The following is a 117814-nucleotide window of genomic DNA, read 5'->3' as shown; positions in this document are numbered from 1 at the left end:
TAAAAGATTAATACACTAGCCAAGAACACAAGGATTAATCAACTAAATCACAATCCTTAAATTATGTATGTAATATAAGTGTAAGAACTGCAGCAATTATACCAACGTATACCTGCAGACATGTTCATGGATGAAGAAGCCATGAAAACCTGAACACAACCTTCTCTTCTGTGCAAAACTCAATGCTCTCCAAGTTATAGGTAATTAGAACAATAAGAGCATGCTTTGTGAGAGCAGGGGCTTGTGGTTTTATACTACAAGACCTGGATTGCCCTATAACAATCCCACAAGGAATACAAGATTGCATTCCTTATATCAGTATGAGTCCTATAAACGAGCAAACACAAGAGTCCTCAATATACCAATATGATTGGATTAACTCTTGTCAACATGATTTAGACTTCTTTATAATATCAATTATCCCAAGACTTGTAAGAATCATACTCATACTCTTACATTCTCCCACTTGAGTATGATTCATCACAACAGAGAATCATCTCAAATTATTATAAAGGTGATCACAAAAGTCAATCATCAACACACTAGTACATAAACACAACCAGCTTACATAAGCCAAAACAATGAATTTATAATTACATCTGCAACACAAAATACAGATTTAACTTACAAATCACAATGTCTAGTTCATGTTCATAGCAATGTATCTAAGCTCAAGAGTAAACCAAGACGTCTACTCCCACTCATATAGCCCAAAAATAATATAAAAAAATACCAAACATTCTTGACAGTAAGCTGTCAACTTAAAATTATTCATAATTGTTTGAATAAACACACCTATGCATTTTAAAGTATTGAACTTAAGAATCTTTTCTGTTACATCGTAGAATTAACTCAAAAGTCACAACATACTTAATTTGCACTTTGTAATTATGTGAACCAATATAGCAAAACCAAACCAATTTGCTCCCACTCATCTAGGCCATACTTAACACAAACAAGTTAAGTACAAGTTAATAGCAACTATATTAACTAAAGTCATTCCAATACAATGAATGACTAATCATAATTCATATGGAAACCAAATTCATTTCCTTTTGAATGCTAACCGACATAATAGGACCCTTCTCATTACTTAAACAAATTAAGTAACACAAATAATTCAACCAATTGCTTCAATAAAACCATAAACTTGTTTTTAAGCATCCAAATGAATTATAATGGCCGGCCTAAATACTCTTAGCCTTATGCTTACATTCAAACATACGGTTCTCCCACTTAAGCATAAGCAGAATGTACTGCACAGCCAATAAAGAAACCGGAGATATGAACCAATTGGTTCCCGATTCCTCACCAATTGCATGATCTTAGTTTAGTCATATACACCTAAACCATTATACAAACAGTCTATGTATCAAAAGATAGTCACAATCCAATCGGAAAAACTTATCTCACATAAACCCAAACTCACTAGTTTCAACAACGATCAAAATCTGAATTGCAAGCACAATATTTTTGCATTCAATTTGATCCTAACTAGTTCAATAACCATCGAGCAAGATCAACTAAAATTTGATACTGTTTGGACATAGAAGCACAAGTTATCTCGATTAAAACGAGATAATCAAGATCTCAACTTTTTAACAATATGATTTACATATAATAATTCTTTAACAAGATCGACATGTATCATAATTCAATCTAGTCCAAAAATCAATTGCAAAAATACTAATTGACGCTTCAAAATCTCAAACAATTCCAATCATGTAGAAAACCCATAATTTGTCAAAATTTCAAAATTAATATCTTATGAACTTTGAGATCGCATCAGATATGAATTAAAGGATACATACCAATTAATCAGCAAATTTTCATTAAGAGTAGCGGAAGTAAACGAGAAACGAAAATTCCAGAGCAAATCTTGTCAATCGATGAGTTCCACTATCGCAGCGAAATAGAATGCATTCTTGCCAACAAGACTTCACCAAAACAATTTATATCATTCCATACAAGGAATAAATACAAGAACCTTCACATGTTTTCGGTTATACACTGCAAAGATTGACATTTATCGAACCCAAAGATTCCAAACTCCATCATTCATATCTACGGAAAGCCCCCCAAAACATATTATATGTAGTCTAACCAAAACTGGGGATATGAATTACACTCATAATTTTAAAGTCATCATTATGGATACTTGTATAATCTAATTTTGCCGCCTTTTTTTTTTTTTTTTTTTTTTTTTAAATAATAATTCAAACCAGACCAATGCATTGTAACTATATGTATCATAAATACAAACAATGGCATCGAAATCCATTAGTTTAATATTAGAATCGCTTGATCATTAAGCATACTTGCCCAGACAATATCAATTCATGGAGTACTTGTGCAGTCAGATTGATTCCATTCCAAATTGATATTCATCGTATATGTCCCAAAACCAAACAGACAAAAGAGAACGATAGGTGCTGTATATGAACAAGTTTTATCCTCCACCAAGACTAATTTAATCAGAACCATAAACTCTTTAATGAAAAATAAAGAGTATACATAGACTAAATGTTACACTAATTTATTTATGCAGCAAAATATGATTTCAGACATTCCACATAAATCACAAGTTGGCATCCATAGGGATTTTGAGTTTAATCATGCCCTCATAGTATATATAGAAATAATTAAACAGGCATACTCGAAATAGCAAAAGCCCTAATTCATCATGTTCAAACACATCACACTATAATCATGCATATAAGAAAACAATTAATCATGCATGATACAATGAACTAAGTTACCATCACTGGATTCATATTTGTCAACCCGATTGCAATTCCTCGGCTCCAAATCAACGAAACAAATTATCCATCAATGCCTGAGACCCATCCATGCGGATTGCCATCACTTCAAATTCCCGTCAACCCCATATCATTGAGAGTCAGCAATAAACCAATGTCTCGCCTCCACTTCTTGTAATTACTTCCCCAATGAGAATAAGCACACTTGCAAGATTAAGTGAAACTGCAGACAATTGAAATCTCAAAAGAAGAACCATAAGTTCTTGATTTCAATCTACTTTCACTTAATACACACTGATATGAACCAACTTAGTCATATATATAGATTTTTCATTATGAATGAAAAGTATATCTAGATTAAACAACTCATCAGTGAAGAGACAACTCTCAATGCAGATGCAGATTTCAATTTCAATTAAAATAGGAAACAATAAAACAATAAATGAGTCAATACCAATATGAAGAATCAGAAAGATAACACGATCTTCGTTCAATGATTTTTAACAACATAATTAGTTGATCAGAATACAAGTTTATTCATTACACTAATAATACAAGGAGGATTAATAAACCAAAATCATCTCAATCTGCAGACATCATAATCAACACAGCGGAAGCAATAATTTCAAAAATCAGAATTTTGATGTTTAAGAGAGATTTATACTGCTATATTACTATACTTATCATCAAATAAGCAAGCATGAAAAGGTTTTCTCAACCCCATATTGACAAAACACGAGTTTCTCCCTTTCCAGACTGATCACAGTCAAAATTTGAACTAAAGGTTATTTCTTAAACGATGTTGTACCACTCGTCTTTAAAAACCAATTAAACAGACTTGTTCTTCAAACCAGTTCGTTTTTGCAATTTTTTAGGAACCAATTTATGATCGAATTTAGTTGTAAAATCCAATGGCTCTAATACCACATGAAGTATAAACTAGACTTAAAAGATTAATACACTAGCCAAGAACACAAGGATTGATCAACTAAATCACAATCCTTAAATTATGTATGTAATATAAGTGTAAGAATTGTAGCAATTATACCAACGCATACCTGCAGACATGTTCATGGATGAAGAAGCCATGAAAACCTGCACGCAACCTTCTCTTCTCTGCAAAACTCAATGCTCTCCAAGTTATAGGTAATTGGAACAATAAGAGCGTGCTTTGTAAGAGCAGGGGCTTGTAGTTTTATACTACAAGACCTGGATCGCCCTATAACAATCCCACAAGGAATACAAGACTGCATTCCTTATATCAGTATGAGTCCTATAAACGAGCAAACACAAGAGTCCTCAATATACCAATATGATTGGATTAACTCTTATCAACATGATTTAGACTTCTTTATAATATCAATTATCCCAAGACTTGTAAGAATCATACTCATACTCATACTCATACTCTTACAACTCTTACACGAGGTGAGTTACAACAAATTAAGTCGAGTGTTATGGATGACACAGTCGGGCACCGATTTGATCACTCTCAAGACACAATCACATCACCAGTAAGAGTGTATTTAGTTTTGATTGTCAATTCAAAGAAATATATAATTTATTTCATCTTAGGAGAAGAAATTGCGCTCTTGACCTAATCTTAATTGTTTAGTGTCTAAAATTTTGGATTTGGAATTTGGAATTTTGGCTTTGCAAACAAATATTTCCAAGATCTCGAGTGAAAGTGTTCAATGACACAAAGTTGATGGTTCCATTTACCATATCATACATAATAGGCATCCAAAAAAAAGTTAAAATGTGATGCAGAAGAGAGAATTTTCTTGGAACATGAAATCAGTGGAAGTCTATTTTTTCTTTGAGTAAAGTATAAAAAACTACCTCAACTGGTGTCACGACATTTTCATACCTTATCTTTTAAAATTGACAATGTCATACCTCATCTTTATAATTTGTGTCAATGTTATACCTTCCGTTAGCTTGGCTGTTTATTTTTTAGTTAAATGCTGACGTGACTTGATCTGGAACCTATTTTTTATTAAAAAATTATTAAAAACAAAAAACAATCATTTTATATTATTTAAATATTAAAATAATAAAAAAAAGTACATAAAAAAAACCTCTCCTTTCATCCCTCCCCGCTCTCTCTCTCTTCCCCATCTTCCTCCAACCCAAAAAGAAGAAGAAGAGGAAGAAGAAGAAGAAGAAGAGGAAAAAAAAAAAAAACCCAAACCAATCCCAGTTTGTCCCCCCTCCCCCCACCACAAACCTAACCCCCTGCAACCCAGAAAGAAGGAGGAGGAAGAAGAAGAAAAATTAAAAAAATTAAAAAAAAAATCCCAACCCAACCATATATATATATATATATATATATAGGAAACCCAGTTCGTCCTCCCCCTCCCTCCCCACCCCCCCCCCCCCCCCCCACCCCCACCCTGCAGAAGAAGAACAAGAAGAACAAGAAGAAGAAGAAGAGAGAAGAAAAAAAAATAAAAACCCAGTTCGTCCGTCCCCCCCGCACCCACCCTCTTCCCTCCACACCCATTCCCCCCCCCCCCCCCCCAAAATTTTCTCCGCGCCCAGGTTCTCAACCTTTGGAATCGGGCTGGCAAAGGTTTTCCAATTCCACCTCAACGGGATCTGGGTTTTTTTTTTTTTTTTTTGGGTTGCAGGTAGTGGGTGCGAGGTTGGGTGCAGAGGGTGGGTGCGAAGGTGGGGAGGTTGGGTGCGGGGAGAAGTGAGGGTGGGGAACGGGGAAAACAAATTGGTTTTTTTTTTTTTTCTCTTCTTTTTTTCTGGGTTGCAGTTGCAGAAAAAGGGAAGAAGATGAAGATGGGGAGAAGAGAGAGAAGGGGGGAAGGGACGAACTGATGTTGGTTTTTTTTTTTTTTTTTTTTTTTTTTTTTTTTTTAACTTTTGTTTATTATTTTAATATTTAAAAAATATTAAATGATTTTTTTTTTAGTTTTTAATAATTTTTTAATAAAAAATGGGTCCCGGATTAAGTCATATCAGCATTTAACTGAGAAATTCACGTCTAGCTAACGGAAGGTATAACATTGACACAAATTCGTAAGATGAGGTATGACATTGTCAATTTTAAAAGATGAAGTATGAAAATGTCGTGACACCAATAATTAAAGTAATTTTTTATACTTTACCCTTTTCCCTTTCTCCTCCCAAGACTTAGCCTAGTTTAGAAAGGAAATGGCCACATTTTGTATTCCCTTGTCAATTCAACAAGAAAGGATAAGTCATTTTCTAAGTGCCTGGCTTGCACAAGGTGGGTGCTGAGCAAGCCAAATTAAGGGTCCACAACTTTCATAGCAATCGCATCCATATTTTGTGAGTGGGTGATATTTATACGTACCTTTTTTATTTTATACGTTTCTTAATTTTTAATTGTCGAATCGAATTAATTGAAGATAATTAAAGAACAAAAATTAATAATCTATGTGTTAAAAGTACAAATAATGTGTAGATAGAACCGCTATGTAATAAAAATAGAAACATTTTGATGATAATACCTTTTTAATATTCGATCCACCAGCATCAATCTAAAGAAAAGTGAATCAAAAGATAAAGATGAAGGTGTTTATGAACTTACCATAGGCAAATGTACGAAGCACATGAACAACCCGACGTAAGTAGAGTGTAAATTAACCAAGTTTTTGTATAGCGTAATAACATTGGTCTAATTTTTCTTCATTCAAAACGATGCTTTAGGGGTTTCTGACTATGAAAGTGAGTTTCAAAGACTATTGTGAAAAAATAAAATAAAATAATTGTTTTATTTAAACACAAAAAAACAATACGTCTAAATGATGTGGAGTTCTGAGTATATTAAATAGCGCGTCGGCAATTGTGTTAATTTTGTACACTTACTCAAAATAATATTACTCCTACTGTAACTTGACCCTCAATTGTTTTTTTTTTTTTAGATACAATTTAGTAGTTTACTATCAATCAATATCGATATTATTATGGGTGCAAATTTCCGTTTTCTTCTTCTTGGACAAAAAAGTACCTGCAAAACAATTAATACCTTTGGTTAAGGCCAAAAGCCTCACACGCCCACTATGAATAGGGGTGCCCAGGGGGGGAGCTTTAGCCGAAAAACCTTCGATGCCAAAGTTAGAATTTGAGGGAAAAATGTTTAGAGAAATTTGGAGAATTTTGTGAGAAAGTTAGAATTAGGTTTTTGGAAGAAATGGGAGCTATTTATAGGGGTGTGGTCGGCCCCTATTTGGAGAAAATGGGTCTGGCCACTTATAGTGATTTTTGAATGTAATTGCAAGGTATTATGTCAAAATAATATCTTGCAGTCAATTAGGAAATTATTCAATTAATTTAGGTAATTAATCCTATTTTGAATGAATAATTGAAGGTTACCTTGTGAGGAGGATTTGATGAGATGAATGAAATATGTTTTGAATAAATACCTATTTTGATCACTTTTAACCTTGATTGAGTCATGATTGTCCGCTGCTTGCGTGTAAGAGTTCTGGTGTGCCTCAAGAATAATTTTGCCTTTTTTATCTAAGAATCCACGTATCGCCTCCATATTTTTCTCGACTATTTTTTGCTCCACAATTATCCTCTATTTATCGTTTATATACAAAAAGCCTCAATTAATTCAATATTGAAACCACTCAGTATATGAGAGATTTTTTTTTTCTTCAAATGATATATTTTATTAGATTAGATAGATTAACCGCTGACGGAGTTCAAACCCACGTCATCAAGAAAGGACTCAACTTATTTCCACTCAGTATACGAGAGATTTAGCATACGCCTCTACAGAGCCTACTATTCATACTATGATTAACTTCATGTCCGCATGAAGATAATTTAGAAACTCATCACATATGAATATTACAACATTCATATGCAAAACATATTGTAGCAAATAACAAATAATTTTGAAAAATTGATCTCGAAACGTTCATATGCATTATTATTAAGATATTCCAACTTGAAAGAGAAGTATTAATTATTGTACAAGAATTAGCCTCCCATTTTCTTCACCCAAAACCTCCTCTTCTTCGGAACTGTTACAACCAGTTTTTCCCCAGTACACGTAGTCCTGGCCAACTCCGGTCTCGTCGAAGCCGGCAGCCGATACCTCCAGAGATCAAGATCGTCCACTACTCCGCCGTCCAACCACCACAAATCACCACCGTCCGTTTTCCTTATCACAGTCTTTGTCACTCCGGGATAAATCTCTGTCGTGTGAGCCCGCACAGCAACGTGGTCGCCAGTTATTCGTTGGGTGGTGGGCGACGGCACATGCGTGGGCATGGAGACGGAGAAAATGAAAGAGTCAGAGGTTTCTTGGATGGAAACGTCGGCGTTTGAGTGGAAGGGGAGCTCGAGGACGCTGGCGAACAGGTGGGGGAGTCTCCGGAGCTTCTTTGGCGGCGTGGAAGAGGGGTGGACTTTCTTCTTCATGGGTTACTGGCTTTTTTTTATTTTTTGCAGCGAAGAAGATGAAGAAGAATTTGGATTCAAGTTTGTTCACAGTTCGCTTCTTGCAGCTCAATTGCAAGGGTAATAATTTATTGAGGGAATTTGCAGCAAGTTGTAAAAATTGGGCCCTAAAAATGCTCATGTTGTTGTAGATTAAACATAGAGCCCAAATGGATTGTTTGAATCCAATTTTTAGCTCACTAAAGAACCCTTAATATCACTTTCATGGTTAAGAGGATTTACTCTTGTAATTGCATCTAAGATCTTATGATCGAATCATTTCGTTACCCGTTATTATTTGTATAAACAAAAACACGTACAAGTTTTTTTTTATCAATCTTAGTTACAAGTTATCTCTCCATCCAAATTTTGTCCAATTTTATCCATCCAAAATAGTGAAAGTCATTTAAAAGCATTTAAACTTGGTTAAGCCACTTTGTATTACGATAGAGTGGTATTTCTTTTTATTTGCAAGTGAGAGATCTTGGTATTTCTTTTTATTTGTAAGTGAGAGATCCTAGGTTCAATTCTCGCAAAGGTGAATTTGAATCACATTAGCGCTAGCTCATTGTGAGACTTAGCCTACTCTCCCACCCCCTTAGTATAAATAATATCGTTTATTCTGAAAAATAAGAACACCTTGGTAACCTTTAAACCATTCTTGAATTAAAGTATTTGTTTTCAATTTGAATTGAAAATAACCACAAGGGTATTATTAAAACTTTATTTTAACTGTTTTTACCACATTAGTAAAATTGATATAAGACCAACACCATAGAAAAAAAATGGACAGAGATTGTACCAAAGATCGGTTTAAGGGACGCTATATTTAATTTTTTTTTTTTTTTAAAAAAAAGATATTTAAAAGGAACATGTCTTGTTTGTCACCACCTACCACTACTATTAACTGCAAAAGGAATTATGAAAAGATTATGAGGAAAACTAACGAAAAGTCTAAAAAAACATTTGTTTTTATGAGAAAAGATAAATAAAGATGTAGTAAATAGTACCATAGAAAGGTAAAAACGTAATTTTTCGTTAAAAGTGAATAGTACCGAACGTGTTTCGTTAAAATTTCCAAGATTATGCCATCTTTTGTTTACACTTTATTAAAATGGACCCAAAGTTAAAATTTAATTTCATTTGTCTAAACCTTGAAGTGTGTGTTTCTGAGTGTTCTAGGCAGAGGTAATTTGACTTTTATGACCTTGTTGACCTCAAAACTAGAACTGTTGTGCCCTAGTTTGAGGGTGCCATGATTGACTTTTCACTCACTGAAGTAAAGGTGTCGTATAATGCGCGCCAATTGGCAATGGAATATAAAAAAATGGAGAAGTGGGGTATCGATCCCCATACCTCTCGCATGCTAAGCGAGCGCTCTACCATCTGAGCTACATCCCCGTTTTAATTATTGCATCACATTTATAATTATTGAAAGGGTAACTGTGGTAATTTAGGAATATTTTCTTGGGAGCTTTCCACTTTTGAAACCCGCCCACCGAAGCAAAGATCCCCGCACAAAGATTGTCTGCCCTCCCATTTCTGTTTGTGTAGTCACGATTAAGCCATATCAATATTTTATATTATTATTCATTTTTGTATTATTATCTTTATAAAAAAAATAATATAAAATGTTGAAGTGACTTAACTGTGACCACACAAAACAGAAGGGCATGGAAGGACACCGAAAGTGGAAGGGCAAACAATCTTTGTCGAAGATCCCCACTTTGGGATTTTATTGGTTGGGAAAAAGAGAAAACCCCAAATCTGCTTTTACTTTTGGCTACTAACGGGTCTAAGTTGATTCCCTTTCTTTAACTGCTCAGATGTTTCAGTTCATTAAGTTTTTAAAGTGTAATAAGCACATACTAGTGCTTGGATACGGTTTTCCGATTGGACAATATTTTTTAATTTTCTATTTTTCTTAGTCCATCCATATTTTTGTTCATCTTACACACACCAAAAAAAAAAAAAAATATTCCATCTTGGTCTAATTTTAAAATATTACATTACAAACACTAAATTAAAACGCTAAGCTGACGCTAAACGTTTTATACATAAGTTGTATTCTTATTGAAAAAATGTTAAAGAGAAAAAGAATGTGGAAACTACAATTTTTGTTATTGGAAGTGTTATTGGCACACCAAAAATCTCGTTTTACACTCTTCATAAGTCTATTTTTCTTTCTAAATATAGAAAATTTGAAGTGTAAAATGAAAAATTTTAAATACCAATAACAATTCTCTTTTTTAATACGACAATATATGTAAAAGATTACAAATTTAAATTAAATCATGCAGTATGATAAAAAAAATTTAAAGTCATAATAGCGTAAAAGATTAAATTGATAATTTAATAATAAAATAGATACTACTAAAGTTGGAGAGCAAAATGCCTTCAATCGTGACATTATGTGACCGACCCAAAAAAAAAAAAGCAACTTTATCTTCAAACACAAGTTTGACAAGACATCAACTACGACACTTTCATTTTTTATATAAACACATGTTTCGAACCATCAATCTGTCAAGAGTGACGTAATAAGACCGATGGAACAATAAAAAAAATAAAAACTATTTTTAGCGACAAATCTTTGTTCCTCTAGTCAATTGTGGAATGAGATTCTTTGCGAATTATTTTTTTAAGGATTTCAGAGATTCTTAAATTGTGTTTGGATTCGAAAATACGTAATGATCCGAGGAAGAAGGTTTGGCTGGCCTTACACTGATTGATAATTGTAGGGTCAAGCTGGGAATTAGTAGGCCCTTCCTGCACTGCTGACTTTGATCGATGATATCTTATCGAAGAACCCGACGGCCGAGATGTCATCAAGTGAGGAGAAGGGAGGAGCTGCAACTCCTTTTGATCATCTCCTTCCATTGGAGATAAAAAAGAAGCAAATGAAAGGTTTTGAGTACAGATATGACTAATGCAAAATAGCTTGTGTGATATTCCAAAAGTTGTGTGCTATACACGCAACCCAAGCATGCCCAAATTACCATCATGCCCATGTTTAATGTTAATTTGTGGATTATTCAAGGGGATAATGGAACTCAGAAAGGTAATCTAGAAAGTTAAAAATACTAATTAAGAGAGTCGTTGTCTATTTATTGTCAAACAGTCTCACATGTTATATTATTTCAAAATTAATTATTTAAAAGAGAAGTCAAGGAGATTAATCAATCAAAAAAAGGCATAATGGGTAATGAAGATAGGTAACGAGGATATTTAACATATAATTTGAGAAATATTCTCGTGTCAAACTCTCTCACATGTTATATTCTAAGATCTGCCTTAGACATTTATAACCTTCATTCGCATATAGTTCGATAAATGTTTTATGGTCAAACAGTCTTACATATATCCAAGAAATGTTTACCGTTCAATCCATCTATTTGTCAAACTCATCTCATTACTGCTTGTTGGGAGTATTGCGGAGGAATTGGATTAGCTAACCTTCACATGTGTTATCGTGAAAATAATAAAATGACTGATGGCAGAATTAGGCTATGAGTTTGACATTGGTCTTCATGTATTTTATGCTCCTCCTCCTTTGGTGGATGCATTGATCTTTGAGGATGCAGTTGGGTTTGCTCAAACCCGTTTTGTCAATAGTAATTGTTGTTCTTCGGTCCCTTGACCCCCAATTTACTAAAAAAACATATCTAGTAAGAAAACGTTACTCCACATGAGTTTTAAACGTCCTACTCTTAAGTAGAAGGGTATATTGGTGAATTTACACAATTTTAGAAAGATTTGAACAACGGTAATCCCAATGTCCGTTGTAGAAGAGCCAAACCCTATGAAAAAATAACGGATCACGTAATTGGGGTATGATTTGCCTTTTTTGTGTTCATGTGGACTTATATGGAATGGTATTTCCTTTTTTCCCCTTTATTCTTAATATTTAATCTCTTTGACTTTTTCTTTTTGGAAGAGATGAGTAATCGAGATTCTCTTTGAATTTATGTGTTTAAAGTTTGAGAATTTAAAGATTCGAACTAATGAAGAGAGAGAAAGAGGGACTTGAACTCTTAGTTCGTGCACGGTAGACATGCAAAATGCATTAATAAGAACAACGCAATTTAAAATAAATAGTCTGAATTTCTGAATTCGTTGTATCTAAATACAGAGATCCGAAAAGAATTGCAATTCAAAAACAAGGGGGAAAGGGCGTGTAATAATTACAGTCGCAAGTGCGTTTAGGTTTTGGGATGGGCTTTTTGTTTTCCTTACATTTTTTTTTTTAATTTGTTTTTTGGACGTGGATTTATAAGCTTTATTGGTAGGCCCAAGGTTGCCTCTTGTTCCAAAAAAGCGACCCACTTTCAATCTCGGCAGCTCACGCTTCGGGCAGATTGGCCGTGGGGATGGGCTCACCCTCAAAGTGTGAACCGTGAGATGAGGACCATGATTGGGTCTCTGATCCTGTCACTTGAACCGTTGGATCACCGGGGTTGGATTACCGGGTCCCCCCTTAGAGACCTCTCTTATTGTAACATCGTGTGATTGGGAGGTTCACCGAAAAAATGGTGGCACGCAGTTGAACGCACAACTTTGCTTTAGTTTAGTACTTTATGTGACCGACCCAAAAAGATGGACACGTGTAGGTTGCCAAACCCATTACACAACAAGTCAAAAAGTCTCCAACAGCTCTTTTTATTTATCTTTTAATTTTACTTTATCTTTTTGTCCCCGATATTTTTGCCACCCATTCGTGGGTCCGAGCTTTTTGATTCATAATTATCCAGGTTCCCCAAAATGCCCTCATCACTCATCAGTTTTTATTGTGTTTTTTGATATAGTTTTTAAAATAAAAAAAATAAAGAAAGAGATTTAATTAAAATTTGAAATCTCGAATACAACTGTTTCCATACAATCAAATTTAAAGCTCTCTTGTTCAAAAAAAAAAAAAAAAAAAAAAAAAAAAAAAAAAAAGAGAGAAAAAAAAAAGGAATCTCTCCAAAGCCGAAATCAATAAACAATACTACCAAAAATATTGGTTCGCTATAGCAAGGTCAAAGTCAGCTAAAGTGTTCGCTACACAATTTGTTTCCTTGAAGATATGATTCCGCCTTTTGCAATGAAAATCAGAGGCTAGCCATCTAATATCATCCACAATTGGTTTGAGATGGGCATTACCTGAATCACTAGTTGCTTGGAGTCCCCTTCCACTGTTAAGTTCCTAAAACCCTTACGTCGGACATACAAGGGACCTTCTTTTAAAGCAATAAGAAAACTAAGTCAACTACTTGCATTGTTTACAGACATGCGTAACTAAAGACGATACTAAGCATTTTCTGTAAATAAATGAAGTTAGCGTCCAAAGTTGTACTGCTGATATATGTTCAAATGTAGTTACTTCAGCAATCTTGAGGATCCTCAAAGCAACATTATCAGTTTCCCAAAAAAAAAAAAAAGAAAAAAAAAAGCAACTTTATCTTCAAACACAAGTTTGACAAGACATCAACTACAACACTTTCATTTTTTACATAAACACATGTTTCGAACTATCAATCTATCAAGAGTGACGTAATAAGACCGATATGACAATAAAAAAAAACTATTGTTAGCGACAAATCTTTGTTCCTCTAGTCAATTGTGGAATGAGATCCTCTTCGGATAATTTTTGTGAGAATTTCCGGGATTCTTAAATTATGTTCGTTAATTATATATCATATGATTAATTTTCGTCATATACTATTCATATTTAATTTTAAATAAAATAATTTTTGACTGGACGATATACGATGAACATACGTGATTTGAAGATTCCCCAGGATCCTCATTCGTCAATTATGCTTGAAGCTATGACATAAGTTCCAATTTTTTTTGAACAAATGATATTATCTACATTAAAGAGAAGAAGGTGGGTTAACCTCACAATAAATTAAGCATTAATGTAGTTCAAATTTGCCTTACCAAAAATCAAATTTAAGACATTTCACTTATTAGTGTAGCAGAATACTACTAAATTGTGGTACTAAATGGCTACGTAAGTCATAATTTAGGATTTGCATAATCACAAATGATTCTTGTTCGCCCAAAAGGGCAATTGCATAGGGTATAATAGTAAATACACAAATGGGCTCCCGTAAATCCAACGAAAACCAGACCCACTTGTTTAACTATGCTAACAAGACAGTTGTAGTGTACATTTCTTATATACAATACAAGAACTGTAGATAGTCATTTCAGATTTGTGCTTTCTTCTTCTCTCTTTTTTCCTCTCTCTCCTCTTCGGGGCTCAATTCCCCACTTCATTCCGATCCCCAAAAAATCAGTTTGCGAGAACCAGTAGCAGAGCAAAGAAGGAGAGGTGATTACTGCCTCTGGTCCAAGTGAGGATTTTCTCGCTCGATTTGGTAATTTCCCATCACTTTCTCGAGAAAATAATCATGGGTTTTCATTTTGAATTTTTAATTTTCATGGTTGTGTTTTTCGTGTTTTGGGTAATCGTTTTTACGCCGTTCTTGAATCTAATTTTCAGTTTTGATATTTTGATTTACAGAGAAATAGGTGATTTTTCTGATCTGAATCTGATCCGGATCTGGGTCTTCGATTGGACTGACTTTCCGTGCGATTATTACCGTAAATTTGTAATCTTTGAGCATTTTGAGCCCTGGGGCTGAGTTGTAGAAGTGGATCTAGTCGTTTACTCTGAAAATCGGACTGACTCGGCCGAGTTATACTCGTTGACTCGCTGAATCTTTGGTAATGGAGACTCTTCATGTTGTGGCGCAGCATAAGAACCAGTACTACAGCCGGGGGAAGCCACACGGTCCGGGCAGAGTCGGCCCCTCGCCGTCCAAGGGCTTCCGAGGGATCAATTGCCGGACTTTCCATTCCGGGTCAGGTATGCTCCCTACCCCATCCAAGGCTTACTCTACTCCTGTATCCAAACAGAGAGCATGCTCTGCTTCTCCTTCTCGTAGGATAACTGCACCTAGTCCAAACAAGACGCATACACCTAGTCCAGTTTCACAGTATGATAGCAGGACACCGAGTAAAAGCACCCCAATTGCTATCGATGTCAAAAACTCGAAGAAAGGCAAGCACTTCAATGGAAGATTTTCATTTTCTGAGCTCTGGGCCGGCCCGGCTTACTCCAACTCTCCCCCACCGAGTTCGTTGCCAATTCCCAAGTTTTCAATCCGTCCCAAGAGAACCGTGTCGCTCGAATTGCCCAAGTCGCCTGCTGACATCGAAATGCACCACCCAATTGCCAAGTCTGCACCTGCATCCCCATCCAGGGAGCATGGTGGGTCTGCTGCTAGAGATCTCTTTGACAATGCTGACTCCGCGACCAAGACTCTGCGTCGCATTCTGAATCTCGATGTTGATGATGAATGAATGGTGGATGGAGCACTAGGCTCCTGTGAATAGGTTTAGATTGTTTATAGAATGAATAAATTGGTTGGTAGACTTGGTAGTCTTGGTTTGTGATGAGTGTATTTAGTTTTCTGTGGTGTTGCTACAAGTTAAAGTCGTGGTTGTGGTGGGGTAACGATCTCTGGCTGTTGGATGTGGAGTTGGTATTGGGAGATGAATGGTTTGTTCGGAGAAATTAGCATGGTATGTGTAATACGGGATTTTCGACATGGATGGAACTGACCCAAATTTTTAAGGAAGCGGAAGGAAATATTGGTAGGCTTGTACTTTTGAAGCGGATGGTTATCTGCACTATTGAATGCGGGAGATGAATGTTGGGAAGAATTGGCATTGAATGTGTGATATGGGATTTTCGACATGGAACTTAACTGAAATTTTAAGGAAGCAGAAGGGAAATAGTGGTACAAGGCTTACTTTTGAAGCGGATGGTTGCCAGCAATCTGGAATGGGAGGGATTGTGCAACTTGTCATTACATATGAAAGCAGAGGGAAACTACATTAGACTTGAATGTTCCAATGTAATCCCCTCACAAGTTTGCCAATTCTTGTTAACCCTTTTAGAGTTAGGTTTAGGTGTCTTGTTTCGTTTACTGCGTGTATACTGTAGAATGTGTAGTGATCTGTCCATACAGAACTCTGTAGGTTTCTATTGGTTTCGTTTTTCTTCTGCATTGCGTCTTTGCTTCCTTAGGATTTAGAGTTAGTTTCCTTATAAATAGTCTAACATTGGTTAGTCTCTTTGTTCCGTAGTTCAGGATTGTCCCAATAGCTGCTTAGGTAATCTTCTTTCATTAAACTCTCTGCCTTTGTTGTTATAGCTTTGTTTGCCTTCATATTCAACGTAACGTTCTTTACTTCTGATAACAATCTAACCTCTTTAAGTACACTCTTATCAAAGGGTGTTCCGCCCCCTCCACCATCTTTTCTGTTTTTTAAGAAAGAAAAGAGGGAAGGGGGAGCGATTGTTCATTCGTACTTCTGCTTCATTGCTTCTTCAGTCTTTAGGGTTGGTCAATCTGTGGTTCTGTCCTGTAAGATGTCCTGAGTTCTTCTTGTAAATGAATTGTGCCGGTCATGGTCTTCACATCGTTTTCATCCCTGGAGGTTGTTAATCTCGCCCCGCCATCAACAAGGTAATAAATCTGTTTTCCAGTTCCCTGTCATTGTTTTGTTTGCCGACTATTCTTCTATAGTTTGTTTCAGTTGTAACTAATATCTTCTTAATGCGTATGAAACAGGGTGCAAGTTAAGAAAGTATTCCGGAGGTGTTTTCGTTAGCAGTTCATGATGTAGTCCTTTACGCGTATGATGGTTCCTTGGTGAAGGCAAATGCAGTTCCAGCATATCATCACTTGTGTTGAGGAATGGATGATGTGTGGAAAATCTCTTTGTCTTGTGTACCGGGGATTCCATCGATCGGACAATTGTCTTTGTCGGGTGGAGTATTGTAGCGTCGGACAAATATGTGGTCGCCATTTATATCGTCTACTTAAATTTCAATGTTGAGTTTGTTCTTCTGTTGTCTTATTTAAACTTGGATGCTAGCTTGTGTATCTACGTCTTTCGGATTCGTACTTTAATTTTATGGAAGTTAACATTATTTATTTTTACAGTTTTTATGTATGCGAATTATGTGCTTTGTTGTTTGAAAGCTTATTACTGCGCTCGCTGATTCGTACAGTTTCAAGGGTTTGAATCTGCGAGTTAGTGATGTTTTGTTGCTATGAGAATTTGAAACTTGACACTGTTCACAAAAAATTTCAGTCCGAATGACTGCCTTCTGAGAGATTTTGGCAGCCCTTCGGGAAGATTATTGGGTACGCCTGCCAGTACTTAGGAGAGATTATTGGGTACGGCTGCCAGTGTCACAACCCGCTGCTTTCGAGTCCCATACAGACATTTTGCTGGACTCGACATGAGGGTCGTCCAACTGGCAAATTGTGAAAATTCACCCATTTAGTTAAACAGTCTCGCAACTCTAATTGTGCAATGTGCAAACCGGTTCGTACACAATTGCGGAGGTTGTCAAGTTAAACAAGATATTTCCAAAACGGATTTTCGTTTGAGCATCTCCTACGATCCTACGAACCAAGCTATTGGTGCTCTTTCCATGGTTGATTTGTCTTATCAACAGAGTATTCGAGTATTAGGAAAGCGACTTACGTGAAACAGGGATGCTGAGGTGGGCGGTATCTTAAACATGTTATGTGTGTTCAATGTATGATGTGCGGCCACTTTCGAGTCTCGTTTCATGATAGTTTTTCAATAGGGGAGTGATGGCAGTACCCCTTCTATCATCATGCACACCTTTGTTTTTTATTATTTTTTGTCTTGGTTTATTGATCCAATCCAAGGTGTGAAAGGAGAAAGCGTGTTTATCATTTCCCTTCTCGATAATTTGTATGCAATTTGCTTCTCTGAATTATTGCAACTGAGTGTTCTTTTCCTTTTCCTAGTTTTTTTCACTTCAATCATTGCTGCTCTGTGGTCCAATTTTTCACCGTGGTATAGGCGTGGAATGTGAACAGAAGAAAGGGATGAATGCCAAAGCCAAATTTGACAGACAGCCATCCTTTTTGTTCGATCCCTTTAAGCACCCCTTTGGCCTAAACTAGTCTTCTTTTACCTCTTCCCTCATCACATCTTCAAAGTGCTTTTGGCTTTTCTTGGTAAGCTGGCCTCATCATTAGCTTTGCTCACTCATGCGAAGAGATTCTGTCTTGCAACCGAGGACATACTCTATTGTCTTTATCTCTATTATATACTTTCATCTCGTGATATTAGATATAGGTATAAAAAGATATTTCATCGAATACACTATAATCTCTTCATTTATACATCCGTCGTTAGCTTTGCTCATTTACACCGAGAATCTATTGTGTAACCTAACTACCTAAGATATGCTGTATCCACCCACCATCCATCCACCATAAGTTTGTTGATACAAGGAGGATATATCTTCAGATGTACAACGTAGTTTCTGTACTTATACATCCATCACAAGTTTTGCTTACTCACACAAGAACTTATATTGTGCAACCAAAGATATACCTCTCATTTAATACATCACCACATGATCATAGACGACGGAAAAATATGTTATCCCGGATACGCAGCAGAATGTCTCAATTTGTATACCATCATGGTATGATGGATGATGCAAGCAGAGAAGTTGGTAATGATAGGGCAAACTAATGTAATAAAAATGACAGTAAAAGTTTCGATATTTGGGACTACCTTCTGCAATTTGCATCACGGTTCTCAACTGCTACCGATATTTAATTGTCCGGGCCATCGAGTAACGTATAATATTGGTCTGCAACTTTGGATCCATTTCTTCTCTATTTATTTTAACTTTATCCCATCAAAATGTCGCCACTTTTTAATTATTCTGATTTGTTTATTGGAGATGAGAGGACCTCATTGTTTAGAGTCTAAGGGTTTACCATTCAAAAGAGAAAGAACATGGATTCTTAGTTTACGTGAGGTGAGCTATTAGAATGAGTTAACGGAAACTGCTAGTTTTAATTTAAGTAGTTCGAATTTTGCTGTCCTTGGCCTTTTAGACAATAAGATCGGAGGGGATCTCAAGTCTCAACTCTGTATATTGTACAGTTCAAAATATCATGATTGATTAGAAAAAACAAAAGTTTGGGCAGGTTTTGAGTCTTTCATCCAAAGCAGGTGGGGAGGAGAAAATTCTACATATAATCGGGACGTCGATATTACAAGTATATCACCCGATGTCAGGTAAACATGTTCAAATACATAACAACTCGTGATAGTTATGAGGAATTAGCATCTCGATTGCATGTAAGTTTCATTTAAACAGAAGAGTAGCAAAGACAAATCAAATAATTTATTAATTAAATAAAATCAAAACTCAACAAACTTACAATATCTCATCCTCTCTTATTTCTATCTGCAGTGGAGAGGGTAAAAAAAGGCAAATACAAAACTTAAATAGCAAAACCTTACATTTTTGGTCTCTTTAATCAATCATTCAAGAACAACTCCTAAAAGAATCATCCAAGTTCTGTGCTCCCAACTTCATCCAAGAGCATTTCTTGGTTGCGGCATTCTCGACTGCAAAAAGCCTTCTCACCTCTACACGAGACATTAAACAGACAATGAATCGTTATTTGAATAAAACAATCGAAAAAATGAGTTAAGGGTAGGATACACACAACGGCTATAAACGTTTAAGCAAAAGTAGAATTAGAAACACTAAACAAACAATAAGTTGTATATACACTTTTTGTGATTATTAAGAGCAGCATGCAATCCAATATCTTTTTCTTCAAACATGAAACTTCTAATAATTGACTAAGAACTTGTTTGAGACGTCTTTTAGAAGAGCTAAAAGTGTTTTTTGACAATCAAAGCACTTTTGATTACGCTAGACAGAAAAACTTATAAACATCGTAGTAGGTCGTAGAAGTGTGTTCTAGGATATTCTTTTAAGAAAAAGCACATACAAGTGCTTTTAATAAAAAACTTACAAAAGCGCTTATGGACAGAAATACTTGCCACAAAAACAGTTTCAAAGTAATCATCTGAGTAAGAAAGGGGCCATTGAAACAAACCTGTAAATGTAGATGTCAATCTTCTGCTCAAGATTCTTCTTGCATGTGTAACAAAAGCTAAGAAAATTCTCAGAACAGGAGCTCGACTGATCTGACAAAGGATAGTAACTTTCCACAATGCAGTTATCAAATATGTGAGTCGTTCTCGGATTCGCCCCACGAGAAATCACACAAGTGTAATCCTCAGAAAGCTCCATTTCACTTCTCTCACTCACACAACCACACCCTGAAGCCGAATTCGAACCCGAATTCAGGTTCTCTGTTTGGGTGCCTGAGTTAAAAGACCCAGTTTCTGAAAACTGGGAACTCTCAGTCTTGGGGATTTGAACTCTGAGCTTAGTGCCAAACAGGACCTTACGGCTACTGGGTTTTGAATTTTTTTCTTCAAAGTTTTCATCTTTTAGTGTTTGAAGCATAGCAAGGCCAATGCCCTTGGCCTCAGATTTTTCCCATAAGGGTTTGTTTCCGGATTGAGTTTTTGGGGTTCTGGGTTGGATTTGATCACCCGAAAACGGGCTTTTTCCGAAGGCAAAAGGCTTGGTAGCGTCAAGAATTGAAGTTGGGCTGATAAAATTTGGATCGTTTTCAGAACTACCCTTTATTGTGAAGGCTCTGAACCTTGGAGAATCGAAAAAAGATGGGATGTTTGAGTAGTTCCTTTGAGTTGGAGATGGTTGAGAATCCGCCATCAGAGGTTGCTTGCTGGTCACTGCTCTGGATCTGTTCCTCAGCATTACTTTGCTCTATAGCAAATGATCAAATTAATCACCACAAAACAGGGAAAAAAAAAAAAAATTAATCCGAGATATGCATGAGAGATGGTAACAATATTCGAAAAGCAGTATTTGGGAACTTACCCTGATAGTCCGGCTATGGAACGAACGTCTCTCAATACCACTTTTGAGCATCAAAGGTAGAGCAAAATTAATCCAAGATTGCCATGAGAGATACTATAGCAACAACAAAGAAAATACATATGAGAACTTAGTAGTTACTTCACTAGGTCAATAATTCGGCTATGAAACAAACGTCTGGCTCAAAAATCACTTTGAATTTGAAAAGTAGAGTAAATTAAAGGGTCTTTTTTATTTTCAAGGAAGAAAAAGGAAGAAAGGGAAGAATCTCAGAGGAAAAAAATGTGAAATAGGTTTTTGCTAAATCTCAGTGGCCTCCATGGCTGAAAGCTTAAAAAAAAAAAAAAAAAAAACAAATTGAAGTGGGGTTTTTTTTCAGTTGGAGTTAACTTTTTGGGGGATTGGAACAAAATTGGGACTCAAATTCCCATCATAACAAAGGGCATGCATGCCATGTGATCGGGGCAGGGAAATATAAGAAGAGAGCAGCTCTGCGATTTGCAGCACAAGAAGTTCTCTCTCTCTCTCAAAAAAAAAAAAATTCACCTTTTGCTTAGTGGGTTTTGCATCCCATCCATCGACTTCACTTCCTCTTTATTCAGTTTTCAATTCCTGTGAAAAAAACATCAGGGCAGGAATTTTCAACTTGGCCAACAGAGAAAGTGAAAGATGAGAAGGGACCAGACCCCATGTTTTAAAGGGAGAGAGAAGGGTTGGGTTTAGTGAGCCTTTTCTCCTTTTAAAGAGTGAGAAACAAGATCTTCCAAAAAAAAAAAAAAAGTGTGAGAAACAAGATAAAATTTTTAGCTGGACTGGTCATGTCATTTATAAGACAATTATCTAAATATAAATGAGAGGTTGTAATCAATGGCGAATTCATAATTTGAACATTGGGTGGTCCAGATTAAGATACATTAGACGCTAGTCGAGGAGCGAGCCGACGCCTAGCGCCTATGCACCTAAATGAGGTCTAAACAGGGAATTAGGCATATTAAACGGATTTAATTAAATTTATTATATGCCATATAAATAAGCGTCTAAAACTATATTTGTATTGACAATTTGAGTTTATTATTCTAATTAGGTATATTATTTAGCATATTGTCACATTCCGGCTCCGAACGGATCACTTCCCAGGCCCGCTCCACCACCGTAGCACAATATTGTCCGCTTTGGGCTTACCATTCCCTCACGGTTTTGTTTTTGGGAACTCACAAGCAACTTCCCAGTGGGTCACCCATCATGGGATTGCTCTAGCCCCCTTTTCGCTTAACTTCGGAGTTCCTATGGAACCCGAAGCCAGTGAGCTTCCAAAAGGCCTCGTGCTAGGTAGGGATGAGAACATACATTTAAGGATCACTCCCCTGGACGATATGAGATGTTACACATATGGCATACTAAAATATCATAATTTTTACTTTAGTAGTGAATTTGATGGTCTGCAATGAAAGTTTAAGTGACTATGAGTTCATAGTACGTTACGAAATATTTTTCAAATTTTTTATGAATTTATAGTGAATTAAAAAACTAACAGTGTTAAACCTATGATATAAAAAGTATTATTTGAGTAGTATACCATATCTTTATTAATTAAATACTAGGTGGCACAATCTGATTGGATATTAATTAAAAAAACAAAAGAGAAAAATGAGGAGTTGGTCACATGAAAAATAGAGAGAGAGTCTTTCTTCTACCAAGGTCCAAGAACAGTAGAGCCATGTGGTTCTTCGTCTAAAATTAGATTATTCTTCTTGGTTTAAAGTTTCTATTGCACAACATTTGCACATCCATGATGATCTTCTCTCTCAGCACAAGCTTAAACCGTTGGATGGTCATTGAAAGGTCCTCACAGACGATTCTTGGGCTTTCGAGCGGTCCTGGGACCACAACATACATGAGTGAATCCACCCCTGGTTGTAATGGACATTTGTAAAATAGATGAAAGTCTTGAATTGGCCAATTATATCTAGTTCATTGGGGTAAAATAGCTAAAAAGATAGTTCATAAAGGAAATTGACAATTAGGTTATAGATTTGGAGTAATCCTCTGTATCTAGTTTAAAAGTAATCGACAATAAAAAGAGTAACTTAACATATAAAGCAAAATTCCTTAATCAACCAATGTAAGATTCAGGACTCTTACAGATTTTCTATATTTTAATATTTTATGTTTCACCATTCGGATACGGTCCTCATGATAATAAAAAACTTAAAAATTACTTACGAATGACATGATCAAACTGCCATATGCCAACTTTTTTCGAGAAACAAAAGGAGGCGTGTGCATGAGAAATTGTGGTTTTGACCACACAGCCTCAAAACCCAGAAATTCCATTTTTTTTCTTCTTTTTAATAAGCTTCTTTTTGTAGTTTTCTGATATGATTAGCTTTCTCTCTAATAAAATAGGCATCCCATTTCTCAAACAGATAGAATTTTGTCTTTTGTAAAGAGTCTTTGTGAGTGTATTTTGTCGTGGCTGGCTTGGACTTTGTGTGAAAGTCTCTGTGTGGACTGTGCAATTAGGAACGCAGAAATAAACGCACGCACTCATAGGAAATGTTGAGCTCATCCCTACGTTTGTGATTCATTTTTTCATATATATTCACCATGCAAAATTGTTATATATTTAATATTTTGGTAATTCCTATGCAACAAATTATTGGTGCTATTTCTGGACTTGAGAAACAGTTAGTGTAATATCGGATATATCTTTTCTTATTACGTGATAAAAAACGTGATTACAACCTGTAAATCATGAGTATATCATTATTTTATTGGAAGAATTGCAATTAGTAAGGCGGAGTCAACTATAGGCTTTTTAGGGATCGATTGCGCGAAAAAAACATTTTAAAACTTAGAGTTTGAAAAAGCTACTGACTGAATTATCAATCTACAGTTGGACACAACACGATGGCACGCGGCTAAATACTTACTTCAACTCCAACAATCAACTACAAAATCATATTTCGAAAAATCTAAAACTTAGATTTAAAAAAAAGCTATTGACTGAATTCTCATCCAAGAGTTGGACAAAACAAAATAGCACACGGCTAAATACACTTTTCAACTCCAACTATCAACTATGCTTGGCTTTTCTTCTTCATTTCAAAATCATTCACCGAAATTAACTCGCTTCACTCAAATCTCTCCATCTAACTTTTTTCCTTAATCTCTCAAGCGGAACGATCGCTAGCACTTACCAACCAAATAAGGAAACTTAGACAATAACCACCAAGCTTTTATACTTTGCCCAATCAAAGAAAAAAAAAAGTTCTGAATTCGCCAACGACAATTAGTAGGTTTCGTAGTAAGACCAACCTGTTGTATGATAAAATCACTTCCACGACTCATCTTCTTGATTAACCTAGATTAGGTTAAAAATTGGGAGAATACCAAAATTTCATGAAGCAACAGTTGAAAAGATTTTTTTTTTCTAGTACATCGATATTTTTTACACTAAAGGGAGGGAGAGTTCGGCTAAGCTACACAATGAGCAGCCGAATTTGGTATTAAATTTGCCATCCACGAGATTCGAACCTAATACCTCTCACAAGATCATAGTACTAAATGACAAAAGTTAAAATACTTTCAATAGAAGAAGTTTTATACATACGATAAAATGAGCATATCACATGTGCTACATTACTTGTGTAGTACACACTTACTCTTCTTTGCACATAATTAGAAGAGTAATGCAAAGAGAACTCTCTCAAAGTGAGACTCTTTATGGACTCTCTGCTACCTCATAGTTTAATGTCAATTATCGTGTCAACATTATAAACCATTGTGTCAAAAACATAAGATGGCAGAAAGTCTCACTTTTAAGAGGGTCTCCATAGCATTTCTATAATTAGAAATATTAATCCATTCATCCTTTAGCGGATTTCGAATTTTGAGTTTAATCTAAAATGTCCGGCCTTTCCCAGTACTATTTAAATGTCTTCAGTTATATGTTATCTTTGAACAATTTAGCTTTGGGACCCCAGAGTTTACAGAGTCTGGAACTTTCAGTTTACTCCAATAATAATCAAGTTTTTATGGAGGCCATGTCCTCGCAACATGAAAAAGTTGGTCCAGAATTAACATGGTAAATGTATCCTATTCTTGACTTTGTTTTTCCTACATTTCACACTCTATTTCTTGATACAATATTTAAAAAATTAGAAGGTGCGTTTTATAATTATCTCGTTTTTAATTTTTGTGTTGATAAACAGAAGGAAAATACATAGAAAATGATGGATGAAGAATATTGAATGAAGAATTTTGGGAGAGCGGTGGAAGAACTGTATAAGAAAAAAATACAGTGAAAATTAAAACAAAAAATAAAAAAATATTAGATTTTATTTTCATCCATTCCTCTTTGTTTCTTCCTATCCCTCTCATTACCTTCTTCACCTATCATTTCCCCTCATATTTTTTTATATTTTTTTTAGTCTCAAGCACGTATAAAAAGTAAAAACAGAAAAGTTATCAAACGAGCTAAATTGATTAGGTTCATCTACTTTGCCGTATTTTTTATGTTTCTGTATTATATCTGAGTAAGCATTCGTGTAATTCACCCCACTTTTTCCTTGACTTGAGAGATCAAATCTTAGAGAAGTTACACAATTATATTTTTATATACAACCAACGATGCTCATTTCTATAAGGATTTTTAACGAAAAACTCTCGGTATTGTTCATTTTAACGAAAAATCACATTTTACACTAAAAAGTCAATCCTGGTATTATTCACTTTATCCTTTATTTTGTTCTTATCGCTAAAACTCAAAATTTTCAATCAATTTTTATTAGTTTTCCTTGTTCTAAATGAGTTTTTCGACTAAGCGATACCAGATAGACAACGCTAATTATCAAGTATTGTAATTAGTAATTATCATTTCCATTTCGGTTTTAGTTTCAGAACCGCATCAAACCAAATTGCAAGAATTTTTTATTTTAATTTCATTTAAAATCGCATCAAATTGAACCATGCCTACCCCCTCTGTCAATTCCGAAGATGGGTGGGGCCTCTGGGTTTGGCCCAATTATGTGATTAGGGTTTGTGGGGATTGCTTGTTTGTTAGCTCTCGAATAAGTGACTAGTGGGGCCCTTCAAAATTAAAATGGGCGTGGCTAGAGTGAGTGGGTGGGCTCATTGAGAGTAACGGGTAGCGAGAAAATTTTCGATTCTTTCTTTCGCACCGGAGGAGACGTACAAACCGATCCCAACTCCTTTGCCGTTGGTTACGTAAACCTGTGGGGGCCTTTGACAAAAGAAACATAAAAAACTGTGGGAGCCGTTTTGTTTTTTCAAATGCAAAGGTTTTGCAAATAAAGATGATTCATCTTGCATTGGTTTTCCAATACGATAACAGCCTCACCAATTACCAACTTGCCATATTCCTCATTGGCAATAGAGGTGGACTAGGCGAACTTGTTGAAAGTGATCATATCATCGCCTAGTGCATCTTTATAGTTATTATCATCATTGGTGGTAGAGATGCAATAAACGATCATGACGGATGCGCTCATATCATCATCGAAAAACTATTGTTGAATATCACTAGATTGTAATGTTAATAACGTTAGACCTGATCATTAACTCTACTAAAAAATCCATCTGGATGTGTATCGTGAACCCCACTATGGACCCGGGTCGAACACTTAGGCCTAAGTTTTAAGTTTCAGTCAAAATGTGGGCTCTATAGTGATACAGGACTGCACTCGGTACTTTCTAACTCAAGACAAAGTGGTGATATATGTAACTAAGAAATGGGAAACAGAATCATTACTAATTGTATAAGTGGCTTTAATAATTTGCTTTTCTTGACAGCTCAGATTTTTACCGAAATGACACAACAAATAGGAAAGCAAACAAAAGGTTGTTTATGCTCAAATAGTTACATTCGAAAAAGAAAAAAAAAAAAAAAAAAAATCTCAAAAGTGCTTTTAGAAAAAAAAAAAATGATAGACTAGGATTGTCAATATGAAAATCTCATTTATTGGTATTATACGTTCACTTGCCTTAAATGAAAAAAACGTTTTGTGAGAAGTATGTGTAGAGTTGCTTATGCTGTTTTGAATCCATAATTTTGAAAAGAAAAATAGTTTTTTTCTTTTGTTTACCAAACACAATTAAGTCCCCAACTTTTCTTAGAAGCTGCTTTAAAAAAAAAATATATATATATATATATATATATATATATATATATATATATATATATATAAGCCATCCCAAACCAACGAAAAATGTGATACAAAAATTGGCATAAGAGGAAATTGATCGTGTAACACATCTCTTACTACAACTGTGAAATAGTTGTCGTCTTTATGATTTGCGATCTTTGACCACCCTAAATACGAGATATTTTTGGCGTCATTAGTTAAATTTAACTATAAATTTATTTTTACATCTTATAATAATTTCTTCGAACATAAACGTGATAAGAGAAATAGACGTAGATTTTCTCTCAAAGCCTAACTCTCTCTCCTTCAATGATATGAAAGGAGTAGGTGGCAATATGTAAATGCAACACACTCGAGGCATCGTCCAAATGCAGGGATGGATAACGAACCACTCGAGATGTCTTGATCGATGGGGTTAAAACTTACGATAACAAATGAGCCCACTGCAATTGCTATCAAACAAGTTTCAGTCACTTTCACCGTTGCCAAGCGGCATTAATATGATCTCAAACAAGAAAGAAAATTTTCATCGTGTTGAAAATAGTCATTCGACATCAAGTGTTATAATATAAATGATTAATTTTTTTTTTAAAATATCTAACCACTTGTATTATGATATTTTGTACACGCATCATGTTCCCGACCCACTAAAAAATCTTTCCGAATAAAATAATGTTGTAAGTCAATTGTTTTTTGGTAAGCCTCAATTCTATAGAGAGAAAGAAAGAAAGATAAATACAATGCATATTTGGTTTATTGACTTTGCTCAATTACTCAAGGCATTGATAATTTTTTCATGGATAAGATAGGATTATATTGTTGGCACCAAGTCGACTGATTTGGACATTTCATCATCCGCGTAAAAATAGAGTTTGAAAAAGAAAATGAAAAACTAATTACATTTTAAAGTCTTTGTTTTATGTGACTTGCGGGATTTCAGTTTTCTTATATTGCATCATTATGGTTTTAAAATTATTTCAATTTATGCTTTTTGTCTCTTTTGATCATATGATCCTTCATTATATTGTTGACGTGACAGAAGTAAGATCTCTTGGTATGCAAATGTGTGATTGATTTGTCATTTTGAAATATGAAACATAGAGTTAGAAAAGGCGAAGCTCCAATTTAGGTCTATGTTGTGCAATTGCGGCTTCCACCTCAACTCCCATGTTTGCTATGTCATCAATTTAGAATGACCAGACAATCAAACAAGCGAAAGATACAAAGTGACACAATTTCAGACCTCCATGATGTAATGTGAGAAAATCTAAACCTCGTAATTAACCGCTTTTAAAAATTACTCCAAACTTAAAAGGCGTAATATAGTTAGGCAAGAAGAAAAAAAATGTTATTGGATTAAGTAAATGATTAGTTTAATAAGACATGATTATGTGATCCCCTTGACGTCTTCCATTTGTTTTTGCGTGATGATTTGTAATGACCACGTGGAAGGAGAGAAATGAAAGAGGGCAATGAAGTGGAAAATGGGGTCCAAATTTGTCTTTTGGTGGAGTAATGCATTAGGATAATCAACTTTGACTAATTAGGATAATCAACTTCGATTAATTAAGATAACCAACTTTTCGAATAAGAATTAAAGAAGGTACTTAACGCTTTTGGGGTTTATTAAGATGATAATTACAAAATGTTCAAAACACCTGGTGGATACAGTAGACAATTCCCGGACGGATTTGTCTGTCTGTATTGTGATTGTGAAGACCTAATTAGGTATTGGATAAGTTGTTAAATTTTCACCTATGCGTTCTGAATTCAGAACTTTTCTTCCTCCCCAAAAAGATCAAAGAATAAAATAAAACCACTAACTCGATTAAAATTTAAGGAGAGAAACTTACATGTCACATGTGAAAAAAGACAAAATATAATGGTGTATTACAGACATTTCGTGACAGATATGTTATATAAAGAAGCATTGTAGTCAACTTCAAAACCATGATGTTTATATAAAGAAGCATGAATGTCACACGAGAAGCGAGACGGACACAAGGTGTATTACAGACCTTCTGATGGGTTAGTTATTTCCTTATGTGCGGTAGCGGACTTCAAGACCATAATAGAGATGAACAATAAAGGTGAAATAATCCAAGTTACGAGTTAAATTAGAGGGTAATTAGTACAAGAAAAACATCGTCATTTGTATTTTTATTGAAATTAAATTTTAATGATTTCAGGTTTGATTTATTGTTTTTCTTCTAAAGTCAATATCCAAAACATGTTTAGGCAGGATTTGATTAAATATCGATACCAATAATCTTCGCTTGTAACTGAAAAAAAAATGTTGACTTTGATTTTTTTTTTTTTTTTTTTTTTTTTAATAAACGATATTATCTACATTAGAAAGAGGGATAAACTTAACCTTATAATTGACTAGCATATGATTCAAACTCGCTTTTGGTGAGATCGAACCTAACATCAAACTTATAAGTGAATATAAGCATTATTAGATCGTAGTATCAGGTGGTCGTTGACTTAGATTGTTTGACTTAAAGCAGATACAAGCCCTTCATTTGCTGTGGTAGGTCCACAGTCTGTATTTTGCGGGTAGTAGGTTGTACCACACAGGATCCACTATATTGCACACAAAATTTATGGCATTGGAAGAATTGACCAAAAAAATAATTTTTCAAGAAAACTTAGGAACGGGGCGGCTCCCATCACGTTATAGGTAAGTCAAACTTTCACAAATGCATAAGGGCCGTGTATTTTGGTCTCAATGATCCCACATTGGTTTCAAATTGTATAAGAGCAGCGCTACTGAAGATTCTCTACAAAACTTTACCAGATAACAATTACTGTAGTTAAAAGCAATCACTTGAATACAAACATGAGAGTAGAAATCCTCTCCTAATCTCTAATTCGGAGCTCAAGGATCCAAAGATCTAGGCTATTGAAGAAAGAGAGATTCAAACCCTTGGTTTGTCCGAGGTGAGTTAGTGGACTGGACTATTAAACTAGAAACTTAAAATGAATGGTTCGAATCTCTAGATCCGTTGGTTCCAGATACATAGATCTGAAATGGATCTCAATTGCAAACGCGGCTCAAAATTGTTGACTCTGAGTTGATTGCAACTTGCAGAGGCGCAGATTTTCTAATCTCTCAAAACAATACAACCATTTTCTTACAAAGATATGAAAAAAATAAATATATATGGAAAGGGAATATGATGATACTATTGTAGATTGATCTATATTAATCTATATTAAATTAACCCGCATTACAATACAACTTTACACACTACAAGAACAATACTAGATACATTAGACACTTTTTATGAATGTCAACTAAGTAGCATAAGTAAATTACTTCCGGTTGTTCAATCATTTGATCACCAAAATCATTTTTTGATAAATGATTACTATGAGTTAGACTCAATAGAATTTGATCAATCATTTTTTCTGTAATTAAGGTGGAGATCTGAACCAAGAATATGAAAAAAATAAATCCCTAGGGTTGCACAAGCTAATAGTAATACAAGTAGTTCACAGTAGGCCTTCTCAAAACAGATTTCTAGAGGAGCTTTTGCCGGTTTTGTAATCCCATCACTGCTTGAGTTTCTTATCATTTCTGGTTCTCTTTCTAAACTCTCGATTCTCCGTAGAGTACTGCTTTTTTATTAACAAATTGCTCATGGATGTTTTCAAAGCCTCAGCAGCTGTCAAGAAAAAGTTATCGTCAAACGACACTCTTCCCTGCAGCTTCTCGAGCAATTTCTCACCTCCGGGGATCTCAGCGTCTTTCAAAACAATTGGCCCATGCTCAACTGAATCAGGACTGGTTTCCTTAACGCCAGAGATAACCTTGACACGGGCCACACAAGGGTATTGAGAATCATGCAAGTTAGAGGCACCCGTTACCATCCACAATAATCCGGACGATAAGCTAGTTCCCAAGCTTGTAGGAATAAAGGCATCTCCCTCGATAGAAACCACCTGTTCGAATCACACGAAATGTCAATGTCTACTTGATGTGCGTGTCATGATAGATCTTCAGCAATTCAGCTCCAAGGAGCTATATTTCATGCTAATGAGGTAGTTAAGACTTAGGATAAAGGTGTTAACAGGAAGGGCAAATGATAAAAATCAATGGTAACGCTATGCAAGATGTAAAGTGTATAAAGAAGAAAAACTCTTGTCAAGTAAATTCAACTACAACTGCCTGATAACAGGTCAGCGTGTACTTTTGTACGGATGTGTACTTACAGTTCATATTACTTAACTAATCGAGGTCCTTACCTTGGCGACATGGAGTGTTTTAGCAGAAAGATCACAGCTCAATAATGTTATTCCTTGCAAACTACAATGGAATATCAAATTGAGGATCAAGTAATGAAATAAACAACTGCACAACGAAAGAAGAGATAAAGTCCAACAGATAGAAACTTGCCTTTGAACAGCCACTGCAACAAGGGTGCTATCTGGGATGGTGCACAAATCTGTAACGGCCCCATGGCACTCTTCTATTCCATTGGACCCTAAAAGTCCTGCCTTCAGAATGAAATCAAGTAAACAGCATGCCAACAGAAAAATTACAAGACTCTCGTAGCGCTAGTAAGTATCAGCTAGAGAAATAGGAAAATTTTAGCCGAACATGCTAAAGTATTTCAGAAACAACAAAAAGGTGAATGGGAATCCCAGGAAACATAGAACTATTGAAGTACCTTTTCTCTGATATCAAATGTGTTTAGGAGAGATCCTGAGGAAATATCCCATAGACGAACCTGCAAAATCAATGTGGATCAATTAATCTACCGTACACAAGATGCATGTGGAAGCAATTCAAAGACCATGAGTTATTACGATTGCTTACTGTCGAATCACCACTTCCAGAGACAAGAAACCCCTGGGGGCATTCCTGAGTGCAAACAAAGGCAAGGCATGAAACAAACCTGCCAATAGATGCATGAAAGTGAAGATAAGTGAAAGTTTAGTAACCAGAAGATTTCCTAAACATGTTTTAGATCGAATTGCCAAAATTAATAAGAAACACTGAGCCCTGTATATTTAATTTCGAGTTCACTGCATGTTTTGTGCATATCGGGTTGAAGTTTAAAGGAAGGACTTGACTAAGTACATAGCAAATACGACTGTTTGCATAATGCTTCTTCCTTTATCTATATAGTTTCTCCGTTGTCTTATAACAGAAGAGATAGCCACTCTCACTCTGTATGACCAAGGGAGAAACTTTGTATCTCGTGAGCTCCATCTAAAGGCTTGTTGGGAAACACTGTAACCTGCCAAAAGAAAAATCATGTAAACTATGTGCAAATGTAGCTATCAGATTATTCAAAAGGATTGTAATGTTGGATTACTCGAATTTTGAAATCCCGGTCAGCACTAACGAAAAATCGTCCATCTGGTGAAAATTCCTGTCAAAATTACAATGTTAATTACTACTCATCTCATGAATATCATGCGGTCATAGAAACAATGTTCACCTACGATATAAGAACCACTATTATCTACGTGTGAGTAAGATACAAAGAAATGCCGAGCAACAGAAGACAACTCACCAGGCTTGTTATGATGCTACAATAGTGAGAAAGCAGCGGTGCCGCGTTCTTACTAACAGAAGCTTGATGTCCATCAGACACATCCACATCCACAACCCAAACAACCCCAAACTTGTCAGCAAAACAAACATAGGAACCATCATTGCTTATGGCAACTGCACTCACTCTTTTCTCTGAGCACCTATAACAAAAAAAGGCGGAAATAATATCAGATGATTTCGTTGATATGATCCTCAATACCATTCATAAGATTACCACAATGTCATGGGTGTTTCAATAATTTTTATTTCTATGATGAAGTTTGAATAATTTACACAGTAGTAATGCAGCGCCAAGATTCAGTCGACCAAATCTTGACGGTTTTATCATCACCAGCCGACACAAAAAGCTTCCCGTCTGCTCCGTAGCGAATGGCTCTTATCGAATCCTTATGAAGAGGACTACCAGAATTATCCACCAAAGAAACCGCACAACCCCCACTGTCACAAAAACATATAATCAAACAGTTATTTTGCCGAAATTGATTAATTTTCTCATAAACTCACATAAAAAAAGCCAATTAACTACATAAATACAACAAGAAACTGAATTTACAACTTCCAATTTTCCTGACAAATTAATCAGAGCCAAACAAAGCTTAAAGTTTAAAACTTGACCAAAACTGACACTGTGTTCAACATGTACAATTGAAACTACACAGAGACCGTCGACGTTTCAATCTTCAGGGACTCACGATTGAACCGTGTTGTACTTCAACGAGGCCAATTTTTGAAATCCAAAGCAACAATGCACAGAGACTGGGGGGAAATTGCTTACCGGAGGTCGAAGACGCGGAGGTCCGACCCGACGGCGACTGCGACGGAGCTCTGGGTAGGGTGGACTGCAATTAAGGCTGGGGCCACCTCAGAATCCTTGTTGGTCTCTCCGTTTTCCATCGGAGTGTCCTCCATTGTCGCTCAGAGACGGCTCTGGTTCGCGCTCGTACCAAGTTTGGGGTTTATCTTTTGGGTTTTGTAAAAAGCCCATCTAATTGTATTTGGGCCCAATGGCCCAATAGAAAATAATAAATATTCGGTTTGAAAAGGGTTTGATTGCAAATTTGCAACTACGTAATTGTTTGGATCACTTCTTGAAGGGTTGAAAGTGTTTTCATCGGACTTTGTTAGGCAGAAAACTTTTAAGCGTTTGTTTGGAGAAGCACATAAATTTTAATGAATTTTGTGACATTTCATAATAAAAACACTTCTAACAAAAGAGCTTTTGAGCATAATTGATTTTAACAAAATCAGTTTCAAACGAGCCTATGATATTTAACTTTAGTTAGTCGTGTAACTGGCGAAAGAAACTTTAGTAGAGTAGCTCTCTCATGGAGTGAGGCTAGTGTGTGGCGGTAGGCAACTCTCACACGGAGCGAGACTGGTGTGTGGAGTTAAATGAAACTAGAATACAGGGGAATGAAGTGGCTAGTGTCCCTATACCCTAATTGGCATCGTGTTGGATCAACGTATCATAATTATAATAAACAAACAGACTATGAAATTGGGTTGAACAACATAGGTTTCCCCATCTAGTAAACATGAATGAAAGAAATTTAAATAAGATGCGTACATACATTAAGATTCTTTGTTCAATTATCCGGGAAAGAAAACAGAAGAAAACAAGTGCTTGATCCATGAGATGCTTCATATAATTCTTGTACTGCTAAACTGTACCTCTTCCAATGGCGCTTCGGCCTTTTACCGTGCTACCTTCGAATATAGGAGTTCCGAGGGGAACTCAAGTCGTAACATGACACAAAGCCGACCGGCGATAACAAAAAGGCAGCTGGCATATGGCCAATTCCTTCTAGCAGGAATGAAAAGCATCAGGAAGAGCACCTACGAAACAACAACAAATAGCGACCAGAAATGAGACCTAAATTCTCAACTGTGCACAACCATAAACACTTCCTTTGCACCGTGTCATTGGTGCTGCCTGGTGCCAAGTTGGTCTTTCACCTCCAATCGTGAGAACATCAACGTCTGATATTTGCTTGATTTCAGATGTCCCATGTTCAGAGAGGATCACCCCACCAATCACATAAATTTCATCTCCTAGCCCAGCCATTGCAAACCCAACTCTGCCACCAAACTCAGAAGCCGAAACCAATACCTTCACTGATTCTCTGTCTTGCCTGGAGATAACTCCATGGCTCATCACATAAAGTGCACCCTTAATGACTGTCATTGGACCCTGTTGCCAACCATAATCCTCTACCGTCCATTGAAGCCCCACATTGTCGAAGACTTGCACCGTTGATAAACCCCTGTGCAAGACGTACATCTTTTCTCCAATCACTATCCCTGAGCATGCAGCATTATGAGATAAATGTAGATCAGGAATTGGAGCCCACACATCGTTGTCAGGGTCATACATTTCCGCTAAAGAGATTGATTTCCGACAGCTGGTTAAACCCCCTGCAACCACAATCTTTCCACCTAAAACACAGCATGCAAACATTGCACGAGGAACAAGCATAGATGCACGTGGGCTCCATCGCCTAATTACAGGATCGTATGACCAAACCTCATTGGTTGAAAAGGTACCATGGTCACCAGTCTGTGGGTCAACGGCATCACTGCCACCACCAAGAACAAACAGTTTTCCAGCAGTTGAGACAGTGCCGAAGTTGGAAAGGTTTTTAATTTTAGAGGGGAGAACAGGGAGTGTAATCCAAAGGTCTCGACGAGGATCATATAGCTGCCATAAATTATCTGGTTCATTAGCAGACACGCATAATAGATCCTCACATGAGCCAACTTCCTGTCGAGCTCTAAAAAGTTCAGCACTATGAATGGCAGCTTGCCAGGAACGAGAAACAAGCTCCAACTTGGGATGGAGATAGAAGGGAACCCATGCAAGGCACCTAAGGGCAACAGCGTCGGGAAGACCTTCTATCAGTTGTTCAGACATAATAATCACAGTTCATCTGTTTCAGATGATTCTTCACTGCTGATTGTAGCCACGCGAGCGCAGCACCGCAAAACAACCTGAAACAACAAAATATGAGGTTATGCCGAGAAGAGAATATTCATTTCGAATTTTCAAGATCAAAGTTTCAATGAAGGTGTATTAAGATCAAAGAAGGTGCACAATAAAGTTCAATGTATTTTCTATCAAACTTCATAAGTAATCTGCAAATAAATGCGACACGTTACAACAAAAACTTTTAACAAAACCTCAACATTTGAAATCATCTCGTCAATTGTGTTGCAATTTTCAATGCCCTTATGTGCATATACTGCTACAAAAGACAATCACAGTGTAACATAATCTAGAAAATGAAATGGGTCTGATTCTCAATCACCAAAGTTATCACCGAGCCCCAAAACAAAAGATAAAAAAAAGTCATCATTTACTAAAAGCATCCAAATGAGACTGCTAAAACATCCTGAAGGACCTTTACATTTGAATCCCACACTGCATAAATGACAGCATAAAGAGCATAAAACGTTCATCAATTTTCAAAATGTCAGAACATAATGTGCTTCATTCAAATGCATGCTATCATGTAAACTGAATGTCATAGAAAAGGCAGTTTTCTCAACTAGAAAAGAGAGAAAAGGAAATGTGGAGCAAGAAAATAAACCGTGATGCTCAAAAGAAATAGGAAAAGACATAACAACTAAAACAAAATAACATAAGGTAAAACTAATTCTGCACAATACAGTATAAGAAAACAAACGCCAAGCTTAGAAATCTAAGCCACAGAGATTTGTTAATGTACTGATATCGTAATATAGCCAAAACATAGCTGCATATGACTGCTCTCTGTTACTTACCAGTTTTAGTTAGACGTAAACAAAACAATTCTCTTCCCTATGCAGAAATCCCTACAAAAACAAAAACAAAGACAAAGTTAAAAAATTTGAACTTCGAGGTATAATAGCTTGTATAAACGATGTTCAAAACATTAAAACTAATAAGTAATTACAGATATCTCACAGTACAAGACTACCCGCATTCAAATACATCAGACAAACTTATAGCATTTCAAATAAACTTCTTGTCGGTCCGAAAATTCTCACTCATTCAAGGATACACCACTGTCAGCTATGGCATAACTATTTGGCTTAATGTGGATTTACACACTAAACGAAAACGCATTGGTGCCAATCCGATCAGACTCCATCTAAGAATGACCCAGGACTCGTTCAACCAAATTGGTATGAACTCACATGCATTACTACTTATGCAACAAAAGCATGAAAATTTTGATTTCAAATTTCAATCCAAAAAACAGAACCAATCAGATTCATGCACCAATTGATGCACAAAGCACACAACTTTGAATCTCAATCCCCCACTATTACACTAAAATTCTTGACTTTTAACACAAAACCCACCTCCAATCCCACATAACAAAAACTGGGCAATCAATAATTTCAGTACTAACTAAAAATTTACCACAATTCACCCAAAATTATGGTAAAAAAATGCAAATTACAACTGAAACCACTCTAATCACATATTACAATTTCTTTTTCCTTGCCCATGAGAGAAAGGGAGAAAGATAGAGGGAAAGTGGATGTACCTGTAACACGGGAACCGGGTGAAGAACACAAAGATTGTGCTTTGCTGCTCAAATTTGTAGAGTGAGAGAGACAAAGAGGAGAGAGAGAAAGCGAGGTGGCGTTTGGTTTTCTTGGCTGAGAGGATGACTTATCAGAGCTGTTATTTTGTGCGTGCTGTTTGTCTGTAAGGCAACGCGAGAGAATTCGAGCGTTATAGCGACGGATTGGAAATTGGGGAATTTTCTGTGTTCTTTTCTCTTTCACTTAACCCTAATAACCGAATAAACATTTGTGGGTATTCCTAATTTCCTAATTCCGGTTCGTTTCTGATTTCCTTGGCGCTTTGCCATGGCAATTTTGTTAGTTTTGGTTAGGTTGAAACGTGCATGGCACATGCTTTCAAAATCTTACCAAAAAGATTAAAACTTGGGTAATGGCATCCACTTACGTTATTCGTGCAGTACTTTGCAGGAAAGTATGGGGTTTTTTTGTACTTTTGTTTATCGAACTCTATGATTGTCCCACTAATTGCGAGAGCTGCTACAATAAAGTAGTTTTGTCAATTGCTTTTATAGGGATAAATCTTTCAGTGTGTCAAGAAAACGATTAGGTATATCAAATGTCTTTTCTATAAGAGCTTGTGTTTTCGTGTGGGAGAACTTACTTATTATCTAACTTACGATTAACAAAATTTTACCGTTCAATATTTGTGGATTGTCTATTCACATGAGCAACAGACTACAATGAGAAGACAACAGGAGAGAGCCAAGAGTGATAGAGAGATCAAAAGCAATGTTTTGGGGTTTAGCATAAAGGTTGTAGATAAGTTGTTGTAACCGATTTATTAATAGTGCATATGTTTTTTCAAGAGAGATCACACGAAAAGTAGGGTAAGTTTGTTGAACTTCACTAAATTCTTTGTGTTTATGTGTGGTGTGTTTCTTTTATTTTTCATATATTCCCTAGCATTATTTTATAAATTTGTATAACAATGAAGATCATCGATAAACAAGATCAATTAAGAGATATTAAAATCAACGGAAGGTTGGATGCATTCATGTTTGACTGCAGAATAAGCCTTCCTTCCTTGGCATAGGGGGCACTGTGACGATCGGTCGTTTGCTGCGTGTCATGGAGCAATTTGACGGACCTACAAAAGTGCTTTTGTAGAAGAGAATTTTAGCATTTAATTTTGTGATTAATTTACTTAAAGAACACGATTATATTGGTCAAAACTCATATTTTGTAGAACATTTTATCATTTAATTTTGTGATTAATTTACTTAAAGAACACGATTATATTGGTCAAAACTCATGATTTTGTAGTTGATATGGTTGTTCTTTCATCTTCAGGATTGAAATCAACGTTTTACTGGTGACAAGTTAATTAATCTGTTTGCTTCTTTTGGTACAAGCAATGATTCCAGTACATGGTTTGTATTGTACATGGAAAAGTAGAACTCAGTGCCTGTTTTATTTCAATTCCATAAGCAGATAGATAGTGAAACTCACGCGACAACAAACATAGACACGAGGAGATATAACTCATGTGATAACAAAGATGGACACGAAGAGATATATAATCAGAAATAATGTAATCCATAAATACTGAGCAATATACAAACCAGAAATAACGTACACTTACTGCTATTTGCTTATATGAAAGATAACCAATTCCATCCTTAACCCTCGATAAATTTTACTGTGTAACCGATGATATCCCGCTGTGTATAAGAATGAACACCAAAAGCCTACATTATGCAAAAATTGGACCAACAACATGGCAGAAAAGCTTAGTAATTGGATGTGGAAGTTGAGGCATATGATGCAATGAAGAGCAAGAAGAACAGAAGAGAAAATGCCATCTTGTTAGAATTTCCATCCGAAGACCGCATATGTGTTGATGGCACAGTTTTAAATCCACTCCCTGAAGGAGAAGTTGGTGTTCCTGAAGAAGGAGAATCTGCTGGAGTGGAAGACCCTGAAAAATCGTGATTAAAACTTAATCAACAAGTTTACTAAACCCTGCACAATCACAAAAGATTAATAGTCATGTTGCACTCCTGTGTTATAGAATTACATAAACGGATAAACCAGAATAATAATGTTATTCACGAAAGTGAAAACACTACGGACACACTTTCTAATAGAACCGTATTAGGGACGTGGTTGGTTTTGTGTGTCTAAAATGCAGTACACAAAAGAGAATTGGTACTCAGAGGAGTACAAAATGATTTTTTTTTTGGAATGACAAGAACACTTCATTTTGTATACCCAGCAGCTAATTGGGGGACATTGCAAGCAGAGGGGAGAGCCAAGGCCTGAGTCTGATTGATGTTCACACCAAGTGAAGAAGAACTCACTGAGAACCTCACAGAGGCAATGTGGCTGAGAGCTGACCACATTGGAAAACTGTGAGCAACATGAGGAAGATGGGGATGATGAGTTTCCTGTTACATAATTAAGGCAAACGGACTTGCTAATATCACATCGGTGCAACTTGAAGATTGAGCAACAACGATGTCTCCTTCCCACAAAGCCATACAAAGACCAAAGTTAGCACCATGAATTCAATTCGTTAATCCTCCTCCTAATTGCCATTTGCAAATGAAATTAAATAATATTTATGTGAAATTTGAGAAATAAGGAGATGTTTGGTGATGGGTTTATCTGGGTTTTGTGTAAGCAAGAGGGGTTTGGGATTTGTATATATAAAATGGGGAATTGAAGGAAATAGAGGCAGCTGGTTTTCTTTTTTGTCACCAACTTTTCCGACTTTGCAATAGATTTTTGTTATTTATTAAAGTAAAAATTTAGGAGGGGTTACCACTACGATTATAATCCTATCTATAGTAGAAGATTTTGCGTTCAACTATCACACATAACAAGTTCGTTACTAATTTATTAACTAGCACATTATGTGACTAAACAGTCCTACCCCATAATTAGTTTAAATATTAACTTTCTTTGTGTAAATATAAATATATTGTTGTATAAAATAAACAATAAAAATTAAGGAAAACTAATGAAAATGATTTGAAAATTTTAAGTTTTAATGATAAAGACAAAATAAAGGGTAAAATGAATAGTACCAGGATTGACTTTTTAGTGTAAAAATGTAATTTTTCATTAAAATAAACAGTACCGTAAAATTTTCGTTAAAACTTTCTAAAAATTAAGAGGTGCAAGGAAATCTTTGGACCACATAAGTGGTTTTTCTAGAACATGATGTCGCTTTAAAATGGCCCAAATGGGAGATTAAGATCAAGCTTTGGGCCCTATACCTATAAAGGGTTGGGATTGTGTCTACAAAGCCGAAGCATAGCAAAGTAAAAATCAAGTACCGCTAAATCAAATGGTCATCTTACATTAATATCAATCAATACTTGGTTAGTGGTTACATTTTCTTTTTATTCCTATTTTGTTTTTGTAGTTTTTTTTCTTACAATATGATATTCAAAATTATTCTAATCTATGAAGATTGGTATTTTGCCTTCATTATCAAATGGTAAAAGTACAAATAAATGGTATAAAGAGAAACACACAAGTACGAATTGTGATCTCCATCGTCAAGATTCAAGAGAGAAAAATTAAAAATGATCGGCTCTTAGAGAGCACTCAAATGAAATGAAATGAAAAAAAAAATGTAGTGAAATATTTGTAGAACTAGATCGCATGCTCCAAACATCTGCAGACAAGAAGACTCAAAATTTGGCCAGAGAAGAAGCACATGACATGACGAAAACGAGGAAGAGCACAAAGTGAAAAGGTGCTCTGTCGACGCTTCCGTTGGATGTGTTACCGTCGGTGGATGGTACTGTTTTAGACCCTCCTCCTGCATTAACACATATCATATTATCAGTATATATGTCGAGAAGTAAATTGACATTGTGACAACATAACGTAGCGGACCGTTAGAGGATACAACATTGCTCGATGCATGTCTATTTATTGAATATATTTTGTACCTGAAGCTGAAGGAATGTCCGAGGCCGAAGGCGAAATGGCACCTTCAGGAGTTGAAGCATCTGAAGGTGTTTCATTGGAGGAAGCTGCTCGGGAACTTGCTGGAGGAATTGATGAAGTTGAAGGTCCATTGGCACCTGCTTCAACAATAATCAAATCAGCTCCAACTTATTTGTATTGTTGGGTCAATATACCTAAATAAGAGTAGCTATTTTGGCACTCTTAGTTTAACTTCTGACATTTCAAATTAATTATTTTATAATTTATATATTATCTGCATTCATTGTCGAGTGCGAAGAAATAAACTGAGACTGCAAAAATCACTACTAAATAATTTCAACTGACCACATTGGCTAAGGGGAGGAGTTTTCACTTTGCAAGCACCGGGCAAAGACAAAGCAAGTGTTTGGTTTATGGTGATGCCCAATGAGGCGCCGCCACCGTTGAGTAACGAGCAAAGGCACTGTGGAGAAGACTGGACAACATTGGAGAGCTGTGATCAGCAAGAAGATGAAGGGTTTGATGAGTTTCCAGTAATGAAGTTGAGGCATGGAGCCAGGCTTGTGATTGAGCTGGTGCAGCTTGACTGAGCCATGGCTCCACCCAATAGCATGGACCCAAGGACTAGGGCTAGAGCCATCTCAATCCCCTTGAATGACATGGGCAACTGGACTTGTTTAAAAATAATGAGAAGAGATGGACTTGGTGATTAAAATTTTAAAAGATGTGTGTGTAATTTGTATATTTCTGATTTGGGTTTGAGTGAGGAAAGACAAGGGATGGGATGGAAATTATATAGGGAATTCTTTTTTCTGTAGAGACAATAATTAAGATTGGTATTTTTTGTCAAAAAAAGATTGGTGTATTTGGGTGGCCAACTTCAACTGAATTAGTGTTTGCTGGCAACTAAAAATAGCTTTTTAATAAAATAAGATAATAAATTGTCATTAATTAATAATGTTCATCCTACTAGAATATAATAATAAGCATGCCCAATGATATGCTCCAAAATCAGATTACCTACCTTAGTTTTTTGAGCTACCCAGTAACAACTTGATATGTCAAGTATAAAATATTCATATTTGAGAGGAACACGTCATATATAATTGAATAAAATTTACATAATTTGATCATCAATTATCCGGTAAATGTTTTGTAACTCAAGTTGTTAAACGTGCTTATCTCTACACTTAAAGCATCTCAAGTTGTTAAAATAGTTTACTACTGCACCAGAGGATCTATATCCCCCAATGTGTATGAAACCAAGGGTTTTGATTTATACATTAAGGTATAAATCAAAAGTTAATTAGGGAAACTCTTGTAAAAATTTATACCACGTTATTTATTAAACACTTTTCGCAACAGTATGAAATCTCTCTATTTTTTTAGGATGAGATTCTCTCCCCTTTCTTTTTCCCTTCACCACCCGCACCCCCCCCCCCCCCCCTTTCTCTCTTCCTCCTCTCACAGGTTTTTTTTGTTTTTGTTTTTTCATACTTTCTCTCTCTCTTCAAGATCTACAAGATGAAATCTTGAGCAGTCAAATATGAGGGAAAGGGAGGGAAAAAAAAAAAAAAAAGGAGAGAGAACCTTGTCTTTTTTTTTTTGATAAAAAAAATCCTTATCTATTTTTTGGTTTCACCTAATCTTACATGATATCCCACTTGAGATCGACCCAGTCGCACACCCTATTGAATGAGAAATTTTTCTCCGTGTTCAGAATACGGAGTTGTACGCTATATGTTACCATATAAGTAGAAGGAAGTTTTTTTTTTTTTTTTTTTTTTTTTTTTTTTTTTTTTTTTTTCAAGTCTCTTCCTCTACTTAACATATGGCGTATGTACACACTGAAAAATGTCTCCTTATTGAATATCTTCCCGCTAACTAGAAGTAAAAGAGAATGCTATAAGTAAAAAACGATTCGTCCAAGTAGGAAAAATAACTAGTTAAAGTTGTTGAACTCCAAAACCGACTATTCATTTTTATATTTTCACTCGAAACCTCTCTATTTTATCAGCTATAAAATACCTCCTCAGCTTGAGCCAAACCCAACTAAGTTCTAAATCCCAGTATTTCAATTCCCATAGCCTTCCATTGAAGACAAAATCATGGAATCATTCAAGGATTGTCGATTAAGTCTAATCCCAATTACCCTCCTAATCATTTCACAAAGATTGGTTAATGGGCAGATTAGTACACCATGCACAGCCTCAATGATAAGCAGCGTCACTCCATGCGTAAATTACATCACCGGGAGTACCAGCAACGGCGGGTCACCGACAGCTGGATGTTGCAGTTTGTTAAAGTCGTTAATGGGCACCGGCATGGACTGTGCCTGTCTTCTTATAACTGGTGGTGTTCCTGTCCAACTGCCCATTAACCGAACCCTCGCGCTTTCTCTTCCTCGAGCTTGTAAGATGGGAGGCGTCCCACTGCAATGCAAAGGTGCGTACTCACATAAGTTTTTTATTTTTTTTAATTGTGTTATACTTTAGGTGACAATAATTCACTTGTACAAGAAATCTAATTTTGCGATTTTTTCCTTCTCAATCTGCAGCCTCTGGTAGTCCTTTACCTGCTCCAGGTATGTTCAAATTCATGTTATTCTAAGAATGAAAAAATTTAAACCTCGTTTGGTGTTGAGACAAGACAAGACTAATAATCCATTAAAATGGTCTCTTGTGTCTTATTTTCGGTTAACTTGTACATATTAAGACTAGACTTATTAAATTGGGCAATTGTCCGACATATTGTGACTTACGCAACCCATCTAGATTGGATGAGACCTTGTAGTCCTGTCCCGGGCACCAAACGGGTCATTTCGCAATGTGCCAATGTGTTAACTAGTACTTGAACTGGCAGGTCCTTCGTTACTAGGGCCAACTCGTCCACCAACAGCTTCTTCACCTTTAAGTCCAAGAGGTAATATTTATTGAGTACTAGCTAATTTTCTATTAAATTTCAAAGAAGACTTACTCTTTTTTATGAAGGCTATAGTACTAACGTTGATATCTTGGAATTGATGGGCAGCTTCTAAGGCAGTTGCATCGGGTCCTGCACCAGAATCTGGAACATCCGATGATCTGCAGCCAGCATCTCCATCAGATGAATCAGAAGCTCCAACACAAAGTACCCAAGGAATCGGACGACCACAGCTGACCCCATCAGCATCGAGTTTATCTTATGTTTCCCCACCATCAGTCCTACTGATAATGTTGGGAATTATGGTTTTCAATTCTTACTAGTTATTGCTAGTTACCTCTGTATCATATGCATATTTTTATGGTTTAAGATCTTTAATTTTATATCATGTTGATCGGGATCGTGTAAGCTTGATAAAAATTGTTGCCTTGGCTTATTAGATGTTTAATCGTTTGGGCTAGTGATTGTCGTCTAATACGTGATAGCTAATCAATTGTGTATAATGGCGAATTCATTGTATTTTCCTCTTGGGAGCCAGATTGAAGTCCGCATGCCATTTTGAGGCATTTTGATCTTGCCGCTCCATGCTTAAGGAAAACATCAAAGAAGAATTAGACAATTTCATGTTCAACAATGGTGACGCGGACAATTGCATAAACTTGACCAACCCTATGTAGATTCCGTCGTGTATAATCAATATAACATAAAAGAGAAACCCTAATCGCAGTGAACCATGCATGTGCAAAATATGTCACCGGACACGCTGGGGGCATTTTCGCATTTTGACGAGCTGCTGAGGTCTTGCAACCAACATTTTTCTTCACATTTCTCGTCATACCGTGTATTATTAATTGCAGCGATAATCCGCTATCACCACTTTGCATCTCTTGACATCAGTAGTAGCTGCACATATATATGACAAGTTAATTTGGCATGCATGGATATTTGCTATAGGACGTCGAGAACCTAGCAGTTACCTGAACACAGAAGAACAAGAACGATTAGAAAGCTGAGGAGTGAAAAGGATTTGGCCATCTTAAACATTTAAAATGTAAGTATTTTGTGAGCAAAAGAAAACCTACAAATAGCTATGAGCCTGTGAACTTGTCTTTGTATCACAATATTTCTTGACATACATCGTAAATTAAAAATAAAAATTAATGGGCAAATCTATAAGGATCCATTCCTTTTTAGTTGTGAATCACAATTTGTCATGTATACATAAATAACTCACAAAAAGCACAAAAATAAAAAGATTTGTATATATGTGAAACTGTGATTTAGCTGCAAGATAAATGTATTCTTACAAGTCACCAACAATGTATTAATGATTAATGCTGCACAGGAGATAAGGAAAAGTTAAACAAGCACATATTATAGCGAGACCTACATGGTAAATTACAAATAAACACTACTAAATTAGCTCCTTCGATGCAAGGAGTCATTCCGTCTTACATGTAAATCAAGCATATTTGTCACGTACACATAAAGAACTCAAAAAAAGCACAAAAGGAAAAAGATTTGGATATATGTCAAATTGTGATTTAGTTGCAAGATGAATGTATTCTTACAAGTCACCAACAATGTATTAATGATTAATGTTGCACAAGAGATAAGGAAATGTTAAACAAGCACATATTATAGCGAGACCTACATGGTAAATTGCAAATAAACACTGCTAAATTAGCTCCTTCTATGCAAGGAGTCATTCCGTCTTACATGTAAATCAAGTGTACCAAGATAACTCCAATAAGCACAAAAAGAAAAACCTAAGTATACTCGCCTAATTGCGATTTGTTTGAGATGCATGCATACGTGTTGCATAGGCTACAAGGAGATGTCTAACAAGCACAACCCGATTACTTCGCTGGTGTTGCCTATATAGACGGATTTCTTTCTGTTTTCGTTAATGAAAATCACTTGGTCGCTTGTCGTTGTGGTAGTACCAGCATAAAACACCGTCGTTTACAACGGCGAAGCTATAGGTTTTGATAAAGGGGTGGGCTAATGGAGGCAATCGACCTTTTGTATTCCAAATCAAAGGGCAAAGGCATGTTTTAGTATAATCAAGGTCAAAGGTACTTCTAACCTAAACCTGTCATGCATAAGTATACTCCTGGAATTTTGGGAAATCCATCTCAACTTCAGACTGGAGTATCCTCATCTACAATCACGTGCCAATTGTGTGCTCAACATGGACACGGTGCGGCTAATTGTGTTTACAGAAACACTGGTTCTTCTAAACCTTGTCAAATTTGCAACAGGATAAATCATAGTGCTGTCACTTGCTTATACAGAAATAGGAATTATACACCTACACCACATATGACTGCTATGCGTGCTAGTTTCCCTGGAGAAAATCAAATGTATGCAATGCCTTCTCATATGTCTACTGTCTTGCCACCTTCTATTCCATCTCATGTGCCAAATGCTATGTCAAGCTCTATGTCTGCATCACCATCTGCTCCACAAGTTTGGCTCACAGATTCAGGTGCTACAAACCACATGACCACTAATCTCATCAATTTGTTCTTGGCATCACCTTATCCACTGAATGAAACAGTGCAAACAGCTAAAGGTGAAGGTTTGCAAGTGTCCCATACAGGGAATTCAGTCCTTTGAACTCAAGTTCATCCTCTTAAGTTGAATTCACTGTTATATGTTCCAAAGTTTCATAACTTACTGTCTGTGTATAGACTTTGTTTGGACAATAACTATTGGTTGATTTTCGATGCATTTTGCTTTTAGATTCAGGACAAAGCCACATGGAGAATTCTATTCAAGGGCCTATGAAATAATGTGTATCCCATCTTTCATTCGCTTCCTTCGGTCCATCATCAAAGCATCATGCCCTTCACCCAATTGCATATTAAGTCCAAAGTGACATAGCAGACTTACTAAGTCATCCCTTCAAGTCAATACTATCTCTTATACTTGTTAAGTACAAAGTGTCAGTTGTGAAGGATTTCTTACCTACAATGTGTCAAAGTTGTTTAGAGGAAAAATTTAGAAAACTTACAATGTGTCAAAGTTTTTTTTGTTTTGTAGTTGATGGTTAAATCTCGGGTGTTGGTTCTTTCTGATTGCTTTGTGCATGTTAGAGATTAGACTATTTGTACTTTGATGATCAAACTTTATGAGTAGATCGACTTGTCTAATCCTTCATCATCATCATTTATAAAAATAATAAAATAAATAAAAATTTCTAACCACACGTTATCTACTTGATCTTATACATTTCTTCTTTATCTCTCTCACTATTCTTTCCCACTCTTACTCAATTATCCTCTCTTCTGTTAGGAATGTCGGTACTACAAGATAGAGAATGCACAAAGTAAAGTAGAAAATGGACAACAAGAATTTACGTGGTTCAGCTACCTCCACGGAACATTAACAATCAATCTTCACTATATAAAATGATGAGTACAACAAGAGTAGTCTTACCAAGCCAAAGACAAGACTTAATGGATACAAGAAAGTATAACACACACTTTCTATCACTCTCACTCTTAAAGTGGGAACTCTATCTTTAGACTTGATCCTTTGCTACTCACACAATTGCTAGCAGCACCCACACACCTATTTATAGGTGAATTTTGCCGACTTAACCCATGCCCACCAACTTGGGATTTTGATTGTAAACTCTCATTTGTTACAAGATACTAGAACTTTCTAGAGAGTTAAATATGCATGCACCACCAGACTTAAACTTTGCTAGAAGTATCTAGCACATGCATGCTCTTCATGGGAACCGACTTAACACATGCTAGAATTGTCTAGCATGCTCCAGTCATCTCGCTTGCTTTCAAGAATAATCTAGAACATTTATCATGGGCTGGACCATACACCAACATCTTCCTTGTACATTCTCCTCATATATTAAACAAAAATTAAAACGTAAACACTAAAAATCAAATAGATATCAAACATGCTATAGATATTTTGTTTTATTTCTTTCTTATTGATAATCCATGAAGAGAGAGGAAGAGAATCTAGCACGGATATGAGCATGAGCAATATAACATATTTCCAATTATGGGAAGCTTGTAGATTTCTTGGCAAATTCCCTTAGTTGCGGGATACTGAGGAAATCTAGAGATACATTTCTCAGTGCATGATTGACTCGGCCCTGGAATTTCACATTTGACATCTTCTAACGTTGAACCGCAAGTGCCTTCATCCATCGGTCTCGTTGCCACCAAACTAGAAGCTACAAAAAATTGAAATTGAACATATTATAAGAATACATTTTTTCAAAGGAAGAAAAAAAAAAAAATGAAGTATACAAAAGTATACCCTTCCCATGTGCAGATAATTTGTTAATGTTACCTGAACCAAGAAGAACAAGAATGACCAGAAAACCAACGAGCGACAATGTATTAGCCATCTTATATAACTTTACAATACAATAATATTAGAAGAATAGAATCTTACAAGGAGCTCTTTACTTGTCATTTCTCATTCCTAATTGTATTTATAGGCTTGAAAAGCGGGTAGGTTTAAGGAGATAAATATGGTATTCGACGTTGCTCCAAACACAGAGAAACAAGGTGTTAGAACAAACAGAATCAGATTACCCTTTGTTTACATTAAGAATGTCGCATATATAGGTCAAACACAATCCGATTACTCTCCTTATTTTGTCAAAAAGGAAAATGAAAATTCTCCCTTGTTTTGGCTAATTGCAATCAGACCGATATTGCGTATAATCTAAAGGTTTACAAAGAGAACAGTGCTATTTATATATTCTTGTTAAATGGGACATGCGTAAAGAGAAGAATTGATCCTTATAGACAACGACCCTCATATTTTCCATTGAAAAATTAGAACATGACCAATTAAGCGCATATTAGAACCTGTGTTAAATGGGACATATGCGGTGTTCTTTTATCTTTATTTAGAAGTTTTGTCTCACGCATTTTTTTAAAGAAGGTTGTAATACTAGTGTTCAACGCCGAAGTTCGTTTTAGCAGTGTATTATTTTTTGAAGTTTGTCTTCAAGATGAGTGTTTTATTTTATCTTTTGTTTATGCTCCGCAGTTATCTTGAGGCAATGTGTCCTTTAATTACGAACAAACTTTTGTTTATTAAAAAATACAATAATTTAGAGAGAGAGAGAGAGAGAGAGTTCCGAACCAGCTACGTATAAATGGATACCCAATACCTTATCCATTAGAATACTCGTGCGAGAAAGATGTTAAAGACTTGGACTTTTAGATTGTGCAAAGAAATTCATTTACATTGTAAAAGTATACTAAAAATCATAAGATATCTACGAAAGAAACAAATTCATAGAAATCTATAATACAAACGCATATAAACGTGTGAAAATCTATAGAAAATTGTTCGAATCTATTAAAATTATTTAAAATCTATCACTTAATAAAATTCTCTTAAAACCCTATAAAATCCAAATTAACTACAACCTATAAGTATCTGAATAAAACCGACCAAATTCATGCCAAAAAATACGTAAGCGACATCGCATTAGTGTCTTTCTTGAGCCTGTTGTCAAAGAATTGAATCTGGGCCCAACCTGAAGCCCATAGAAATCCTTCTCTGCGCTCCTCTTCCCCTAGATCCTTTTCCAAACTTCGTCTTCTTCCTGTTCTTCCGAGCTAGCTCTTCTGGGATAACTCCACCGACCGTGCGGACGCAGACGCCGAGTTAACAGTATGTAATTTCGGTTTTTACTCTCACTGAGGTGAGCTTATTGTTGCTCGTGTAATAGTTAGCACCTGCTTATTTGGATTTACTCGTTAAGCATAGAATGCCCACCAAGCGTTCAACGAAATGCCTCAACGCTTTTTGACAAGTGGGAACGCGTTTGGAAACTGGGTTCTTTGCTTGTTTACTTGGAAATCTAAGTTTTGCTATGAAAAATTGTATTTAACAGGAAAAATTCGATGCACCCACTCGCTGATTTTACGAAATGGGGTTGTTTCTTATGCTGTGAGATTTAATGTGAGTGTTATGCTAATCTTCCATTGAAATATCGCATCTTTTGGTTGTAATGTTTGTTTTGGCTTCTGCAGATATCTGGGTTTAATTTGAAATGGGTTGGAAGGCGGCTGAGAAACTCATTAGGCACTGGAAGATTCTCAGAGGAGATAATGTGAGGGGGGAATGTGTATCATTTTCTTTGTGCCTCTTTCTTTATCCATTATTTATTAGTTAACAGTTTTTCTAATCTCATTTACAGGTGATGATAACAAGAGGCAAAGACAGGGGCGAGACTGGTGTCATCAAGCGAGTCATTCGCTCTCAGAATCGTGTCATCATAGAGGGAAAAAATCTGGTATCGTTCTGGCCCTATGAATCCGTTTTATTCTGGTCACTTCAATCAGATTGAGATTGTAGATGATCTCTATCATTATCATCAGAAATGCGTGATCATGTTTTTGGGTGTGTGCTCATTCCACACGCGTACTGTTAAGCAAATAGAATTGGCCAGTGTAATGTGGGTGATAGTCTGTCGACAGTATACTTATTTATCAAAAGTATCTTTAATGGTTGGAAGGTCCTCTAATGATCATGTTGGTAGTGAAGTCTCTATCTTGTGCAATGCATATGGAACGAGTCCTGTTGTGTTGAAAAAATCCATAGGTACGAAGGATACCATTCAGACGAGAACCATGTAGCATATGATGTTCAAGGTTCCGATGAATTATGTGGATTTTGGTTGCCGCTGAACAAGTACTCTGTCGTTGCAGGTAAAGAAACATATCAAGCAAGGCCAAGGTCATGAAGGTGGGATTTTTACTGTCGAAGCGCCTCTCCATGCCTCAAATGTTCAAGTTGTTGATCCAGTGACAGGGTAAGGATGCACTCGTCTTAACATTATGTTTTAAAATTCGTCAAGTCTTCCTTCTTTGTTTCACCCTTGCAGTGTGGTGATCAAAATCTTCATCCTGCAGGAGGTCTGTTAAGGTTGGTGTGAGATATCTCGAGGATGGAACGAAAGTTCGAGTATCTAGGGGATTAGGCGCGTCAGGATCTATAATCCCTCGTCCTGAGATATTGAAGATGAGGACTACTCCAAGACCTACAGTTGGTACTTATCTCAAGTCCTGAGATCTTATATTCTTTTGTTGCTACTTGTGAACACATATCTCAGTTTGCCATATTTTCCGCTAATAATCCAAACAAACTTTGGTTGCAGCTGGCCCCAAGGACACTCCGATGGATGTCGTGTTCGAGAAGACTTACAATGCTAAGACGGGGAAGGGCATGCCTGAACTTTGAGAGAATGAGTTTCCTACTATCATTCTAAAGCTCGGAGGGTGGATTGTAGCAGAAAGAAATGGGAGCATTGTACTGAACTTTGTGTAATGAACTTGTGCTTACATTTTGTTATTTCGTTGGTAGCATTGTACAAGCGAAATGGTTTGATTGCTATAGGATTTTTGAGATGAATGACTTATTCTTGCATATGGAACATCTCACATCGCTATACTAGTACATGGATCCCAAACAATGGATAGAATTGTGTTTAAATAGTGCAACACGCATTTGGATATGTTTGGCAAACAATCTTAAAGGAGATTAGAAGATCATTTTTAACGCTTTCTGGAGAAACACATTGCAGGTGAAAAGCATTGTGACCTTTTTCTTAAGTGGCTATGTTTTTAGTAAAAACGCTTATGAGCATAGTTATTAAAGAAATCACGAGCTAATACAGATAATAAGGAATCAACTACGTTACATTATGCGTGACAATATTAATATTAATATAATTAAAAACGTATATAAAAATTTAACTCAAATTTATAGTTAAAAAAAAACACTTGTTCTAATCAACATGATTACACTGATCTCAGTAACGGAATTTTGCAAGCTATAGTAGTGAGAGAATTCTCTGACAAAGAAAAAAAATTAAATAAGAAAGAAAAGAAAATAATGGAGGAAGTCAATAGATAAATTGTTTGGTAGCTAGAACCTTACATGTCCGTACAGGCGATTGCCATGTGATTCACATGGACATGGTGAGCGCTGCAGAAGACACCGATCAGACGTCGCATCCTTTTTGCATGCCCACCAAAACTCCCCAAATAAAAATCCCCCGACCTTTTGTCCGTCCCAATTAATTGAAGTACAACGCAAAACAATTCAATGCAAATCCAAAACCAGAAACCGCTGCTACAAAAGCTTACGAGGCATACCGAAGTAGTCTCCACTGGAGCTCTGGATTGATCTAACGATCGACACGTAAATCGGACACTCGTCGCCATGCATGGCTTCGATCCCACTTCCTTATCCCATAATCCCTCCATATTTATAGAGCCACCTGCGTTCATCATCTCCATCAAACACAAGATCAAGCAAAAAAATAATTTCTGCGTTATTAGAAAAAAGCCATGGAGTTGAAAAGCAAGGTTTTCGTGGTTTTATTGCTGTTGTCTGCTTTTGTTCTGAGTGCTTTTGCGGCCGCTGTGGTTTTGGAAGATCCGGAACTGAAGCAGTGCCAGCACCAGTGCAAACACCAGCGAGGGTTTGATGAGAGGCAGAAGCAACAGTGCGAGAGGAAGTGCGAGGACTACATTAAGCCGAAGAGGGAGCAGGAGGAGCAGCGGCGGAGGTCGGAAGGCGGAGGAGGAAGAGGAGGAGAAGGGGGAAGTTTTTACACAGGAGAGAGAGAGGAGTTCGAGGGGCGAGGGCAACAACAACACCAACAACAAGGAGACGAGAATCCTTACTTCTTCGAAGACCAGCATTTCGAGACGAGAATTCAAACCGAGGAAGGTAGGGTTCAGGTTCTGCAGAAATTCAACGAAAGGTCTGATCTTCTGCGTGGGATTGAGAACTTTCGAGTCGGGTTTCTTGTCACGGAGCCTCATGCATTCGTTGCTCCGACTCATCTTGATGCGGATAGTATCCTATTTGTTTTCCAAGGTAAGTAGGTCACTTGTTAGTAATTCTTCTAATTATTGTGAATTACTTGAATCCCAGCCACATAATCCATTTCTTTTCTTTTTTGATCAATTTTTTTTACCTTGTTTATTGGAATTAAGGCCGACCAACAATTACTACGGTGAGGGGGGAGAAGAAAGAGAGCCACAATCTTGAACGTGGAGATCTCTTTAGGATTCCAGCAAGCACCCCATTTTATGTGCTCAATAGAGACGAGAATGAAAAGCTCCATATTGTCGAACTCTTCAAAACAGTCTCTACGCCCGGAGAGTACGCGGCGTTTCACTCATCCGGAGGCCAAGACCCCGAATCCTTTTTCAGAGCATTCAGCCCCGAAGTTCTCCAAGCCGCTTTTAAGGAATAACATACTTCAACTCCGTTCTGTTGAAAATTTGTGCTTTATTACTAATTTGGTGAGTTAATTATGTTTGTGCTTCTAATTAAACAGACGGATAGGAATAAGTTGGATAGGCTATTTGGGCAGCAGAGGCGAGGCAGCATCATAAGGGCCTCCAAAGAACAAGTACAGAGAATGAGCCAGCAGAATGGTCACGGCGGCGGCGAAGGCATTTGGCCGCTGCCTTTCCATGGCGGTGATGAATCATCTTCAAAAGATTCTTTCAATCTTTTCAAGAAGCATCCTTCTCATGAAAACAAATTCGGCCGTCTCTTTGAAGCCGATTTCAACGACTTCAAACAGCTTCAGGAGTTTAACCTCGTCGTCTCATTTGCTAACATCACCCGGGTAAGAATATAAGAATATAAGTTTATAAATTCATCCCTTCGTGTTTTTAGTGGTTTATTTTTGTATATAAGTCGATTACAGATTGACTTCTTTTATATAAGCTTATAATCAATCGTGTTTTTAATCACTTATTCTTGTATGTGTTAAACTGTGATTTTTTGTACGTGTCAATATGTGATTTTGCAATTCCTACTTACACATGACTCGTCCTTTTTTGTACGACTTATTTCTAGACATCATACTTGTCGGCATAAATTCGTCTTTTCTTTTGTGTTTTTAATTGGTCTAACTTATTCTTTACATCTGTTTCAACTGTGATTTCACTAAATCATTGAATACAAAGAGCCAAGCAATATTCGTAATATTTTCTTTTCAAATAGTTCTACCAGATTAATTCAGCACAACTCCTACGTACCTTAAATTAGTAAACAATGATGGATTCTATGTTCCTTGTGATATACGTAGGGTGGAATGGCCGGTCCATATTTCAACTCAAGGGCTACGAAGATATCGGTTGTGCTAGATGGCGAAGGCTACTTTGAAATGGCATGTCCACATGTTGACTCAAGGGGTAGACAACGTCAGTCCAGTGGAACGTCACAGCAGAGACAAAAGAGCAGCCCAACTTACCAAAAGATGAGCGGAGACTTGCGACGCGGAGCGGTGTTCGTTGCCCCCGCCGGCCATCCTGTCACAATCATTGCCTCAAGGAACAACAACCTCCAAGTCCTCTGCTTCGAGGTCAACGCTCATGACAACATCAGGTTCCCACTGGTAGGGAAGAACAATGTGGTGAGCCAGTTCGACAGGCAAGCCAAGGAGCTGTCGTTTAATGTGCCGGCGAGTGAGGTGGAAAGTATTTTCAACAACCAGAAAGACGAACTGTTTTTCGAAGGACCAAATGATCAGCTTGAGCATGGCCGGGCTCATGCATAAAAGTTGAGGTTTTGTGAGAACTGAGAAGCTCTAAGGAGGAGGAGGTTGCAGTTTTGTGGCACTGGTATGATATGTATATTACAACATGGTCAACCAATGTAAATTTTAGGTTGTAATCTTAAATAAAAGATCATGACTCACATGCATGCTAACTAAATGTTGTAAACTTCGGGTTGTATCCTTAAATAAGAGAATGACTTCTGCAGCCAACGTCTTGTGGATTGTTTTTTTATTTTTATTTATTTATTTATATATATATATATATATATATATATATATATTTTGTTTACTGTGATTATACTTAGGTTATAGATTAAGTTTTCAGTTTTAATTTAGATAAATTTTAGTGTAAATTATCGCTTATATAAAACATATACTGTTTTTTGTCATGCAGAAATAGATACGTAACAATGCGACGCTTATGTGCTCACTTTAGCATTCACAAACGCTTTAAGGTATCGCAGTATCTAACCTTAAGACCCACTCCTCCTACCAGGCATGATAAAGTAGCTTCCATGGTCAGACAACATAACTAACCGCACTTGCAGGGTATTGGACTATGTCCGTACAAATCCTCGGAAAGTTTAAGGTATCGAATCCTAAGGTCATCTGTAGGAGAGAGTTTTTATTATGATCGGAACACGACTGATACATTATGTGTTTTTAAAATTTTTTATTTTTTAAGTTATTAATTTTTTAACACATATATCTCACTATTTATAATTTTTTAACACGTGTTGTACCATTCTGTGTATAAGTCACATTAAAAAATCTTTTAATCTCTCCATCCGTATAGGCCCTTCACTCTCATGTCACCACACAAAGAATACGCAAATCACCTCACAAAGAATATTGCTCGAAGGCATAAATCCATCCCATAGAACCAAACAAATAAACTCATCATTCCACACAGCACAATACTATAACAGTAGTACTATAGATTTTGAGTTTACCCAAACTATGCCAAGATAAGGTGAAAGGATATAGATTTGAGTTTACCCAAACTATGAAGGGATATAGATTTGAGTTTACCCAAACTATGTCAAGATAAGAGGGCAATCCTTTCACGCTTTATAATAAGGTGAACAATGTAACGGTTAATATCTTTAGGGTAAATTAATAAAAATATATAAACATATTATGAATTATGCGGAAAACTAACTCAATTTGAACCACATTATTACTAGCACATTGTGAGGCTAAGTCAACCTCCTCCTCTTTAGTGTAGATAATATCGTTTGTTCAGAAGAAAAAAAACAAATAATAATATTGTTCATGATTTAATTACAAACAAATAATAATTCTCGTGGCATCACAAGAATACATGTACAAAAGATCCAAACAAACAAATAGTTCTTAGAACAAGAAACGCTCCTTTATACCGAATGACTTTGTTTCGTCGGGTCAACTGTGTTCGCCAAGCGAATGCTTATATTTCGTCGGACAAACCTTTAAGTGATGGATTTTCCGCTACAAACTTTGTGCCACGGAATCTCTCGTCAGCCGAAGACAAAATTTTGGTCTGAGGGTTTTTTCTGCAGTGGCGGCTAGCTAGCCATGCATGAATTCCTCCTTTCTAATATGACTCCTCAAGAATAGTCGCAAGAAATTGGAGTTCCTTCAATTTTTCCTCCAAGTCCCCGTCCCTGCTCCTCAAGAACTGGATGGGTTTCTCCAAAAACTTGCTAACTATCTCTCTGCTCAAATCTTGCACTGTCCTTCTTTCTTCGTCTGATAGTTCTAACCCTTTCGTTTTATTCTCGAACTTCTGGGTCTCCAAATCTATGGCTCTCTCCGCAAATGCCTCCAACCTCTGGATTACAGCAGCAATTTCTTTCTCCTGTCCTCCAAAACACTCTTTCTTACTTCGCTCGGGTTTCAAGAGAATGTGAACGTCCAACCCAAACAAACTTTGGTAATCGCTAACAAGTTTATGTTGCGTGGGCTCTTGAAACTCGACTCTTTGGAAAAGGGTTTGTGGTTGATGTGTTGTGATGACCGAACTGGCCTTACAAACAAGCTTATGGCGACGATGGTGTGGTACAATGGAGAATGGCATCGGCAGAATGGCCATTTTTCCTTCTCTGGTTGCAGGTGATTTTTGTAGTTATCGAGTTTGTTGAAGTACGTAGTAGCTAATTAGCTAGGGTTTGATATGGTAGTAGCTTTGCTAATTTGCTAGGGTTTTAAAGGGTATAAATAGGATTAGAGTCGGTCACTTGACCGAAAGAAAACCAACACAAAAAAGGATTAGAGTCGGTCACTTGACCAAAAGGAAAACCAACACAAAAAAGGATTAGAGTCGGCCACTTAACCAAAACGAGTAATTATTATTTCTAAATGGCTCACTTAAATTTAAAAATAAACAAAAATAAAATTTGTTTTTAAGGATCTTGCAACTAGCTAGTATTACTAGCAACTGACTTTTAATATAGTTGGTTAAGAGCATTTGTCCTTACCTTCAATTCGAGGTTTCATATTTGAATCCCCTTCTTGGTAATTTAAATATATTAATGTAAATTATCCTATTATTTCTATAAAAAAAAAAAATAAAAAAAAAAAAAACCTAAAAACTAGCTAGCACTACTATTTTGACAATGTTGATCGCTAATACATTGATACTATATTTTGTTTATACCATAATAAAAAAGAATTGGATTCTCATTAGCACTACATCTTTATTTTTTATTTTTTAGAGATGAATGCGTAACTGAGTTTCTTAAAATGCTAAAATTCCTAATAAAACCATTTGAGATTATTTCTTATTGATATCATGAGAGAACATATACCATAACCTAAGTCTTGGATGTGTTGGATCCGTACAGAATTTGGAGCGACCCATATAATGTGATTATTTGTTATAGTCATAGTACTAGGATAAAATAGTACCATTTGAGAGCATCAATCGATTTCTGCATACTTATTTTCTCTTCCTACTCCTGCACACTATTTTTTAATATTTAAATTACATTAAGTTAAAAAAAAAAAAAAAATTAGATAACACATAAAGAAACGTGTCTTTAATTTAAAGAAAATGTGAAAAAAAAACGCTTTTCCTTTTTTTTTTTTTACCTTCCCTAAGCCTATCCAATTACTATAAGCCCACCTGTCCAATAAAACGTGCATCTACTAACCTCAGCTCGATGACCAGCTGGAGAAATTTTTAGTTGCGATGAGAACACGGATGGTACATCACATGTTTTTATGCAACATGTGGAAAATTTTAATTTTTAAGTTATTAATTTTTTAACATATATAATCTACGTGGTGTACCACCCCATGTATTGGTCACATTGAAAAATCTCTCCACCAGCTGCTGATAAGGGGACTCAACCATGTGTCCCACTTCAATGCCTTTGCTTGCTTGCTTCTCAAGGTAGAATTTCTCGTTATATTTGGTAGTGAGTTGAGGGTAAATTTTTTGTATGGTTAAGATGCTTTCTGTGAAAAAGTTTAGCCGTCGGACAACTTTAGTTTGTCCATCTGTTCTATATCTTCTACTTGTTGCTGATGCTAATTATAGTGTAGCTCGGGTCTCGGAATCTCATCTTCGAGCTTATTCAAGTGTCGGGTCAGTTTTTGGGTTTCTTGGCTCTTCTTCTTTGGCCAAGTCAAATGTCCAACATGATAAACTTACACCTAAAGAAAGCTTTTTGTCGACTATGGCGGGAACAGTGTTCTAAAGATTGCCCTTGACGGCGCCTAGGCGTTTGGCGGTGGTCTCCCGATCCAATTTGGGGGAAATCGTTACAAAAGTCGGTGGGTATCTAGGTAGCCGCCTAGGCGCTTGCTAGGCAGTCTAGGCACTCAAGGCGGTGCTTAAGGCGGTTTGAAATTCTTGCCAGCGTTGAAGGCTCTGCAACTATTGTTGTCTCGAACTTTCATTGGATCTGCAACTCTAACTCCCTCATCTGCATCGAAACTCCCATCTGTGTCCGCATTTGAATATAGCCATGGTTGCTTTGCTAGATGTTTCTAGAAAAAGAACGAGAGAGAGAGAGAGAGAGAGAGAGAGAGAGAGAGAGAGAGATTTATGGGATTTTGTGTTTCACGGGCAGATAGGAAGTTAAAGTGGGAAGATAGTTGTGAAAAAAATATGTGGCTATCTATTTGCCACATCTATGTCACTAGGAATAAGAAATTTATTTTTATATAAAGAAATAAGGTTGTTTATTAAATGAAAAGCAAAACCCAATCTTGATCAAGAAAAGAAGCAAAGCCCAATAATAATTAAAATATGTAGGCTGAGTAGATGTTATAAAACTAACATAAAAAACCCTAAAATTTTTACAAATATACTTATATTATATAATATATATAATAAATATACATAAATCCGCCTAGACCCCCGGCCTAGCCGCCTAGGTGCTAGGCCCCTGCCGGCCATCCGACTAGCGCCTAGAGTTTTTTAGAATAGCAGGAACAATCTTGGTCCAAGCTCGAGACCCGGCTAAACTAAATGTGGAGATAAAGGATGCAATTGATGAGCACAGACTAAGTGATGCTTGGAAGTTGCATGAGCAGCATATGCAGATGGAAGGGTTCCCTAGGAAATCTGTTATGAATGAACTCGTAAAGAGTTTAATGTTCTGTGGCTGGAGAAGGCTTATGGGTTGGTAGAACATGCTATTGAGAAAAGCAAACTGAATTTGTTAGAGAAGGATACGCTGATTTATCTGTCTTTTGGTCTTGCCAAAGCCGGATTACCTATTCCTGTGTCAACTGTTTTGAGAAAGATGGTAGAGATGGAACAATTTCCCCCTGTTGCAGCTTGGTCTGCAATATTGGCTTACATGTCTTGAAAAGCTCAAGGGGCTTACCTTGCTGCAGAGTTGATACTCGAGATAAGGTACCTATTCCAAGATAACAAGATCGACCCGCATAAGAAGTGTAGTGCACCTTTGATTGCTATGAAAACTAATACTACTGCTTTCTGTTGAATTGTAATCTTGTCTTGGCCCAAAGATAATTGATCCAGCCCATACACAAAGAAATATCCATGCACCTGCTAGAGAATTCTAGCAAATTCAAGTTGGTGGAACGCATACATAAATATCTAAGGCTTTTTGTAGAAAGATCTAGAATCTTGTAAAATTGTGTGGTTGTTAAGCATTAGCTAGAAAGTTCTAGCAATGCCTTAATTGGCAAACCTTGCCTATAAATACGTGAGGTGCTAAGCTTTGTGATGTAACAACCAAGAGAGGAATTAGTGAGAAGTGAGAGTGCCAAGTGAGAAGTGAGAAGAAGCAACAAAGTTTCTAAGAGTGATGAATTAGTGAGAAGTGAGAGTGCCAAGTGAGAAGTGAGAAGAAGCAACAAAGTTTCTAAGAGTGTTTAAGTGTTTCCTCTTGTACTAAGTTTGTGTGAGAATAAAAAATTTGTATAACACCTTGAGTGTTCTTTCTTTCTCTTGCCTATCAAATTCTGCTGCATTACATTCTCCTTTGTGAGATAAACATCTCCAAAGTAGTGAAGCATTTTTAAACCCCCAACACTTTCAACATCGCTTTGGCTGGTTGTCTCATGTTTGGGACGACTAGGAAAGCCGAGCAACTGCTTGACATGATGACTCGATTGGAGTCAAAACTGATGCTAATCAAGAGAAACTTTAACGATACATAGATGAAGCGCACAACCTTACATATATCCAGTTTCGGCAATTCTGCAACTGCTTGTTGACGTGTCATTTGAAATTCAGGGATCTAGATTCTGCATCCAACATGGTCTTAGAAATGCTAAGGAAAGCAAAAGTAGCACGAAGTTCTCTTGCAGCAGCAACACTGGTATTTGATGTCGCTAGAATGGGCAACAACCCCCCTCTTGGACCGGGGTCTGTGTCCGGGCAAAGTTCTATCTGTGGAGAATCATGTGATTATGAAGATAATGGATTAATCAGTAGCCGTTTGTTAACTTTCGAAGAGTTTTCTAGGGATAGAAATTTCTTAAGACTCGAGACTGAGGCAAAGGAAGTGCTCGGTGCAGTGTTAGCTAAGTTGCAGATCCAAGTCGAATTGGTAATAGCTGACCGTGGTATCCTTCAGCCAACTGAAAAAATATTCGTAAAATTAGTCAAGGCGTTTCTGGAAGCGGACAAGACCAAGGATTTGGCAAAGTTTCTTATAAAGGAAGACAAAGAAGACTCCCCAGCATCCAATGACGATTCAGCCTTGGTTCATGTAATTAATTCGTGCATATCGCTTGTATGGTTAGATAAGGCGCATGACCTTCTTGATGAGATGTTCTTGGCTGGTATAAGAACAGGTTCGGCTGTATACTCCTCTCTTTTAAAAGCGTATTGTCAAGCAAAGCAAGTGAGAAATGGAGCATTGCTTTTAAGAGATGCTCGTAAAGCTGGGATCCAGCTAGACTCGAGCTGATCCAATCGAGGGTGCTTCAAAATGATACACAGGGAGCTCTGCACTTGACAAAGAGATGAAAGAGGCTACGATACCAAAAGCCGGCCATCAGGAGTTCAAGAAGTTAGTACACAAATATGCAGGGATGGTGAACCTAAGTTGATGGTAAAGCTCTTGCGGGAAATCAAGGAAGGGCATAAATCCAGTTCTGGGGTTCACGACTGGAACAACGTAATCCATTTCTTCTGCAAGAAAAGATTGATGCGAGATGCTGAGAAGGTGTTGGCGAAGATGAGAAGCCTCGGGCACGCCCCAAATGCACAAAAATTCCATTCTATTGTAACTGGTTATGCTGCTGTAGGAGGAAAGTATACAGAAGTGACGGAGTTGTGGGGCTAGATGAAGTCCATTGCTGCTGCCACCTCAACGCAATTCGATCAGGAGCTCCTGGATTCGGTTCTTTACATATTCGTGAGGGGCGGATTTTTCAGCCGAGCAAATGAAATTGTGGAGATGATGGAGAAAGGGAAGATGTTTGTTGATAAGTACAAGTGCCGGACGCTGTTCTTGAAGTACCATAGAACAAGTTACAAGGGCAAAGCTCCCAAATTCCAGACAGAATCCCAACACAAAAAGAGGGAAGCTGCATTGGCGTTTAAGAATTGGGGCTGATGGAAAGCTGGAAACTGTCTTTATTTGCTTCATACATGCCTCAAATTCAATCTAATCAAGTTAAAAATGTATGATTTGCTTGCTTAAATGTGTTAATTAGCTATTTACTCAGCAGCAATCCACCACTGATATAGTCCCTAACTTAACTTTCCAGTCAGCAAGTGTGAGATCTTATAACAAAAGGCATCCATGCATTTAAGAATAAAACCACTCAACTTTTTACATTCTTCGACGTATTCTATTAATTCACGTATTAATAATAGATACACGACTTCACTTAATATAGTATGAGTAAATTAATAATATCATTCAACGGTGTGATAGTTACATTGAAAAACTTTTTGATATTAAACCAACTACTCACTCACGCTATAATGGATGTGACACGCCCCGACCCCGAGGTCCTAGGGACATCGAGATGGTCACGTGCTGGCTGACACCCGAAGGGTGACGAAAGCCATTTAATTTAAACAAAAACTAAGAAAATAAACTAAAGTAAGCAATAAAGGCTAAAAACAAAAATAAGAGTTCAACTTCTAAATATTGAAATTAGGTAAACACACAGCACATCCAGAGCATAAGTCTAATACAGAGTACAAGCAGAACTAAGATCAAGAAGTGCTATTACAATATATGGCGAAGCGGAGCGAATACGACACAAATCACTGGTAAGGGAACGCCTCGTAGCTCAAGTCATATTCCTCGTTCCTAGGTCCTAAAGGGGGCGCAAAATAAAGGTGAGTGGACCAAGTTTATATATACAATAATAGTAAAACAATTATCAACATACTAACCCCCAGGTTTTATGAAAACACAAGTATAATGAGAAACATAGGTTTTCTGAAATCTAGCATGTCGTGAAATGTCTCAAATCATAATTCGCATAAAATAGTAATCACTAGTGAATGTCCAATATAACACTTCAGGCCCCATGCCAGCTCCCCGTCTCTGAGCAGACAGTCAGAGGAAAATGCACTTCAGGCCCCTTGCCGGCTCCCCGTCTCTGAGCAAACAGTCAGAGGAAAACACACTCCAGGCCCTATGCCAACACCAAACCGTCGCCCGGGACGGACCGGATCTATCCCTACGTCCTGTAGCGGAAAAGACCATTAGGTAAGTACAAAACCAGTGAATATACATATATTGAAAATCAACTTCATAGTATAAAGTCATCCATCATCTATACTATAAAGAAGTGTTCTAAACATGTTCTAAATATCATATCGTCATCCATCAAATATTCTATAAGAACATGGGTTATAGGAAAAATAGTAATAATTCAAACTAGCCTTAGTAAGCATGTTATCTCGTAAAACGTTCATAAAACATAATCATAAAGTCATGCTTTCATGTATGCATTTCTACTATCAAAACATGCATTTTCAGAAGGGGTCCACTCACCGTACACCGAGGGTGCAAGCCGTACCAAATAGGAATAACGGAATCACCGCTAAGAATCGCACCTAAACACATAATTGATACTTTCAGTCAAACTCTACTTAAACGATTGAATTTGAGAAAACGGACATCGAAAACGGGTTTAGAACGTCGAAATTAGCCTAGGAGGGTCCCGCACGAAAACCCAAAAAGTCAACGGTCAAAGTCAACGGGTCACGGGTCCATGGGTTTTGGGTTAGGGTTTTGGGCTTTGGGTTTTAAGTGGGTTGGGTTTGGGTAAAAAGGAAAATGGGTTTGGGTTTTTGAACCTCACGGCCGAAGGCCTAATTAAAAAAGGGAAATGGGTTTGGGCTGCAACCAAGGCCTTAAGGCCTTTGGGTTTTTAAACAAAACAAAAATAAAAAAATAAAAACAGAAAGGGTTTGGGTTTTGGGCCAGAAACCAAACAGGCCTAAGGCCTGTGTGAGGGTGGAGAACGGCCCGAAGGCCTGGGTGCCCGGAGAAGAACATCGGAGCTTCCATAGCTCCGGCCAACTTCAAACACTCAAACGAGACCCCGATCTAGGTACCAAAATGAAGCACTAGGCGAGAGGAGTAGTTTTATACCTTTGGTTCGCCGTGAAACGGCCTGTGGTGGCCGGAAAACCCCTCGGAAACCACAATCTCGCCGAAATTTTGGGTGTGCCTTCACCCGTGCCAAAAACACTCCAAAACCTTGGAATTCATGAACCCAAACTCAGTAAACACATCTAACCAACATCTAACATGAATAAAAGGAAAGAAACACGGCTTACCCAACCGGAAAACGATGAAACTCGCCGGAGATGCTCGGCGTACTCCCGGCGACGCGAGTAGGGGAGAGAGAGAGAGATGCAGTTGAATGGCGATGATGGTGATGATTTCCTCGAGTAGGTGTAGCTGTGGGTATGTGTGTGTGTGTGTCTTTCACGGGGAAGAAGGGGGAGAGAAATGGGAGAGTTTTCGAAAGAAGAAGAAGGTGCAGACAAAACAACCAAAAGAGAAGAAAAGAAGAAAAAGAAAAAGAAGAAATAAGGAAAGGATGTCACGGCAGGTGGTGGGGGCGGGGGGGGGGACAAAAGAGAAAAAAGGGAAGGGAGTTAGGGTGCTGCCACGTGGCAGCCTAGGAGATAAGTTAATAATTTAAATTTTCAGATCTTGATTGTGTGACAAAATGAGGACTAAAGTGATAATTCTATAAATTTTTAGGGAGAACTACAGAATTATCCTTATAAGCAGGGGCGGGTGTAACATGATGAACTAGTTGCACTATGTTAACCTGTTAAAATCAAGAATTCGAGAAAATCAATTGCCAAAATTATGCATAACGTGTAAAGAAATTGCCAAAATTATTCATCCCAAATTAGACCATCGAGTGAAAAATCTTTGTTGATCTTGCTTTTACAACTAAAACTACGCCGTTTCACACTGTCATCCAACAACCCTTTTTAATATAAAGACTTTCATCAACATAACACTAAAAGACTGGATTAGAATTGCTTTTAAAATAACTGAAAACACTTTCTGTTAAAATATTTTTGAAACCAATCCTTAGTAAAAATCTAAGTGGATTTGAAAAGGCACTTTAAATGTTTCATGCAAGAAGCACGTACCTGGTGCTTTTTCCAAAGGAGGTGAATTGTCTGCCCTCCCATTTCCATACTCTCCCCACACCCTCCTGTGATATGTAGTCACGGTTAAATCACATCAACATTAATATTAATTTTTTATAGAAATAATAAAACAAAAAGTAATAGGAATATAAAATGTTGACGTGACTTAACCGTGACCACACAAACAGGAGGGCATGGGGAGAGTATGGAAATGGGAGGGCAGACGATCCACCTCCCCTTCCAAAAAGCACTTAAAGTGTTTTTAGAATCGAAAATCACTTTCACCAAAAACGCTTTCAGTCATTTTAAAAACACTTTCAAACGATCTCTGATTGGCATGCCACTCTAATTAGCTCAAATTTAAATTCAAAATGGCATAATATTGTATTATAATAATTACTAGCAAAGAAGTCTGCACTCCGCTACTAGTTTGAAACTGTGAACAAAATTTAACACACTCATTTCTAAATTATTCAAAAATAAATGAAAGCAACTAAATCCACATGATATTTTATCCTCCGCAAAGGAATGAAAAAGTTTTTGTCTGATTTTTCAAATTGTGAGATGTATCAATTATCAATTGTTGTCTGTGTCTTTGTACTTCTCATTGTGAGTTTTTTTTGCTTATTACTCTGAATTTTTCGTAGTTTGAAATTTGCAATGATCAACAAACATGGGATATGCCTATGTGATTTGGCATGAACTAAAGAATGGTTTGCAATTAATTAATTTCACTCTGATGCATATCATTTGTATTAGTTTCATAATTTGGAATTAGGAATAACAGTTAAACAGGGCCTTGAATTACATCATCAACCAAAACTTTCTCCTTTTGCTTTCTGTGACTTTTTTCGTTGCTTGCTGCAAATGAATGGATTTGGAACTTTGAACTAACAAATTAAGCAATTCAAGCATATTATATACCCTTAAAAGGTTTAAGAGTAGATATAAAATTAATTAATATTAAATCAAAATAAATAGATGTAGCTATGTGTATTTTCAGCAATATCAGACATTCACTCCCATCATAGGGCTTAAATCACATTTAAAAATAAAAAGTACACAAAGAAAGTTGTGCTTTTAAGGATTGAAGTTGTATACTCTATAACATAGGCCATATCCATACAAATAATGGAGAACATACGAAAGCTTTAGAATATTATTTTTGGGCACTAGAGGGAAACCCATTCTTACCACAAGCTTTTAATAATATGGCCGTGATCTGGCATTACGTGCGACCAGTTGGAACGGCTTCTTCTCTTTCTACCTACACATCTCAGAGCTCATACACTGGCGCATCTCACTATGTTACACGAAAGCGCCGCTTTCTCTGGAGTGTTGTCACACAACTGCCCACCTAGAAGAGCCACTCGCTCTGTAGTGTTGTCACACAAGATAAGCACGCCGCTCGCCTGCTGGCTGGGCGAATCAAAGTTATCTTATGGTCAACTGTCCACCCAGGCAAGTGCAAAAAACACAGTAGAATCACGCAACGCACGCCGCTGGTGTGCTTCCTGCCCGCGAGGAAAGAAAGAAGAGCAACAAGGTTTAGTTCAGATTTGACTGTTTGCAGCATAGGAGCGGATTACCCAAAAAAAAAAAACGAAAAAAAAACTCCGTATACAACTATGTAATCCACACGAATTTGTGTAAAAGGACTTGCCTCGGGAATGAAGTAGTCCGTCCTCTTACTGTACCAACTTGAAATACAGAAACCCGGTACTATGGCGGCGCAGGAAATGCACAAACTCTTCCTTTGTAAAATTACTCATCTGCATTGCAATCAAAATCAATCCCAAATCGAAAGAAACAAAACAAAACCGGTAAAAGTCTCCACGTTACACACACAATGCACTCAGAAAACCGACCGTGCTTTTTAGAAGCCGAAGACGAAGATTGATATAACAGATTTTAGAGTGTTAATTATGTCATACATATATACATATATCATGTATAGACACTGGGCAAACAAATTAACCATACGAAAATATTTATTCTAAAAGAAGCAAATATAAATCATGACAAATATATATACCTAGATTCTTAGGATGTCCGCCATAGAATCCAGCCGCATCGATCTCTCGAATTTCCTGTGCAGCTGGTACAGGCCGATGAAATACCTTGTTGACAGCAACAGAAACCAACAGAGAAGAAGGGAGAGAGAGCAAATGCCAGAAGACGCTGCGATGGCCGACAGCTGGAGAGGAAGGGCAAAAACGCAAGCGGTGCAGACTGCAGAGGAAGGAAGCGGTGGAGAGGAAGCAACGAAACGGTGAGAAAAGAAAGGTGAAGAAGTATCCGGACTTGGATGAAGGGCATATCGTTTGATGGTGTGAAAACAGTTCGACGTCTGCTTCCAAAAACCACCGAGAAAAGGAGAAACGACAACGCACAACACAGACACACGTGTTGATATGGGCAATTTCGTAGTTGTTTGTTCGTACACTCTTAAACCTCCAAGTTCTCTTCTCAATCTTCCCAAATCCCTACAATCTTCAATCTTCAATCTCAATGTCGGCAAAACGCTCGCGGAGTGGCGGCTCGTCGAGCTTCGACGACGCCGGAGTGTCCAACCACCACCTCCTGCCGCCGAAGCCGTCGTCCGAGGGCTCCGATCCCCGGCGCCACGTCCGTGCGGGTTTTGGTAATGGCGCGAAGGCCTTGAAGCCGTCGCCGGAGGCTGAGAAATCTCCGCCTTCGGTTTTGAGGATGTCGTCGCCGGAGACTGCGCGGATGGGACGCGCGGCGCAGGTTGACGAGTTCCTTGAGCAGTGCTTCTTTTGTCACCGGAAGCTACCTCACAATGAGGACGTGTTCATGTACGGGTAAGGTTTCTTCACTGATTTCGTATGAGATTTCTTTTTGTTTTTTAAAATTAGCCTTATAGGAGGAATTTCATTGTGTAAATTTTTTTATCTCCGTTTGGCTGCTGAGAAAATCAATGAAAAATTTGCGTTGTAATTAATTTATAAGTCTTCTTCTTCTTTTGTTTTAATTGGGCATGTTGCTCTTTTCCTCACTACTCAGGTTATATTTTTCTTTTGTTTTTGAAATTATCGTTGTAGTAAGAATTTATGGTGTAATTGTTTGATCTCTGTTTGGCTGCTGAGAAAATCAAGGAAAATTTTGAGTTGTGAACTTGAGATATATAATTCTTCTTCCTATATTTTAATTGTGAAAATTTTTTCTTTTCTCTTTTACTTTCTTTTATGCTTCTGTTTTCCTTGTTTAATTATCATCATTAGTACTATTTTGGCTGTGTGATTGCGTAATTTCTGTTTGGCGGCTGAGAAAATCAAAGAAGTATAGTAGAAAGGAAAAATGTTTGAGTTGCAAATATGATTATGATTCTTCATCTTCTCCTATCCATTCTGTTGTTTGAATATACTTGAACTTCGATTCTCCGTCAATAGACTTGAACTTCACATTACTGCAGAGTTGTTTACATGCCTGTGGCAGCAAATTAACTGAAATTTGATGTGTTCTGAAAATTCCGTGGCGCGATGCAGACCCTTTCGTGCCTTTTGCTCACCCGAATGCCGTGACCAGCAATTCAACATGGAGAACGTAAAAGACCAACCAAAGCAAGTACGTCTTCAATCGACTAAAACCATGTACAGCATGACAAACAATGTGAATGGCTGAAGAAATTAAACTAGCTAGGCGCTACCCAGGCCGCGCATGACAGTCATGTTTTTTGAGATTGGCACGCGCTTCCGGTTAGCAATGGTTTTACATTTAGTTTTTCACATTCTGCTTCCCTTTAGGTAGTGTAAAGCTTTACTGGTTTCTTTTAGGGATCATCACAGATGAAAGCACTAGGTTTTTATTTCGAAGGATTAGAATTTAGAATCGTTGGATATATTTCGATGCTTTGTTTTAGTGGTTACCGTGGAGCTGAAACATACTGGAGCTTAACTGGAGCTTTGCCCAAATAGATGATCACTGAGTATATTGTGCTACTAACTTTTAGCCTGCCTTCACTTTACCTTTTTAGCTAAAGATTTGAAGCTGTTAATCTTCTTAGCTATCTGAAACTTTAAACCTAAAACAGGTTATCGATGTTTCTTCCGGTTTTCAATGTGTTTGACGTTATATTTATTTGTTGTAAGGACATTTCCATTCATCAGCGTTTTTGCTAGGAGTGCGTTTATTATAAACACGTTGAAGTTTTAAAAAAGAGAAATTCATTAGTGTTTAAAGAAGCACGAAACCAGAAAGTGTTTCTATGATCCAACGACACTTCTTTATTTTTCTTAGGCCCTTTTTGGGAAATGACACATGCCGCTTCACAGAAGAAACATCTTATGTAAGACTTCAGAGTGCAAGCTGGAATGGAATTTCCGTTTCCTCCATTGGAATTCTGAATCCAAATCTGAAAATTTCCGAAACTGAGCATTTTAAAAATAGATTGGATGGTAATTATATTTATTTCACCTCAATTTACTAAGTTGGATACGGGATCCATATTGCCTAATATTCTTATAGCCCACGATCCTCCCATCAGGTTTAATCTTTTGTAGAGATTTATGGCCCAATGAAGTGTATGCATTGGGCTACTGTGTTCTAAAGCCCAATTACTGTGTATTTTCAAGTCTTGGGTTAATAAGTTCTAGAGGGGGGTTTCTCTAGTGCACATTTGAACAAGAGTCATTATTACTTAAATGTGCACTAGAGAAAATTCAAGTTCTGAAGACCAATTTGAAGTTTGAGCAATTTGAGTTGATAAGTTCTAGAGCCCAATTATTATGGATTATGAAACCGTTTCTATAACACTCATCACGAGATTCCCCCAAGGACGAGACTCAAAGGAAAAGTATGATGATCCAGGAAACGAGTGGTATACTCGAATGTTTAGGTTCAATGTAATTAAATTTGGTTGTCACAAGGAATATATCTGTGTTTCTGTGACACTTATCAAGAGAAGCTTTGAAGGGCAAGACTGAAAAAGAAAAGTATGAATAATCATGAAACGACTATTAAACTCGAATGTGTATGTTCAAGTTTACATGTAAGTCTGGTTGTCACTAAGTCCATGGACGAATCCACATAAGGCCTCAGAGGCTGGAAAAAAACACAAGGCATGTTCTTTAGGGTCCATTCGAATGCTGATATGGAACCTTGTGTGTTCACTAAGTGTTCGACGAATTGTATGATCGACAAGATGAGTCGACATCACTTGGCATGGATCTAGACAGAATGTAATGTGAATCATGGCTCAGCAAATGACAACAAGCACACTAATGTTTGACAAAATGCCCCACTTAGAAAATTAAAAATAAATAAACTTCTTTCTATTTTTTATCAAAAAAAAAAACTTGGATGTTTTACACTTGGACTCTCGAAGTTAGTCTCCTAGATCTACAACTAAGTCAAAAGGAAGGACTTATTAAGTTATCCTTGTTAATTTTGTGATCAAAAGGAATATTTTCAATCGCAAAATGTTTAGCTCAAACGCGTACTTAAATCCAAATCATTTGCTACAACCTCGAAAATACGAAGGATAGTATTACTAGCTCATTATGAGATTTAACTTACTCCTCAACCTTTTAGTATAGATAATATCGTTTCTAAAAATAAAATAAAAAATCCAAAATCATTTGCAGAATTATTATAGCCAATGACAGAGGTAAATAACGAGTGACATCCTTCAAATACAAGATGTGGGATTTCATCAAGAATCACACAAGATGCCAATTAGTTATTAACTAATTAATTAATTAGTCTCCAAATTTGACACTAACGATGATATCAGAATCACAAAATATTTGTGGTCAGTGAGTAATTAATCTCTGCCTCTGTTGACTGTTGACCGTTGGATCATCGCAAGCCCTCGTGTGCATCTGACTCGCCTCTGACTCACTGAGTCGCCCTGAGCAGCATGCAGCACTGATGCCTTGTACAACAAGCAATGGACAATGCCTTTAAGTTTCTCCCAAAACCCTAATTAGTAAAAAGTTCTTAAGTAATTAACCATGACATCACTCAAAACGTTACAGTTTTGTACTTTGTATGATCATATGATCGTCCTATCTATATCTAGCTTTAGATTTTATTAGCTTTCAGAAGTTATCTCCTGAAGACCCGAGAAATTGCCACTTCCATGTTTAAGACCTAGTTTTTCTGTCGATACTTCCAGAGAATAAGTAAATGCTGTCTGTGCTCAAAATTGTCAAATTTCACTTTTTTGGGTTTAAAGCCAAATTATGGTGTAGAGTTATTAAGAAATTAGGCTAAACTTGCATCAAGATATTTTGAATGGCGCCAAGTTGACATGTTTGGCGGCAAAGGAATACTTTTCCTTTATGGTTTTGGCGGTGATACGTTGGATTTATTCCAATGTAAATCAAATGGTCTACAACATAAAATAGGAATGTAATGTAGATATTGTGATTTGATTTTCTAAAGATATCAATCTTATATTAGTCTTGTAATACAAGTAAGATTGACAAAGTTCTTAATTTTATGTGATTATGATACCTAACTGATAGGCTAAAAAAATGGAATTTGGGATTTCTTTATGGAAAGAACCTTAATACCTTAGCCAACATAAATACTAAGGTCTCTGCAAACCCTAGATACACAACAAATGATTCCCATAAAGTAGTTGTATTAGGCTAGGTGTTTTGTAGAAAACCTTGGTGTTGCCGCAACATACATCCTCTCTACTTGGTCTCCAATGGCTCTCCTCCCCACTTGGTCTCCAATGGATATCGCTTCATGATTAGGTCCTTGTCTTGTGTTTTAATTATATAACCACTGCTTGGTTTCTAATGGCTATCGCTTCATGATTAGGTCAGCCAACACTCCTTGTTTTGTGTTTTAATTATATAACCACCGCTTGGTCTCCAAGGGCTATCGCTTCATGATCAAGTCAGCCATCTCCTTGTTTTGTGTTTTGATTATATAACCACATAAAGTTTACAGTGGAATGTTCAGCAAGTGGCTTTGTTTTGCCACTATGGTTTTGATCTCTATATAAAGAAAGTCAGTTCATGAAGTTGGAGACACTCAAAACAGTCAAACAAATATCTCTAGAAAACCAACGTAGGAAACCTTTAATTTCAGAACTCATTTTTGTTTGAAAGCTTTATTTAATATTGCAAGCTCTTTCATTTCTTTCAATGAAAGTCAAACCACTCTTTCATTTCTTTCAATGAAAGTCAAACCACTCTTTCAATTTATCATAGTTTTGTTGTCTTTACAAGTATTCCTCTTTAAATCTCTCTTTTTTAATAGCTACTGACATTTCAAATACAAGTTCTCTCTTTAAACTATTATTGTCATTTCGATACAAGATCTCTCTTACTATTGTCGTTTCGATACAAGTTCTCTCATTATTGTCATTTTAATACAAAGCTATAAGCAAATTTTCTCTCTCTTTGAATCATAGCTTGAACTCTTTGTGTCAAGACTTTAATTCACCATTTCCATATTGTGATTTATTTCTCTACATAAGCAAAATTCTTGACTTTAAGGTAAAAAAAGAATCTAAGTTGAGCCACTCTCAGGTAGTGGAACAATTTTTTGTTTGGGAGTCAAATAGCACAATCTCCATCACTTAAATATTGTCTACTAACAGTAACTAGTAGTAACACGTTAACTATCTCTAATTTCATGTTCAATTAAATTTCCGACCTACCCACAAGACCTAGGGCGAATCTAGAGGGTGAACAAATGCAGATTAGGGTTTAGGATTTAGTGCGTCACACACCTTATTATTCTGAATCGATCCTCCTCTCATTGTGTTTTGGCATTTTGCTGTCTTGATTCGTAAAGTTGTTTACAATATTCATCGGTTTTAGGGTTTCTAGGGGTTTTAGGTTTTCGAAAAGTGGGGAAAGTGGATTTTTTTAATGTACATTGTAATTATAAACCAATAGTTTGATGATGGCGTGGGATGAGTGGGGTTTTGAGGTCACAACTTTGACTGAGTGGGAATTTGTAGAAAAAAACTCATGCTTAGATCATGCCCTCGTGCCATCTTCAACTTCAAGCGTGCGGCAAATATTGTCAGAATTTCTTGGACAAACCTCGCGTCTAGAAATGCTTCATTTTAAAAAGATTGAATTTTAACGAAAATTTTTAGGTACTGTTCACTTTAACGAAACATCATATTTTTATAATAAAAAGTTAATCTTGATGATATTTATTTTACCCTTTATTTTGTCGTTATCGTTAAAATTCAAAATTTTCAAGTCTTTTTCATTAGTTTTTATTTTAAAAAGGTCCCCTCCTTGTAAGGAGAAAAGGTCTTGTTCTCTAATTTGACGTCATTATGTCGTACCAATGTTGAAATTATAATTGTTTATTTTCTTTATCATTATCTAAAAATTATTTAAAAGAAAATCATTCTATTTGAAGACCTATTAATGGGAAATGAGAATCCGACTATGACATTTGTATAGTAAAATGTTACATCGTTAATGAAGAAAGAAGACTTTCCTCATTTATGAGGAGGGGAGTATTGTTATTTAAATTTTTCTGAAACCCCTTCAGAAAAGCAAAAGGGAAGATGTAGCTAGCATGCATTTTTTTGTATAGTGAAATGCTGCAATGTGTACTGGGGAATGAGACCTAGACCACGACATTTGTATAGTGAAATATTGCAACGTTAATGGAGAAAGAAGACTTTCCACGTTTATGAGAAGGAGGGAACTATTTTCATTTAATTTTTTTTTGAAACCCTTTCAGAAAGGCAAAAGGGAAGAAGTATAGCTAGCTAGCATGCATTTTTTGCCACTCTTGAATCTGATACTGTTTAAAGTGATACAAATGTGGTTTCAGATAAGGGTACTGATTGGTCATGTGCAACATACATATGCAAAGTCATCGTTTAGATTTGTACGTATAAAGGAAGAATGAAAGCTACCTAGGACCACATGCTGCAGCTGCATGAGCTACCAAGTAAATGATCGAATCTGTTGTTGCATTGCAGCAGGCATAGTGATCGTGACAAAACACTGAAATTACAATGATGTATATATATACACACACACACACACACATCATGCAGATGCAGAAAATATATGCAGTTGGGTATCATGATTACTACTAGTACTCCTTATGATGCTTTTAAGATATTGGAGTCGAATGGATATATATATATATATATACATATATAGACACGCACGCATCCATGTAGCATGGTAAGAGAAATGTTAAGAAGAGACTCTTTATGAATTTTTTACCACCTAACAGTTTGATGTCAATTCTGAAGCAATAGAAAGTCTATCGAGAATCCCATTTGAGAGACTCTCTTTAGCATTCTCTGGTATGGTAATTAATTTGAATAGGGTAATGGTTTTGACAAATCTGAAACGTAAAAATATTGCACCTCTGGCTCTAGACCAATATAATATCCAATAGAAAGAATATTGAATAGAAAAATATTGCACCAATAGAATATCCAAACCCTAAATCCTTATATGAACTCGAATTGTAAAGAGATCTTTTTAAGTACCGGGCATTCAAGCGATCCTCTACATATCATAATATAATTGGAGAAAATGATATATTTTTTAGTGTTTCTTTATTTATTTTATGACATGTAGAGTAATCGCTTCAATACCAGGTGCTTTGAAAATTTTCTTCAAATTTTGGGGCCCGGCTTTCATCTACCACTACCCAAGGTTCTAAAAATTGTTAGGTGCTAGTCGGGCGGCGGGCAGAAGCCTAGCGCCTAGGCGGATTTATGTAAATTTATTATATATCTTGTAAATAAGTGCCTATTTACACCTAAAAAAAAAACTATACTTGTATGGATAATAAAAAATGATAAATTGCAAAAATAGAAGTAGAAGACTACATAAATTATATACATCTAAAAAGTTCAATATTTAAAAAATAGTAAGCATATAATAATAATAAGGATGATTTGGATGATAGACCAAATTCTTCTTGTTTATGAATCATGATCTTTATATTGGATTAGACATAGATTAAATTATTTAACCTTATTATATCTAGTTTATTTCTTTTCTTTGTATGTATCCTCTCAAAAGTGCTCCAATTCGTTTTGTTGATGCACAAAATCGGCGAGGACTTTGGTACAACAGAAAGTGTCAAGTTTGTGACATTCGCTAGATTGCTCTGGTCATTAGTGTGGATAAGTATGTAAATGAATAGAGATAGGGAAGCAAACAACACAAGATGTACGTGGTTCACCCAGATTGGCTACGTCCACGGAGTATAGGAGTTCTCATTAGTTGTGAAGGGTTTACACAAATACATAGGTTCAAACTCTCTTTTAGTGAGTTCTAGCGAATAGTTTAGTACAAATGACATTAGGGGTTATTGTGGGAGAATGATCCTCTTTTATAGAAGAGAGTTTCTAGCTTTGTTCTTACATTGACACGTGTCGTGTTGTGATTGGCTTTTGATATCGACACGTGTTGCGCTATGATTGGCCTCTGATACCGACATGTGTCGCGTTGTGATTGGCCTCCTGGTTGGAGGAAAAGTCTTGTGGGTCCTTGACGGTATACTGTTGACCGGTGCTTAGTAGTTTCGGGATTGGTCAAGTATGGTACAAACACGTTTCACTATTGGATGAACTTGTGGTAAATCCATCATTTGCAAACTAGGTGCACCATTTCCACAAGTATACCATCATGAAACCAAAAAAGAAAAAAGCACACAATTAATAAAAAATATATAAAAAAAAACCGCCTAGGGCCACCTAAGACCACCTAGGGCCGCCTAGCTTCTAACCGATTTTTCCAAACTCCTTGCCCAAAATTAGGGCGGGGCTCCACCGCCCAGTGCCTAGGCGATCGCCTAGGCCAATTTTTGGAACAGTGCCACTACTAGAGTCTAGTTATAGCTACCAAAACAACCATTTCATGCTATGCATGCGCCATGTGCTGATCACATGCTAAGGTGCCACTGCTACATCAGATATCTCTCACCTATGAGAGATTTTTCATTGTGACTGGAACACGGAATGGTACACCATGTGTCACTATATCAATGGTGGAATATGTGTGCTAAAAAGTTAATAACTTAAAAAATACAATATCCCACCACTTATATAAAAATATGTGGTGTACCATCCATGTTCCTGTCACAATGAAAAATTTCTCCTCACCCACGCCCGAGAGACTGATTCGTACCGGTGCTCCGGTGACTTCCAAGGCTGATGTGAGACTTGTCTGTTTAAAGCAACCAATGAGGATTAGATACAGTTCCTTGGAGAAGCCATGCATATGCACCACCATGTCCCGCCAGGTATAAAGAGATCTGGACGTTGTTGTTGGGTTGCACTTGCTCCATCGTACTTTGCAGTGAATTACCATAAAGTCATCAACTAATTTTGAAGAGCAACATAAATAACAAAGACAAATTTGGAGAACTGAGACGTGAAACCTGAACACAAGACTTTGTCACCACCGCTTGGTAATTAACAGGACCCAAAACCCAACGCAAAGCAACAGTGTTTAATCAACTTGACCTGTTAATTAAATTTTTAGGAGGGAGGGAAATTAAATTAAAAAAAAAATAGAACTGATAAAAAGGAAGCATAGACAGAGATCAGGATGTACGTACGTAGTACGTACGTAGTATGGTTGTGTAGGAAGGGCACTTTTCCTCTTTAGTCTTCCTCAAAACCCGTCTAGGGTTTGGCGGTGTCTTAGACGACTCTATGTCCTTCAAAGCAATATAATTCTGTTTGCTTCATAAAACAGAAACCAAATGTGTCACTCCCTCAACCCCACTTGGATTTTCTGCCTCCCCAGTCCCCTCTTTACTATTAATCACTTCAACAAAAGCTCATTAAGTTAAGCTTAGTGTCAAAATTCAGACATTGACTTATTCAAGTTAATTAGAATAGTGCGTTCTTCACTACACCTAAATTTGAATCCTCTTTTTTGTAGTTTTGAAAGTAAAATATCACTTGTATCACAATCTTAGTACTAAATAACTCTAAGCACCTTCATTAATCCAAAAGCAGAAATCCTGGCCAAAACTGAGAACCAGGAAGCCAAACTTAAAAAGTTGATCAAAGTAAATTCCTTGCCTCACTGGCCATGCACTGCGTTGTTGATGCGTGCAGCTTATGCTCAACTTTGTCTTGGAAGTTGGAAGTTAAGAATTCATTGAGATTTGTGCAACACTTCAACTCTGCTGTTTCTTTTCTTTCTTTTGATATGAATGAACTCTCTGTAGATGTACAAATTACAGAGTAGTAGCCTACAGTGATGCGCTACACATGCGCCAATATTTCCTTGGACAAAAGAACAATGCTCAACTCATTTCCGCTAAAGTACAAGGAATTCAGATTTTCTCCGAATCTCAATGTTTGGAATCAACGGATTAGAAAATTTGGGCCGTTCAAGAGAGCAAGAGATTCAAGTTGTTCAAGGACTTGATTTTGTATGAATTTGATCAATGAGATGAGCTAATGAGGATGATATGATTTAAATTAAGTGGTCCGAATTCTCTGGTCCGTCGACTCCAAACACATAAATCTAGAAAGGATCTGAATTCGAGTACAAGAGTACAATGTGTGCAAACATATACAGAAACAACTCGTCAAATGTACAAAATAAAAGTTTATATGTATTAAACTGTAAGTCACAAGTACGGAACTCATTCCCAACAAAGAAACATGAGTAAATTACAATTTCATACCTTATGTTTGGGGTCTATTTCAATTCCTTACAACATCTTTAAAACATTTCAATTTCATACATTTACTTATCATTTTATTTCAATTTCATACATCCGTTAGAAAATCTGTTAAGTAAATCGTTAAGTGATGACGTGGCAAATATAGGGTCCCCATTTGTGCTGACGTAGCTGCCACATTTATGCCACGTGGCTAAAAAATTAATAAAAATTTAAAATAATTATTTAAAGAAAAGTTAATATAGAAATTTAAAAATAAATAAAAAAAATAAAAAAACCCAACCCAGATCCCCTTTGTCTTCCCCAGAATCCCTACCCTCCTACCCTACCCCCATCCCCCATTCCCCATCACCCGCAGCCACTTCCCTCCCCACTGCACCTCCATCTCTGATGAGAACCTTCCTGCCGAGCTCTTCCCCCAGTATACCGGCAAAGTAGCTCTGTGTTGGAGCTCGTCGAATCGACATTTGGGGTTCATTTTTCTCCAAACCTAGCAGAGTAGTGGCAAAACACCTGGTGCTGACAGAGCCACGTGTCATCTGCTCCCTTCCTCTTCTTTTCAAAAAGTCATCCAAACGGCACAACAATAGTAGTTTCTCAATCCCTTCCTCAAAAACCTAACAAAACAGAAGAGTAAGTTTTTAGCTTACAATGAAGCCCTCATCGCGGTACATCGTACGATGTGCGTTCCTCGACCTCTTCGCACTTCTCCGACCCGTCGTCTTCCATAGAGCTCAAGCTCCCCATTTCCTCACTTGCCGTCGTCAAATCCAAGCCCCCGAATCCCAAATCTCCACGATAGTGAAAAAGTTCATGGAAAAGCGGTCGACTTCCAAGCCCAAGTCGATTAACCCAACAGGGCTGGTGATTCCGTTGGATCTGATCGCAGAAGAATTGAAAAACAGGCTAAAAACGGGTTGGGTTCGAATTTAGCCGCGCTGGGTAGGAAACTGTTTAGGAAAGGAGCGGGAACGATCTCGTCGGATAAGAAAAATGAGGTGAAGGCTTTGGCTGAGGGAGAGAGAGTGGTGCGAGAGAAAGAGTGTTGGGGGGGTGGGAGGGTGCGCACGGGTGGGGATTATGGGGAAGAAGGGGATCTGGGTTTGGGGTTTTTTTTTCCTACTTCTTCTTCCTCCCTCTTCTTCTTCTTCTTCCTGCTGCTGCAAGTTTTTTTTTTTTTTTTTTTTTTCTTCCTCCCTCTTCTTCTTCTTCTTGCTGTTGTAGCAGGTTTTTTGGGTTTTGGGTTAGGGATAGGGATGTGGGTCGCTGGGGGGGGGGTGGAGGTTTTTCAATTTTTTTTTCTTTCTTTTTTTGAGAAAATTCAGGTTTTAAAAAAAATTAAAAAATTATTTTATTTTCCATGTGGCAGACATTTGGCAGTCACGTGGCATATATGTGGCAGCCACGTTAGCATTTAACAGATCAATGGATGAAAAATATAACGAATGTATTATTTTGAAATAAAATAGTACTTAAGGTATGAAAGTGAAATGTTTTGAAGATGTTGTAAAGAATTGAAATAGATCTCAAACCTGAAGTACGAAAATATAATTTACCCGAAAAACATTGTATTCTCCAACTCATGTTTCATAATAAAAAACAATATTCCAACAAAAAGTCATCTTCTAGTAAAAAACAATATTCCAACAAATAGTGCATGTTATTTTTACTGTATACTTTAAAAGGTAAATGTATAACAGCAGCCAGAAAGAAAAGAAAAAGGTGAAAAAGAATCATAACAGGAAGCAGGGAATCTCCATGACTTGAATGATGTGTCCAAGTCGACAAATCCTGTGGGGCTTTCAATTGCCACATGGCAGAATTTGTAGGCCACATTTTTGTCACCTCGATCAACTCCCTTTTACATTCCCCACTCCGGCTTCCTGTAAATGTGCTTGGTAATCATCTTGGAGATGGAGCTCCCCAATAATGGGGTAGCTTGACCAATTTTACAGGAGAAGTGCTATGTAAACTATCTTAATAATGACACTTTGTATGAAATTTTTATCGCCTTATATTTTTAGCAAAATGTTTTATGATGTTGGTAAGGAAATTATCATTAAATTATGAGGTAACAGAGAGTTTATAGAAAGTCTCCATCTAATAGTATCCTTAGCATTTTTCATTTTACATAAGTAGGCAGAATGATACTTAACTATTTAATTCCTTTGTGAAATGATCCGACCAACCACGTAATCAAAATGCTGTTTGTGAGAATATGAGGACAAAGTACCAATGGTGAGTAACCAAACCATGCAAGGGCTTATAAGAAGTTAGGTTATTCCCCATATTACCAATTACTTTTATGGTGGAATCTCAATTTTTTTCATCATTTATAAGTTTTTCTTGCAACTTAATTAAATTTGTATTTTGATAGTCACTTGAGCTTTTAGTTCGATTTTTTATAAGTTGATATTATAAGTAAACTTTAATGGCAGATAATCACACACTACTTTTATCTAACTAGTCCAACTCATATCGACAACTCTTAATTCAATTTTAAGTCTTTTGACTCATTTAAAATGTTACAATTCTCTTGAATTGTCAAATATGTTCGATTTTACATCAAATTAAAAATGATTTCCATTTGTTTTTATTGGTGGAAAACTAACAAAATGTATGATAAATTTGAAAATTGAAGATAAGTTTTGCGCACTTTTAAAGAACTAAGGAAGATAAACAGCTAAAACTGAAAATCGAGAGGGCAAAATGGGAAAATGACACAAGCCTAAAACCAAACTGACAGTGTCCGGCACGCGCCCATTGAGCGAGTAACAGAAGAAAGGTAAGTAGGTTTAACTGGAGCACGGAAAATCCAGTGAGACGGAGACGGGTCTTGGTATTTGGGAATGGGAACAAAGGCCGTTTTCAAGCGCGTGGGTTTCAGTTAAATTTTGACCTTTTTCACCTTTCGGTAAAAATGGAGCACACTTTCAACTCTGTAACAAAGTTTTATGTGAATAAAATGTCAATTCTAGTACTCACAGTAGTGGTCACTACTATTAATTAATTTCTTTTTATTTTTACTTTTATTTGGGAATAAGTACCTATTAACTTCTTTCTCTCTTTTTTAGAGTTCGTATATTTATGAGAATGAATTGCAGACTCGTATTATACATAACATGTTTTGGGTTTAATTGCTAAAGCTGATGAATCACATGATATTAAGCAGGATGAGGTTGAAATGAATATTGAGTTTTTTAGCCCATAGAGTAATCGATTGATATGATGAAACCACCAACTAATCTCATTTTAACGGAAAAAGTGAGTGTCTGTCATCCTATTCCCATGCCATGATATTCCTCCATAGTCCTTACACATACAACAAAGAATACCAATGTAGTCGTTTAGGTTAAATCCATAGATGAGATATCGACAATTAAACAGAGAGAACATTTGCGTTCTACAAAACATTCATGAAGTGCAACATAAAAAAATCATTTTCAACTCAAAATAAATTGACAGTGTGAGTAAAAACTTTAGCTCACATGATATTGAATGAGATTTGGTTGTTTTTGTTTTGGTTTGTTGGAATTTAAATTATATACTTCCGGAAATTTAATTTGTATTATAAAAACGTGTATGTACAAAAATGGGTTGTTGTTGGTCAATAAATTGCACCATCTCTGCATACGCAAGTCTGAATTCTGATCTATCAGACTCTACCATAAGTACAATTACTTCCTACTTTTCTCTGTATTGGCACTTTAAGTTGTGGGGGTTTCCATGTCCTATTGATTTATTCGATTTTTACTTTACGGTTACTTTTTTAAATCACAGTTTGATACATAGATTGGAATTTTTTGTTTTTTATGAGTTTAATGAGTAATCTTTTTCACAATGAGATTGCGATTTAAAGATCAAGTTCTACAACTCCTCATATTTAACGAGTCAAACAATATTATAATTCCAATCGAATAAGCATAATTGACACTAGATCATTCATTTTTTACCAACTAGATAAGAAAATTTTCATGACATAGGTACACCATTACCACGACATTCCTTGTCAATGATATGAATATGTATAAATATTTGTCCATACAACGTTATATTATTTACACAAAATACGACAAAAATAATGTAGTCGTGTCATCTAAGTTGCTTGCTAGCTTGGAGGCAACATTGACCTTGATTGCATGGAGAAGACTTGAGGATAATGTAGGTTAGAAGTTGCCCTCACGAATCAATTTGTTTTTTCCTATTCTGGTGCAACCATATGACCCTAAAGATTGGTAAAAAAAAAAGAGCAAAAATTTAAAATTATTTGTTCATTTGTGTAGGCAAAACCTTAGATTAGAAGCAAGCAACAGAAAAAGAAATTTAGGTTTTTAGCCAAAATATTTTTAAGATTAGTATAACTTCTCATCTTGCTCATGAAAATTAAAAATCAGTAGAAGTAGTCCAAGAATTTATATACCGTCAATTATTTTGATTTTTCTTTGAAAAATCTCCATTACATTGAAAAACAAGTGAGGAGGTTGATTGAACAAAAATATCATCAATTTAACATAAATTTTTTCATTAAAGGGTCAAAATAATTAATAATAAACAAACTAAATGACCACTTTTATAAATCTTCAATCTCAAAGTAAAGAAATTATGACAATTTTAAAAATCTTTTTGACAAAAAAAAACCAAATTTTTTTTTAAAGCAAACGGAAGATGTTCAATTTCTTCCATTTTATTCACAAGTAATGAGTATCCATCACATCTCCCACTTCTTTTTCTTTATCCAGTACAAACAAAATATATTAAAAAACTAAGCTTTACACTAATGATTTTCTCCTCTACTTTTTTTCCACTGATAACTTCATGAATTTATCTTATTTTTTTATCCAAAAAGATTTGTCAACAAATTTGATGTCAAACCAACTTGACGCCTCCGAAACTAGGTCAGCTCTTCCTACAAAAGAAATCACGAAGTAGTTAGTTAAGATTCTTATCTTATGAATGCTTTCAACTCTTTTACAAGATAAACTTACACATAACAGAAATATTATTGTAGTAATATTTTACGTCAATCACGCATTACCATGCGTATTTATTAATTTCTAACTTAAAAAGTTTATGATTAGCTTAATATATTACCTCAGTGAGGTTCATGCTGAATAACCAACAATTTTATAAAGTCAACCAACTTTCAATTTCCATAATCTTACCTGATTACCAAGATCACTCAAATACAGAAACTTCCAAACTTGCCAATTGAGAAATTTGGGGATGAAAAGAACTAAAACCTGCAAACGTGTGGGGTTACTTAGTAGGTGTCAACAAAATCACCCTAAATTTGTACCTGCCTGCTCTCCGTGTGATGAGGAAAAGTATGGGGAGAATTAGACAAAGAAGAAGGTAGGCAATTGCAGCCAAAAAATGTGAAAAAGGAAAGAAAGTGAGAGGCCAACCTTCTTTTGGATTGTGGGCAAAACACAGTGTCTTTATCACCCCCATCAGCAGTTTTTGTGCCCACTTGCAATTTGGGGGACCAAAAAATTTTCAACTGATAAGAAACAAGAACAAGACAGAGATCTTCTCAGCAATACAACTTTAATCGGGAAAGAAGATGGGTTTTATGCCCATGCTTACAAAAATATATGCGCGGTACATGTTCGATCTTTTCATCAATGCATGACTGGAAGTCAACTGATGACTAATGGAAGGGTTCTTAGCATAAAGATTCGGTCTTTTTCATAACAACAACATTTTTTTGTGTGGTAAAGAAAACCCTTTGCTTGTGTTATCGGTAATAATGATGTGGGATTGTTTAAAATGAGGGAAGATGGCGAAAGTTACCTGAATGATTGAGGAGGTGAAACGGGGTTGGAATTCCTAATAATTTTGCACTTTGTGTTTGTAGGATTTCCTGTTTACAGAGCGTCGAAATTAGATTCAATTATAAAGTGACGTGTGAAAATACGCAAGGAAACCATATCATAGAATGTTACCTTATGTAACAGTGCAGTAAATTCTGATTCAGATGTCCTCAGCTGAGCATGTAACAGTAAATTATCAGAAGGGAAGGGCCACCCTTCAATAGAAATTAAGGCCGGTGTATGTATGAGAATGTGGCAACAGCTCCTCTACCTCGATTCTGGAACTGGAACAACTCATGCTTTTTTTTATTCGGCTTCGGTTAATGGACTCAACCTCTGCCAGGAATACGCCGTAGACTGGCCTATGATCTGAGAATCTCGACTCCCCACGAACATAAGATAATTGATGGAGGCCTCTTCCATACCATAATATACGATCACACCTTCACATGCAGATAGCAGATTTAGATTTTCATAAATGCACAAAAAACGAAATATTTTACTAAATGCCTGATAACTTTTCCATGTTTAATTACTCTCGAAAAGAATTCTACTAGAGATTTGTTATTACCATGCTGGAGTTCTTCGCTTCTCCTTGGTGTGCCTATCATCACCTGCATACCGATCTGAATTATTTAAATACTTGTAAGTTGGAGGGAAATATATCCTCCCTTCATTCCAACCCTCAAAAACGCGTCCTCTTCTTTGCTCTATTCGTAGCTGAGAGTATAAACCATTAAAATTTCAGATACAAGCCATTCGAAAGCAAGTCAAAAAAGACCACGACTCTTTTTTTTCTTTTTGGGCCCATGGGGGTACACAAGACTAACACATTTGAAAGAAAAGCACAATGCTTGTAGTGGAATAGGTAGCACACCTGGTCATTCTCTAACAATGCCCTCCAGTTGCGCATCTCAACAAGAGCTTTTGCAGAGCGGTAAGAAAGGGCAATGCGATAATTCAAATCCCCAAGCCAAATAATTCGACTGCATAAGGAAAATAATATTTGAACTTATTCACTCTAAGGCTAGTTTCTTAAAAATTATCAACTTCAAAGAGAAAGAACAGCAAGACTTAGTACATAAAGAAACTCGACAAAAGGGGGACTTACTCATGCTCTAGTATAGTCTGAGGAGAGTTTTCGTCTCCCATGCCATGAACCCAGGGAAACCTTGTCTTTCTAAGGATCTCCATGACATCAGAATTCCTACGAAGTTCATCTCCTTCCTTCTGCCCCGAGGTCAGATGAGTACAGATGAAGCAAAAGCTTGTTTGATGCAAAGACATGCTAATGGAAATTGAACCCTGGAAAATTCAAGAGAATGAAATTGCTGCGTCTACTAGAAAGTCAACATATATACCATAGGAAACTATTGTACCTTATTTCCGAGATAGCCCATTAATCCTCTTCCAACACAAGACACTTTCAAATTGCGAACATCATCTCGCAGATCACTTTTTACCCACACTGTCAAAAATATACCAACCATTTGTTTGCTGGCAACTAAGCAGTATCTCGAGTGGCCTAGCTGTCTATCTCTATCCTCCATTGAGAAAGACCCACTGTTGGACATTGGTGAATAATGTGTCACAACAGGTGAATCACCAGGTACATGCTCATCATCAGAGGAACCCCATCTGTAATTGGGATCATAATCACTTGGTCTGTGCCCAAACATAACCTGATCACAAACGCTGAATCGCCTATCATGTCTGGGTTGTGGCATTGATATGTCATTGTCCATTCTCATGCTGCGGCTCAAGGATTGGAAGGACCTGCGGTGAAAGAAAGAGGAAGCCTTCTGCCTAGTTGATCCCTCAAAGTCCGCATCTAATTCTACAATCGGATCAGAAACTGGTGAAGGTGTATGGCAAGCACCGCTTGTTCCAGGAAGATTATTTAGAGTCTTCCTTATAAGAGCTAGCCACTTTTTAGCTGGCCCGATGTCTTCCGTGCCTAAAACATTGCCAGCATTCAAAGGAACTATTTCTTGAAACCTGGAAACCAAGGGGATTGATGAGGATTATATTACCACAAAAAACTTTGCACAGATTAGAGAGAACATATCTATATATGCAAGAACATACCCAAGAACATAGATATCAGCAGGAAGAGAGGTATGAAGCCAATCTTCGAGATTCAAACAACTTGGAGGAGATTTTCCAGCCACGTTCCATGTAGCTACAAAGATCCTGTGCCCCGTTGAACACCAATACATATTACAAACGAAGAAAACTTAGCCCGAAAATTTCGGATTAAATCTAATCATCCACAAAGAAGAAGTGCTTAATTACATGACAATTCTAGTTTCATTTTATACCTATAATTATGTACATCTGTAACTTGTGATGCTTCCATATCAATCTTACCCCGCCGGATTCTATCCGAATGCCTCTTGCTCAACCTTTCTGTGGATTTAATTGGGGTTTAAGAGAGGATTAGTAAAAAAATTAGAGAACCGGCCATAAAATTAGGAGATTCTAAACAAAAAATATGATTGTCTTCTTATGCTAAGAATTTTGTGGTCCAAAGCAAAAACTGAACCTGTTTTACTTTTCTTGGTTGTGCATGCCTCCCTCTCTGAATAGTTGTTCCTCCACTCTCCATCACCACCTGAAAAAGATAGCCCCATAAAGTTGTTAAAGCTGAGCTTTTTCCACTGTTGATACATTCAGATGATTCAAAAACCACCACAAGAAAACAAAAACAAAACAATAAGAACAATTTTCAAGTTACAAAATAAATGAAGAAAATATTAATATTAATAATAATTAAAAGAAATTGTTTCAGAAAAAGAGGAAGAAAACAAATGGCTGATCTTGAAGCTGCAGAGTCCATTAAAATCTGAAACTTTTAGTACCCAAAATTGCAGTGATGCAGATTAGAGCAATGCAAGAGTGTTCAGAGCATAGAAGAATCTAAAAATGCAGAGAAATCCCATTTTTCATCTTGATTAAAATCCAGGATTCCCAAATCAGAAAGCCCAAATTTTTTATAGAATCCAAATCAATGCATGTATGTGACAATGACCTCCATAAACGGCGTCGTCTGCATCGAAGTCCTCGGCTTTGCTCTTGATGTTGAACCATTTTTTAACCAGTGTCTTGGGCCATGAAAGCTTCAGAAAATAGCACCAAAAAAAGTCAGCAATCTCAGAACAAAAATGCAGAAAAAAAATTGGAAAAGTGGTGGCAATTTATCAAACCTTGCTTTTCTTGCAATTCTCATCTGTCATTGTTTCACTGCTTCATAAATGGATATCTGTACTTACAGCAATGAATGCGGATGGAGAAAGAAGAAGAATACCAACAAAATCAAAACCCAGGAAGAAAAATGGGCTCAAAAGCTCTGGTTTTTTCAGGGAAACAATGGGAAAAGCTCACTGATTTGCTTAGAAGAAGAAGAGAACAAAAATGGGTAGTGGGAAAATCCCCTGTTTTCTCAAGTAATGAAGGGAACCCAAGTGGGCATTTTATTTTCCCGGCTTCCAAACAGAAAGTTAAAAATCCAAAATACCCCACTGGGTACTTTTCTCCTGCACTCCCTCTTCTGCGTTTGGAAGGAGAGAAAACAGAGGAAACTCAAAGCGGAAGAAACAGAGAAGGACACAGCCCTTCTAAGGATAAATCAAGACAATGCAGGATTCCTAGAGAGAGAGAGAGAGAGAGGGAGAGACTGAGAATGTGGGAGTTATCTGTGAGAAAAACCTCGTTATGGGTACAGAGCAAACAAAGTATCGAATTTTGAAGAGAGAATAAAGTGGAGTGGTACAAGAGTGAGAGAGAGAGAGAGAGAGAGGTTGGCTCTGTGTGTCGAGAGGCTTTTTACCCCAAAATCCAAGGCCGACTCAGCGCTTTGCTTGGGGACTTGGGGAGGGGGCACTCAGGCTGTGGTTTTTGTGAGATTTTTCAGTATGATCGGTATATGAAATGGTACATTATATGTTATTATACAAATTATGAAATATGTGTACTAAAATGTTAATAATTTAAAAAATAAAATTTTCCACCATTCTTATTAAACCACATGATGTACCATTTGTATTTCCGTCATAATTAAAATTTTCTCGTGACTATGGATTATATTTGGCCACCCACTCACACCCAAATTCCCTACAATGCCCTCTGCCAAGCTTTCTCTCTCTAAATTCTTCCCTTTCTCTCTCTAAGTTAGGTTTGATCGAAACCCTGGCAGTTAAAGAACCCAACAAAATAAAATAAATAAAAGAGCATAATGCATTTGGGAGTTCGTTACAACTCATGACACAACTCTGATTGGTTTGAATTACTCCAAATTGCCAATGATACCGTCCGATTTTATATTCCGGTTGTAAGTTTTTTTTTTCACTTTTCTGTTTGACTTGTGAATATTTTAATTCAACGATGTATATTTACACTAAAGGTGAAACATTTGGACCAAATAACACAGTGAACTAGTCGACGAAAATCAAACCGAATATCTCTCACTTATAAGTAAAAAAAAAATTCACTGGCATTAAGTGATACTTGTGAATCATATGTGGTTGTGTTTTCACAATTGGTAAGAATGTTTGGAAGACTATTTTTTTAAGGTCAAGAATGTTGCCCCCAATGTGGGTTTTGTGCTTGCTTTGAGACAGCCATAGCCATAAGTTTTTACAGGGTTTCATAGAGGTTGTATTTTTGTAAAACAAAAAGGGGGTTTCTTCTCCAATGGATGTTCATTTCTTAGGTCTGGGAGATTGGAAGAATGTTTGTGGTCCAACTTAAGAAGCATTGCATATTTCTCCTCAAAACCTTCAATGGTTTGCTTTTTAGTTGAACACTAGGTTACATTGCCATGCCAAATTGAGGCCTTTTGTACTCCATCAAGACTTGTGTCCATGAGGACCAAGGCATTTGTCCCAATTTTGGGGTTTCAACTTGGGTAATTTCAACTTGCTAATCTGCAAGCTCACATTTCATTTTTTGGATGAATGTAAAGTTTGTGTCTTGAAAAATACCCCTTTCATAAAAAGACTCGTTTACACAAATATAAGATGAGAGATTTTTGTTTTTTAGGGATAGAGAGTTATTTGATTCTTTGATATGGATGAAAAAAGAAATCCTGATATAGATATAGTGTTCAATTGAGTGGTAGCTGTTGTCATTGAATGATTCTCTTTGAATGAATTCGATTTGTTGATCGTACTCCTCAGGCTAAGTGTTTCACGTGTTAGCTGGTCCCTTGATCCGCGTAAACCAATGTTCTAAAAAAGGGCCTAGACGGCCGCCTAGGTGCTAGGCGGTGGTGACCCGAGGCGTTTTCTTGCAAATCGGTTGGAAAAATCGGTTGGGCTCTAGGGCGGCCGCCTAGGCGGGCTAAGCACTAGGCGGGCGAGGCGGGCTAGGCGGTGCTAGGCGGCTAGGAGATTTTTTTAATTTTGAAATTAAAAAAAAAAATCCTATCTACATTACTATATTTCCTTATTTTCCTCCTATTTTGCATTTTGTGTGGTTTAAAATTGGGAACTTATTGTACATGTGTTATCCTACAATACTCCTCACTATGGTTCTATGACATATATGCTTAATGTGTTTTTAAATCCGCCTAGGCGCCCTCCTTGACCCTGCCTAGCCGCCTAGGCGCTAGGCACCAGCCCACCGCCCAACTAGCACCTAGCGTTTTTTAGAACCTTAGCGTAAACCAAATATGAACACTCATCGTTTACGGCATGGACTACTAGGGTATCTAATCACATTCGTTCCCCATGCTTTCACACTCCAGCAAGGAAAACGGGGCCTGCTCAAATGTTGAATAGTATACCGCAGTCATGATGTCTCACAATATATAGACCCCATTGCTGGTAAGTTTCGAGCTACCAATTGAATATGGTTCTCATTGTATTGTATTTGTGCCAACACATCACAAGTATACAAGACACAAATCAAATTAACCGCTCAATATTTCAGATTATACACAAGGACACAAGACAGAAGCCAAACTAGTTCACACTTAGTTCACATAAAGGTAGGATCTGTTAGGCCATTTGAGGGTCCCTAATCGTAGCTTAACTCATTAATCTACAACCCACGCGATCTCCTAAGTTTTCGCACGTATCGATTATCATTGTTTTATGCCTATGCTTGAACAAAGTAATTTCTTGGATTAAGCTGTCTGGGCTTGATTTCTTAATTGACTAATCCTCAACACACATGCATGCTACATGTGGGAGACTGTCTTCTTCCCCTATTAAAGTACTTAATGTTCATATTTTAAGGTTATTTGCAATTGATCTATTAGCATATTGTTTAATGTGTTTAAGGACTAACTAAACTATTAAGCTACACAGCTAAACACACCAATGAAAAATACAGAATCTTCATTTCCCAAATGCCAAATGGGAATCCCTCACAAAACCCCATTGAATCCACTAGTCTAGTGAAACTACCCTCATAGCCAACCAGTCCAAATATATGTTGTCAACGACTTGTCTAAAACACATAGAGCTGTCGTACAAAAGGCTCACTTTTCTACCAGCATGGCATTTGGCAAAATGTCTTTCATGTATAGTCATAAATAGAGGTATGACTGTGACATTGTGTTTGGCCGGTGTTGAGTCTCACACTAAAAAGTACCACGTCAACCTGTGTTGTATGGGTGATTGCTTATACGTAGCCTCACTAGTTACTAGTTCTATTGAGATCAATGTAGTGCCGAAACTAGGTCGTGACAAATGGTATACTAGAGCCAACCCGAGCACATAATTTCGTCGATATTGAGTCTCACATCGAAAAAGTACTGAGTCAACCTAGGCTATATATATAAGCGATTGCATGTAGTCTCACTAGTGATTGATATTGAGATCGATGCGCTGCCAATATGCCAACTGATTCATGATATATGGTATCAAAGCCAATCCGAGCGTTTGCAGCTGTTGAGTCTCACATCTAATTAGTATTGGGTCAACCTAAGTTGTATAAGTGATTTCATGTAGTCTCATTAGTGACTAGTTACTATTGGGATCGATACATTGACGAAATGACAAATAGATTGTGACAGATAATATCAGAGCTAACCAGGACATGCATAATTCACTATGGTGAGAAACTGAGTAGAACCGTAAACGTTGGCTAATGCATGTCACGATGGCAGCACCCTGGGATAGTACAAGAAGTATGAGAAAGAGCAAATGCTAAACTTATGAAAGAGTTATGGGCAAAAGGCCATGAAAGAAGACACAGACTACCCTACAACTCGATCGAATTCTTTTCTTTTTACTGCTGGAGAACTGTTTCTTTTCTTTGACTCACAAAAATATTTCATCAAATTAGTGCGATCAAAGAGGACACCATATAATTGGATTCGATTAATGATTTTATAAATGTGGATATATGACTTGTACCTTATCCTTTGGCAAAACGCTACGTAGAACATCCGTCCGCAACTTCATATTATTAGAGGAAAACTTAGGCAAATTGTACATGAAATCGATGGACACTCTCCCCTCTCTTCCTTTGTGGGTACTTCACGGCCGGCTGTTGTAAAATGTAATTGCTCGCTCTCATGTCCCACCATCATTAGTCATCAAATTTTGGTTAGGGATAGTGGTTTTCTATTAAATTATCAAAGAGATGGGCTAAAAGCTCACTTCCAACAATACTGATATTGTCCCCAACTTGTTAATTACCACATGCACAATCCGACAGATGTGAGATTTGATCATAAAAGGTCTTGATATTAGTTGACGTGAGATTAGGATATTTAAACTCTTCTTTTTTCCCTCGTCCTGCTGATGTGTGTGAACATTTCACGCTCTTGTTTTCTCTTTCTCTTTAATTTGTTTGGCAAATACCGCATAAACTGATGGTAATGAATTTTACTTTAGAAGTTACAATTGTTTCTTTAATTTAGAAAAAGAAAAAAGATGATGATTTTCTCACTCTGATCATGAATGTAAGATAAATATTCCACCGTTGAAGTTATTGGTTATGTATGAAAGATTATCTCTCGATATTATTATCCCAACTTTGATTCTGATTGGATAATGATTTTAAACTCTATGTTCACAACTAACACCCAATAAATCTGATGCTAAAGTGATAAAGAAAAGGAAAAACTCAGGACCTCTGGTGCTAGGGTTTTGAAAAACTCGTCCATGCTTGAAAATCAAACGAGTAAACATCATAGATAGACAAACGAGGCAGTCAAAGGGATGATCTTTGATTTGATTTGTACTTTGGGCAAAGTATATATCTTCTTCTCTTAGTTGAGAACATGATTTTCTTTCTGTTTCTTTTGCTTTTTTAGCTTTGAAAAACCTTCTTAAGGCACCCCCTCCATCCTCTCTTTTGCCTAGCTACACAGCTTCGTAACCAAAAATTTGTGTCAAAATTTTGGCTTTTTTTTTGTGTTTTTGTGGGTATCTTTTGTTGTCATTCTTTCCATCTGCCAAAAGAAAGAGAGATGTATTTCCAAAGCACACCTCTGGGTTTGGGCTTCAAGTACTTCTTCTGATGATGTGGCTTCTGATGTAGACTCTCTGTCCTTCGATTCTCCGACATGTAATTGTACAATTATTATACATTACATGACCACATAAACTTTATATCAAAAGTAAAACTAGCTAGTTCTTAAGCTAAAAAATTGTCCTCGTGTATACAAAGTATAAAGGCTTGAAGCTCAATCCACAAGGGTTTTCGTTGGCCCAAACACTTTCGTGGGAATTATCGGAGATATTCTTGAGTAGAAAAGCTTCCATGCTACATTATTTGTCTGTTCAATCCTACACAAGAGTGGCGCATCGCATTAGGGTCGAAATCGGAAATGTGTGGGACTCAAATGTACGAGGCACTCATATATATTTCTTAGACGAATGAGTGACGTAGTACAAAAATTTTATTCAAGAATCTATCCGATAATTCGAGAAATATTAAGATCAATTAATTACTTAACTATTGCGAGCTGATTGTTATCTTTCTTACTTGCATACCTTATAAATAATGAAGGGTCGAAATCAGTCCGTGTGCACATGCTCAACTTAACCCTAGCACTCATTTACAACCAAATGAGCCAGGTAGAATCATTTGCTCATCAGATTAGAAAGTTTGCTAACAAAGAGGCCCCTATTAGTCACAAGAGTGGCTCAAGGTTCTAGTAGTACAATGACAAATATTTTCACTCAAAAAGGAAGAACACATCACAAATAAAATACAAATTGACTTGTTGACATTGATGTGAAGTTTTTCACTTTTGGGTGGAAAAAGGGTAGTTCTATTCACACTTATTTTTACCTCCTCTACACCTTTGTTAAATTTTGTCCATTGTTCTTCTTCAATACATTTGATTCTACAGCAAAAAATTGAGAGAAGTATATGAAAAGTAAAAACGAGTGTGTGGATAGCACTACTAGTAGGAAAAAAAAAACAAAAAACAAAAACCACATGCATTGCATTAATTTTTCATCCACTTTAGTGTCCTGGCTAAGATCTTGTCACTGTCTTTGCTTCCCCTTTCACTTTCCTAGCTTTTATCACCATCCAATGATGCAATCCATGGTGTTTTTTGCTGCCCATCAAATCTTTGCGGTCTGTCCATTTCATCATTTATTTATTTTTGTCTTCCTTCCAACCTTAGCAATGTTGGCTTAATCTGCAGAACTGGCTCTAGACTTCTAGTTAGAAATGCAAATTGAATTTTACCTACAATTTGTTTTACCAATGTAGGCCTTAAGCCATAAAAGCTAGATACAGAAACCTGCAGAACTTAACATGTGAAGCAATCCAATGTACCATATGATAAATCCGGCATCAAAGCAGTTAGGGAATGATGTAATTTGAATTTTCACGACCACATATGTACAAGGATAATAATTTACAAGCATCAGAGTGCATATGTCACATGTGCATATAACGACAAAATATGTATAGTATTAGTTCATATTTAATACAAATGCATTTTAGCGTAAATACAAACATGATTGTAGATGCTTGATCGACAAGTCCATTCTTCTCTAGTCAAATATAGATTAATCTTAAATCATCAAATCGACAAATTCAATTGTTAGATCGACATGTTCATTCTTCTCTAGTAAAATATAGATTAATCTTAGCCTATCAATTGGCAAATTCAGCTCCTCCATAGGTGTGTTCCAAAGGCAATCCAATCACTACTGTATTCTGTATCAACCCTTAATGATTAAGCAGGAATATGTATATATAGCTGAACAAGTAAAAGTAGTACATTTTTCAAATATTGTGTACAAATGCTAATAAATTGCTGGTTCGCTCTATGTTTACAAGTAAAAGGTAATTGGAGTAAAAAGTGATTTGTTAAAAAAAGTAATTAGAAAAATAGTTCGCTCTTTGTATATATCTGATTCGTCACCCTCCCTTGGCGCCCCCGTGATATCAACTTGTCCCTCCGCATGTGGCACTGGCGCGGGTGGGGTTGGTGGCGCGGGTGGTGAGGGGAGTGGACTAATTGCATCGGGCGGCAGCGGTATGATGTCTTCAGGTGGTGGTGGCGTGATAGGTTCAGGTGGTGGTGGTATGATTGGTTTTGGTGGTGGTGGCATGGCATGATTGGCACAGTTGGCGGCGAAGGCAATGGTTTGATTGGTTTCGCTGGTGGCGCCGGCGGAGGTATGATTGGTACAGGTGTTGGTACTGGTACTGCTGGTGGTGGAGACGGTAGTGGTACGACAGGTGCCGGCTGCAACGGTGGTGGCATGATTGGTGGTGGTGGACGGTTAATTGGAGAGGGAGATATTGGGGTGGGTGTTAGGGGGGGGGGGGGGGGGGGGGGGGGGTGTGTGGTGGGTTGGCGTTATCTTCAAACAAGGCACATTAGGCACCGTCGTTCCGACTGAAGTTCCTTCGGCATTGTTGCAAGACGCAAAAATCATCTTATCCCCCACCGAAGACTTTATATCAATCTGATCCATCACAATATTATAACAGCCACCCGAAATCTTATCGCAGTCGAACTTAATCACCTTCTGTAGCGGAAGTCCCTTCGAAATTGATGTACGTCGCATCCCCCCACCACCGCCGATGACTGACTTTTGCAGTTCTTGTCCCCATTACAATAGTATTGATCAATAACAATAGGGTTTTGAGCTCCATCAAGTTTGATCCTCTCAAACGTTATGTTTCTCGCGTACCCGGAGCCATCCTGCCACGTCTTGATCCTTGGCACCGTTTATAATTCTGGTGAAACTACAATCTTTCACGTAGATATTGTCCACTTTCTCAGTAGTTCCATCTGCTCCTAAACTTCCAACACTGTTTGCGAGAGACAATTGAGGTTTATATCATGGACAACATCACAATAATCCATTGGTCGAATAATAAAACATACATGTTGCATTAACATGACAAGAGACTATTTTAGTCATTCGAATGTGTGGGGACATACCTAATTCCATGACCTGGTCCGCATGCAAATGTTGGTAATATAGAGAAAGGAGCACCCCGGTTGATTACAATACAATCGTCGCTTGTTCTGATAAATGAATCTCGAATGCTGACCTGGCTTGAGAAGGAGATGTCAATAGTGTCAGTGTTGGGACTGTTTTCTGGCGCATGAATGTTCAAATGCAAGACATCCACATTGTCACAACCGTTTGTACCGATATGTGCTTGTGGGCTGTTCAAAAAAGTGAATCCGCTGAGCTTAAGGTTCAAACAGTTGTTGAACTCAAGTGCCTTTTGTGGTTTGCAGTTGTCGTTGTCCCCTAAGAGCTTGCGCGATCTTGCGTCGTATTAGGCTGTGCTCCACCAATCAGAACCCTGACCGTCGATCTTACCCAAGCTGTTGACCATGAGATTTTCAACATTAGAAGAACTTAGCCAGCTACCCGACTAACATTCTTTCCATGCACCACGGTTAGGTGCCAACCCGTTAGCTAAAACTTGAATATGCAGACTTTTTGGCTTGCATGGACCTTCAAATTTAATAGGTTGCAACATGAACGTTTTGCCCTCTGGAACAAGAAGCGTCAGTACACCGTCCTTATCACCGTTACATATGTCACCCCATGCCTTCACAAAAGCCAGGGAATCATCGGTTCGTCCGTCTCCAACATCATCGTATTTGGTTATGTCAAATATTTTTTGGCTATGTGCGATGCCAATAAACAGCGGCCTAGTGAGGAAGAAGAAAACTAAAATGCGAACGACTGTGTTGAACTGCATTGCTTTCAAAACAACAGAGAAGTGTCTCAGATGCTAGAAGAACACAAGGATTGTAAACACTAATTACAAAAATGCAGTGTTACTATATTTACTTGGAATGTTAGTTTTGTTCCTAAATACAATTGGTTTTGGTTAATTTCCATTGAAACTTGGTACGGAGGGAAATCCTCCTACCGTTAGGAATAGTTTCCTGCTGTATCCCGAACCCACCTATCAACCACAACCACGACAAGGCACCGGAGAGAGACGGTAATTAATTTGGAAGCATGAGTAAGAAACTAATATAAAGGAAAGCACTAATTAATTCTACCTTAAACCCCACAATCATGCAGGACACATCCAGTCATCAGGTTGCTCGAAATTCGTAGGCATATTTTCATGTTACAATTGGAATTGGCTTTAGTTTACTTCTTGTAACTTGGAGTTGGATGTTCCATCAAGGAAATCAAAGTGTTAGGTTTCCTGTTCTTAACAATCTGTCGGACCAAAGCTTCGAAATCAAAGGTTTATTCATGGCCAATCCTCAAAATAACTATTACGAAAAGTGATTCTAACTTTGCTCTAATGTGAGAGAACGCAGCTCTTATATGTATTTAAATGTTTCTATGGTTGGTCGTAGTTTTAACTAGTTTTAAAGACCTGTAGGTGTAGCAAGCAATTACCAAATAAGAATAGTATGAATTTATGCTTAATAAAAACGCAATTATAGAGTAAATACAATCGTAACTGTAAACTTTAGATTGACGAATTTGTCATTGCTCAGTAAAGTGCATACCATCATGTGACATCCCATACTAATGATATAATGAGGTTTAGACAAAACAATTTAAGCGTCTTTCTTTTATTGACACAGAACGCCAGTGTACCCAGGCCATGTAAACCCTTTCTGACTATCGTGTCACTTTCTGAGCTTCTATCACCATTCTAATCCATATAATTGTTACTTGCTGCCCATCAAATCTTTGAGGTATTTGTCTATTTCATCATTTATTCATTTTTCGTCTTCCTTCCAACATTAGTAATGGTTTGCCTTCGTCTGCAGAACTAGTTTTAGTTGGAAAAGTAAATTGAATATTTACCTACCAATTATTTTACCAGATGCAAGTTACTCAAGTTCAAAGCATGTGATACACAAGTTAATCAAAAAAATAGCTGATGCAACAAGAACCGTCATCAGTGGACAAAACATGTAGTAGTTTATATGTAGATTAGCACTGCCAGAAGCTCCACTTCCGGTGTAGATGGTTGTTGGCCTCGTAGGCTCCGTCGCTGAACTCTGTAGACAAGGCACGTTGGGCACCGTAGTGCCGACATAAGTCCCTTTGGCGTTGTTACAAGTCGCAAAAATCTTCATATCCCTCACCGCTGGCATTATATTAATCCTATCCATCACAATATTATGACAGCCACTTGAAACTTGATCGCAATCGAGTTTAATCGCCTCCTCCGTCGCAGAAGTGCCTTCAAAATCGATGTACGTCACATCCGCCACCACCACGGCCGACGACTGACTTTTGCAATTGTTTTCCCCATTACAATAGTACTGATCAATAATGATAGGATATTGAGCTCTGTCAAGTTTGATCCTCTCGAGCGTGATGTTCCTTGCATACCCGGAACCGCCTTGCCACGTCTTTATTCTTGCTCCGTTTGTAGTTCCAGTGAAACTACAATCTTTCACATATATGTTGTCCACTTTATTACTAGCTCCATCTTCTCCCAAGCTTCCAACACTGCTTGCAAAAGAAAATTAATCTATGTTAACATATACGGCATCACGATTGGCATCGAATCGGTCATATTTATTTAACAGTTAATGGAAGATAAGAGAACAGAGACATACCTAATTCCATGACCTGGTCCGCAAGCAATGTTGGTGATGGAGAGAAAGGAACACCCGTCGCCAATGGAAATACAATCGTCGCCTGTCCTGATAGACGAAACACAAATGGTGACATGGCTCGAGAAGGAGATATCAATACCATCAGTGTTTGGACTGTCTTCAGGCGCATGTATGTTCAAATGCGATACATCAGCGTTGTCACAACTATTTATACCAATATGCACTTGCGGGCTGTTTAGAAAAGTGAGTCCGCTGAGCTGAGGTTTTGGCAGTTCTGGAATTGCAGTGCCTTCTGTGGTTTGCAATCGTTATCCCCAAGAGCTTGCGCGATCTCCCGTCGTATTGGCTAGTGCTCCACCATGCAGCCCCCGGCCGTCGATTTTGCCTGAGCCATCAAGCATTAGGTTTTCGACATTTGAAAAACTTAGCCAATCCTCCGAATCGCATTCTTTCCATGCACCACGTGCAGGTGCCAACAAATTTCCTAGAACTTGAAGGTGAATGTTCTTTGTATTGCATGGGCCTTCAAATTTTATATGTTGCAATAAGAACGTTTTCCCCTCAGGCACAATAAGTGTTGGTATGCCATTACTAGCTTCACTAATTCCTTGACATAAATCTTTCCATGCATTCACAAAAGCTGGGGAATCATCCATTCGGCCGTCTCCCACAGCACCATACTTGGTTATGTCCAGTATTTTTTGGCTATGTGCGATGCCAATAAACAACGACAAAGCGAGGAAGAAGAAAATTAAAATGTGAACGAGTGTGTTGGTGATCGACATTGTTTGCGAAACAACGAATAATTCCCAAAAATTTGAAACTATAGCTTTCTCCAAGCTAGAACAATGTTGATCGTTGGAGTAAACAATACAGTGGTTCAACATGTGTATATATACTAGCAAACTTACTTTTTATGAGTAATATGTGTTGGTATATGGTCCAGCCCATGATGAATGTTCTAGATTATTCTAGTAAGCAAGTGAGGTGGCTAGAGCATACTAGACAATTCTAGCATGTTATTAAGTTGATGAAGAAGCTAGAGAGTACTAGCTTCCTTGGTTGCAAATGGAAAGATCTAGAAGCTACAATTTTGTGGTTAGTCTAGAATTATCTATGTTAGAGGTTGGTAGAATATTCTAGAAACTAGAAACTAGTAGAATGCCAAGCCCTCACCTATAAATATGGGTGTAGTGTTGTAATCAAGTAACCAAGTGTGAGTAGCAAAGGATCAAGTCCAAAGCTAGAGTTCCACTTCAAGAGTGAGAGTGAGAGTGCATTGTGTTCCACTACACATTGTGATTAAAGTTTAGAGTGATAGAAAGTGTGTGTTATACTTTCTTGTATCCATCAAGCCTTGTCTTTGGCTTGGTAATACTACCCTTGTTGTACTCATCATTTTCATATAGTGAAGATTGATCGTTGTTCCGTGGATGTAGGCATAAATTTTCGAACCACGTAAATTCTTGGTGTCCATTTTCTACTTTACTTTGTGCATTCTATATCTTGTAGTACCGACATTCCTAACAAGTGGTATTAGAGCCTGGTTGGCTCGTACTACGAGATGGAAGAAAGTGGCACTATGATCAAACTCACCAACTCCAATTGGGTAACATGGAAGCCAAGGATGGAGGACATTCTCTATTGCAAGGATCTGTATGAGCCAATTGAAGGAGATGCCGCTGAGCCCAAAAGCATGTCCGATGTCGAGTGGAAGAAGATGAATCGCAAGGCAATTGGCACAATTAGACAATGGGTGGACGATAGTGTTTTTCACCATATGTCTAACGAAACCAATGCCCGCGAGTTTTGGAGGAAGCTTGAGTCCTTGTTCGAGAATAAGACCCCAGCCAAGAAAGCCTTCTTGATCAAAGAGCTCATCAATGTGAAGTAAAAGGATGGTTTAAATGTAACAGAACACTTGAACAATTTCTAGAATATCATCAACCAGTTGGCTACTATGAACATGACAATTGAGGATGAGCTGTAAGTACTCTTGTTACTTGGATCTTTGCTAGACAGTTGGGAGACCTTTGTGGTGAGTGTAAGTAACTCAGCTTCTAATGGTGTTCTTACTCTTGATAATGTTAAAAATAACATGCTCAATGAAGAAACAAGGAGAAAGACTTCTGGCACAGATAGAAGCCAAGTATTTGTCACAGAGAACTGCGGTAGAAGCAAGAGTAGATGGCCTGGAGGTCATGGCAGGAGTCCTAGCCGATCCAAGTCAAGGTTCAAGGGTGCATGCCACCATTGTGGCAAAGAAGACCATATGAAGAAAAATTATCTAGTTTGGAAGAGAGAGCAAAGGGAAGGAAACAATCAGAAGAAAGATGATACTGGCAATACCACCGTAGTCCTATGTGGTGATGTACCAGAAATATTGTCTGTTGGTGAATGTCTGCATATGGGTAATTCTGACAGAGACATTGAATGGATCTTTGACAATGGAGCTTCCCTCCATTCTACATCCAAACGGGAGTTATTCAATACATGTGGCTTTGGCATAGTGAAGATGGGGAATGAAAGCTATTCCAAAATTCTTGGAATTGGTGATATTTGCCTAAGAACTAATCTCGGTTCCCAGTTGATGTTGAAAGATGTGAGACATATTCCTGATATACGTCTCAATCTGATATCCATCAGTACCCTTGATCAACAAGGTTATTATCACCATATTGGCGAAGGAAAATTGAAATTTACTAAAGGCTTAATGGTGGTAGCAAGAGCACGACTTTGTTGTACGTTGTACCGATCAAATGCCAAGATTTTGAAAGGTAAGTTGAATGATGTGGATAACTCATCTTTAGACTTATGGCATAAGAGGCTAGGCCACATGAGCGAGAAAGGCCTACAAGTTCTAGCAAAGAAGTCTCACATTCCCTTTGCCAAAGGTACATCATTAAACTCTTGTGAGCACTGTTTATTCAGAAAACAATGAAGAGTTAGTTTTTCTATTCCATCTACAAAGAAAGGAAATTTGTTAGATCTTGTTTATTTAGATGTGTGTGGTCCCATGGAAGTCGAGTCACTTGGAATAAATAAATATTTTATTACTTATATTGATGATGCTTCAAGAAGGGTCTAGGTGTTTTTGTTGAAATCCAAGTGGAGAGGGAAATTGGGAAACCTCTCAAGTGCCTTCGTAGCGACAACAGTGGCGAGTACACATCTCATCAGTTTACAGAGTATTGTGTGAAACATGGCATACGTCATGAGAAGACAGTTCCTGGAACTCCAAAACATAATGGTGTTGCTGAAAGAATGAACCGAACCATCATGGAGAAAGTCAGGTGTATGCTGAGGACTGCAAAGTTGTCTAAGCAATTCTGGGGTGAAGTTGTAAGGACAACATGTTATTTGATCAACCGATCTCCATCAGTACCATTAGGTCTTGATGTTCCAGAGAAAGTATGGACTGGCAATGATGTGTCTTACTCTCATCTGAAAGTGTTTGGTTGCAAAGCTTTTGTGCATGTGCCCAAAGAGCAGAGATCGAAGTTAGACTACAAAGCTACACCGTGCATCTTTCTTGGTTATGGCGGTGAAGATTTTGGTTACAGATTATGAGACCCATACTATAAGAAGTTTATAAAAAGCAGAGATGTGATCTTTTACGAAGACCAAACAATTGGGGATTCGGATAAAGAGGCATAACCAGATGGTGCAGTCAGAGGAGTTGATCCATTAGCTTTAGATGAAGAAAGTCACGGTGACATCCCTGAAGCAGCTGCCAATGAAGTGCATGCAGAACTAGATAATGCTGGAGCCTGATCAAGATGAGCCAGACCATGAAATTACTGATCAAGGGGAGCCTGAAGAGCAAATTCAAGGGGAATCCAATCAGGGGGAGCCTCCAACCTCGCAAGAGAATGAAGATCAAGTCAGAAGATCCAGCAGAAATCGAAGACCATCTACCAAGTATTCTTCATCAGAGTATATCATGATGACTAATTATGGAGAGCCCGATACTTATGAGGAGGCCAGAGCTCATAACGATAGTGACAGATGGATGAAGGCAATCGAGTCAGAGATGGATTCCTTATTAAAGAATGATACCTATAAGGTAGTGGAGCTTCCAAAGGGTAGAAAAGCATTGAAAAATAAGTGGGTGTTCAAATTGAAAAAAGACAACAAAATGACAAGATACAAGGCTCGTTTGGTTGTCAAAGATTTTGGTCAAAAGAAAGGAGTTGACTTTGATGAGATTTTCTCACCAGTGGTGAAGATGACTTCTATTTGAATTACCCTTGGTATGGCAGCAAGCATGGATCTTGAGCTCAAGCAGTTAGACGTTAAAACTGCATTTCTCCACGGCAATTTAGAAGAGGAGATATACATGGAGCAACCCAAAAGCTTTGGAGTCAAAGGTAAAGAAAATTTGGTGTGCAAGCTGAAGAAAAGCTTATATGGTCTTAAGCAGGCTCCAAGAAGTAGAATAAGAAGTTCAACTCATTCATGGTGAATAATGGGTACAAGAGAACTCATGTTGACTCTTGTGTCTATATCAAATAATTTTCTGGAGGTAAATTCATCATTTTATATCTTTATGTTGATTGTTGGTCAAGATGCTTATATAATTAAAAGGCTTAAAGAGAGTTATCTAAGTCCTTTGACATGAAGGACTTAGGGCCAACCAAGCAGATTTTGGGCATGGATATAATTCGTGACAGAAAATCCAAGAAGTTGTGGCTGTCAAAAGAAAAGTATGTTAAACGGGTGCTTGAAAGGTTCAACATGAAAGCAGCCAAACCGATAAGCTCACCTTTAGCCAATCATACCAAGTTGAGCAAAGAGTCGTGTCCAAAAACATATGAAGAAAATGAGAAAATGGCAATTGTTCCCTACTCTTCAGCGGTAGGAAGTATCATGTATGCAATGGTGTGCATACGGCTATATATTGCTCATGCAGTAGGTGTGATGAGCAGGTTTCTCATATATTGGAAGGGGACTTCTAAGATGTGTTTGTGCTTTGGCAGTTCTAAACCAATCTTGGAAGGATTTACAAATGCTGACATGGGAGGTGACCTGGATGGTAGAAAATCTACGTCTGGGTACTTGTTTACTTTTGCAAGGGGAACCGTCTCATGGCAATCCAAGTTGCAAAAGTGTGTTGCTTTGTTCACAACCGAGGCTGAATATATAGCCGCTACGGAAGCATGCAAGGAGTTATTGTGGCTGAAGCGGTTTCTCCAAGAGTTGGGTTTGAAGCAAAGTGATTATGGCGTTTATTGTGATAGTCAAAGTGCTCTGGATTTGAGCAAGAACACTGCATATCATTCACGTACCAAGCACATTGATATTCATTATAACTGGATTAAAGATGTTATCGAGAACAAGTTGCTGCAACTGAAGAAAATTCATACCGATAATAATTCTTCAGACATGTTGACAAAGGCAGTCACAAAATCAAAGTTGGAATTCTACATTAAGGCTGCTGGGATGGACTCCAGGTAACTTGGAGTCATGATCGGAATTCCTCCCTCATGGACTGGAGGGGGAGATTGTTGGTATATGGTCTAGCCCATGATGAATGTTCTAGATTATTCTAGTAAGCAAGTGAGGTGGTTGGAGCATGCTAGACAATTCTAGCATGTTATTAAGTTGATGGAAGAAGCTAGAGAGTACTAGCTTCCTTGGTTGCAAATGGAAAGATCTAGAAGCTACAATTTTGTGGTAGTCTAGAATTATCTAAGTTAGAGGTTGGTAGAATATTCTAAAAACTAGTTGTAGTTTGTAAAAGGAATTAGAAACTAGTAGAATGCCAAGCCCTCACTGATAAATATGGGTGCAGTGTTGTAATCAAGTAACCAAGTGTGAGTAGCAAAGGATCAAGTCCAAAGCTAGAGTTCCACTCCAAGAGTGATAGTGAGAGTGAAAGTGTTCCATTACACATTGTGAGTAAAGTTTAAAGTGATAGAAAGTGTGTGTTATACTTTCTTGTATCCATCAAGCCTTATCTTTGGCTTGGTAAGACTACTCTTGTTGTACTCATCATTTTCATATAGTGAAGATTGATCGTTGTTCCATGGACATAGGCATAAATTGCCGAACCACGTAAATTCTTGGTGTCCATTTTCTACTTTACTTTGTGCATTCTCTATCTTGTAGTACCGACATTCCTAACAATATGTTCCTTAAATTACAATTGTTTTATCCCATTTAAATATTGGTAGCAGAAGTTGTAGGAATGAAATACCCTTGAATTGTTAGAACAGGAAACCTAACAATTTGAGGATCAAACGAAAGAGATTGCCGGATTAAACTGGAATACAACTCGTTTGCGACGAAGCGTGTTTGTCATCTCCACCCAAAGGAAATTGCATTACTAGTACTGGCCTTGAGGCTCCTCGAAAGAACGGGATTCTGGCTTTCGCAGGAGGAGAGCACTGATCTAGCTAGCTTATCTAATTTCAAAGCAGATGTTGCAGGAAGGAAATTGCATCAAAATTGTTAAGGTTTAGTGATAGCAAAGTGTAACAACCATTGAAACCAATACAAATAAAATATACGAGCAAAAATCCATAACCAATTCCACCAAATTGAACTCTATTTATTTGAACAAGGAACGACGTTGTAAACTTTTCGCACCAACCTGATGCAGTCCAACCAGTGCAACATCTCCACATTGGGGTCTCTCTCGATCACGACGTCCGACACCGTGATCTGCGTAACGCCCCTGTAGCTGGTGATCTTCCCGCGCACTCTGGCCACCACGCCGAGCTTAATATCGGCAGCGAAGCGCATTGCGTTTTGGGCAATAAGTCGAACATCTGGCGGGCTGCGGCGGGAGAAGTAGAGGGAGGAGAGCTGGTTGAGCCAGAGAATGCAGCTGACGCAGCCGGTGCCGTCGTCGATGGTGAACCTGAGGAACTTGTTGGGTTTGAGGTCGCGAGAGGTGACGGTGCCGACGGTCTCAGCGCGGGAGAGGAGAGCGCCGTTGCGGGAGAAGGAGATTGGGTCCGAGGAGGAGGAGGAGGTTTGGGTGAGAGAGTTGAGGTCGAAGGCCAAGAGTTTTACGTGGGTGTTGTATAGTGAATGCTCCATCGGTAAAGAGATGAGAAATTTGAGAAAAAGTGCAAAATTGGGTACTCCCAATGCAGTTAAGGAGAGAGAGAGAGAGAGAGGGAGAGAGAGAGAGAGAGAGAGAGAGAGAGAGAGAGAGAGAGGGCGGAGGCTGGCGGCCGGAGGGGAGGAGGAGGCTGGGCTTTATGGGTTAAGTTTGTTCGCCGCCATTGATTCTGAAAAAGCTATCTGCAATTCCGCAAATTTGGGAATCCTGTTCTTTCCCGCTCTTACAACGACGAAACGAAGCCCAAGACATGCCGTCGGGGTTTATTAAACTTAACTGCATGTTTGCCCATAAATCGTAGGGATTTTTCGTTTTGGTCCTTTTTTTTCATCCCAAGTTGATATTTTTGACAAACAATAGCATTAGCGGGGCTAAACTGTTAATTGTCAAGGAGGACGATCGATGGGGATCGAAGACGTACCAAATTGATAATTTAACAGTTGAAAATCTGTCTACTAAGGAAAGAAAGTGGCTACTTAGTAGTTCATAGAACTACATGATCACCTTTTGAAGGCGATTTCGATAATTCATCTACTTTTTCAAGTGTCATTCACTTACTCTTAAGTGACAATTACAGGGCTAGAAATTTATAATAAAAATCGCACAAAACCAATGAAATCGAATATGTCAGTTTGATTTTAGAGTTGTTTTCCTATTCATCACTAAAACTTATTGAAATTGAAAATTATTTTTTCACTTTACGAATCAACTAAATTGAATTGCGCCTACCACTAATGATGTCAACATTTATAAAGTTTTTATTATTTTTTATTTTTTTTTAGTTTTATTAGTTTTATTTTTTTATTATTAATCAATGTGAATTCATATAACTAGATAGGTAAGACCAACTCATGTGCCACATGAACACACTAATAGAAAATTCAATGAAAAGACAGTAGAATGACTAAATTAATTTGTAGGTTCTATTTTTAGTAACCAAATTGATGAATTTTTTATTTCAGAGATTATTTTAATTGGAGGTTTCAACTTCAGGGACCAACCGTGATTAAAAAAAAAAAAAACTAATAAAAAGAGCTTCAAAACTTTGAGTTTTAATAATAAGGACAAAATAAAGAGTAAAGTGAATAGTACCAGTATTGACTTTTTAGTGTAAATGTGATTTTTCGTTAAAATGAACAGTATTAGAAACTTTTCGTTAAAATTCTCTATGAAAACCCTTTTGAAAACGATTTACCAAAATTGGAACAAGCACATAAGGACCAAATTGGAACAAGTATCAAAGTTTAGGGGTCAAAAGCATACATGTGCTTTGAAAACGATTAATGGGCTTGAGTAGGCACATAACCCAAGTTGGAACGAGAGCGACCCGAACGATCATCCCGTTCCCTGGTTCTCTACGGAATCCTAAACCTAAACCCCTCTTTTGAAAATTGGGGCTAAATCAATTTCCAATCTTCAATAGTCCTACAAACCCTAATTCGAAGGAACCCGACCCAAATTCTTGCCCAGCATGAGAGCAATTCCATGGAGTGATAAGGAAGGAGATTCGGATTCCTCATCCGGGGAGTCATCAGATTCACCACCCTCCAAGAAAACAGCTTCACAAGGTACATATACATACACATATACAAATACATATACATATATATACGTATATTTGTATATTTACTGGTTTGGGTTTTGTGTGTTGTGATTTTTGTATTGAATTTGTTTTAGCTGGCTGCATACTCTGTTATTTTCTGCAGGGAAATCTGGGAAGCCGAAGAGCAAAGTCGTGGACTTTGAGGCACTGAAGCAACATGGCTACAAAGGTGGGCCCTCGGTGCTGGCTGTGCCGCCACCAAGAGAGCCGGAGCAGGATCCGAACTGGTCTTGGGCTACCGGCAGGGAGGACGGTAAGGACAGCAAGCCCGGAGCCAAGAAAACCGAGGAAGAAGAAGAATCTTATGAACAGCGACAGAAGACGAGGGCTGCATTGGCCTCGGGAGAGAAGCTTGAAACTGCGCTGACCCGGAGCGATAAGCGAAACCTGTCCTTCTCGCAGAAGGAGAAGAGGAAGAGAGAGATCGGGCAGGCAAGCAGGGGGAAGAACTATGTTGAAGAAGAGAAGAGGTTGCTGAGGGAGAGTGGTGTTTACTCTGGTTTTGATGCTTAGGAACTCTATGTACTGTAATTTGTAATTTGTCATTGATTTTCCCTTGGATTCGAAATGACACTTTCGACGAAAAATTTCTGGGTTTGTTCAAGACAATCTCTTTCACATATCTTAAATGCATAACTGATCGTATTTTTGCAAATCCGAATGAAAGAGTCTGCGATAAAATTAGCTTATAATGTACACAGGAGTCGAGTGTTCGATAGGTAAACTGCTCTGGTTAAGCTCACACAGTTACATCTAAACAACTGAAAACTCTTGGTGTTGGGTAAAATCCATGCATGTAAACATCCACCACTAGAAAGCCAAAAGAATGACGCAAGCATCACGCGATATGACCAAATTGCTCGATAGATGGTTACATACAGGAAGCCTTCTCGTAGTCTTGCTCGACAGATGGTCAACCGTCCTCTCTTTGTGAAGCCAATACGGTTACTGCTCAGGTGGAGATGTTGACCTATTGGGAAGAGTCCTGTATATTGCTCTGATAGTATTTGGAGTTGTTCTGCAACAGCCTCCAACAAGGGAAGCCCCTGCTTCACACCATTTGTTTACATACGAGACAAAATCTTCATCTGAAACCCCAGTGTTTTGCTGCAACGCGGAAAAAAAGAAAAGAGATCAGAAGAGTTGGTGTCTGGACAAGAATATCACAACTACAGAATTCCCGCACTAATTCCACCTTCTAGATAACAACAATATTTTCACAGATAATTCTATCGAAAACACGAGACAACCATAGAAGCTTCACTTACCACCCACATCTTTCTATCTGGATCATAGCTTTCACCACTATTTGGGTACACAATAATTGGTTTTGTAGCCACCTGAAGGATTTAAACATGAAAATAAGTACAGGAACTCCAAACAGAGTAATGTACAATTGTAATTATTCCAGGAAGCCTACAAATTGGAAATACGTCAGAAATATAGCATATGAAAATGTAGCAGGATATGTGTAGTTTGTTGATTTTTCATTGAACATTAAGAATTAGAAAATCTCAGAAATTGAAACAGTAAATACAGTTTAAAGTCACCGGAGGCGATTTTATTGCTGCTCCAACAGTTGGTCATATAGCTCAGTTGAAGCTTTTATTGTTTGATCAAGATAAGGAACGTAAAATAAATTTATTCAAACGCAATACAAATAGCCTAAATGATTATACCTGTGTAATTAATGTTAACAGTCCATGGATATATCTAGGGGGAGTGCAGTTGATTCCAACTGCAACAACTTTCTTGCATGATTCAGCAACTGTGGCGCATTCAAGGAGAGAATCACCACTAACAACATTGATGCCGTCTTTAGAGTTGAAAGAAAACCATGCAGGAAGTTGCATGTTTTCTTCTTCCAAAAGCTCAGCATAAGCCTGCATAAACACTGAGCATGATTAACCGGGGGAAAAGAATAAACACCAAGTTAAAAGTCCAGACCAAAATTATGTCAAGATATTTTTCCTTGAAAACAAATTAACATACATCTCGAGTAATAGCCCCATTTTTACTAAATTTCATATCTTTCACTTTCGGTCACATTAAGTGCTTACCAATTAAAACATTAGCCACCTAATTAAATGTTATCAGTAAGCAAGTCTAGTAAGAAGCCTAGAATAAAGAAAAATTGGCCTGTCAGATTTCCTCAACCAACAAGGACAAGAAGAAATTAAATGCTATCAACAAGCTTGCGATCGTTACCTGAGCTTCCAGCTTATTTGGAACTGTTTCAAATGCAAGTAGGTCAGGACCTGATTCTGCTAGGATTTGGACCCTTCTCCGATGAAAATCTTTTAATCTTCCTAGCGTCATAGCCTCACCATAATTTCCACTGCCAAGGGACAGACTCAAAATATGAATATTAAAAAGACATTTCAAGTTCAGAAAACAATAGCCTTTTCATGCAAATAACGGCAGCCAAGACTATCTAACTTCATCTTTCAAAGCCTTCTCTGGGATCAAAGGAACACATTTTCCTAAGCGAAAATCCTACTCATATTACGTCAACAATACAGTTAGAGGACCTGAGACTGTTTACATGCGAGGTACTAGTACCAAAGCCAACAGGAACAATAGCTGATGCAATGAATTTTTATAGCAGAACTGACTCACCTGTACTCGGACCCATCAGCCAAATAAGCGCCATAGCTCCCCACAGATGCCGCAACTAAGATTGGCCGACGCTTGAGAATTCTACCATTTCCACTGTCAGCAGAAGAGCATTGAGTACATCTGTCGTAATAGATATCTCGTGCCTCTTGGGCAATTTCAACACTTTTCCTAAGCAAAGATTCACTCTCTTCTGTAGAAAAGCCTTTGGCCTTGAAACCTTGAATGGTGGCCTGCATAACAACTAACACTTTCAGTTTCAAGAAAAAATATAAAATGAGAGAGACATCATCAGTTACCGGGATTACCTGATACGATGCTGTGATTATGATATCTGCACCAGCTTCAAGGTAATCAAGGTGTACCTGCTCCAATACGCAACAAAACAACACGGTACATGGTCCTATTAGTTAATCAAGTCTACACATGAATTGCATTTACATAAATCAATCTCCATTCTTTTGATTTCGTCTTCACAAAAGCTGAATCCTTTACACAAGAAAGAAAGCAAATGTTCAATCCTGCCTGACTTATCGATAGAGAAATATATAAATTAAAGTTGCGATTAGTTCATAGAAGTCGCATTCCTCACTAAATACATGATCAAAGCATAGCAACGAGTTTCCTTCTGATCCAAACAAAATCAGCAAAATCTGACAACCTTTGGTCCAAATTCATAGATAAGAACTAAATTCCCAACAAAAATCGAATGGTAATTCCTAAAAAACAAAGCTCAAAATTGTCTACAACCAAAATGTCCACAGCAAAATTAGCACTTGAGAAACCTAGCAAAAACCCATTATTCTGCACATATCTACACTCACCAGAGTGCAAAACAAAGCAAATTACATTCCCAATACAGCATTTCTAGAGAGAGAGAGAGAGAGAGATGATGATACCTTGCGAATGAGGTGAGGGGAAGTGAGGAGGCATTTGGCGCTCCAGAGAGGATCGTTGAGGTCAGCGCCGTGGCGTTCGAGCTCGGTGGAAAGTCCACCGTCGACCACCGCGACTCCGCCTGCCTGCCTGAGTAAGTCCCTCATTAACGACGACGTTTCGGCGCTGCCTCTGCTGCCCATCCCGCCGTCAACGCAACCACGACTATCTGAATGTGGGGAGTGGGTTTTTGTAATTGTATTTGTTGGGAAACCGGAAAAACAAACTAAACCCACCGACACCTGGCTCCCCCTGTTTTTGCTCTTTATAGCATTTTAGATGCTCAAGAAATAAGAATTACCTATTTGAAATTAGCACCTCGACCCCTTAAGTTTTGTATAATACCAAAATGTCCGCGGGTGACGTTATATTTTTTGTTCTCGTGTTTGAAAACGCTTAAAAATGGGACGAGAAAATTACTATTTTATCTTATTGTTATGTTATGTTTATACGGTAACAGATGTACACAGTTTTGAAACGTTCTAATATATCAATATAATATTATGTGTAGTATTTATTGTTGGTTAATTGTCATGTCAATTTGCATGCGTGCTTCATGTGGATATGGAGAAATTTTTTCATGTGCCAGACAAACAACTCAACACATTAAGTGTCATAATATAATTTGTTGAATTTTTTTTTTTTTCAAGCTTTCAACCAATTGTATTATGATACTTAGTGTATTGGGTCGTATGTCTGGCACACTAAAAAATCTCTCATGGATATGGTATGGGGATGATCATGTAACAGCTCGTCTCGGAGTTTCTCAAAACAAAAGGGCATTTCTGTAATTTCATAAAAAAGGGGATATTTTGAAATAGGTTTACTTTTGGGTCTTGTTTGGTGTGCCCAAGGGGCCTACCTTCGGTTTTTGTTCCCCGGCCCAAAGCAACTCAGTTCTCTCTCCCTCATTTTTCTTTCTTTCTCTCATCTTCCCTGCAACTCTCTCTTTGTGCTCTCCCCTTCGGCGACCCATACCCACCCACAGCACGACGACGACGACACCACCAACCCCTCCCCCCTCCCCCGATGAGCCTCTCGACATGGGAAGGAAACCAAACCCAGGCTCCCAGCATAAGCCGTGGGTTTCAAACGACATTCCTGGCCAACTTCAACCATCACTTGGGAAACAAAAGGTATATTCATAAACTACTATTGGCGGTCTTCAATTTGGTGGGTAGATTGTAGATTAGGGTGGAGAATCGGGGTTGAACAGAGCTTGGGAAGCTCCAGCCTCCTTTTTGGTCGAAACCAATCTAAAACCTGGTCTACCCGACCCAGTAACCCAAAACCCGAGACCTTCTAGGCCAAGCTCAGACCCATTGAACCCAGGCCTTTGGGCTGTGCAAACCCGAGCCTTCGGCCCACTAAACCTAGCTTAAGTCTAATAGCCCTAAAGTCCAAACCCAAGGCCTCCGGCCTTATTTGAACCCAAACCCAAACCTAGGCCTAGGCCCAACCTTGCAGTCCAGACCCATTAAACCCTTGGCCCAAAACCCTCAACCTAACCCATGTGGAACCAACCCTGAATGCGGGTCGACGTCTACCTTGGCCAGCGTGTGGAGCACACGCGCCTCCACCGGAGGTACTGTGCTCTAGCGTTGTCCACGGTGACCCAAAATGGTGCGTGGCGGCGCGTGGAGGTACCCAAGGTCCCCCCTTATGTTTTTCGACATCCTGAATCCATTTATAACGTCCGTTTTCCGAAATTCAATTGTTATGATAGAGTTTTATTAATTGGTACCTTTATGTGCTTAGGTGCAATTGTTTGTAGCGTTTCTGTCTTCGCTAGTTTGCATGGCTCTTCGACAAAGGAGTATCTATGAGTGGACCCCTTCAAAAATGCATATTTTACTATTAGAAATGCATACATGAAAAACATGATTTAATGGTTACGTTTTATGAAATGTTTATGAATAAATTGGTTTCACGCTTTATGAATTATCATGCTTTATCAACTTTACATTCTTTGTAGTATGTATGATTGATGACTATATACTATGAACATGATTTAAGATATGATGTTTGAGTTACTGAGCTCCGTTGAGATATATACACTTATATTTTGGAAAGATTATGTTCAATGATTTTTGTGCTTATCTAGTGGTCACTATATGCCTACAGGCAAATGATACTTCTATATATGCCTTCGGGTGAGTGCTGTATGAGCCTACAAGCGATTGATACTCACATTTGCCTTCGAGTGGGTGTTGTAGGAGCCTATAAGCGAATAAAGAGTTTTGAATGAAGAGTTCTATATGCCTTCGAGTGATACTACTACCACTATTTAGCACACTATATATGATATATGTTTTATTGAAGGTTTTACCGCATGCTAGGGTTTTCGGAAAATCTATTACATATTATACTATTAAGTTTTCATGAACTTTGGGGGTTAGTACGTTGTTCAATAACTGTTTAGTACTACTTATATATATATATATATATATATATATATATATATATATATATATCAACTTGGTTCACTCATGTTTTGTTTTGCGCTCCTTCAGGACTTAGAATTCAAGGCGTACAATCTTGCGAGGCGTACAATCCTGGCGTTAAGGCACTCCCGCATCGGCATTTTCGAGTCCTCTCAGTGTAGGACCCATTCCTTTGCTCATTCAATTTTATATTGTTCCTTTCTAGTGTCTTGGTTTAATTGTATGTTCTGAACACGTTCCTCGATTGCTTCTCATGCATGTTAGTATGGCTTCGTCACCTTCGGGTGTCGGCCAACACATGCCTATCCTGGTGTTTGGAGGATATCAAGGTCGGGCGTGTCAGATCATAAGTCCAAGTGAATTTTGGGATAAGCATGGGCAATCCAATAGCCAAAGAATATCCTCCAAATTTCATATCCAAAGATCCCTAAGGCCCCTACACAGCAAGTGGAAGTGTCCTTTGGGATTCCTAGTGGAACAATAGGTAGATACGCCTTGCGCCACAAAAAAGTGCAAACCAATTTGATTTTGGAATTTCTAGTGGTTTCCTCTCTTTTCTTAACTTTAAACAAGAAAGAATTGCCCGTCCACTCCTCATTTTCTCTCTGCAGGACGTCCGTCCTTTCTTGATGGACGGATTTTATAGCTATAATGTTGATATTTGTATCCCTTATATCAGTAAAGTATGTTATCGATGTGTTACTAACATCGTATCAACAATTCATTCATGTCAAAAGAACCGAATATTCTATTTAGAGAATAATCGTCTCGTGTCACATTGAAATAATTTCCAAACCACGCACAGAAAAAATACCAAACAAAACTGCCGGACCTTTTTCTATGGCTTGCAACAAAACATTACAGCACAAAATGCAGAAAAAGTTTGAATCCCAAAAGAATTACATTAATAAGAATGAAGAGGGAACCACAAACAAAAATATGGCTTTTCAAAAACGCTGTTTGTGCATTATTCAGAGATGTGTGCCTGCAGTCTAGCACTTAACTGGTAACCGGTTTTAGGTTTTCCTTAATTTGCACTGCACAATCTATAAAACCATGTTACACGAAACAAAGAAGGTCATGGACCGCGAGGTATGCTGAAACAGAAACAGCCGGTGGACTGGTCTTCAGGTATCATGCCGCCTCCCCTGCTCGTATCTATTGCATCCAACAGCTTCACTACCGCTTCCATTTCAGGGCGTTTATCCGGGCTTGCATCCCAACTTTTCCGCATGACACTGGCCAATGTGCTCGAGCAACATCATGGAATCTCTGGTCGTAAATTCTGCCATCATAGCATAAAGTATATAAGACAGAACATGAAGAAATAGTATACGTTACAAGTTACAACAAACATTTGGTGATCGACATAACTTAAAAACCAATGACAGACAAAGAACTTGAAGAATTATGTGCAACGACAAACCAACCTGTCGCACTACTGCAGATGAGACATCGGCAAAACATAGATTAGGATAAGGCATGTCGCAACAATAGATTTCCCATAAGCAAATAGCAAAACTATAGATGTCGCATTTCCTGTTGTATGGCTTGCCATCAAGGACCCACAGAAACCTTCATGTTTCCAGTTTGCAGGAAAGGGAAAGATGGAGAGTCGAAAAAGAGTGCTTCAAATCTTTATAGAACTAGATTTTGGAAACAATGAATTGAAAGAATTATACCTCTGGTGCCATGTACCCAAGGGTACCAGTCTCCCCAGTCATGTCCCTCGGGTTCTGAGCTTCTACTCGAGCAACGCCAAAATCAGCAATTTTCAATGTTCTACGAGTATCTAGCAACATATTTTCTGTTTTCATTTCATGGTGTACAATTTTCTTCGAGTGAAGATAGCTCAAACTGAGAAAATGGAACACAGAACCAAATCCTTCAGCTTAAAACACAACAACAAATCGAATAAAATCAATCACAAAAAAAAGGAACCTGACTCACCCTTCGGAGAGATCTAAGGCAAGTTGAATCACAACCTTAAAGGCAAGTTTCTTTCCTCTATTCCTGATCAAAAAGTTCTTTAGCGTCCCACCAGGAACATACTCAACAACAACGCAACAAGCTCTGGAAGGAGGGCGATTGTGAATATCGTTTGATGTGTTTTTAACAGGGATTTTAAGATTGGAAGTTCCCATTGAACTCCGACAAACTGTCACAGATACAACCGTTCCGGTTTAAATAGATAAATCTCAACTGTATGAGAAGATAATAGCACACAAGCATCATTTAAACCTGGAAGATCTCATTTTGACAATATTTCTAAAATCCAAAAATTGTTAGGACAGCAAACTGCATCAAATTTTTCATCTGAAACCATCACGACTTTATATCATGCATGCTGATACGAAGAATCAACGTATATTAGTTTTACCTTTGGAATATTTGGGTGGTCAAGCTTATGCCAAACAGCAACCTCTTGCTGAAACGACGCCCGAAAAGCAGCAGTTTGAGCTGCTGTGGCAATACCATCCTCCCCCCAATCCAAAATCTTCACTATAATATCAAAAATAGCAGCAGGCCATGAGAAGAATATTGATAAAAACAAAGATATGATCTCCTACTGATTGGGTTTTCATTTTACACTGTATTATACAACGCTGATTAGTGATTCATAAGACTTGCAATACGCACGACCGCTGTACGAAATATTTATGTATTTTATATTTTGTATCTATACGTAGGCAAGCACTCACGTGCACTGCTTCTTTTCTGCAGTGAAGTAAACCCTGAGTCTAATAAGAGTGAAACTTCGAAATTCGAGTCCACCATGCTAAAATCATTCCCAATAGTGATAGATTGATAGTTAAGATGTCTCAAGAAATAGATTAACCGTCTAATATACGATCGCTATGGCAACCTCCTGCTAATACTTAAGGCTTGTTTGGGACTACTACTGTCTTCTGCAAGAACTGCAGAAGCGCTTCTAATAAACACGTTGAAATTCTTATTAAAAATCAAATTGCTTTAGGGCAACTCCACCCCTAAAAAAATGCCCTGGCACCCAACCCATTTAATCTACTCAGTGAACAGTGATAGACCTCAACAAACAGTAATTGGCCAAATGCATCTCCACCCCTAAAAAAATGCGCTGACACAAAGTTTAAAAAATACGTTGGCACAAACGATCTCCACCCATACAAAATGCACTGTCATCCAGTTTATTTAAAATATTATTTAATTTTTTTTATAAAATAATAAAAAAATATTTTTAATTTCGAATAAGAATTTTAATCAATTTTAAGGACCCCATCTCAAAAACCAAAAAAAATAAGAGTCCACGTAGAAATTTGGAGCTTTCAAGAGAAAATGAAAGCAGCACTATCGCACCATCCAAAACCATCACCACCAACATCCACATCGGTCTTAGCCGCCCAGATCCGCTTTGCAAATTTGTCATCGGTGATGGCGTAGGCTTTACAACCCCGAAGAAGCCAGGGTCCCACCTGCTCTTCCCCTGCCCATTCCTCCTATCGCCAAGGCAAGCTGCCTCTGTAATCTCTGTGTGTATCTGGTGATTTTGTGATGAATTTTTAGAATTTTCAAGTTGAATTAGAATTGGGTTTTTTGTGCAGTTTAAGATTGTTCTGTGTCAACTGTCGATGACACTAGATAAGGAGAGGAACATTTCCCACACTCGGCGCCCTCGCAAAGGGAGAAAAAAAATATTTGAACGCCCTCCGACGTCACGCTGGTGTTAGCATGACGTCAAATGGGCTATCCCATGGGACTGTCGATTATGAGCCAGCCTATGGCCTGGCTTAGGCTGGGTACAAGCCTATTAGGCTAGGGTGGAGCAAAAAAAGGGAGGCCAATCCATTTTTTAGGTTGGGGTGGAACTACTATTATGGAAAGTGCTTCTACCACCTAAATGTGTTTCAAGTTTGTTTTATGAAAAACAGAGTCAAAAGTGCTTTCGGTTATCAAAAAGCACTTTTAGCTCTCCTAAAAGCAATCACAAAGACCCTTAACACTATATGAAACAATTATAGCTGACGGATCACCGTCTACCAACTCATCAAAATGTAATTTTTCTCAATTCCATTTCATTAACCACTAAATTAGGTTTAAGAAGTCAATAACATGGAAACTTAAGGTATGCAAAAAGTCCTGCACATCATCAAAATTGCAACAAAGAAAAAGAATCGAAACCGAATTGAAGCCTTCAGAGAAATCAAAGTACCTGCAACATCTTGGCCGTCATAGGCTCCGCGGTACACGGTGCCATAGGTTCCATGAGCAATAACATGTCTTATATCCAACTTAGCCAAATCAATCTCCCACTCTTCCATCTTTGCATTCACTTCCCACTCCCTCTCCCAACCCCTACTCAAGTGCTTCTCCAACTGGACATCCCAGCTCTTGAAATCGATCTTATCGGTTTGTGCTGATCAAGTTCAAAACTTTTAACACAAGCAACCGCCAAATCTCAAAACTCCACACCTTCACAACATAAAAACTTCCTTAAAACCTCCGAAAACTCGATTGAATTTTTGAGAAAGGAAAACGAAACCTTGGAGCTGAAGAATCCCACCAAATCGAGAAAAACAAATCAGATGGGAAAAAAGGAAGAAAAAAAAAAAAGTTTTGGGTATCAAACGAGAGTGAGAGCCAATAGAAAGAGTGGACAGAAGCGTAAAAGAAAAAATCAAACAAATATATAGGAAAATTTACGCACGGTTAAAGCAGTAAATTTCTGGGTCAGGTAAAAAATCCAAGCTTGATTTCGGAGTTTATTTACCTTCCTTTTTTACTGATTGACCGGAATTTTATGATTTCGTTTTCCTTCTTCAGATGGTCCGTCCAAATATATGAATCTTCGGTAAAATCAACAAAAACGCGGTTTTGTTTGATCCTAAATCATATATGCGCCGCCTAATCTTCACTTCATCGAATAAAATCATTTTTAGTATTTTGTATTTTTTTTACAATTTTAACTTGTTTTAGTTTTCATTTATGTGTTCAAGCAAGGGTGGATGCATATTGGGGGATCAGGATCCTCTCCTGAGCAAAGGGTGAGGATCCTCCTGATCAAGCTTGGATTTGGCTGCGGGTATCGATGAGGCACGGTTTATTTTGGGGCAAGATTTTGGATGGATCGACATGCACAGTTGCTGTTTTGGTGGTTGCAGTGGCGATGGTGGCGGACGAGGCAGCGGAAGCGGAAGTTTCTGGGTTTTCTTTTGTTTGGGTCTCAACTTTTGGTTGGGCTGCTGTTCTTTGTTTGTGTGTTTCGTTTTTGGACCTTTGTGTTGTATATTTTGACCATTTGTATTGTAATGTTTGTGGTTGAATATATGTTGGCTTTGTTCCAAAAAAAAAAAAATCATCATTCAAAATTTAGGGACCAACAACACTGCCCCAAGGGTATGATGATTTCTCAAATCTGGGCTTATGTTCGAGATCATCTTCATCAGACAATTCAAGGCCGATTTTTTGCTTGAAGTGGTGATGATGTGACCCATGCCATATATGAATGAAATAAGAAAGAGCTAGGTAGTTCCTGGGATTGATAAATGGAAAAATATATGAAGGAATATTATGGCTGAATGCTTTCTGTATTGATCAGAGGCTATGTAGCCCATATATATATATACAAATACAAGTGGTAAAGTCAAATCATGATTCTAACCCTATAAAGCCGTGATCCCCGCACAATACACGGAATGGCCTTTCTATAAAGCCGTGATCCCTGCACAATACACGGAATGGCCTTTCTAGTTTAGACAAATACAATATTTAATTACAATATATTCTTAATACTCCCCCTCAAGTTGGAGAGTGAAGATTATGAACGCCCAACTTGTCTCGCAGCTTCACAAATTGATCCTTCCCTAAGGCCTTCGTGAATATATCAGCTAACTGAAAAAGCGTAGGCACATACGTAGGA

General features: G+C 37.5%; 12 protein-coding genes, 1 non-coding gene and 4 pseudogenes across 19 annotated transcripts; 6 read left to right on the top strand and 11 right to left on the bottom strand.

Annotated features, from left to right (window-relative positions):
- Positions 1–7727: 7727 nt before the first annotated feature.
- Positions 7728–8171, bottom strand: LOC137714639 (uncharacterized). The gene has a single exon (XM_068453801.1). It carries the CDS (start codon positions 8169–8171, stop codon positions 7728–7730), a length of 444 nt encoding a protein of 147 aa, XP_068309902.1.
- Positions 8172–9517: 1346 nt separating this feature from the next.
- TRNAA-AGC (transfer RNA alanine (anticodon AGC)) lies at positions 9518–9590 on the bottom strand. Its single transcript has one exon. It is a non-coding gene; the product is annotated as a tRNA-Ala (tRNA).
- Positions 9591–14383: 4793 nt separating this feature from the next.
- Positions 14384–17193, top strand: LOC137716632 (uncharacterized). The gene is made up of 3 exons (XM_068456074.1): positions 14384–14554; positions 14701–16714; positions 16820–17193. The coding sequence occupies exon 2, from the start codon at positions 14907–14909 to the stop codon at positions 15540–15542; it is 636 nt and encodes a 211-aa protein (XP_068312175.1). The 5' UTR covers positions 14384–14554; positions 14701–14906; the 3' UTR covers positions 15543–16714; positions 16820–17193.
- A 2225-nt stretch (positions 17194–19418) lies between these two features.
- Positions 19419–21772, bottom strand: LOC137715366 (FCS-Like Zinc finger 8-like). 2 transcript variants are annotated; one of them, XM_068454664.1, is made up of 4 exons: positions 21163–21772; positions 21025–21064; positions 20168–20910; positions 19419–19688 (listed from the first exon to the last, which is right to left on the bottom strand). In XM_068454664.1, the coding sequence occupies exons 3-4, from the start codon at positions 20899–20901 to the stop codon at positions 19607–19609; spliced, it is 816 nt and encodes a 271-aa protein (XP_068310765.1). In that variant the 5' UTR covers positions 20902–20910; positions 21025–21064; positions 21163–21772; the 3' UTR covers positions 19419–19606. The 2 variants fall into 2 exon arrangements, with proteins under 2 accessions (XP_068310765.1, XP_068310764.1); XM_068454663.1 differs by having other exon boundaries at positions 21025–21117; positions 21568–21772.
- An 8752-nt stretch (positions 21773–30524) lies between these two features.
- Positions 30525–33693, bottom strand: LOC137716028 (uncharacterized). The gene is made up of 10 exons (XM_068455417.1): positions 33533–33693; positions 33031–33195; positions 32717–32897; positions 32516–32572; positions 32367–32437; positions 32014–32092; positions 31865–31924; positions 31591–31691; positions 31440–31500; positions 30525–31136 (listed from the first exon to the last, which is right to left on the bottom strand). The coding sequence occupies exons 1-10, from the start codon at positions 33664–33666 to the stop codon at positions 30747–30749; spliced, it is 1299 nt and encodes a 432-aa protein (XP_068311518.1). The 5' UTR covers positions 33667–33693; the 3' UTR covers positions 30525–30746.
- Positions 33694–34303: 610 nt separating this feature from the next.
- Positions 34304–37580, bottom strand: LOC137715996 (F-box/kelch-repeat protein SKIP30-like). Of its 2 annotated transcripts, XM_068455383.1 has the most exons (3): positions 37290–37580; positions 36538–36588; positions 34304–35745 (listed from the first exon to the last, which is right to left on the bottom strand). In XM_068455383.1, exon 3 carries the CDS (start codon positions 35666–35668, stop codon positions 34631–34633), a length of 1038 nt encoding a protein of 345 aa, XP_068311484.1. In that variant the 5' UTR covers positions 35669–35745; positions 36538–36588; positions 37290–37580; the 3' UTR covers positions 34304–34630. The 2 variants fall into 2 exon arrangements, with proteins under 2 accessions (XP_068311484.1, XP_068311485.1); XM_068455384.1 differs by lacking the exon at positions 36538–36588.
- A 1482-nt stretch (positions 37581–39062) lies between these two features.
- Positions 39063–39870, bottom strand: LOC137714166 (non-specific lipid transfer protein GPI-anchored 5-like; annotated as a pseudogene).
- A 1040-nt stretch (positions 39871–40910) lies between these two features.
- LOC137714165 (non-specific lipid transfer protein GPI-anchored 15-like) lies at positions 40911–41875 on the bottom strand (annotated as a pseudogene).
- Positions 41876–43343: 1468 nt separating this feature from the next.
- Positions 43344–44542, top strand: LOC137714841 (non-specific lipid transfer protein GPI-anchored 16-like). Its single transcript, XM_068453969.1, has 4 exons — positions 43344–43680; positions 43793–43819; positions 44098–44157; positions 44266–44542. The coding sequence occupies exons 1-4, from the start codon at positions 43344–43346 to the stop codon at positions 44478–44480; spliced, it is 639 nt and encodes a 212-aa protein (XP_068310070.1). The 3' UTR covers positions 44481–44542.
- Positions 44543–49673: 5131 nt separating this feature from the next.
- LOC137716210 (uncharacterized) lies at positions 49674–51658 on the top strand. 4 transcript variants are annotated; one of them, XM_068455625.1, is made up of 7 exons: positions 49711–49861; positions 50054–50121; positions 50193–50272; positions 50360–50455; positions 50871–50974; positions 51075–51211; positions 51320–51658. In XM_068455625.1, exons 3-7 carry the CDS (start codon positions 50213–50215, stop codon positions 51400–51402), a joined length of 480 nt encoding a protein of 159 aa, XP_068311726.1. In that variant the 5' UTR covers positions 49711–49861; positions 50054–50121; positions 50193–50212; the 3' UTR covers positions 51403–51658. The 4 variants fall into 4 exon arrangements, with proteins under 4 accessions (XP_068311724.1, XP_068311726.1, XP_068311727.1 ...); XM_068455624.1 differs by having other exon boundaries at positions 49740–49830; XM_068455623.1 differs by lacking the exon at positions 50054–50121 and having other exon boundaries at positions 49674–49830.
- Positions 51659–52514: 856 nt separating this feature from the next.
- LOC137714887 (vicilin Jug r 6.0101-like) lies at positions 52515–54748 on the top strand. The gene is made up of 4 exons (XM_068454045.1): positions 52515–53049; positions 53169–53427; positions 53518–53812; positions 54278–54748. The coding sequence occupies exons 1-4, from the start codon at positions 52515–52517 to the stop codon at positions 54746–54748; spliced, it is 1560 nt and encodes a 519-aa protein (XP_068310146.1).
- A 3434-nt stretch (positions 54749–58182) lies between these two features.
- On the top strand, positions 58183–61776 carry LOC137714638 (pentatricopeptide repeat-containing protein At1g03100, mitochondrial-like; annotated as a pseudogene).
- A 20153-nt stretch (positions 61777–81929) lies between these two features.
- On the bottom strand, positions 81930–87124 carry LOC137716089 (type I inositol polyphosphate 5-phosphatase 4-like). Of its 2 annotated transcripts, none has more exons than XM_068455482.1 (14): positions 86455–87124; positions 86280–86367; positions 85794–85862; positions 85570–85657; positions 85337–85441; positions 84628–85246; positions 84360–84553; positions 84126–84234; positions 83820–83968; positions 83381–83691; positions 83229–83298; positions 82841–82935; positions 82598–82675; positions 81930–82341 (listed from the first exon to the last, which is right to left on the bottom strand). In XM_068455482.1, exons 1-10 carry the CDS (start codon positions 86482–86484, stop codon positions 83466–83468), a joined length of 1677 nt encoding a protein of 558 aa, XP_068311583.1. In that variant the 5' UTR covers positions 86485–87124; the 3' UTR covers positions 81930–82341; positions 82598–82675; positions 82841–82935; positions 83229–83298; positions 83381–83465. The 2 variants fall into 2 exon arrangements, with proteins under 2 accessions (XP_068311583.1, XP_068311584.1); XM_068455483.1 differs by having other exon boundaries at positions 83820–83862.
- Positions 87125–94199: 7075 nt separating this feature from the next.
- On the bottom strand, positions 94200–98032 carry LOC137714637 (probable polygalacturonase At3g15720; annotated as a pseudogene).
- Positions 98033–103594: 5562 nt separating this feature from the next.
- On the bottom strand, positions 103595–104461 carry LOC137714727 (CST complex subunit STN1). The gene has a single exon (XM_068453869.1). It carries the CDS (start codon positions 104292–104294, stop codon positions 103797–103799), a length of 498 nt encoding a protein of 165 aa, XP_068309970.1. The 5' UTR covers positions 104295–104461; the 3' UTR covers positions 103595–103796.
- Positions 104462–105662: 1201 nt separating this feature from the next.
- Positions 105663–106561, top strand: LOC137715274 (uncharacterized). Its single transcript, XM_068454537.1, has 2 exons — positions 105663–105887; positions 106026–106561. The coding sequence occupies exons 1-2, from the start codon at positions 105791–105793 to the stop codon at positions 106433–106435; spliced, it is 507 nt and encodes a 168-aa protein (XP_068310638.1). The 5' UTR covers positions 105663–105790; the 3' UTR covers positions 106436–106561.
- Positions 106517–109719, bottom strand: LOC137715273 (homocysteine S-methyltransferase 2-like). Its single transcript, XM_068454536.1, has 7 exons — positions 109438–109719; positions 108847–108903; positions 108542–108771; positions 108131–108260; positions 107602–107805; positions 107191–107262; positions 106517–107029 (listed from the first exon to the last, which is right to left on the bottom strand). Exons 1-7 carry the CDS (start codon positions 109615–109617, stop codon positions 106868–106870), a joined length of 1035 nt encoding a protein of 344 aa, XP_068310637.1. The 5' UTR covers positions 109618–109719; the 3' UTR covers positions 106517–106867.
- Positions 109720–117814: the final 8095 nt, after the last annotated feature.

Source organism: Pyrus communis, chromosome 14 (genome assembly GCF_963583255.1).
Source record: "Pyrus communis chromosome 14, drPyrComm1.1, whole genome shotgun sequence".
Classification (NCBI taxonomy): domain Eukaryota; kingdom Viridiplantae; phylum Streptophyta; class Magnoliopsida; order Rosales; family Rosaceae; genus Pyrus; species Pyrus communis.
The sequence above is the reverse complement of the archived record's forward strand: the minus strand, read 5'-3'. Positions and strand labels throughout refer to the sequence as shown.

Coding starts and splice junctions, on each gene's coding strand:
- LOC137714639 (XM_068453801.1), bottom strand. CDS start 8,171: ATGAAGAAGAAAGTCCACCCCTCTTCCACGCCGCCAAAGAAGCTCCGG.
- LOC137714841 (XM_068453969.1), top strand. CDS start 43,344: ATGGAATCATTCAAGGATTGTCGATTAAGTCTAATCCCAATTACCCTC. Junction 43,681..43,792: donor CGTCCCACTGCAATGCAAAG/GTGCGTACTCAC, acceptor CTCAATCTGCAG/CCTCTGGTAGTCCTTTACCT. Junction 43,820..44,097: donor TAGTCCTTTACCTGCTCCAG/GTATGTTCAAAT, acceptor TTGAACTGGCAG/GTCCTTCGTTACTAGGGCCA.
- LOC137716210 (XM_068455623.1), top strand. CDS start 50,213: ATGGGTTGGAAGGCGGCTGAGAAACTCATTAGGCACTGGAAGATTCTC. Junction 50,273..50,359: donor AGATTCTCAGAGGAGATAAT/GTGAGGGGGGAA, acceptor TCTCATTTACAG/GTGATGATAACAAGAGGCAA. Junction 51,212..51,319: donor TACTCCAAGACCTACAGTTG/GTACTTATCTCA, acceptor CTTTGGTTGCAG/CTGGCCCCAAGGACACTCCG.
- LOC137714727 (XM_068453869.1), bottom strand. CDS start 104,294: ATGGAGCATTCACTATACAACACCCACGTAAAACTCTTGGCCTTCGAC.
- LOC137716632 (XM_068456074.1), top strand. CDS start 14,907: ATGGAGACTCTTCATGTTGTGGCGCAGCATAAGAACCAGTACTACAGC.
- LOC137715996 (XM_068455383.1), bottom strand. CDS start 35,668: ATGTCTGAACAACTGATAGAAGGTCTTCCCGACGCTGTTGCCCTTAGG.
- LOC137715366 (XM_068454663.1), bottom strand. CDS start 21,075: ATGCTCAAAAGTGGTATTGAGAGACGTTCGTTCCATAGCCGGACTATC. Junction 20,911..21,024: donor TCCATAGCCGGACTATCAGG/GTAAGTTCCCAA, acceptor CATTTGCTATAG/AGCAAAGTAATGCTGAGGAA. Junction 19,689..20,167: donor ATTGACATCTACATTTACAG/GTTTGTTTCAAT, acceptor TGTCTCGTGTAG/AGGTGAGAAGGCTTTTTGCA.
- LOC137716028 (XM_068455417.1), bottom strand. CDS start 33,666: ATGGAGGACACTCCGATGGAAAACGGAGAGACCAACAAGGATTCTGAG. Junction 33,196..33,532: donor CTCCGCGTCTTCGACCTCCG/GTAAGCAATTTC, acceptor TTTTTGTGACAG/TGGGGGTTGTGCGGTTTCTT. Junction 32,898..33,030: donor TGGCGCTGCATTACTACTGT/GTAAATTATTCA, acceptor TTTTTGTTATAG/GTGCTCAGAGAAAAGAGTGA.
- LOC137715274 (XM_068454537.1), top strand. CDS start 105,791: ATGAGAGCAATTCCATGGAGTGATAAGGAAGGAGATTCGGATTCCTCA. Junction 105,888..106,025: donor CAAGAAAACAGCTTCACAAG/GTACATATACAT, acceptor TATTTTCTGCAG/GGAAATCTGGGAAGCCGAAG.
- LOC137716089 (XM_068455482.1), bottom strand. CDS start 86,484: ATGACAGATGAGAATTGCAAGAAAAGCAAG. Junction 84,235..84,359: donor CAGACTATACTAGAGCATGA/GTAAGTCCCCCT, acceptor TTCCTTATGCAG/TCGAATTATTTGGCTTGGGG. Junction 83,969..84,125: donor CATTGTTAGAGAATGACCAG/GTGTGCTACCTA, acceptor TTATACTCTCAG/CTACGAATAGAGCAAAGAAG.
- LOC137715273 (XM_068454536.1), bottom strand. CDS start 109,617: ATGGGCAGCAGAGGCAGCGCCGAAACGTCGTCGTTAATGAGGGACTTA. Junction 108,772..108,846: donor TAATCACAGCATCGTATCAG/GTAATCCCGGTA, acceptor GTTGTTATGCAG/GCCACCATTCAAGGTTTCAA. Junction 108,261..108,541: donor GCTGATGGGTCCGAGTACAG/GTGAGTCAGTTC, acceptor GTCCCTTGGCAG/TGGAAATTATGGTGAGGCTA.
- LOC137714887 (XM_068454045.1), top strand. CDS start 52,515: ATGGAGTTGAAAAGCAAGGTTTTCGTGGTTTTATTGCTGTTGTCTGCT. Junction 53,050..53,168: donor TATCCTATTTGTTTTCCAAG/GTAAGTAGGTCA, acceptor ATTGGAATTAAG/GCCGACCAACAATTACTACG. Junction 53,813..54,277: donor CATTTGCTAACATCACCCGG/GTAAGAATATAA, acceptor TGATATACGTAG/GGTGGAATGGCCGGTCCATA.